At 44.0% G+C, this 119,012-nt stretch overlaps 1 pseudogene; it reads left to right on the plus strand.

Moving 5' to 3' along the window:
- Positions 1-12,863: 12,863 nt before the first annotated feature.
- Positions 12,864-64,467, plus strand: LOC127206462 (voltage-dependent anion-selective channel protein 1-like; annotated as a pseudogene).
- The last annotated feature ends 54,545 nt before the right edge of the window (positions 64,468-119,012 follow it).

The raw sequence follows: 119,012 nt of genomic DNA on the forward strand, positions 1-119,012 counted from the left end.
CAGCATCATCCTGTAGCCAGTGTGCTTTGCTGACGCAGTCAGCGATGAGGAATGTTCCTTGACACCACGTTGGAAGCTCCACTGGCAGGAAGGTGTTTGGAGTTCTCCAACTGCTGTGAGGAGCTCTGAGTAGGGTTTACCTGATAAATAACTCTGGGACCTTAATTGTGCCAAATCAAAACAAGATTGTCTCTCTGTCGCCTTTGAGAAAGCAATGCACCACACGTACCAGGAAGAGGGACTGCCCCAGTGTTTGGCATGACAGAGGGATTACTTGCTGTTGCTGCACTGTCAGTGACACTAGGATTACTGTCCTCAATAACAGCTTACTACGTATCTCCCACTCCCTTCTCTTTACCCCTCTGATGCCCAGCAGGCTCGTGGATCAGAGTTCTGTGGTGTGGTGCTTGCTCATGTCCCCAGGAACGATAACTATGAGACCACTAAAGCGTAACTGTAGGTGTTTGTTCCACAATCTTAGTCCTCTTGGCTCTAGGGTGTGGCATGTCGGCCACTGAGAAGCCACGCCTGATGTTGCAGTGCCTCATGCGTGCTTGTCATCTTCGCCAGAAACGCTCTCTGATACTCCAGCTCTGCCCCTCAAGTGTGCCCCACGGTCAAAGTAAGAGCTTTGGAACCATGCCTACTGTGTCCCTTCACCTCTAGGCGAAGGCTTGTGCTTAAAGCTCCGTTCTGCTCCACACTAACTCTCTGGGTGCCTGTTTAATCAAATTTTGGGTCCCTCTTGTCATTTCCCCCTTATTAGATAACTCAAATTGCTAGGGAAAAAAAGCTGAGCCTAATTTTCTCTCAGTGAACCTTAACTTTCCAGCATAGTGTATATTTACTCATATTTGCCATTGGTCTACTCCAGTTTGGGTTTAAGTTTCCCAAGGACAGGGCTCTTTGCTCCTTTGGTTCATGAATGTATCTCCTGCCAAAAACACAACACTAATACTTATCAGGCAATGACATGGCTAAGGCAATCATTTAGTAGCTCCTGGACAAACGCTGTAAGTGCTGTCACATTTTGTGAAGACTTGCCTGACATTTTTGTGGTTGGAAAGGATGTGTTTAAATTTATAGCTGTCATCATCTCTGTAACCTGAGCAAATATTTTAATATTGTTTCAAATATTGACTTATCTTTTAAAACATGTATTTATTTTTATGTGTATGAATGTTTGGCCACATGTATTCATGTGCAGTGTGTGTGTGTGTGTGTGTGTGTGTGTGTGTGTGTGTGTAGGTCAGAAGAAGGTATCAGGTCCTTTAGAACTGGAGTTACAGATGGTTGTGAACTGTCGTATGTGGGTGCTGAAAGCTGATTCTGGGCCCTCTGTAGGAGTCATAAGAGCTCTTAACAACTGGGCTCTGTCCCCAAATAACCATTTTTTTTACCCATATGGTGGTCATATTAAAACAGAAAATGTAATGTTAAAAAGTTGCTTAATTTTATTGTGTGTATCTATGGGTGTTTGCCTGCATGTGTGTCGTGTAGCATGAACATACAGTGTCTGCAGAAGCCAGAAGAGGGCGCTGGATCTGTGGAACTGCGATGACAGTGATTGTGAGCTGCAAATTGAACCCTGATCCTCTGGAAGGACAGCCAGTGCTCTCAAAGCACTGAGCCATCTCTGCAGTCGCCAGTCTCTATGTGTTTGTTTGGTTTTGGTGATTAAGGCAAAATGGGAAGAAAGAATGAACATTCATTGCTCACAGTGACTGTGCACATGTTACTGGAGAGTGCTCAGTGACGACGACAGCTCTGAAGCCCGTCCTTCAGTTCATACACTGAGTGTGCTAGAGACACAGCAGTGTCTGTGCAATGCTAGTCTGCATCACAGCTGACCCTCCTGTGTTAGAACGGCAATAAAGGCAGATGCTGTGAAGGGTTTGCTTCTTGCCCTGGATGTATCTTAATGTCTTGAATTGTGCTAGGTATATAATATACACCCAAAAGTATTTGTTAGTAAAGTGTGCAGTGTTTGCCATAAGTCCTTAGTCCTAACCATAGTGATAATCAGCTGAATTAGTGATGTAAAACTTATAAATTTTGCATAATCTCCACAAATATGCGCAATTGCTTCATTGTGTGGAATGGAAGACATTGAAGAAAAATTTTGAAAACCAAAGTGAAGGGAGAGTTTTCTAAAAGTCCCACACAGTTTCTTTGGGTTGGGTTCAGGGTGGAAGCTGAGGAAACTCACGTTAGACAGAGAAGCTTAGAATGAAAGCTTTATTTTCTGAGCTCAGGGAGGCAGCCACTTTGGGATCTGAGCTGTATCCCCGAGGGGAGATTGCACAACATTTTTAAAGGACAGGAACACAACGGGGGAGCAGGGCTGGCTGCAGCAGTCTCCACTCACAATTTGACTCAAGGGGTTGAGCAAGGGAATTTCCATCAGTCAGGCTAGGAGTTGGTTCTGAGCCTGGGAACATGGGCTTGTTTGACCCTGTCCTTAAGTTCCGGGCCGGCTCAGGATGTATGCAGAAGCAAGTGTGAGGAGGGACTGCCTGAGAAGGGAAGTAGGGCTCCCTTCAAGGGTGTATTAACAATGTTGCAATTCTTATCTCAGCTTTATGGGCCAACACAGGCTTTTCCTGTAACTAGGGAAAATCTGCTTACAGCAGGATGGGGGCGGCATAGAGATTCGCTAGGACCTTCATCTCTACAATTTAATAGAGTCTGAAAACGAAATGATAGTACTTAGAATTCAGTTTCTTTTGCTCGTTCCTAACAATTGTCCATTGGACAATTCCAGTGGACTTTGCAGTGTCTGGAATAGCTAGGCCCACACCACCTAATCATTAACAATGTATAGCTTTCGCCCCAAGGAGCCTTTCCTTCAGTATCTGATTCTCCTAGATCTCCCTGATAGGCATGGAGGTTTTAGGAGAAAAGGCAGGATAGACTCACTTGTAACATAACATTTGGTCTCTTCTGTAAATTGGGTCTCTGAAATTAGCACAGCCCAAGGAGACTGTGCAATGTAGGTGCCCGGCTCTTCCAGATGCTGCAGGGATGTGTCCTAGCCCATCAGAGGCTGAGGTGGAACTTATTTCAAGGTCAGACTTGGCAACATAGTGTGGACCCTCATCTAAAGAACAATAATAACAATAACAAGATTCTTCTGTGATGTTCCAGCGAGAGCAAAACCCTTGATGTGCGTCCCCTCTCTCAACACAAGTTATTCTGCAGCGGCTCCCCTGCTTAATCCTTTATTATTTTAACTATGGAGAGAATCTTCAATGTTCTCTTGGAAACCAAACATTTACTACAGACCCTGTGCAACTACTTAAAAGTGCATTTTGCTAAAAACAACACTTGGCAAGCCAATCAGCTGATTTTCTCCAGAGAACCAACACCAGGCAATTCACACCCAGGCAATTTTCACAGTTTCATGTATTTTTAAGGATGCTCTTTTTTATACTCTGAAAAATTATTTTCTTTATTAAATTAATTTTGGAGACAGAAATGTTAGTATTATTGTCCTTAATAAATATTTCAAATGTATGCTCTTTTATTTTTGTTTTTGCTATTTATTTTTTTAAGCATAAAGCATTTTAAGTGGAAAAACCAGAAACATTCCTCAAATGACAATTCTGAGGAGGTTAGATATTAAGATATATTCACAACTGCAACTAAAAGTACTAAAAATATTTGCGGATAACCCTGAGAGCACTCTGTCTACATCTGAAGGCAGAATAATCAAGCATAGTCTCACACTAGCTGACCAATTAAGTCAGTTATGAAAATTCAAATTTTCTGCAACTGCAGGGAGAGTGATTCAACAACCAGTTAATTTTGTCTGAGCCAGTTCTGAAATCTCTAAGTTATAAACATTATATTTTTATTTTGTGGTGGTTTTGTCCACAGTAAGGATGAATGAGTTGGGAGCACCTTTTTCTCTTTTTATGTACAAAATAGGAACTGTCACAAAGTGTTGGGAAGACAGCACTGTGCTGTGAACTCAGGGCTGTGTACAGTTTTGCTGCTATTAACCTTAGGGAAGCAGAGGTGGCCTGTGACTCCAGTAAGTTCCCTGTCATCACCAGGACGGGCTCTGGTCTGGAAACCAGAGTCCCGGACCTTCTTCTACGCCGACAGGAGAAGAACACACAATCTGGTGACAAGAAAAAACCGATTTGTACTTACAAAGTTTGAAACTTGTTTTTCAAGAAAGAGAACATATCAGCTTCCCTGCCCCCCCAACACCCGCCTCCCCCAAACCCGGGCTCTATAAATAGCTCCTGGCAGGCAGGCAGAAGCCTGATTGCAGGAGATGAAGGAGCAGCAGCTCCGGGCTGGAGGCAGAATCAATGGCACGGTGCCAGGAGCTTCATCAAATGAATAATAGCTTCCACTTGACAATCAGTAAAGTGCCTCTTCTCCTACGGATTTAGTTTTTAATGATGATTAGAGAGGATGGGCCCCTAAAATTTCTCTGGTAGAAATGACCTCCTATTAATTTCTATTCCTTGAAATGCTGGATTTCAAAGCTCCCTTACAGCTGCACAACCGAAGGCACTGACATAAAGGAACTATTATCTTTGTAATTGTAGCAACAAGTACTAAATTCGCCATTGATTAGCGGAGACTTTGTAACTTCGCCATCCTTTGTTGAGGGAGCCCTCTGTTTGGTGCTGCTGATTTGCCGGCTTTGAAAGTCAAATACTACATTTCAGACCCAACAGCTATCAAAGTCATGTCCTTTGTTTTAACATAATAAATACCTCCTTAAAACATACTACACTGATTGTTGTGCCCCAGGTCGAGTTTGAACAGCTCATTATTTCTATGTAGCATTTTGTTTGCTGTCCATGTAACAATAAAATTCTAAACTACTCCTGCCTAAAATATACATAAGAACAACATCTATTAAATAAGGAACTTCACCAGGATTTTTTTTAAAGTGGCAAACATGTCTTTTTGTCTGTTCACAGAAAGTATTTTCCAAGATGAACCAGAAAGCCTTGTGACAAGCGAAGACTTTTATGTTGGTAACTATGGTGAGACTGATGGTTTGGTTTGTCATCAGGCTAATGTTTTACACAGTAAGATTCATCATCACTTCTCAGCTTTTTGGGCCAAGTGTAAAACAACCTCATGTGTATTACAAATGGCCCAGGGTCGTATCAAGTGTGGACCACATAGCCTCCTTTTGGATATAATGTAGAGAGCATAAGATAAGAAAACTGATTTCTAAGCTCAAGAGAATGAGTGGCATTTTACAGCCGTTTCTGCTCAGCATAAAGAAATTCTTAGTCCAAATTTGTTTTTAAACTTTAGTTTCAAAATATTAGAGTCCAGACTCTGATTCGGGAGGCTTCCCAGTGATGATTTTTAGTATTTTTAGTGTTCCCTAGAGAAATGAGGAGGTACTGAATTTATTGCTTAATTTGTTAAGATGGAGGATTTCTTTAAGTATGAAACATCCTTTATTTTGTGAAATCAAATTACTGGTGTGTTTGGCTTTCAGTGACCTGACAAAAATCAAACACTGGCAACTCTTTCTAGTTTATACTTTTGGTTAAAAATTGTTTGCTCAAAAGATATACACCATTCTAAGATAGCCAGGCTCACGGGTCAAAGCCTGAAGGAGTTAGCAGGGCTCTGTTTTGTAGGGGACAGAATGTCCATCTTACTTACAGGTGAAACAACTGGTTTATGAAGAAACATGAGTGCAATTAGCAAAGACATGGAAGAAAACTAAATACAGCTCCTCCTCCTGCAAGGAAGCCATTCTCACAGGAGCAGAAAGAACTGAATAAGGCTCCCAGGATGCTCAGTCCAGTACATGGAAGCTCAAACCTGCCCAAACTAACTCAATTGGAGAGCACATGTTTTTAATACAGAGTGTTTGACAATAAGCTTTTTAACATTTTTACTATGAGAGAATGGTCTTATAATTGTGTGATTTATTTTCTTATATATGAATGAAACACTGTTACACTTAATTATAATATAAATGTCCTAGATAATAGATCTATAAAGCTAAATCTTCTTTTGTCATATGTGTGTGTGTGTGTGTGTGTGTGTGTGTGTGTGTGTGTGTGTGTGTGCTGAACAGAGAACAACTTGCAGGTGTCTTGTGGGTACCTGGATTTGAACTCAGGTCATCACAGTTGGTGGCAGGCCCCTTTACCTGCTGAGCCATCCTGATGCCCCCTGCCCCCTTTAAAAGAAGTCAGTGTCTCCTTGAATTGTGATTCAACCACTAGTGTCAGTTTTCCTGTAAAGACATGGGTTGTTCTAAGAAAAACTAGAATCGTCTGACATTATTTAAACATATTTATGGAGAGAGTTTTTGGGAAGGAAAGGAATAAGCTGGCTGGTGTGAAATGGTCCTCCCCAGGCTTTCTTAGAACAGACATGTTCTCAAACCATGTTCTCTCTATCAGAGGGGTAATTCATTCTTCAAGTATTCTATGTTTATTTTTCTTCTTCTTTTTCTCTTTATAGTTAACAAACTCAGTCTAAAGTTTCTGACTTGATTCATTCCCACCCCAGGGGCGTAATCAGGGTCTACATGGTTGTGGAGGAAGCTTGCATCCCAGCCCAGTGTGTTGGTGGTGTTGGGAGGCCATGAGGGAAAGAGTGAAGGAGAGCAAACCTAGAGAGGCCTTAGCGTTATTCATCAGCTTACTTCCTCATCAAGTAATTGCCTTCGAACCCTGTGAGGATTAAGGCAGGCCATGGGCAAGGCAGGATAGGGAAGTCGGCCTCCATCCATTCCCACAGGCCTGCAGTGCAATTTACTACAGATGAGGAGCGAGTGCCAGGCCTTACCTGATACCTCGGTGGGACTGGGTGATGCACTGCAGCTTTCTGAGCCTGAAGCCCGCAGGAGTGCACACTTGAGACAACTCACTCCCCTGGCTTAGAGGTGTGGGGGAAAGGGAGAATTGAGGAGAGTACTGGGGCTTCTCATAGTCAGTGTGAACATGAACAGATAGGTGGCCTATGAAGAGTGTTGGAACCAAGAGATGCAGAGCTGGTGGAGTTCTGGTGCGGCCACACCCTGTGAACATGCTGGTTATATATGTCAAAGCTAGCTGTGGGTAGAGAAAATAAGGATAATCTTACCTTCAGAATGATCACAATCTTCACTTCCTTAAATATACATTTGTGTTCCCATCATTTCTTATTTTTAAACTTTGTGTGTGTGTGTGTGTGTGTGTGTGTGTGTGTGTGTGTGTGAGAGAGAGAGAGAGAGGGGGGGGGAGACGTTGGCACACATGTGGAGGTCAGAGTCACCTGTCCTCTTCAGGCAGCCGATATCTTCTCACCACTGAGTCACCTCTCCACTCGTTCCCTTTTACATTCATTCACTCTGGTAGAGTGGAAAAAAAATAGAGATTGTTTGCCTAAAGCAAAGATCAGTTCTCAGTGTACCCTCTTTTAAAAATAATGATAATGATAAATACTTGCTGGGTCCCTGCAGGAGAACACAGGTCCCTGGGAGGTTCTCCAGGACGCAGACCTTAGAGGATGCCCTGTTACCAAGTAAACACTGCACAGCGTCCCATGTTTTACTCATCCCTTACATCAGTGACCAGGAACTGCGGACTCTCCATTTCCCCACTTCGAGGAACAAGCAGCAATTTCATTCCTTTTGGGCCCGCCTGCGTGTTTTCTTGGGATATCTGCTAAGGCTAAAGGATATATACATACCTGCTAGATATGATGGCTGGGTCCACACTTCCACCCAGAAAGCCTTGAGGTTCCTAAATCCTCACATCCTTGCTTTATTCCCTACTGCCCACATTGGTGGATATAAGTGGCAGTTTGTCCTTTTATTTATCCCTCTAATGACTAATACGATTTATCATCTTCTAAAGGTTTTTGAATTTTTTTAAAAAAACTTTTTGTATGAACCACATGCTCATGTATTTGAGCACTTGGTTTCTAGCTGGTAGTGCTCTTCAGAGAAGCCATGACACGTTTCAGAGGTGAGCAGAGGGCATCAATTTACTGCTTCCTGGTGTGCCATAATGTGAGCTGGTTGCACCACGAACTGTCGAAGCAGCTGGCTCAGCCGGGGTGTCTTCCCTGCCTTTTGGCCTCTAGCCATCTAAGCTGTTAGAAAGAATAAAGCCTGCCTCCCCCAAGCTGCTTTTGTCAGATACTGTGCCATAGTGAGAAGTGGGGGAACATTGTTGACTATGTGGTTCATAGGCCTTTGGAAATGGGTTCCCAGAGTCAAGTGGAGAGCTTGGAGCTCCTCGCTAGAGAAGCCTCAGAATGCCAGACCTGAAGCTTAGGGGGTCATTCCTAGGGGTCTCAGAATACTGGAATGCCAGTAGAAGCGCAGAATGTGACGGCCAGACTCTGAGGTTTCGGAGAGGATGAGAATGCATTGAATTCTGGACTAAAGGGCATTCCTGTTGAGTTCTGGCAATGATTATGATTAAGTTCTGCCCGTGCTCTAAAAATGCAAGTGAGGCTACATTAAAAAGTAATAGACCAATTTGTTTGGTGGAGGGAATTTCAAGATGGCCAGAGCATACAGTTTGTAGCACGGTCATTGCTGGCTACCTTTAGCCAGCTTCACAGCGAAAACTCTGAGCTAAATGAAGACTAGGAAGATGTGCAAAATGGAAAAGTTGGGGACAAGGTGGCTGTGGCTTTGGACAAGTATCTGTAAGTTAGGATTCTGCTGTTAAGTTGGCTGCTGGCCAAGCAGAGGGAGCTGGTGGAGAAATTAGAACCTTAGGGAGGTTTTTTCACTTAGCAGTGAGATGTGTAAATGGAGCCTGCAGGACAAGAATAATAGCAAAAGACAGGGTGTCTGAGGAGGCAGAGCCTCCGGGCTCCCAACAGGGGAAGGGTCTGCTGTGTGGGTCCTTGGAGGCTTTGGCCTCCAGCAGCTGGCTCACCCGGGGTGCCTTCCCTGCCTTTTGGTAAACACTGTACACAATAGTCTGAGCTGACAACACAGCTTGGCATGATGTTATGGCCGTACCTTTCCAGGCTTCAGAATGCAAGGAAGGCTTGTGCCAAGGTTCCAGTGAAAATTCAACAAAGGTATTCTCATTTCATTTCTGCTGCTGTGATAAAAATACCATGGCAAATAGCAACTGTGGGGAGAGGAGGGTTTATTTCAGCTTACAGTTTTAATTTCAGTCCATTGTCGCTGGACTGTAAATCAAAGCTGGAACATCACACACTCACAGTCAAGAGCAGAGAAAAATGTGCGCACACAGGATTTCTTTTCCGCTTGTGCTTAGCTGGATTGTTCCATTTTTATTTAGGTTTGGGTTTCCTGCCCAGGAAATGAAGCCACCCACAGTTAAGTGGGTCATTCCACAATCGCCCACAGGTGAACTTGATCTTAGCGATCCCTCACTGAGGCCCTATCAGGCAACTCTAGGTCTCGTCAAGTTGGTGATTGGGACTACCATTACAGAAGGTGGCGTATGACAGGGCTAGTTCCCTGAAGAGAGGCACAAGGGGCTGTGTGAAGTGTTGACAATGAGTTCCAGGTTTCAGCATCCCTGTGTTGGAGTTGACAGGGATGTGAAATGTCTGCTGATGAAAGAGGGCTCATGTGTGCTGCAGGGAGGGGAGCTCAGGTGATCCTACCAAAAGGCCATATGCCAGGGACTGGTGTTTGTCTCGCTTTGGCCCTTATTGTGACTCAGTTTCTCCCTTGTGCCATTATATATAGGAAACATCATATATATATATGTATATATATTATATATTAATTTTCTTTTTGATTTTTATTGGGCTTGCAGCTAAGAGTCAGCCTTGGATCTCAGAGGCCCACAGGCTTTTGAGTAATGCTGGAATTGTCAAGGCTTTGGGAGCTCTTGAAGTTGAACTGAGTGGATTTTATATTATGGGATGGCCATGGGCTGGTGGAGTCATGGTTGGACACTTGGCTTTAGTATGAAATGTCTCCACAGGTTAAGCTGTTTGGATGCTGGGTCACGGTGGACTATGGTGGTTTAGATGTGGGCCTTCAGGAAGGAAGGGGTGGGGGTTGGGGGTCTTGACTGTTATAGCTGGCTGTACCTCTAACCCAGACTGTTTCCCGGTCATAGGGATGTGAGAAAGTTGTGTCATGAACTTCTCCCACAAGCCGAATCAAACTGGCTGCCACACTGTGCCCACCACGGTGAACTGTGACTCCTCAAACATAAGCCTGACCAGTGTTCCCATCCTTAGACTGTTTCTGTCAGGGGTTTTGTGATAATAAGTACACAAGTAACTTATGTAGCATGTTAATAACTTTTGTCTATTTTTGTTTCATTTTATTGTTTATCTACCTACCTAAAGTCTTCTTTCATTTCCCTGTGACTTCGATTTTTATAACATTTTGATTTAAGACATTGCTAGTAGGTTCCCCCAGTCTGGGACTGAAGGTTTCATGTTGTCCTTCATGTCTGTGACATTTGGAAGGTGGCTTATATTTGCAGTGAGGCCCAATCTTAATGATGCTCAAGCAAAAAACCACTTTATTTTTCAAGTATTCTACCTTGTTTGTGTGTGTGTGTGTGTGTGTGTGTGTGTGTGTGTGTGCGTGCGTGCGTGCATGTGCATGTGCATGTGCATGTGCATGTTGTGTGTGCATGTGCACTCGCATGTGTGCATGTGTGTGCATGTGAGTGAGTGTGTGTGTGTGTGTGTGTGTGTGTGTGTGTGTGTGTGTGTGTGTGCCTGGTTCAGTAAGATGCATCATTGTTGTCACCAGCTATCCAGAAATAACCACAGGGAAGGCAAAACATAATTCTCATCTTAAGTCCTTGTCAAAAGTCCTTACATTTGACAGAATTTTTCTAATATTTCATTGGTAGAAAATACATACAGCACCATGTTACATTGGAAGAAAAATCATGAAATGTATTTATCCAGGTGGCCATATTTCTGCCTGAAATAAAGAAATTATGTTGGTTTTAGAAACAAGGGGGAATATGTCTGTTATATTCTGCCACACTGAAGCGTCCTCTGTTTAACATAAACCCTCAATTCTGGTGTCCCCAAATTAGTGTCTTTGCCTCTTTGCCCTTGTGGAGTTTTGGTTAAGGGCTTTTCACTACCCCTGGATGACATGGCCATTTTGTTGTTGTTCTTTTCTATTCACACTCTTCTTAATTTTTGACCCATCCAAGTGTCACAGTGATGGGACTGGAGAAAGTTGCAATTATAATTTTCTCTATATATGGAGTGACTTTTCCAGTAACATTGTTCAATAATTTGTCCTGCTCTCATTTTCTGTTTGTTAGTTCAAGTCAAAATGGACACCAAAATGGGCTTGTGTATATGAGATTAATTGGGAGAAAGACTTGTGAAAGAGGAGAGGAGTCAAACAGAGGCCAATGGTAAGAACATGTCCATCTGGGCCATGTGATAGTGTGTGTTAGTAGTCCTGGACATATGCCCGAGCACGCCGTCTATCACAGAGACAGGTGTGCACCCAAGGTCATTGCCATGACAGCTACAGCAGCAAGGAAATGGAAATCATCCTAGTGTCAGTCACTGACAGTGAATGAGTAATGAAAATGTGGCTCATATGCATGATGGAATTTTATTCAGTCATAAGGAAAAATGAAATTATGAAGTTTACAGAAGACTGGATGGATCTGAAGTTTATAATATTAAGTGAGGTATCCCAAATCCAGGAAGATAAATATCACATGTTTTCATTCTCATGCATAACCAAGCTTGATGCACATATACAGACACACAGACACAGACACACAAACACAGACACACACACACAGAGACACACACAGACAGACACACACACAGAGAACACACAGACACAAACAGACACACATAGAGAGACACACAGACACAAACACAGACACACACACACAGAGACACACACAGACAGACACACACAGAGAGACACGCAGACACAAACACAGACATACACACACACACATATGTGGGGGGGTTGAGTGTTGGGTAGAGGTCACAGCACTAGAAAGGAACTTCAGGGTCTCACTCTGGCGCCAAGGCTGTCCTCAGCACGTGCTCCTCTGGCTCCCTTCTGAGTCTCAGATCCGAGCACTGGAGTCACAGGTCAGGAGCACCATCAGGCCTCACTAGCCTAGCTGTCCACTTCTGTCCACACTGCAGTTTACTGCCAGGCGTGATTATGTTCATCACGATGGTGTTTCCTGCCCTGTATTCCCATTAGCAGACTAGACTCTCACTTTTTGTCCGGAGTGAATTTTCTTTTTTTCTGGTGACATTTTACTTCATCAGACATTAAACCTGACTCTTGCCTTTGGTATTTTCTGTCATTACCAGCTTATTTATTTAATATTTGTATCCACCAATCCTTACAAGGCATTTGCTATTGTTTCCTTTTGTTTTAATTTGAAGCTAGGTCTGAGACCTCTGTCTTTTCAACTGTGTCCACCCACATGAATATGTCTTAGTCTCCCGTGTTATGCGTTTACAGAATGTTCTCCTTAGCACTTGTGCACAGAGCCTGTGGCTGGGGACAAGACTGTACCGCGCAGGCAGCTCAGATGAGGCGAGAAATGCTGACTCGCAGTGTGTGCCACATGCCAGGGCACTTTTATTCTGTCCTAATATTACCCTGTGGTGGTCACCCGGAGAGCTGTAGGTACTTGGGGTAGAGACTGACAATTTGAATGCAATCTGGGGGAAAAGGTTAACAGCAGATTTTTTTTTAATTATCTAAGAAATAAATTTATTCTTCTGCAAGATAACCTTCCAGGTGGCTTCTGAAAATTCCAATATGTTGTGTCTATAAGGTCCTAGTGTAGTTTAGTTAAGACCATATTTTACTCCCCAAACAAAACTGCTAGCTATTTATTTAGCAGGATCATAAGTACATATAGGATATTCTTGATCAAGGAGAAGGGAAAGATCGCAACATGGAAGTGGTTCTGTTCCGGAGAACAGATGCAGGCAAGCTGTTGCCCAGGCAGTCTGGAGACCTGGGGATCTGGAGGGTGCTAGGAATTGCAGGAGAGGAGTGTGCCAGTAAGAAAATGACACCAGCTGGGGGTGCACTCTGCGTACAGTACTGGCCCACCATACACATGGCTGCAGTTCTTCCCCAGCGCCACAAAAATAAACAATAGAAATAGATAAAATGGTAGATCCAGCCTCTTTCAAGATTCTTGCCCCCAACAAAAATTCTGCCCTGAGCCACCGGGGACTTTAATGTGCACCGAGACCCCTCACGCATGAACTGACACACAGAGGCCTCTCATACACGGACTGACGCACAGAGGCCCTTCACGCATGGACTGAAGCACAGAGGTCCCTCATGTAGGGACTGACGCAAAGGTCCACACTTGACCCACGAGAGCTGCTGTGACTGTGTAACAGCTTCGGGAAGGTGTGGTTCTCCGTAGGGAAGCCTTTTCTTGTAGAACACTGTTAGCTCACAGCTTGCTCACTGGCCGCTGCTTACCCTCCATGGCTGAGTCATGTAGGAGTGAAATGGTCTAGACAGATTTTCAAGAAGCGTATTTTTTGTTTTTTGTGTTTTTTTTTTTTTTTCCAGACAGGGATGGGGCAGCTTTGAATGTGACACAGCTGTCTTTTTCCTGGGTGGCCTGGCTGCTGTAAACCTGACCCCGATTCTCTTTAAGTAGCTTGGAATTTCTGCTGGAGCCTTTAATTAGAAGGGTAGAGACAATTTTATAACTTTGCTTACATGAACGGGAGGCCATCCGACTGAACAGGAACACCAGCAGGGCCCGGGCTTATGATTTGGGCTTCTCAGCACCCAAACCAGACCTTAAAGTTCTTATTTCCTCTTACAGATCTGCCCAGACCAGAGCCGGCCACTCGCTGCTTCCAAGGGCCAGGGCGATGCTGACGAGGCCCATAAACATTACCTTGACATAAATGTATAAAAATGGAAACAAAATCTCAAACCTATTCTACAGGTGGTAGCGATTTACAGTAACTAACAATTTGGGGGAGCTGGGATAATGTTATGGGTTCATGTGAAGCACGTAAAATAGAGAGGACATTCACCCAAAATACCTGTGTGCTCCGGGATGGGACGGCATTTGCACCGCCATTGCATTCCCAACTCACTGGACCCATCGGGAAACCTCGGCATTAAGGGTGACCAGACACAGGTGAAAGCGATGATGATTGTACCACAGGGATGTTTTAATGGAATTTATTTATTCAATTCAGGGTTTAGTAAGTGAAAATTATATTGTAAAATTCTAATCAATCTCCGCAGGCAGCAGGAATCCTATAGCCTTCTGCCTCATAATGTAATTAAGGTTATCTCATTACTTTCTAGTCAGACACTGCACACACATGTGCACAGGTACACACACACACTCTCCCCACTCACACACATGCCCAGGCACACACACACACATGCACAGGCACATGCAAACACACACACACATGCACAGGCACACACACACACACTCCCACCACTCTCACACACGCACACATGCATACTCCCCCCACTCACACACATGCACATACACATACTCCTCCCATTTATATACATGCACAGGCACACACACACCACTCACACACATGCACAGGCACACACACTCTCCCCACTCACACACATGCTCAGGCACACACACTCCCCTCACTCACACACATGCTCAGGCACACACACTCCCCTCACTCACACACATGCTCAGGCACACACACTGCCCCCACTCACACACATGCTCAGGCACACACACTTCCCCCACTCACACACATGCTCAGGCACACACACACTCTCACCACTCACACACATGCTCAGGCACACACACTCCCCTCACTCACACACATGCTCAGGCACACACACTCCCCTCACTCACACACATGCTCAGGCACACACACTCCCCTCACTCACACACATGCTCAGGCACACACACTCCCCTCACTCACACACATGCTCAGGCACACACACTCCCGTCACTCACACACATGCTCAGGCACACACACTCCCCTCACTCACACACATGCTCAGGCACACACACTCCCCTCACTCACACACATGCTCAGGCACACACACTCCCCCCACTCACACACATGCTCAGGCAAACACACTCCCCTCACTCACACACATGCTCAGGCACACACACTCCCCTCACTCACACACATGCTCAGGCACACACACTCCCCTCACTCACACACATGCTCAGGCACACACACTCCCCTCACTCACACACATGCTCAGGCACACACACTCCCCTCACTCACACACATGCTCAGGCACACACACTCCCCCCACTCACACACATGCTCAGGCACACACACTCCCCTCACTCACACACATGCTCAGGCACACACACTCCCCTCACTCACACACATGCTCAGGCACACACACTCCCCTCACTCACCAACATGCTCAGGCACACACACTCCCCCCACTCACACACATGCTCAGGCACACACACTCCCCTCACTCACACACATGCTCAGGCACACACACTCCCCCCACTCACACACATGCTCAGGCACACACACTCCCCTCACTCACACACATGCTCAGGCACACACACTCCCCTCACTCACACACATGCTCAGGCACACACACTCCCCCCACTCACACACATGCTCAGGCACACACACACTCTCACCACTCACACACATGCTCAGGCACACACACTCCCCCCACTCACACACATGCTCAGGCACACACACTCCCCCCACTCACACACATGCTCAGGCACACACACTCCCCCCACTCACACACATGCTCAGGCACACACACTCCCCCCACTCACACACATGCTCAGGCACACACACATCACGCTCATACACTGCCACCTGCAACTACACTTGGGAATGGTCAGTGACCTAGGGAGTACATAGGCTGGCAAAGGAAACCCTAAGATCTGTCTAGGTTTTGGGGCTACGTCCATGTCAGCGTGCTTTGTAGCACGCAGACCGAAGCCAGGTCATTAGGTCTGTGAGAGCAGAACTCTGCACAAGAGGAGAACCAAACAGGTAACATTTGTTATTTATTACAGTTGTATTTAAACAAATGAAGATCTGTATCTACTTAGCATGAACTTTACTGTTTTTCTGTTTTTAGTGTTTATCTTGTACATTAACACAGAAAACATCAAGTTTGTTTGGAAAGCAGAAATATTGACCACTATATTTTGCAGGCATCCTTATGGCCTTGTCTGACAATTGATTGGTTCTCAATAGACAGTGAGGTTTGGGGTTTTACGTTTTAGAACACCGTGTGTTGTAGGCTGGTCTTGAACTTACCATCCTCCTGCCTCAGTCTCCTAGTGCTAGTGTTATCAGTGTGGACCAATTGCCGCTCCTTCCCACTTAGGAGACGTTTGTTGGGTGAATTAATCACTCCTTCCTTTGGAGACTGAGTCCTTGGACATTTGTTCCTGAAGCTTTGGTTGTGGTTACATTTTTTGAGTTTCTTGTAACATTTACAGGGTCCTTTAGTTGGTCTCTGCTTTCAGTGATGTGCAGATGTTATTATTAATTTGTTAATTAGAGACCAAGTGATTTCTTGTTTGAAAAAACTGTCTCCATGATATTTGGGATGAGACATATATCTCTTTTTTTTTTTTTTAGATTTTTTTTATTAATTTATTCATATTACATCTCGATTGTTAGCCCTTCCCCTGTTTCCTCCCATTCTTCCCTCCCTCCCATTTCTCCCCTTCTCCCCTCCCCTATGTCCGTGACCTAGGGAGACCTCCTCCCCCTATACATGCTCTCAGAATATCAAGTCTCTTCTTGGTAACTAGCTATCCTTCCTCTGAGTGCCACCAGGTCTCCCCATCTGGGGGACATGGTCAGAAAAGGGGCACCAGAGTTCCTGTGAGAGTCAAATCTCACTCTCCACTCAACGGTGGAGAGTATCAGAGGCATATATCTCTTATCCCAAATATGACTCATCCCAAATGGTGGTGGTGATAGTGTGTGTGTGTGTGTGTGTGTGTGTGTGTGTGTGTGTGTGTGTGTAACTGTGTGTGTTTGTATGTGAATTTATGCATGTACAATGTGTAGAAAGTATGCATATGTGTGTGTGTTGAGGGGTGCTATCACATATATTTGGATTAAATTCAAAGAGGCCTCCAAAGTCAGGGTAGGACTTCAGACACTTCCAGGAGATTTTGGGCATGGCTACTGTACTAGGAGATTTTCTGTGAAGTCTCTCCACTAGTAGTGGGCAAAATCTCCAGGTGAAACAGTGAGGCAGGTAGGCCAGACATAAAACCATAAAAATATAGCCAGGTGTGGTGGGGCACAGCTTTAATCCCATCCCTTGGGAGGCAGAGGCAGGCGGATCTCTGTGAGTTCGAGGCCAGCCTGGTCTACAAAGCGAGTCCAGGACAGCCAGGGCTACACAGAGAAATCTTATCTAACAACAACAACAAAAAAAAAGTGAAGAAACAAAACAACTGTAAGAATCTAAGGAGAATGCAAACATAGAAAAATACATGACAACAGAAGCAAGATTTGGCAAACTTGGCAACAATAAAGTTAACTATAGACCTTTATAATTGTGTGTGAATGTGTGTGTGCGTGAGTATGTGAAACTTGATGTGTGCGTGGCACATGTGTGGAGGCCAGAGCACAGCTTTGTGAAGTCTCTTGTGTCCTTCCCTTTTTATGTGGTTTCTGGGGTTTGAACATTAGGCTTGTATGTGGAAGCCTCTATTTGCTGAGCCATCTTGTTAACTCTTTTATAGATCTTGATGATGTTTCCAGCCACGTTCCTCTTTTCATGGGATTTAATGTAGGTTTCTCCTCAAAGGGTAAATCTTTCACTATTATATATATGTATATATATATATAATATGTAATATACACACACACATATATACATATATATAATATGTATTATATGTACATATATAATATGTATTATATATGTATATATAATAGTGAATATGTATACTCACTACATATAATAGTGAATATATAAAAAATAGTAAATATATACATATATAATAAATATAACATAATAAACAATAAAACAATATATAATAATTATATAATAAATATATGTACAGAATAATAAAATTAATAAATAATAAAATAAATATAATATATATATATCAAACCTGAGTTTATTGTATCCATCACCCTCCCTCCCAGGCCTCCTTGCTTCTTCCTGTCAGTGCAGTGAGGTCCTCATGTCAGCGTGGTGACACCTTCAGGAGGATGAGCCAGGGCAGGGCTGACCACCCTCTGGGCTCTGGGGCTGGTGGTGTTTCTGTCACCTTGCTGGCTGACCAGGATGTGCTTACTGTAGGTGGAACTGTGCCAGGGCTCCAACATCTCTGCTTTGTTCTTCAGAAATCTTAAAAAACAGACTTGTCCAGGATGTTTTTAACTAGGATCAGAATGAATGTGTTTTATTCTAAGATTGGAGGATAAGAAGCAAACAACAAAACCATATTCCTGACGAAAACTGAACCGTTAATCCCGAGTCAGGGATTCCAAGGTCATTGGGATGGCACAGGTGTTTTTCATTATGTTCCCGTCTGACTGCTGGTTGACTTCTGTGGAAGAGAACCAGGAAATTTCAGTGTCATAGACACTGGTAAAATGTCTTTCACCTACATCACTTTATTAGTACCAAGGATCAGTACAGGAGATTCGAGACAAGAAACAAGCACACATTATTAAAGTGGCCTATAAAAACAAGCACAATGGAATGGGAGAGATGCCCAGTCTGTAAGGCTCTTGTCTTGATGACGAGGACCTGAGTTTGATCCCCAGCACTCAGTTAAATAATCCAGGTACTGTGTGCGCAGTCGTAATCCCACTGCTGTGGGGGCGGAGACAGGCAGACTGCCTGGGCTTGCTGGCAGCCAGGGCAACAAGAGACCCAATCTCCACAGGCTTGTACACACACACACACACACACACACACACACACACACACACACACACACACATGAATCTATGGCAATGTCAGAATGATGGAAGTCTGAAAGTGTTTAAAAACCCCATCTGTACTCTGCTGTGTTGCCTGTCCCTTTATCTAAGGCGCTGACTGTGTTGCTGGGGTCTGTGTCCAGACTGCCTTTTGCTCTACTGAACTATGCATCTACATGTCTGCCTTTCATGCTGTCCACGTTCCTGAAGCATTGGCTAGGCCCTGAGTGGTGCAGTGCCACGCCTCTGACTTCCCTCTTCTTCGCCGGTGTTCTGGCACGGTGCTGGCTCTTCTGTGTCTTCTGCACCTTATGAATTCTGGAATGAGCCAATGCTCACACCGTAACCTACTTGGGTTTTGATTAGAATTCTGATATATACATATCAGGTTGGGAAGAAGACATATCTTGGCAATATCAAGTCTTATTTCGATACACACTATCGCTCCATTTATTTAGCACTTGATGGTTTTCATTGCATGCTCTTGTATTCAGTTTGGTAACATGTTTGCTTTTCGTCTTAGGCGACACTGATGTAGGTGGCAGCATGCTTTACATTCCAGATTCCAGTTGTTCATTTCTAAAGTGATTACATTTTTGTGTATTAATCATATACCTTGTTGCCTTATTCTAATAATTTATTAGTTTTTTAGTCTTTTTCTTTTTGTTGTTTTTTTATGTTTGTTGTTGTATTAGTATTTAAACATATTATTAAGGCTTGACATAATGGTGCATGCCTTTAATCCCAGTACTTGGAATTCAGAGATAGGTAGAGCTCTGAGTTTGAGGGCAACATGATCTACAGAGTGAGTTCCAGGACAGCCAGGGCTACACAGAGAAACTCTGTCCAGATAAGCCATATATCTGTGTGTTTGTGTGTGAGAGTGTGTGTGTATATATACATATATAATATAATATAATATAATATATATTCTTTGCGAATGCAATTCAGTGTGTTTTGGTCATGTTTACCTCATCTCTCATATACCCCCAAGTCCTCCCAGATCCACCTCACCCCCTTCTCCCTACAACTTCCTGTATCTTTCCTGTTTTACTAACCTATCCATTCATATCCATATATTCCTGGCTGAGACCATCCACTAGAGATCCACCCACCAGGAGCTACATCTTAAAAAAAAAAAAAATAAAACCCAGACTCTCCCTCCCTGATAAGCTGCCAACTATTCATTGCTCCTGACTGGGCGATGAGAGCTCAAAGCCCCTCCCAGTGCCAACTAGCATATTTAAATATAGACACCTCTTTTCCTTGTATTCCAGTCTGGGCATCCCCTGTTTGTTTGTTTGTTTGTTTTGGGGCTTATTGCTTGACCTAGAACTTACAGAATCATGGTAAAAAACCAGAAGTGAAAGAGAACATCTCTACCTTTTTCCTGTTCTTGGTGGGAAACAGTCAACTTTCTCCACATTCCACCCGAAGGTTCCTCTAGTGGGGGGTCTCAGCAGCAGGCGCAGCCTGTCCACTCAAACACAGGAGTCTGCGTGTCTCACAGTGCGCTCCTGACCCCAGCTCACTGAGCGCTTTTCTCATGCATGGCTACCTCTCATCTAACTGGTCTCTGAATCTATTAATATGATCATGTGATCATTTACCTCCTAGACTTGTCAAGACAATGGATGACAGTAAAAGATTTTCAATATTGAACCATTCTAATTTGATTATGATATCAGATTTTTCTTACAGATTTGTTGAACTCAAATTTCTAGCATTCTGTTGTTGTTCTTGTTGTTGTTTCTTGTGCTGAGGATCAAATTGAACACTCTGTTCATGTCCAAGCACACACTTTACCACACCTTCAGATACTTTTTGAGGGTTTTTGTCTCCTTCTTCATGAGAAATATCGGTTTGTGCTTTTCTCTGTGTTACTTTGTTATTAGAGTGATGTGACCCAGGGATACATCTTGTGTATGTGTATTTATACTCATTTTATTTTTTTTAATTTACTTTTATTTATTTATTTATTTATCTATCTATTTATTTATTTTTGTCTTGAGACAGGGTTTCTTGTAGTCTTGGCTGACCCAGGACTGAATATGTGGGGGAGGCTAAGAGTTCAAGGTTGCTCTTATTTCATGGGGAAAGGCTTTGCTTGATTCTTGTCACTGGTGTCATTCATTACAAATTGTATCGTTAAGAATGCAAAATAGAGGTGACATTAATCAGAACTCTGAAGGCACAAACAGGGAAGAAGACACTAAAGGATTCAGGATGGAAGATTCAAATGACGCCCAAGCATAAGCCGGTTGGGAGCCATCTCTGTGTACATGTACATGACCAACCTTCCTTACCCTTCCTGTGAAGGTATCACAGCAGCACATCAGAACCGCAGGAGCCAAAGTGAAGCACAAGTCCCCAGGCTTCAGAGGGGCATTAGCATCTGTTATGTGCAGGCTTAGAGGAGACAGAGTGCAGACAGGGATAGATCTGAAATGACTCCACAGACTGTAATAAAAAGAACATCTGCTAAGCTAAAATTCACCTGTCTGCCGTGAAAAAGGAATTGCCCAATCTCAATCTATAGCCAGGAGGGACAAAAAGGACAGTTCAATTAGTATCAGAAGTGTCCACCTTTTAATGTCTCACGTTAGATCAGCAGGCAGGGAGTGTAGGCTTTTAAAATGTACATTTTTACTACTTGAAAATTGACAATTATTTAGTAAATTTCTACAATACTCATTTGCATAAACCTCCACTGGCAAAAGCACTAAAAGCTTAAAAGCTAAAAAGCAGAAGGTAATAACAAACAATGATTTTACTTATAAAATAACGTTGAAAAAAAAGAAACAATCAGAGCAGCAAGACTTTCAAGCAAAATGTATCCGAAATGGTTTAATTAGACTAAAATAATATGTAAAGAGCCTTTTGTTATCAGGTAATATTTTCAAGCATCTAAGAATAAATGAGAAGTTTACTTTTACCTGTGTCTACGCGGCTGGCGGCCTGTAGGTCTGAGCCTTCAGGGAACACACCTTGACGCCTCACACTGTACTCCATGAAGAGTGTTCTCACAATTGTTTTTATTTTTATAGCTTAACTTTTACCATACATTGACACTTTATCACCACACAGTGTTGGGGGCTCTGGGATGTCGTTTCACGCTGCAAGTTCTGGTCAAATAAAGGAGAAAGGGAACAAAAATCCAGTTGAAGGCTTCATACTGCCCAAGAGGGATAGATGGTGTGTGCTGTGCCTGGAGACATGAGTTGAAGGCCTCACACTGGCCAGGGGGATAGTGTGTGCTGTGTTTAGATGCACACATGTGTGATGCTCGGTGACAGGTGGTGAGTCGGGCACATGTGAGTGGTGGCTGGGGCACATGTGAGTGGTGGCTGGGGCACATGTGAGTGGTGGCTGGGGCACATGTGAGTGGTAGCTGGGGCACATGTGAGTGGTGGCTGGGGCACATGCTGTGTATAGGGAGAATCATCTGTTTGCAAGATTCACACACACACACACCTCACACCTCAGGTCTGGGGGCTGCCGTGATGCTATTTTTTTTTAATTCTTTCATTATTTGTTCACTTTACATCCCAAGTGTAGCCCCCTCCCTCCTCTTCTCCTGGTCCCAGCCTCCCCTCCCCTTTTCCCCTATCTCTCCTCCACTCCCATGCAGAAAAGGGGAGCCTCCCACACCTACCCCTCCCAGCACATGGGATCACATCAGGATTGAGCACGGTGGATGCCTCCCACACCTACCCCTCCCAGCACATGGGATCACATCAGGATTGAGCACGGTGGATGTTGTGTTTATAATTCAGTAAGACTCTGGAAATGCTGGCGTGCACTTTACTCTCCTGCTTCTCGGTGACTTAAGCAGCTTTATCACATCTGGCTCGGGGGTCAGGAGGCTGCATCCTTAACCTGCACTGTCCCTTTTTGAATATGACCTGCAGATGTATGGCAAATTTTTTTAAGTTTGCTTAATGTGATGCTTAGTTAACGCCACTGCAGTTCCTCTCTACATTTCTGGTGTAAATAAATGTCTAAGCTATGACCACACTTATAACTGCACACTGGGAAGGCTAGGGAACTGTAGTCTGTGTGTATATGTGTATGTGTATCTGCGTGTCTGTGTGTGTGTGTGTGTGTGTGTGTGTGTGTGTGTGTGTGTGTGTGTGTGTGTCTAAGCTCTGGCACTGCCTCCTTCACCTACATGTCCCTAAGTCTGTATGAAATCACATGGAGTCTGTGTGCAATGCTTACTATCTGTGCTGCCAAAGTTCTGAATTGAATTCTCTCCAGGAATGTTAGCATTTGAGTTTATTGTTTCAAGCTAACGAGTATGCCTTTAACTCAAGGCACAGACAAGGGCTGAAACCAGATTATGTGGCCTTAAACCACACAGCAATTTTCCTTGTGAAATCTGTGGCTGTTTGAGTATAGTTTGTATAAAATAATCAAAACACTCTAGGGAATTATAAGCTTCTACAGTGATTTGTCCCCCCAGAGCAGCTCAGATCTGTATGACTGTACAGAACTCAGAAAGCAGTTGGCTCAACTTATTGTGTTCATTATAAATAAAAATTAACACTAAAACCAACACCTTGTAATTTTCTCTTACAAACTGGACTTACATGAAGCAGGAAACACAGGGTAGGATTCATCAGCCTTGGGTGAACCATAACATAACTAGAATCCAACATGGATCAGTTCTAGTTAATTCTGAAAGCTATTAAAACATAAGCTTATAGATTTTATGATGAATATGTCAACTAGGTATTTGTTCTAAGGGAACAATTATTAATTGTTTTACTGAGAAGTGAACATGCTGATGATGTGCTTAATGCACAGCAAACTTGTATATTGCATGACCTTTTAAACATGCAGTATATATTACCAGGTAGTTTATCTAAAAACAATTAGCATGACATAATGGAAACTCACTCGGAAAATGTGCTTCCTAGTAATCAGCTGGCTCTAGTGAAACAAAGGAAACAAGCACAGCACCAGCCTATTCCCAAGCTGTTAAAATCTAGCACATCTGAGAAAGAGAAAGAGAGAGAGAGAGAGAGAGAGAGAGAGAGAGAGAGAGAGAGAGAGAGAGAGAGAGAGAGAGAGAGAGAAGTAGTGTATTTCTGCTAAACAATTAATTATAATCCAGTAGTATTAGAACCACAAAACAACAATAAATTGTGGGGCAGGGCAGCTAGCTGTGCAAGGATGAGGATTGAATTATTGGCTGGGTAGGTGTGGCCGCTGCCTGCCATCCTGTGGCTCCAGAGGCTGAGACAGGGAATGCCCATGGAAGCTGGCTAGCTGGTGAGCTCCAGGTTCAGTGAGACCCTGCCTCAAAACACAGTGTGGAGAGCTGCTGAGGAAGACCCTCAGTGAAAGATTGTCATTCCATAAGAATGTGTGCACGCGTATGCACAAAAGCTCACCCACATGCACGCAAGCACATTGCACAAGCTCACTGACACACTAAATTGTAAAAGCATTGCATATCATTCTCCACAAATAAGACGTGTGCATCCATATGTGTTTGATCTTCTTATTCATTCATTCTCATTCATTCAACATGACTTCCTGTTTTTAAGAGAGAATGGGAACTAAGTTCTTTAGAATAGATACGACTGAGCTTGTTAACCCATGGCTATTAAAAAACAAAAACCAAAACCAACCAAACAAACAAAAAAACAGGGATGAAGGAGTATTTACCTTGGGTACATTAAAGGATCAACTGGATATTTTTCAGGTGACAATTCTGTGATTAACTTAAAATTCTGCCTTATAAATCGCACAGCTGTGGCTGTTCCCTTGGTGTGGCAGTTTTTCATGTTGCAATTTACTATAATTCGTATGGACTAGGGTTATAGAAGAGCTTCTGTAATTAATTCTTCAAATATAAATTTACAGCAATAAACTCACAGAGTGGCGTGTGACCAAATTTAATGACTCATGATTAAGAAAACAATATTTTAATTACAGTTTCAGAAAGCAATTTATTTTCCAACCATTCAAAACCATGAACAGCCTTCTGGCCTCATCTGGGGTCTGTGCTGAGGGAGATGTCTTGCCAACACGTCTGTTGGGTTCTCTGAGGCTTTGGTATTCATGAGGATGTGTGTAGAATGACTTACTGTTCTGCAGGCTGATGAGGGTCGTACCAAACCGAAACTGCGGTCAATACCTATCCCCCTCAACCTTCAGACTCTGGTTTTGCTAATAAATTGCAGGGTAACTGTTCATTATGCTACAGATTTATAAGTCAAGGTGTGTCCTGAGTACAGTGCAGAGTTTTATGGGGTTCTGAGGAACAAAGGAGAGACTATTACAACCTTTGTATGAACCCCTATAGCTGTTGCTTCACCACTTACTGTTTTCACCAGGAAAAGCCATGCTATGAGGCTGTGGGCATAGCTTAGTAGGAAGGTATGTGTTAGGGCCTGGGTTCCAGCTCCAGTACAAGAGAAAAAGCAAAGAAAATCACCCCATGGGTTCAGACACCATCTCCGGGTACAAGGCTCTTCCAGGCCCTGTCTTCTGACATGTTCACAGTTCCATGTCTTTGCAGGATGTTATAACTTGCAAATTTCATCTCGATAATTCTAAGGGTCACAGTAGTCTTGACCTTCGCAACAAAGGACTGAAATGTAGATAGGTTCGATGTCTTGCCAGGTCATAGAGCAAGATGAATGCTCCCTTACCAGTGTGGATGCAGCTCATAATAAACACAGGGCATCTCAGCAGTGTGGATGCAGTGCTCTCACAGCTGGTCGCAGATAGGGCATCTTAGCAGTGTGGATGCAGTGCTCTCACAGCTGGTCACAGACAGGGCATCTCAGCAGTGTGGATGCAGTGCTCTCACAGCTGGTCATAGACAGGGCATCTCAGCAGTGTGGATGCAGTGCTCTCACAGCTGGTCACAGACAGGGCATCTCAGCAGTGTGGATGCAGTGCTCTCACAGCTGGTCATAGACAGGGCATCTCAGCAGTGTGGATGCAGTGCTCTCACAGCTGGTCACAGACAGGGCATCTCAGCAGTGTGGATGCAGTGCTCTCACAGCTGGTCACAGACAGGGCATCTCAGCAGTGTGGATGCAGTGCTCTCACAGCTGTCACAAGACAGGGCATCTTAAGCAGTGTGATGCAGATGCTCTCCACAGCTGGTCCACAAGCACAGGGCATTTCAGCAGTGTGTATGCAGTGCTCTCACCAGCTGGTCACAGACAGGGCATCTCAGCAGTGTGGATGCAGGTGCTCTCACAGCTGGTCACAGACAGGGCATCTTAGGCAGTGTGGATGCAGTGCTCTCACAGCTGGTCCACAGACAGGGCATCTCAGCAGTGTGGATGCAGTGCTCTCACAGCTGGTCATAGACAGGGCAGCGCAGCAGGTTCTCAGACAGTCTTAAAGAGATGAGTCAGGGCAGGGAGGTGGTTAGGAAAATTCTTTTTGTCCAGGTGAAGGGAAGCAGCTCAGGAGCAGGGTGCCAAGGGAGAAGTGTGGTACTGGTGTGGGAAGTGAGGCTGATGGAGATGTCAGGAAAAAAAAGGGGGTGGGCATGTGCAGCATCTGTCGCGACATACAGAGAAGTTTCCTCATCTTGTCAGAGCTCCTAGAGCAGAGCCAGAGGCTCCGTGAAGCTTATTGTTTATTTGCTCTTACTTAAAAGTGTTCCCAGCTGGGCATGTATTTCCTATTGACCCCCATTCTCACCCCACTTGCTGTTAGGCCCTGCCCTTTTCATCATAGTCTGTGTTACTTCTGCCTTCATGTCCCTGTTTTTCCATCTTGGAAAAGAAATTGAAAAAGAAGAATTTAGACGTTAGTCTGTTACAGGACATTTCTATGGGATAGTTTTGGCTCACACATACAAAAGCCACACGTCACTCTCGAGGTCTCTGAATGCGCAGGACAACACAGACAAGAAACCGCCAACTAGAAAACACCCATGTTTCGGTTTCTATTGCAGTCATTACCAAGTTCACACTTGGGGTGCCTGACACCCTCCAACCCTGGGGGAGAGCCTACTTTTCTTTCTTTCTTTGAAATTTCCTTTTTTATATGTGTGGGGGTATGACTGTGTTTATGTGTTCATATGTGGGCTGTATCTGCAGGTAAGCATGCACATAGTTTTTTTTCAGTATCCAAAGTCTGGATTTTTTTTACATTTTAATTTATTATAATTTATTCAGATTATATCCCAATTATTATCCCCTCACTCTTATTTTCCTGTTCCCACCCCTCCCTCCCTCTTTCACCATATTCCCATCCCCTAAGCCTGTGACAGAAGAGGTCCTCCTCCCTCACTGTACACCACAGCCTATTAGGTCTCATTCAGAGCCTGCTTCCTCTTTCTCTGAGTGCCACCCAGGCCTCCCCACCAAGGGGAAGTGGTCTAATATGGGGCACCAGAGTTTATGTCAGAGTCAGTCCCTGTTCTCCCCACAACCATGGAGAATGAGCTGTCCATTGGGTAGAGCTGAATAAGGGGTCTAGGTTTACTGCATGCATTGTTCCTTGGTAGGTGTAACAATTTGACATGTACATATATATGGGGGGGCAGATCTGCCTGTATTTTATAGTTCACCTATTGAGGCTAGATCTCCAAGTGGACCTGCCTCCCTAGCCAGCATGCAGCAGGGGATTGATGGTTGCTGGGTCCTGAGTGCTGGGATTACAGGCAGCCACCATGGCCTCGCACCATTTACATGGTAGGAGAACTGACCTCTATTCTGAGGCAGTTCTGTGCTTTCCCTACAGAGTCATGCCCCAGCCTCAGCGCCCTCCCCCTCCTCTGAGCAGCTCTGTGACCTTGGCCATTCACTAAGGCTCTCTGTGCCCCAGATTTCCCATATTTGGAATAGAAACAACGGGAGCTGTCTGAGCTGTCAATCAAAGGGCTACATAATTAAAACACAAAGGCTTTAGAAAAGTACATCATTCGGGGTAAATATCTAATGAATCTTAGTGATTTATAGAAATTCATAATCAGAGCATTCCACAAATAAGTATAGATTCAGAAGTGTTGCCTGACAGTGTTATTGTAAGAGCGTCATTTCACAGTAGCGATCACTAGCAAATTCAGGAGACAAATGGTCGGAATTAGTCATTTCACTCCGTGTTTCCCAACACGTCTCGCCAACAGTGAGTGAGAGTTCCCTTTCCTCATGGATTCACCAACATCTTATTTTCTACGATTTAATTTTTTTGATAACAGCCATGCTGACTGGGGTGAGATGCAGTCTATAAATAGCTTTAATTCTCATTTCCCTGAAGGCTAATGGTGTTGAACACTTTAAGAAGTGCTACCTATTACTGTTTCTTGTTTTGAGAATTCTGTTTACAGAACCAAAGCTCAGTTTGAAAATTTTTTTCTTGATTTTTTTTTTTTTTTAGTTCTTTATATATGTTTATATAGCAACCTTTTTAGAGTAATAAGTGCACAATCTATAGGTTACCTCTTCAGTCTATTGATAATTTCCAGCATGGAATCTGAACAAAGGGGATAGGACTGCTGAGCTTGGGGTTGGGTGGGGAGATGGGGGTGATGAGAGCCTTGGGGAAAGCTTAGCTAAAACTAAGAACGAATGAAAAAACTATATAGGAACCCACTGTTTATAAACTAAACTTACATTTTAAAAATTAAAATTACAAGTTGAAGAAGTGCTCTGCAATGGGAGTGTCATGGTGATGCCTCTCAGAAATCAGAGGCAGCAAAATAAGAACCCCAGTGCAGGTGCCGTATTCCCCCTACTGAGCTGTGGGTCAAAGATATTTTCAGAGACCTCCAAAAGAACACAGGCTACTGTTGTTGCTCTTGGTTGTGCATCAAGACTAGGCAATAAGACCCCATTGTTGAAGGCAGCGCAAGCTTCTTTTACAGGACTCAGAGAAACAAAGATGCCAGAGATCTGGAGACCACCTGCTGACTAGCAGTATATTGGAAGGTGTTTTGTAGCTAGCTGGGGCAGAAAATTCACTAACAGCCCCACGCAGCTGTGAAAAATGTGTGTATGCTGTAAGTTGGCCCACCAGGCAGGATATGCCCCCTAGTGTGATAGTGGCATAACTATTTTAGGGATAACCAAGTGGACTGTAGTTGGAACTGAGGGTGCTCCATGGATGGAGATACAAACTTGGCACTACATTCCTGGCCAAAAGCCCACTGCAGAGGAGGATGTGGGCTCAAGTGAGCACCGCCCTTCCGTTGTTCCCTAAATGAAGGACACGGCGTCAATCTGACATCTAAGTGTGTGTGCCCTATGAACTAGCGAGATTCAGCCTAGGGTGGAGAGGCTCCCTTTGCAGAGGGTGAAGAGTGACGTTGGGACTCAGGTGGAAGTGTTGATAGTAAGTGACTGGTGAGTGCTCAGCCTTAAATGCAACACGTGTATCTAAGAAACAACCAAGAAAGGAGGACAGAGAACATTTGGGAGCTGAAGGATGGAGAGGATGCTCATAAAGCTCCATCTCTTCTGGCTCTGCCCACCGTGGGCGTGGCCATGCCTGGGCTGGTCCAGGGTTCTATAAGAAAGCAGGCAGAGCAAGCCACAGGGAACAAGCCAGTAAGCAGCACTCCTCCCTGTCCTCTGCATCAGCTCCTGCCTCCGGGTCCCTGCCAGGCTCGAATTGCTGTTCCAACTACCTCTAGCGATGAACAATGATGTGGACGCGTAAGCCAAATAAACTGTTTCCTTCTTATTTTGCTTTTGGTAATAGTGTTTCGTAGCAACAACAGTACCCCTAAGTAAGAGAAGAAGTTATCATATTTTTAATGGTGTCACCACTGGGGAGGTGTTGTGGTTAATTTAGCATTATGTCCTAATAATGCTTATTATCAGGCCTATAATTATTATTACGGCGGTATTTTCTAACCTGCTAACAACCAATCAAGACACAGACAGCTGTTATATTTTAAAATAGCCTTAGTTAACCTGAGGCAGAGCAGATATTAATCCCCTAAATTACTTCTCATAGTGGGGCAGGTATCCAATGCTCTGCCCCAATCCCATGCCATCTGCTTCTAACAATTTCTATCAAGCTATCTCCCATCCATAATCCCAAATTCTTGCTAATTATCATCATCTGGGCCAAATCTCCATTCCCTGCCAGCCATGTGCTTCTCCTCCATCTAACCCATGGCCTCTCTTCCTTCCCATGATCCTCTCTGTCTCCCCAAGCCCGGGAACCTTAGCCACGCCTTATCCCATTTGCCCTGCCCAGGTGTGATGGCTTTTATTAGCCAAATAGAAACAAGGTTCTTAGGCAATGTTACATAGTAATCTTGGGGCACAGAGACAGCAAGCAGTAATTAGCATCGAAGTACATCAGACCAACCTCCAACAGGAGGCTTAGAAAGCATTCAGAACTAAGAAAGGTGGCTGCCAGCAGGCAATGGGGGCTGAACACAATCAGGATACATTGCATATATGTAGGGAACTATCAGAAAATTAAAAATATAATCTTGTCCAGATAAATTTTATTTACTTTTGTTTATTATAAATAATAAAAATAAAAGCAAAATGACAGACTTCTCTGTCTCCAGTCTGATTTTAAAATTTTATTCTTTTGGTTTTAATCTTATTGTTTTGATTTTCCCCGTTTCCGCTTTGAGTTTAAATCCATCAAAACTTTGTTTAGTCATTATCAATTAACAGTAACGCAAGCTAACACTATATTAAAAATCAAGATATTTGTAATGTATGCATGCAATGCATGGAAAAAGACAGACAGAATTTTAGTAGCTTGTAATTTTTTTTGCTGTCATCTCTTAATATATAATTAACTACTTAATCCTATACAGTCATAATTACTGTATGTTTATAATACATTTTCATATCTAGCAAGTCTTGGCTGTTCTTGGCACTGTAGATTTGTGTACACTGTTAGGGGTTGTACTCAGATTTCACATACACACATGCTCCCATGCATACACACTCACACATGTAGTTTAGGTTTTGGATGGAGTACATTGGGTAGATAGCTCAATTGATGGAGAATTGACATTTTAAGAATAGTATTTATAAGCCATTGACACCATAACCTTTAGGAGACACATATAGGTTTTCTATAGATGCTTTGATCATCTTGATATCTTTGCGCTGTTGTGACACTTGAAAGGGGGCCAGTTGCTACCTTTGTTGCTGATACTTGGAAATGCGGTTAATCACAGGGCTTTGTACTCATTTGTTTTATTATGTATTCATGTGACCATGGCGTCACTGAGCAATGACAGCTGAGTCCTCGTTCCACCCTCTAACACGCACTTTGCCAGGTTCTCTAGCCCAGCTCGTCTTTCTGTTCCCATTGCTGGCAGGTTCCCACCACCCTGAAACTTGCCTAAAAAAATCATTCATTTGATATGTATATTTAGTAGTCTATCACTTAGAAGTATATATCTTAATTTACATAGTTCTCTCCCCTTATTTATCATTTAAAAATGCATTTTAACTTGCTCAGAGATAGCACAGTGTCTTCACTTCTCTTCTTTTTGCTGTTACAAAACATTCTGATGAAAGATACTTAAAAGAGGAAGGGTTTCTAGTTCCAGAACATTCTAAGTGACAGTCCACTGTGGCAGAGAAGTTGCAGCAGCAGGTGCTCTGGGGGCGGGGGGGGCTGACCACACGTGTCAGCTGCAGGGAAGCAGAGAACACGGAGGCACGTGCACACATGTGATTACTCAGATGGCTCTCTTTTTATGTGGTATGGATCATTTTCCAAGGTAAATGAGTGTGACCCACAGTATGTGGGCCTTCCACACCAGTTAATTAATACCACCAAGGTAACCCCTGCCAGACATTTTCAGAGCCCTTCTCCCAGATGATTCTCACCAAGTGACAACCAACATGAACCATCACGCACAGTTTATCCAGTTTCATTCTTTTGAAGTCTGTTGTGATGTATCATGTATTCCAGTGACATACTTGAGATGTCTACAATAAGCAATTTAACTTCAATTTCTGTGAATATGGACTACACACTTGAAATGTCTCTCAGTCTTGCTGTTGTTTGTTGATATAGCTCATCTCTATTTAAAAAAAAAATCTTGCTGAGACTGCTGTATCTTTACTAAACTTTTCTGAAGGTTTTATCTTTATTTTTAAATTATGTTTATTTGTGTATATCTGCATTGGGTATGTGAACAGGAGTGCAGATGCTTAACAGAGGCACTCAGAAGAGGGCATAGGATCTACTGCAGCTGGAGTTACAGGCAGCTGTGAGCTTCCAGCTGTGGGTTCTGGACTCTTAGCTCCTGAGCCTTTGCTCTCGCCCCAGTACGCTTATATTCTAATGACAGAATTGTTTAAAGGTCTCTAATACTATAAGTTTGTGTACTTAGTTCTATGCCCTTTGCATTTTTATCTGGAGGCTGCTAACACGTGAGGGCTCACACTGTGGAAGGACTGTGTCTTGGTGACGCTCGGACACAGGTCTGTCTGACAGCATAGAGCGCCAGCTTTTGAGAGCTTCCTTTGCTCTGAACTTCACAGCTTAGTGCTATTTCCTGAGCGGCATTGGCAGGAACACTGTAAGAAACTCGAGTACGTGGCCTACCTCATCCAATCAATCATTGTTTAGGGTTTACACATAATATCCTCAGCACTTGTTTTGTCTCTAGGCCATTGTTTCTTTGACTCATTTGTTATGATGGTTGTATCAATGTTTTAAAGAAATTTATTCTCTTTGGCTGATTTAGAGAGCACAAACAATCTTCCTGGACTTTTTGTAGTTTCCATGGAAACTATAGCATGCTTTCTTACCCATCAGTTTTAAAAGTCCGTTCTTTTATCTTACAACAGGGTGACTCAGTGACCTTGACACCCTGGATTCCATTATCTCTTTCCTGTCTTGGAACTCAGCCACTGTAAACTTTTCACCTTAATGGCTCTTGTCTTAATACTTTAAGCAACTTTTATCAACTTCATACTTACTACTTGTTTATTTGAAATTCTTTTCTGTTTCATCCATCTAGAAATAATTCCACCCAAAAAATGCCCTTAAACTCTTCTTTAAAGAGAGTGTGTTGTAGAGAAATGTGCTGTGTGCTTTAAAGTCTGATGATCGTCCGTTCTTGAAAGTCATTTTCTCCAAGCACAGCACACCACTGCTGGACTGTTCCAGCTTGCTCAGCTCAGGGTCCATCTGTGCTTTTCTTCTACCCATCATCGGTTCTCTTAGAAAGTGACTCTTGCACACTTAAAAGTATTTCCCCTCTTTTTTCTGGATTCCTGGAAGACTTTCTCATCTGCATTGTATTGAATCCACTTTCTATGTTTAGATATAAAAATACTTCTCTATCTTACCAAAGAATTATTAGACACTCTTTCCTCTCTCTTCTCTCCTCTCTTCTCTTTTCTTCTCTCTTTATTAGTGCACACATTTGTGCCATAGAGGTTCACAATCTGTGGGATACAGTTCTTTTCTTCCACTGTGTGAGTCCCCGGGATCAAACTCAGTTTATCAGTCTTGGCAGCAGGCACCTCTTCTGGCTGAGCCATCTCTCCAGGCCCCATCAGACTTTTTTCTCTCAAGTGAACTGTGTCTTTCAACTGCAGGGAATTCTGATCCATTTCCAATGTGGTTTTTTGTTCCTTTAACTTTCTCTTCTCCCTTTGGCTGGATGAACACACTATTTTTTGAACATCTGTACTTTCCTCTGATATGTTGTTTCATTTTCCTCCTGGATAATCTGCAGCTGGATAATTTATTAAATTTTGTGGAATGAAAACATCATAAGGAGAAGGAGAAGGATCATGATAACGGCTTCACCTGTTGCTAGACTTCCAGCACTGAACAGAACACTTAAAAAATATTCTTAGAGTCTCAATGATGCCCATTGCACGAATGACTCAGAGCACCAGTAGTTCTTGCACCTAAGGGCGAACTCATCAATAAGAATGATACAATCAATTAAAAAACCATTCAAGGAAACAAGTACTGATAGGCATCAAAGAAAGACTGTCAGAAAAAGATAATAGGGTGTATTCCAGATGGTTTTGTGTCTTCATAGAATGCCATGATCTTTAGTTCTCTTTGTGTCCAAGGCAGAAATCACTCATTTTCTCTGTATGATCAGCTACAAGATAACACATAATGAACAGTATCTGGTTTCTTGGCCAGCAGTCAAGCAGCAAAACACACCCCAAAATAGTTAAGCAGTCCTTCGGGGTTCTGCTAGACAGTGTTCCAGGAAGCCATCAGGAGAACATGTGGTCTTCTTTTTGATTTATTTATTTTAAAACTTGGGTAGTTTTATAAATAATATAAACATAGTGATACATACACAAGATATCCTAGAACTTGCGATGATCAAAGAAATTTTGATGCAACAGCAGTATGCGCATGGTTTACCAGGACTGGGATCCTCTGCCTCGCAGGGGCTTTTTTTTTTTTTTTTTTTTTTTTTTTTTTTTTTTTTTCTAGTTCATTTTTGGAATGTTAGAGTTGTGGGAAAAAGTCTGTGAAAAAAAATCTGAGATTATATTTGACGTCTACAGGGCAGTATGAAATAAAGAGTGATGCTGGAATAAAGTATGTAGATTTTTTTTCCTGTTCTCTCTGAATTGATTTGATTTTTTTAATTTTTTTTAAATTAATTTATTTATATTACATCTCAATGGTTATCCCATCCCTTGTATCCTCCCATTCCTCTCTCCCTCCCATTTTCCCCTTACTCCCCTCCCCTATAACTGTGACTGAGGGGGACTTCCTCAGTCCCTTTATATGCTCATAGGGCATCAAGTCTCTTCTTGGTAGCCTGCTATCCTTCCTCTGAATGCCACCAGGTCTCCCCCTCCAGGGGACATGGTCAAATATGAGGCACCAGAGTACGTGTGAAAGTCATATCCCACTCTCCACTCAGCTGTGCAGAATGTCCTGTCCATTGGCTAGATCTGGGTAGGGGTTTAAAGTTTACCGCCTGTATTGTCCTTGGCTGGTGCCATAGTTCGAGCGGAACCCCTGGGCCCAAATCTGCCTATCATAATGTCCTTCTTATAGGTTTCTAGGACCATCTAGATCCTTCTACTTTGCCATTCTCCCATGCTTCTCTCATCTAGAGTCCCAATAGGATGTGTCCTCCCTCTGTCCCAGTTTCCTGGTAAGTGAAGACTTTCATGGGGCATGCCCCTTGGGCTAGTATGCAGATATAAGTGAGTATATACCATTTGACTCTTTCTGCTTCTGGGTTAACTCACTCATTATGATCATTTCTAGTTCAATCAATTTGTCCACAAATTTCGGGAATTTCTTGTTTTTAATAGCTGAGTAGTATTCCATAGTGTATATGTATCACAGTTTCTTTATCCACTCTTCTACTGAGGGACACTGAGGCTGTTTCCATGTTCTGGCTATTATGAATAAGGCTGCTATGAACATGGTTGAGCAAATTTTCTTGTTGTGTGCTGGAGCATCTTCTGGGTATATTCCAAGGAGTGGAATAGCTGGGTCTTGAGGAAGCCCTATTCCCATTTTTCTGAGATAGCACCAGATAGATTTCCAAAGTGGCTGTACTAGTTTGCATTCCCACCAGCAATGAAGGAGTGTTCCTCTCTCCCCACATCCTCGCCAGCATGTGGTGTCACTTGAATTTTTGATCTTAGCCATTCTGATGGGTGTAAGATGGAATCTCAGAGTTGTTTTGATTTGCATTTCCCTGATGACTAAGGAGGTTGAGCACTTCTTTAAGTGTTTCTCAGCCATTTGATATTCCTCTGTTGAGAATTCTCTGTTTAGTTCCAAGCCCCATTTTTCAATTGGGTTATTCGGTTTGGTGGTGTTTAATTTCTTGAGTTCTTTATATATTTTGGAAATTAGACCTTTGTCAGATGTAGGGTTGGTGAAGATCTTTTCCCAGTCTGTAGGCTGCCACTTTGTTCTGTTGATGGTGTCTCCTGCCTTACAGAAGCTTCTCAGCCTCATGAGGTCCCATTTATTATTGATTTGATTTTTAAGACCAAAAAAAAAAAAAAAAAAAACAACTGGATTCTAATACATACAAGATCAGAAAGAGGTGTCGATGAACAAGAGAATTCAAGAAAATGGGGCCAAAATTCCCTCTGCCCTGAGAGACTAAGGCGATAGTACTCATTTATCCAAAGGTAAATTCAGACTCCCACCCCAGACTGAGTCTTGGTGAAGTGTGACCCAGTGGCCTTAGCTGACACATTCTCCTGACTTGCTGTCTTACCTGAGAAATATGAACTTTATGAATGAAAGTCAGATTCGGAGTTCTCAGTGGCCTTAAGCTTGACAGAGCTAACTGTTAGTGACATTGTAGGAAACACAGTGTCTGGGGTACAAAGCATCGAATGCACACATGGGCTCTGTGTTCAGTGGCAGTGATGGCATGAGGCAAGATTGTTGCTACTGTCAAGTGACACCACATAGAGTCACCAGGAGAGAGGCGCAGTGGGGGATTTCCTGGATCAAGATGGCCTTTGCATAACTCTCTAGGGGAGTGTCTTTTTTCAAATATACTTTTAGTGTGGTTGTGGTTTGCTTGCATGTGCTCAGTGTGCCACAAGTGTGTCTGGTGCCCATGGAGGGCAGAAAGGGCACTGGATCCCCTGGATCCGGAGTTACAAAGGGTGGACTGACATGCGGGCTCTGGGAATTGAACCGGGTCCTCTGGAAGGGGAAGCCATCTCTCCAGCCATTGAGAGATGGTCTTCGTTACACTAATTTAGGTGGGAGCCCCACCCACTGTGGGTGTTGTAATTCTCTGGTTTGAAGTCTTGAACCGGGTAATGAAAAAACTAGTTGAGAACAAGGCGCAGACAGAGTCACTTCTCTCTTTCCTTGCCCATGGCTGTGAGTAGCTGCTCCAAGTTCTTGCTACCATTATTTGTGAACCACAGCGAGCTGTAAGTCGGAATTATGAGCTAAAATAAGCCTTGTCTCCCTGTGCTGCTTTTTGTGAGGGTGTTTTTATCACAGCAACATAAATGAGACTAGGGTATGAGGGCCCTTACACGTCCAGGGTGGTGCTTCCCCTGCCTGCAGAGGGGCAGCACTGACTGAGGCCTAGTGTTTGTGGGAGTCGTGACCCTGGGAGGTTAGTGCAGGAGAACTGCACCTGGGTTCCTTGACTTCACCTGCTGGCCAGAAGTTTTAATACTCTAAATGGCCTGTGTCTCTCTAAGCTTCTACTCTTCAACAACTGGGGAACAGAATAACTTTCAGTTTTCAAGCATAACATGATCCTAGTGTCCCTAAGATATATTATCTTTAAAAATTAATGTACCAAATTTTAATGATCATTAAGAAGTTTTGAGCAGTATTCATGAAGAATCTGGCAGATTCTTGCCTGTGCTTATAGTGATCTCACATTATTATTATTATTATTATTATTGTTGTTGTTGTTGTTGTTGTTGTTGATGATGATGATGATAAACCTATTATGACTACAGCAGATTGTACAGAAGTGTATCATTTGATTAAATCTTGACAATGGGACCAGGCACACTGACATGAGGTGTCGTGCATGGTGACCATATTCACCTGAGGAAAGTTGGTTGACATGTGCACAATTTAACAAGCTAAGACAAATGCATCTGGCTATAGATTTCACACACACAATGCATCTGGCATTCACATACACACACACACACACACACACACACACACATGTTTTATTGGACTCTCCTAATACCACAAGCTTCGTATTTACTCAGTATAAAGATTATCTTGACAAGCAACTGGTTAAAAAATGCATCAAGGAATTTGCTAGGGATGTTGTTGCGACAGCACGCCTCTGCAGTGAGGCTGTCCCTAAGCGGTCCTTAGCTGTAACTTCTAATTCCCTGCCATCCTGGCCCTTTGAAGCAAGTGTATTTTGATGACTCTTTACCTCCTGCTCTGCACGTCTAGAATGACCTGAAGCTTCATGTGAGGAGGGGACCACGTGCTCTTACTCACGTGATCCAGGCATCCTTTCTCACTTACGCTCTGGGAATATTTGTCATCTTCACACCCTGGTTCAGCTGAAGAACAGTAAAAGGATAAGAGACTTTGATTGAGGCCAGATCTTTTTCACTTTTAAATAACTTGAAAGGAACTGAACTTGAAAAGGATAGAAAATGACATCTCTAGGCTCTTTCAACGAGCATATCAGGCTAGACAGCCGGGGTACACATAAGTCCATTCTAATCTCTATTTGCTTTCATGGACTGTTTTTGGTTCTCTTATTACCATTAGCAGGTGTGGATCAGAATCTTTGTTTTAACTCAGGAATATTATACCTAGATTAGCATTGCCTTGATAGTATTTCATTCCACATCTTAGCACGATCAGGGCATTACTGAGTACGTGCTCTTTCTCCTCTCACCACGTTTGTATTAACATCTCACCAGAGAATCCACACGAGAACATGACAGGCTCAGCCATCATCCTCGTGAATTTCATAGTTCAGAGAGGGATACAAATACTAAACGTTAACCGCAACTGACATGTATCTAGACACTGAGATAAGTGCAATAACAAAACAAAACAGAACAGAACAAAAAAGGGAGGCTCTGATTCCATGATGGAAATTACCAGGGCATTGAATTGAGGCAGAGAATAGGCAACCGTCCTCTGGAAATTCCAGTTGAGATGATAAGAAGACAGAGGCTGTGAGTTGAAAGCGGATCAGCGTGTAAGGCCCTATTGATGAAGGCAGCTCCTATGTAGCTCACTGAACATGGCTGAATCAAACTGGTGTCTAACTAGCAGCTTAGTCCCTGATGACTGGTGCCCATGGTACTGGGGAGTACTGCACATGCTACCAGAGGATGAAGCTGTACACCAACCTAGCTGCAAACCTTGTGACCTGCAGTGGGATACATTAGTGCAGTAGTGGCACAAGGCTTGTGGGAGTAACCAATAACTATCTGATTGAATTTAAGGCCTACTTCATGAGCTGGGGACTGTGCCTGACGCTGATTAGGTGGCCAAGAATCTGGGACTAGATAGGCCATGAACCCAGGAGAAAACCAAATATCATTGCTCTGCTAAAGAAAAGTGGCAATATCCCAGCATCCTAGTGACATTATGGTACACTCAGAGGTCAGTGCCTTTGCTCAGCCACCATCATTGAAGCTCTCACCTGCAGCAGGTAGAAGTAAACACAAAGATCACAACTGGACGATGGGAGGAGAGTGATAGAAACCTTGGAATACGCAGCCCTAAACAGGATGTCTGCTTCAAACCTCTTCCTTCAGGGGTAGGGAACTTTGCAGAAGAGGAAGAGGAAAGGGGGTAAGAGCCGGATGGGCTAGAAGACACCAAGGAAATGGTGACCTTCAGACACAGCAGGGATGATGCACACATGAACCAACAGAGATAGTGGCAGCATGCACAGGGTCTGCACAGGTCCAAGCCATTTGGGGTCCTCACACTGAGAAGGAGAAGTGGACACAATCCCCTATCCATGACCAAGAATCATCTCCAATTGACAAGCACTCACAAAGGAAAATTTAGTTTTTCTCTAATGGAGCCTCTGGGTATATAAACCACACTTTAGTGCAGGCTCCTTGCCCAGCAGTAGATGACCAACCAAAACAAGCTAATTTTGCAGGGTTTTTTTTGTCTCATAATGCTTTGTATGGACATTTTGTTTCTTACCTTACTATTCTTGAGCTTCTGTATTGTGGTTTATGGTTATGGTTTCTGTCTCTGTCTCTCTAGTGTGTGTGCGTGTGTGTGTGTGTGCGCGCGCGCGCGTGTGCTTCTCATGGTTTTTATTTTTCTTTGTTTTGTTAAAGAGGAAGCTGACACAGAGTTGGGTGAGTAGGGAGGGAGGGAGAATCTGGGAAGACAAAAAGGAGAGAAAACCAGGGTCAGAATATATTCTATGAAAAAAAGTCTATTTTTATTAAAAAATGTATATTAGGTGTCAACAGTAGCCAGCACGCCTGGTGAGGGAGGGAAAGAGTGCATGTGCAGACGTGCAGTAGATCTGGGCTATGTTGTGTGAGCACCTAGTATTGCTCTTCATTGATTTTATGTGCACTGACTGTCATGCAGAAGTTTTGACAGTATTTCTATTTAAAAGGATATTTGATGCATTGTCTGACAGTTTTGTGGAGGTCAGAGTAGATGAGAACAAAGTAAAAAAAAAGGGGGGTATTTAGTGTGAGGTATTGTCTGTTGTCAGATCTCTGCACAGGCTGGTAAGAGACACAATTGAACGTACATGTATTCCAGAAGACGTATGAGCTGATCATAGGGTGGTGAGCCACATGAGCCACACTGGGTTGTTGTCAGTGGTTTCTGTTTGCTCCCCTGCAACCATATGGAGGGCAGTCCCACATGCAGAGTACAGTCATGTGGAGCAGCTGAACAGAACAAACTGTGTACAAAGTGCAGCTTCAGGAGGTGGGCACATGCTCATAATCCCAGGGCTTAGTGGGTGGAGACAGAGGAATCAGGAATACCAGGCCAGCCTTAGCATCATGATTCTCTGTCCCAAATGTCCACCTAAACACAAACACACACATACACAGAAGCATGAGCACACACGCATGTACCATGTACATGCGCACACATGTGCGCACACGTCCATGCACACATACACAAAAGAAGCATGCACACACACACTACACACACGCACACACATACATATACACAAACAAGCATACACACACACACACACACACACACAGAAACAAGTATTGAGGACCTGTGGTGAAGAGGTTGAGAAAAACTGGTATTTACAAGTATCAAAGGCACAGCCATGTGGATGACAGTGACAGAGCCCTTATTGAAGGTGCAACCAGGCTGGACTCTTAGGAACCAAAGACTTAGCTGGCATGTTCCACAAAAGCTGAGGAGTGGACACCAGAGCTCTCTGTGGTCAGCAGCTTGTTTGTTTGTTGTCCCGTTCCTTCCTGTGGAGTGGAAGTGCTGGTCAGATTAAGGTTGGGCCTCAGCCCTTGAGTCTCTGTAGTCAGGAAGGCAGAGGCCAGCTCTGACCTGTCGCTGTCACCTCTGTAAGGTTGGATGGCTCTTCAGGAGGCAGCAGATGGTGGGCCCACAAATCTTGTGTTTTATTTGGGAATTAATTATATAGTTCTTTATATTACCTCTCCTCAAATTTTAGAGACATAATTGAATAGAATGCCAGCTTCAATAAGTGGTGTGTGTGTGTGTGTGTATGTGTTTGCTCATGTATGTGGAATACAGAGATCAACACTGGGTGCCATTCATCAGGAACCATCCCCTTGGTTTTTTGTTTGGATTTTTGCATGTGTGTGTGCTGTGTGTGTGTGTGTGTGTGTGTGTGTGTGTGTGTGTGTGTGTGTGTGCTGTGTGTGTGTGTATACATGTTAGTAAGGCAAAGATGCTGTAACACGCAGGGGGATCCCTCAGGTGTCAATCCTTACCTTGTGCCTGGTTTAAGAGAGTCTCTGTTTTTTGCCAGCTTGACCCCACAGCATCCAGGGAGTCTCCCCATTGTAGGAACACCAGGATTTCAAACACACGGTACTGTGCCTGGCAGACTGTGGGTTTTGGGGGTCCAATTTGGATCCTCAAGCTTGTGCAGTGAGCCCTTCTCCCTCTGCCATCTCCCCAGCCATTGGGTTCACACAGTGCTCTTGTCGTGTGATGATCCAGGTCCTCCGCTGCACCATGTGCTCATCTGTAATAACGTTTAGTTTATACAGTTGTAAACTTTGGGTGAAAGAATGGATGACAGAGCTCTACAGAACACCGCACACTCTCACAACGTGGATTTTCTTTTCTGTTGTGCCTTAAGCAAATGTCAGTTGAGTTATCCAGTTTTCTATCCTAAAGAAATGTATCCTTTTCACATAATTCCTATCCTAAAGTATCTTTTTGCAGAATCACCTCGATAATTGATTGTGAGGTACTTATTCCTATATTCATTAGTGACCAAATTCTTAGGCAGAGGCTGCTTCAGTGTAGCACACTTCCAGTTCTTCAAAGGCCGCGTAGAGCTTCCTTAAAGTAGACTGGCATCCTTGAATCCTTTATGATGCACATTGTTTAATGAAAGTCCGGTTTATATTTTAATGACAATAGTGATCTCTAAAACAGATAAACATAAAAATAAAGGAAAAAGACTCTGGAAGCCTGTTCAAAGAAAACACCCTACTGCCCTCTTGGCCACCAGTGCGCAGAAGCTCGCCTGATTTTGAGCCATTACAATCAGTAAAGTACTCAAGACCTGCCCTCTGCAGCAGCATCAATTTTCTACCTCTTATTCCCGAGGCGATCTTGAGAGAATTGTGGAGAAGACAAAAGCTCCATCCCATTATGAGCCAGACACGTGGATAGGTTAGAGGGGAAGTTATCGCCTCTGGAGGAGCTCACGGGTGGCTGTCACTCCACCTGGCAGGGCCAAAAAGCCTCCAGAAATCCTGGCCCAATTGCTTTCTTCACTTACCACTAAATGCGCAGGAGCTGGGAGCCTTCAGCTATGTCTCCTTGGGATTTCCATCTCGTGATCTGTACAGAAAACGGCTCACTGCCTCTAGTCTCTCCCTGGCACCATTTTCTCCTTCAGTTCTGACAGCCCACAAATCAATCTTCCTAAGACAGGTTTTGTATGAAGTCATACCTGATTTTAAATTATTTTCTTGTAATCTAAGCTCTGACCCTAAGCTGTCTTCCTATCTTTTTCTTGATCTTTGTATCACTCACAGAGAGGGTAGGCCCTGCTGGGCTTTGAGAATCACAGTTGTTTCTTTCTGTCTCAGAGCTCACAAACATCTCTTAACTTTATCTGGTAACATTTTGCTTATGTGCATCGTGTGTGTGTGTGTGTGTGTGTGTGTGTGTGTGTGTACATATATATTGTTTTGTTTTTCGAGACAAGGTCTCTTTGTGTAGCCTTGGCTGTCCTATACTTGCTTTGTAGACCAGGCTGGCCTTGGACTCACAGAGCTCTGCCTGCCTCTGCCTCTCTGAGTGCTCGGATTACAGGCATGCATCCTATGCCTGGCTTCTTCACAATATTTGACCCATGTTCCTGTTCTCACAAATTCCTTCCTAAAATGGTTTTGTTTAATTTCATTAAAGCAACAGCTAGGAACCCTTGGCTTTCTATTTGTTGCTGCAGCCTCTCTTATGGCAGAGGACATGGAGGTAGTTATCAGGATTTTGGAAATAAAAGCAAAAATTTTCATGGAGGAGAGTGATCAAATACACTAAACTTATCTCTAAAAATAATCTTGAAATGTAGTCATTACCTCAGTTATGATTCAAAACAACCTAAGAATTTAGTATCATGAAAACACTGGTGGGGAAACTGAGGACATTAAGTTACTTGTCCAAATACAACTACTTGTTTCACAGCCCTTGGCGTCTGAAGGCAGACCTGTCAGATCTCACGACACAGCTTCTGAGTAGGGAACAGAAGAGTCACTGTTCCTCCTTACATGTCTACAGGCTGCTGTCGGCCACTGAGATCTTAGAAGGCAGAGTTATCAGGACCCTTGAAGCTTCTAGCTTTGCTGGTGATAAAGCTGGGTGGCTAGGTGCTTGTGAAACATGCAGAAAAGTCTAAATTTCTGACATAACAAAACAAAGACAAAATTTAAAAGGTTTAGAGCCTTCTCCAAAACAAAGTAAATGGAATGATCGTAATCCCAGCTGGATCTAATAATCACAAAATCCTTACGAAGAGTGGCATAGGCTGGACCACACCGTAATTCTGAGTCTTGAGGCTCTCACTATGCATCCACAGAAACTGAGGTGACTCAACTGTGAGATGTGTGATGTGGCAGAACCAGACAACCCAAGTGCCAGCTAGGACTTATAGGACACTGGCTGCCTTGCACAATGCTCATATATCTGAAAGTGGAGGGAAGCAGAGACTGGGAGAGGAGCTTGGGCACCGTATGCAGTTTGGTGGCCTGAGAAAATGAGCAGTCAGGGAGCCAGGCATGAAGGGGTGAAGAGAGTGCCTGAAAAGCCCAGCTGGCTAGATGAATATTCTACCTGCCATATTTATATAGTGTCATACGTTTATTGCTAAGAAAAATATAAGGTTCCCTGGGCACAAGGTCTTAATGAGATGGAGTGTCAGGCATGGTACAGGACCCCTTTGGCATCAGGACAGAGGAAAGGGGAAAGGCAGTCCTACTTCCTGCTTCGCTGTTAGCATCAAGACACTCAGATCACCCGGGTGTCCTCCTCTTTTGCCCCCTGACAGTGCAAATTTCCGATCCATCCCCTTATTAAGCACCACTAGAATTTCCTGCATACCTACCTATTATTTCCCTTTAGATTAAGGGTTGACAAACTTCTACAAAGGGATATACTGTAAATATTTTAGGTTTTGCAAGCCACAGTACCCACACCAGCTACTCAGTTCTGTTACTGTAGCACAAAAACAGCCAATGATCTCACCTGACCAACCCACATACCCGAGCATCCTATTCTAATAAAACTTTACACACACACAAACACACACACACACACACACACACACACACACACACACACACACACACACACATCTCAAAGGCAGTGGGGGTAGATTTGCTCATAAGAAGAAATCAAGTATCCTTTTATTGTATTCTGGCCATTTTGCAGACATTTGTGTAAGGAATCAAAAGCACATTACTTAAGTGCAGTCCTGCCAGGAAAAATGGAGTTATTTGAATAGGAAAACAATGCTGTGGAATTTAAAAGTTACTTCCTGTCCGTTCTCCCGAAGCAATCCATAGTCCTGTTAAGTTTTCATTTTCTCCTATTTTAGTCTACCTTTCCTCTTAACGGCCCTACTCATTTTCTTTATGTATGCGGGGTGGTGGGATGGTTGCTGCGTACATGTAGGGCTGCTGCTTCTTGTGCACATCCCCTGCCCAGAACAGGAGCTGCAAATACTGCTTCCTGTTTCCCTGCAGCAGAGACCAAATTGTGCCTTGTTGATGGGCAGTCTGCTCTTTACTGACTATTCCTGTCGATCCAGGTGCGCGGACTGTGGGGAAACCTGCCTTGCTTGAAGAGCTGTTGTTTGTGTAGACGCATTTCGTGGGGTTTCATGTCACTCCTCAGACACGGTTCACTCCCTCAAGTCACGAAGTGGAGGGAGGAGGTTCACCAGGATTTGGCTCGCACCTGTGCCAGGTAGTGAGTAAAACACGGGTGAACAGCTCCGCCTGGGGCAGCCACATCTTCTAACACATATCACCGAGATGTGGAGGTAGATTAGTTCAGATGCTTGGGCTGATCCCTGGAAACTCTTATTACTCCTGGGCACATTTGAAGAAAGAGGGATACAGCAGGAGAGATGTCGGCCTTATAAAGTGACCCCATGAACCATAATTACTCCTACTCTTTTAGGTTTAATCATGACTTAGGTAGCAATAGGCGATTTTTGGTTGGAATCGAGTAGTGCCAAACCCCAAAGAGAGGGACTTTAAGACATCACATACTGTTAACTGGCCACACGGGGCCACACAGAGGGAACAAGCTAGGGTCCCTTGTACACAGGACAAACACTGGGCGGGCTACAGAACTCAGCTCTGAGCCACAGTGCCTTTCAGAGCCAAACAGATTTCCAGCTATCTGTGAGATGCAATAACAATCCTGTTACCTACAAAAGCTAAATGCAGACCAAAGACAGAAGGAGAGGGGAGAGTCAGTGAGAATTTGGAAAGAAATGGAAAAGTGAAAAGAAAGTCTAGGGCACAGTAATTGTACAACAAAATAAATATGAAATAAAAGTAAGTTATGAAATAATTTCATTTTGGTTTCTTTAATATTCCTCTAAATTAGATGGAGTTAGTTATTCCCTTTTGCACATAAAGGAATTGGGTTGCAATGGGATGAAGTGATTTAATCGTACTTGGGAGAAGCCTGGCCATTCATCTAGTTTGTTCTAATTCTAAGAGAGAACTTCAAATGTAGGAGGAATAAACCAGATTGGAGGGGATGCCACTTTGCGATGACTTTCTCCATAACAATTAGTGTACTTATGACATTATTAACAATGCCGGTCATTTTCTAAACACCACGCATCTCTTATACTGATCAGCCACAGGCATGCAATGAGCATCTTGGTGAGTGCTGCAGCCTCTCTCTTCCACTCACACTGAAACGCTGCCCAGAGTTTTCTTTTAGGGTGGCCTATGGGCCACACGTGGATACACTCTCCTGTTTGGCATTTAAAGCTTACATCTTTTTCCTCTAGGTTTGGGCTCAGTTTTCCCAGGCATCCTGGTCAGTTTCCTCTTTCCAAGTGATGGTAAATTTCTAGCCTGACCAAAACTCTCACATCCACACCTGCTTCCCTCAGTGTGACCTGGTGGGTGCTGTGTCCTTGTCGCAGTCACTCGTCGTGATTATTTAGCTATGTCGTGGGAACGCTGGATGTTTTGTGTCCTTGTTTTCTTCACTTGCAAATTCTCACTCCAGATATCCAGATGAAACTGCACTTCACAGTTATGTAAACAATGACCTAACTGGGGAGAACATTCCAGATACAAATCCCAGACTCAGGTGTCTGTGCAGGAGAGGGTGCTCTGCAGCTCACGTCCTGGACCCCGTGTGCTCGGGCCCCCCACCCACCCCATGTGGAAATGGTACTCTTTGTTTGCATGATACCTTTGTACTCAGGTCTTCTGGCCTGTCTCAACACATGGCAGCCATTCCTCAGGCTCCTAGCAATCACAGAATAAGGAATTCTTTCATCTTATGGTGGATATTTAACATTTGTCTTCTGATATTTTTAGTTTGCTCCTCAGTTTCATAAGAGACGCTAATCCTAGGGAAGGCTAGCCCTGGGTGTCACTATCAATACCATCGCCACCTGTATTACTTTTTGCCTGGTTTTCAGGTCATTCCTGGTTCACAATCAGAAGAGGAATCAGTCTAGAAGACATCGAAAGTTATGTAAAACTTGCAAAACACAGATGAAAATAATTTTTTCCAACAAGGCAGAGCAGTGAACAAGGAAAAATGATATGAGTAGATTCCAAGAATAATAAATAATAAATCTACTCATAGATGCCAGAGCCCTGACATGGGGTTCCAGGCTCGGCTCAGCCACTCTTTGACTCCCATCTTCATCTTCACATTGCTGCTAATCCTTCCTTGTAGCAGTTAGTGACCACAGACATGGCTTCCTAATGCCTTAAATTAGGGAACCCTGGGTTTACGACCTGACTCAGCTGCACTGATAAATCTTTCAAAGTCCCAAAGGTTGTTTTTCCAGGTATAAAATGGGACCAACGAACACTGGTGATCTGTGTGGTTGGAGAGAGGTAGGACTGAGAGAAGGCGGAAGCAATGAGAAAAAAAATATTACATATGTTTATGTGGGAGGCAGAGGGAAGGTTTACCAGCCACAGTTCATGGGTGGAAGTTAGGGGGTCACTTTTTGGAAGTCACTTCTCTCCTACCCTGTAGATCCCAGGATCAAGCTTAGCTGCTGATCTAGGCCCCTGTACTCACTGAACTAACTTGCCAGCCATTATTAGTAAAATACTGCATCTCTATGACTAACAACAGCATTTAGCATTTTACACAATTTAAACATTCAGTTGTGTTGGATGCCTTAGTAATGTTCTCACGGTCCCACAGATCCTTTTACAGAAGATGCTTTTATGTAGGTTGATGTGGTCCCAGGGACTCAGTTGGTATTCCTTACAGTAAGTTTGGTTCTTCTGTGGCCTGTTGAGTCAGTTATGGCAGATTCTACAGATTTAAAGAAATGCGAAACACAGGATGTGAGAGTCCATGAAGCTGCAGGGAGTTCTCCACAAAGAATGAGCTGGGTGTCTTGCTTTGGGGCCCTGGGGAAACATCCTCTTACAAAGGCTGGGATAAACATGGGAGCAACCTCAAGGAAGCTGTGGAGAGAATGTGCTGGTAAGAGAGGACACTGCCTGAAGCAGATCCAGGAGCCAGCTCGCTGCTCTGGAGTGGATCACATGACCCCTACATATTCTCATCACTTATATTTTCTTTGGAAACCTCTGAGTTTGCTGACAGTGTCACAGATAGTCAGATTTTTCTGTTCTTGCTGGCTTTTTTTTTTTTTTAACAAAATTACTTTGTGCTGGAAGGAGATCCTCCATCAAGGAAACCTCAAATAATTTATTAACATATCTGAATTTATTTTTGAAGGAATGACATCCCTAGTGTCATGGAGTCCTGGGAAGGAAAAGGAGTTAGGTCAGAGAAGAGATTTTATCGTGGTGTTACTTCCACCTGTGTGATGTCAGAGTTGTGCTTTCAGCTCTCTGGCCTTCTGTGCCCTTGTCTATGTGATGTAGAAGAGAGAACATTCCCCACCACCCATAGTCATCCACTATTTCCTCATGACCATCGCAGGTGCCATCACAGGGAGTTAACCGGGAACGTGAAATGTTTATGGCATGTAGAAATGATTAATTGATTTTGTGGCTGTGAAAGATATAAGGCAAAATCGGAGATGAGCAAACAGTGAAGAATTGAAATAAACTAGAAAATAAAATTCATTGTAAGATCAGGAACTAGAGATCCAACTTGAGATTCGTCTAAGTGCAGTTAACTGTTAGCCTTTCATCTTTCACTTGGTTAGAGGATACATGAGAGAGAAGGGGGGAGAGAGAGAGACAGAGAGACAGAGACAGAGACAGAAAGACAGAGAGACAGAGACAGAGACAGAAAGACAGAGAGAGAGAATGAGAGAGACACAGAGAGAGACAGACAGACAGAGAGAGAGAGAGAGTTTAATGTTATGAAAATGGGTATCTCCAGTCTTAGTTTTCCCACAGTACACCCTCCTTTCCATACCCGCACCCCCTTTCAAATGAGGAACATCCCCCTACCTGTTTTTCCTTTTGTTTATCAGCTTTGTTGTTCTTTGATTTCTAGGATTATGGCAGTTTAAGAAGGCATGGCTATCAGGGTTGAGAAGTGCCCACAGCGATATCCAACTGGATGAGGCTCAGCTAGAAGGAATGCAGGCCCTGTTGAGTGATGACATGGAAGGTGTGTGTGCCAGCAAACCCATGGATGGAAAGATTGTTAATTCTGCACACACACCAGTGATTCCAGGTCAGTAGACACTGGCTCAGGTTTTATGGTTTTTTTTTTTGTTTGTTTGTTTTGTTTTGTTTTTTTGACTCTGGCCTTAGCTACAACCCCAGCTTCCTAGTGTTCACTTATGGACTCTCCGTGAGCTCTACTCTTGTCAGTTCACCATTCCTAATTGACTGAGATTATTCTATATCTTCCTCCCCTTAATCTACTAGCTTCAATGATTATTTATTCTCCCAAGAGTTGCACAGTCATGCTCAACCTGTGTCCAGTGGACTCATGACCCCAGGTCAGCCAAGAATGTACTAAAAACAAAATTGTAGACTTACTTGAGAGGGGGGGGGAGAGAGGGAGAGAAAGAGAGAGAGAGAGAGAGAGAGAGAGAGAGAGAGAGAGAGAGAGAGAGAGAGAGAGAGAGAGAGGGCACTGGTATATCAGGATGAGGACTGGGGAGCTGAGGATCATGCGTGTGGTCACTGGGCTCTTTGGTCTATTCTGTGATCGAGTCACAGTCTTTCCTTCTCACACTTTCAAACTTCTGTTCTCATTCTCAAGAGCCCATTTGAAAGTTAACTGTCAGAAATTAGGACGGAAGAAGTATACAGATTAATATCTTACATTAAAGTTGTTAGGCCACTGCCCATTGGTCACTCTTTTTTGGCAAGTCTGTGCTATGGTGACAGAGTAGGGTGGCAGAGGCGGAGGGCTTGCCCTGGCTCAGCAATACAATAGTAACAATACTAACAGCATGTATAGCCTTGAAGGACCAAGTTCGTTAACAAGTTTGAGATATTATATTGCAACTACTTGATGTTCAGTTCAATCAACTTTTATTTTTATGCACAAGTCAGAGACCAGATTTGCCTTTCCAGCTCAAATAATGATAGCATATTTGATAAGATGCATGAAGCAATGGTTTTACATTTAGTGAATATCAGGCAATAGACCTCAATCTCTCAGGCATGAATAGATGAGCCTGCCAATTTGACAGAACTTCCATGCCGCAGGGCTCCCAAGCAAAAGCCAGCAGACTTCCTAAGTGAGGAAGGTGGGCTGGGACTGCTTACTTCTTCCCATCCTCAATACATGAAACAAATACTGATGGAATTAGAAGAAAATATAAATAATCAAAAACATCTAAGCAGAAGACAGAAGACTTGAGCAAAATAGACCAAGAATCCCTTATCAAACACACAGTAACAGCAGCAGAATATAGTGTTTGCTCAGGGACGTGCGAGTCTCTCTCTAGGAGTGAAACCGAATTAGAGCTTAACGGGAGCTTTGCTAAGCGCAAAAGGGTAGAATTCAGGAAAAGCTGTAGCTGAATAGGAAATAATAGAAGTAGAATCAAGAACAAAAGGAACGGTTAACCTAGGACTGTAGAAATTAAATCACTCTAGTAAACAACAACTGGGAATGAGAAATCATAGGGAATGGAGCATGAAAATGATGATACACTACACGCAAAGTCAGGGGACACAGCGAACGCTGGCTTACAGGAGAATTAGTAACTGTAAAGTCACATGCTGAAGAGCACGGGCTCCATCAACAGCCTCAGTCCACCCTAAGACACTGGGCAATGAGGAGACCATTGGACATGATGAGGACGATCCAAATGTCCAAGCAATAAAACAAAAGGTAGAATAGAGCACATGAAACCAACAGAAAAAAAAATCCTTCTTTCTGATGAACAAAGATATAAATCTTAGTGAGACTGGCGAGAAAAAGATGTGGGTGAGTTATTGACATGTGGAATGAGCAGCAAGACTGAATTTTTAGAATAAGTTCTAAAGAATAATATCAACATTTCTTTGCCAACAAATTATGAGATATCTACAACATGGAAGGATGCCTGTACTCAAAATTGTGTTCTACACTGTAAAAAAAAAAAATTTGCAAATTTAAATGGACTAGGTCTGTGCACACCTATAATAGAAAGAAAACTCCTAGTATGCTCTGTTGGTTTTGGAAGCTTTATACCAGGGATTGGGAGCAAATATCATGGATCTCCCTGGATCTCCCTGTGGCACCACAGGAGCCCTAATGTTGCCTGACAGTCTATTGTCTGTTACATGGGTGCACACATGTGGCCGCTTTGGGAGGAGAAGCCTGAGAACACATGCTTACACGTGTACTTAGACACTTGCTCACATATCTCCTCACACACGTGCGTACAGTAAGATGTGTTGCTCTAAATAGCACCTGTTACTCGGTGTTTGTACCAACTACTTTGAGGACGTTACTCTCATAGCCCCGCCCCATAACCATTCCCTGTTACGTGTTATTTCCGGAAGGCTGCTGGAAAGGTAAACGCAGAGTGCAGAGCCCATTGCATTACTATTTCTCAGACTCACTGAAAACTTGTACTGCTGGCTGACTTTCTGGATCTTCTGTGGTGATGGGGTGACTGGGTGATCTGAAGAGTTCATGCAACATGTCAGGAGAGTTCATGTAGTGCAGGCAAAGGCCCTTCCACATTCCAGCACAACACTTTTCTATCTTGCAATCTATGTTTGTCTTTAGGCCTTCATCCTGATCTCTGACACCACTAGGAACCTGGGAAGGTGGCTTAGTTTGTGAAGTGTTTGCCTTGCAAGTGTGAAGAGCAGAGTTCAAGGCCCCAATCCTATATAAATAGTTAGTCTCAGAGGCACACATTTGTAGTCATGGTGATGGTAAAATGGGATGCGGAGGCAGGAGGAACATTGGAGCTCACTGACGAGCACTTGTGACCTATTTGGTGACGTGTAAGGCCAACCAGAAAAAAAAAATAAGATCAAACTAATAGTGGACGGTTCTTGTGAACAACATTTGAGATTTTACACACACACACACACACACACACACACACACACACACACTGCCACTAAGAATGTAACAACTACAGAAGAACATCTTTTTTTTCCCCTACCACCAAGTTTGCCCCTTCCTGGCATATATGTCCCATGCTCTCTGCTTCCCTTCTTCACAACATGAGCAGTTGTGCCTCTGCCTCCTGCCCTCGCCTCCAAGGCCAAGGGGTTTTCATTCCTGCCTTACATGTAGGTGTGGCCCTGGCCAGCAGTCGGTCCTGGCTGCCCTCCTGACCATCTATCTTGCTTCTATCTTCCTACGTCTCATCCAGTTCCGGATCTTCAAACACCACACATTTGCTTCTGGCTCCACAGTTTCTCCTCTGGCTGCTGTGAGCTCACGCACCCCACCACTTCTGTCCTTCGGTGCAAGCAACCACATGTGTGTCTTGCCTGGGCTACAGCATGAGATTTTCCTATAATTCTCTATTCAGAAACCAAAGTGGCATTTTAAAAAGCCCAAGAAAAGGCATACTTGCTCTCTGTCTTTAAAGTATTGAGGTAGAGAGAGAGAAGGAGAGACCTGGGAAAGGAAGGAAAAAGGAAAGAAGGGTTTGAAAGAAAATAAAACCTACATAGTTTGGAGGTTTGATGCGCCTCTGTGTTTCTTCCCAAGCGTTAGCGCCTTTGTGTCTCTGAGTGCAGCACCGGGCACAGCCTGCTCACCTACAAAGCCAAACACAACCCTTGCCTTTCCCTCTGTGATCTACCCAGGCCACTATGCCTACGTGTTGCTGTAGCAGATGCTTTTTCTACTCTGGACTTGGAGAATCAAGAAATAAATCTCAAGTAAGGTGTGCACAAAAGGAAAATGAAAGAAGTCTGACAGGCATGCCTGGGCAATTGTAAGTTCATAGCTTTGACATGCAAGCCCAGCTTTATGCTGCTAAATTTAACCCAGTTATATGCAGATTTTCTGAATTTTATCCTGACAGTTTCCTAAGTTCTTGCTGCCAAAACATTGAGCCTACACAGGACAGAGTATGAAGTAAACACGTAAGCATTTCTTTTAAAAGCTATAATTTTGCATATTTTCCTTTACTTAATTGTGGTAAACACATGGATAGCATAGCTCTCACAGTTGTAACCACTTTTAAGCATGTGGTGTTGGTAGTATGCTCATGGCGTTGTGGCATAGGGTCTCTAGAGTTTGTATTTGCCACTCCACACCATTAAATAGCCATCTCTCCCCCTCACTCAACTTCTTTGTCCTGAGGTCAGTGGTACGAAGTGCAGCAGAGGGCAGGCCGGAGGTCCTAACTCTGTAAAACTTTCTGGTTTCTCTCTCAAAATTCAAAGTCATTGAAACTGTTCCCCAGGAGGGGCTCATACAGCTGTTCTTTCTGCAGGTGTAGCTACCATCAACACTAGTGGGCACGGCGACCAAAGCAAGTGCTAACTCCATATGGAGACGGACCATCAACCACCTGGGCAGGAGGAGAGAGAATCCTGCACCTTTTTGGAAAAAAAAAATGCACAATTGCATCCATACTTAACCACACTCTTCCGGAACAAAGAGTGCACATGCACACGTGTGGTTCAGATGAGTGGGAGCAAACAGCAGCTCGCATGCAAATGTTTCAGTGCATGTGAGGGTGTCTCTTGAACAGTTTGCACACTTACAATTTACTTAATCTTACAGCTATCTTTCAGGGTTAGCCCTAGTTCTCAGGCGTGGAAGCAGGATAGAAAGGAGTGACAGTTTCGCAACATACAATTAGAGGGACCTAACAATAAGTCAGGAGCCGTGTGTGGAAGTCATCACAGGAAAGGGCACTCTCAGAAGTCCCCTTACCAGTACCTCTTACCACAGAAGAAGTTACAGCGACACAGTCAGCAGTGTGAGCCCAACCTCTTTCCCAGGGCCCCATCTACAAGAGCAAACATGTGCCAGCCTCCATCTTGTCTGCAGTCTGCAGCTGGGGCATCGGTGAGGCCCATGAGGTCTACATGTTTATGTCAGGGCTCTCAGACTGATGCGTGGGATAGCTGCCCCTCACGCACTTCCCTGGCCTGAGCGGGGATTCTTCTCACAGGTCTATTCATTCATTTCACCATTGTTGCTATGTAGGGCTAAGGAATGGGAGATACTACCAACAATGGGTGAGTTTGCTTATGTTAGAACCCTTTCTCACAGAGAGCCCCTTCCTTGACCTTGGGGACCAACCCAGACACATCATCTGGGGCGTTTCCTTGGGAATGCCATTTTACCAGGTCATAGCTCTTTAATTAAGCAGGGGCATACTTACTTACTTCTTTTTGCCAGCCTGTCCTCTTCCCGGCCATCTGGGGACAGTCCCCAACTCTGTCTCCGTGCTTCAAAATATTTCTGCATTGTTACTGCATTGTTTACAGCACTGACTTGCTTTTATGGTTATGAGATTACAGTTTTAATTTATACTATCTCCTAGCTTCTTGTGGACTTCAGAAATCCCTGCCTGTATCTCAGTTAATCTTTTCATTTTAGGCTGTGAGACACATGTTGTCTCTCCATTTTATTAAATCTTCAGTCATGTAAGTTAAAGGCCAGCAGAATACTGTTTCCCACAACTGACAGGACACCAAATGTACGGTCCATCTCATTCTTGTTTAATTAGTTTTCTTTTTTAGTATGTATGTGTGTGTGTATGTATGTATGTATGTATGTATGTATGTATGTATGTATGTATGTATGTATCTTACATCCTGTTCTAGCCCCATCCCTCCTCACTTCCCAGTCCCTCCTTCTCCCATCTCCTTCCCTTATTTCTCTGTAAAGAGGAGCCCCCCTTCCCATCCCCTCTCTTCCCCTGTGGCGAGGCAGCCTCACTCAAGATGATCTTTTCTAGTTCCATCCATTTGCCTGCAAATTTCATGATTTCTTTGTTTTTAATTCCTGAGTAGTTTTAGTTGTGTAAATGTACCACAATTTCTTTACCTATTCTTTGGCGGAGGGACAGCTGGGTTGTTTCCACTTCCTGGCTATTATGAATAAAGCTGCTATGAGCATAACTGAGAAGTGTCCTTGTTGTATGGTGGAGCATCTTTCAGATATATATGCAGGAATTGTATAGTTGGGTCTTGAGGAAGAGCTATTCCCAGTTTTCTGAGAAAGTGCCAGACAGCCTTCCAAAGTGTTTGTACAAGTTTGCACTCGCACCAGCAGTGGAGGAGTTTCTCCTTTCTCCACATCCTTGCCAGCATGTGCTATCACTTGAGTTTTCTATCTTAGCCATTCTGACATGTGTAATGAGGAATTTCAGAGTCATTTTTATTTGCATTTCCCTGATGACTAAGGACATTGAGCATTTGTTTCAGTACATCTCAGCCATTCCATATTCCTCTGTTGAGAATGTTTTTTTTTTTTTTTTAGCTCTGTGCCCCATTTTTCAATTGAGCTATTTTGTTTGTTGGTGTTTAATGTTTTGAGTTCCTTATATATTTTGGATAATAGTTCTTTTTTGGATGTGGTACTGGTGAAGATCTTTTCCCAATCTATAGAATGTCATTTCATTCTACTGACAATGCCCTTGGCCTTGTAGAAACTTTTCAGTCTCAAGAACTCCTATTTATTAATTGTTGATCTTAGAACCTATTGGTATTCTGTACAGGAAGTTGTCTCCTGTGCCAATGAGTTCAAGGATCTTCCCCACTTTCTCTTCTAATAGATTTAATGTATCTGGTGTTATGTTGAGGTCTTTGATCCACTTGGACTTGAGTTTTTTGCAGGGTGATAAATATGGATCTATTTGCATTTTTCTACATGTAGACATCCAGTTAGACTAGCTCCATTTGTTAAAGATGTTGCCCTTTTTCCATTGTATGGTTTTAGTTCCTTTTTCAAAAATCAAGTGTCCATAGGTATGTGAATTTATTTCTGTGTCATTTATTTGATTCCATTGATCAACCAGTCTATTTTTATGCCAGTTGCATGCAACTTTTATTACTATTGCTCTGTAATATAGCTTGAAGTCAGGGATAGAGATACCTCCAGAAGTTCTTTTATTGTATAGGATATTTTTAGCTAGTCTTGTTTTTACTTTTCCATATGAAATTTAGATTTGTTCTTTCAAGGTACGTAAAGAATTGTGCTGGTAATTTGGGTTTTGTTTTGTTTTTTTATTTAATTAATTTATTCAGATTACAACTCAATTGTTATCCCATCACTTGTATCCTCCCATTCTTCCCTCCCTCCTGCTTTCACCCTATTCCTCTCCCCTAGATCTAAGATCCTGGGAGAACTCCTCCCCCACTATATGGTCATAGGCTATCAAGTCTCATCCTGGTAGCATACCTATTCTTTCTTTGAGTGCCACCAGGGCTCCCCACCAAGGGGAGGTGGTCAAATATTGGACACTAGAATCTTTACTTACCAGGAGATTGGGATAGATGTGAGGACATCTTCTTCAATGTCTTTTATTAGAGACTTGAATTTCTTGCCATACAGATCTTTGACTTGCTTGTTTATAGTTACAACAAGATACTTTGTATTGCTTGTGGCTATTTTGAAGGGTGTAGTTTTTTCTCAGCCAGTTTGCCATTTGTATGCAGGAGGACTACTGATTTTTTAAAATTAATCTTGTATCCAGCCGCTTTTCTGAAGTTGTTTATCAGCTGTAGGAGTTCTCTGGTGGGATTTGGGGGTCATATATAATCGTATCATCTGTGAATAGCAATACTGTGACTTCTTCCTTTCTGATATGGATCCTCTTTAGTTCTTATTGCGGTAGCTAGAATTTCAAATATGATATTGAAGAGATATGGGTAGAGTGGGCAGCTTTGTCTAGTTCCTAATTTTAGTACAATTTCTTTGAGTTTCTCTCCATTTAATTTGATGTTGGTTATTGATTGCTATGTATAGCCTTTATTATGTTTAGGTATGGGCCTTGTGTCCCTGATCTCTTTAATACTTTTATTATGAAGCAGTGTTTTATTTTGTCAAAGTCTTTTCCTCCATCTTATGAGATGATCATGTGATATTTTTTTCTTTAAGCTTGTATGTCAGATTACATTGATGGGTTTTCCTATGTTGAGCCATACCTGCAACCATGGGATAAAACTTACTTGATCATGGTGGATGATATATTTGGCATGTTCTTGAATTTGACTTGTGAGTATTTTATTGAGTATTTTTGCATCAATGTTCATGAGTGAAACTGAAATTCTCTTTCTTTGTTGAGTCTTTGTGTGGTTTGGGTATCAGGATGACTGTGGCTTCATAGAATAAGTTTGGTGATGTTCTTTCTGTTTCCATATTGTGGAATAGTTTGAGGAGTTTTGATATTAGCTCTTCTTTAAATGTCTGCTACGGTTCTGCACTAAAACCATCTGGCACTGGGCTTTTTTTTGATTGGGAGAGTTTGATGACTGCTTCTATTTCCTTAGTAAGACCTAATGAGGTTTTGGGTTTCCTCAGTGTCTGTTGTTATGTCTCTCTTTTCATTTCTGATTTTGTTAATTTGGATACTGTCTCTTTGCTGTTTAGTTAGTTTGGCTAAGGGTTTGTCTATCTTGTTGATTTTCTCAAAGAGCCAGCTCCTGATTTTGTTGATTCTTTGTATTGCTCTCTTTGTTTCTAATTTATTAATTTCAGACCTGAGTTTGATTATTTCCAGCTGTCTGTTCCTCTTTGGTATGTTTCTTTCTTTTTGTTCTAGAAGTTTCAGGTGTGCTATTACATTTCTAGTATGCATATCTCTCCAATTTCTTTATGAAAGCGCTTAGTGATATGAACTTTCCTCTTAGCACTGCTTTCTTTGTGTCCCATAAGTGTGGGTATGTTGTGCCTTCATTTTCATTGAATTCTAGAAAGTATTTAATTTCTTCATTTTGTCCCTGGCCCAGTGGTCAGTGAGTAAGGAGCTGTTCATTTTCCATGAGTTTGTAGGATTTCTGTTGTTGTTGCGTTACAGCTTTAAAGCACAGTGGTCTGATAAGATGCAAGGGACTATTTCAATCTTCTTGTATCTGTTGAGGCTTGCTTTGTGATGGAGTATATGGCCAATTTTGAAGAAGGTTCTATGAGATGCTGAGAAGAAGGTGTATTCTTTTGCCTTTGGGTGAAATGTTCTGTAGATATCTGTTAGGTTCATTTGATTCATGACATCTATTAATTTCATTACTTCTCCATTTAGTTTCTGTCTTGATCTCCCACTATTAATGTGTGGGGTTTAATGTATGATTTAAGTTTTAGTAATGTTTCTTTTATGGATGTGAGTACCCTTGCATTTGGGGCACAGATATTCAGAATTGAGACATCATCTTCGTGTATTTTCTTTTAATGAGTATGAAGTGTCCTTCCCCATTTTTTTGATGAGTTTTGGTTGAAACTCTATTTTAAATCAATATCCATTGTATTTCATCATTATCAACTTAAAACATCTATCTAGATCTAAACACATCTTACCCCCTAAACAACGAAGCTTAATTGTAAGATTAAACTATCTGGTCTTCAACCCCATCAGAGACTTGAGAAAGAATAAAACTTAATTACCTGAGTGAACTGGAAGTGCAGTGCAGGTTAACAGCTTCCAAAATGAAAAGCAGATAGAGAGAGTTTGCTGCCTGAACAGTCATCCAAAACTCTATGATGTTGGAGCATCATCTTCAGCCTTCTGGCTCAATATATCTGACAGACATAGTTGTGAGGCAGAAACTATTGAGGGCTTGCTTACCCTGTCTTGGTAGAGTTTGGTCATCAATTCTGCCTGCTTCCAAGATTGCCCTTTTTTTAGTTAGAATTTTAGATGCACCAAGATAGGAAAGATGTTTTCTTCAAGGCTACCAGATACAAATGGCCAAAACACTAAGAATGTAACATTTATCTAATTCCTGATTGTTCCATGTTTCTTTTTGCTGTAGGTAGTTTATTGTAAATATATGCAATAATATAAATGAATATATAAAAAGTATAAAATTAATTAAAAACAGTGGAGATTATTAAGTATAATGTTGCTATTTTCCTAGGCATACATAAAATAATCAATGTGTAACAGTGAGAAATGATGGTTTAACATTGAAAGACATATCAAAAGACAAAGAAATATTGTGGTATCTATATTTATGTTAAATAATGAAATCACTTGTTAAGTATGGAAGTGTTTATTAAAAGCTGACATATATATCTGAAAACAAACAAACAACCAAATAAGTCTATTTTATTAGATACTAGAATGGCCTCTCCAGCTTGCTTCTTGCATTCATTTGCTTAGAATATTCTTTTCCAACCCTTTTCTTTGAGGTAATGTCTATCTTTGTTGCTGAGGTGTGTTTCATGTATGGAGGAGAATAAAGGGTCCTGTTTTTGCATTTATTGTAGTAATCTATGTCTTATTCTTGGGGAGTTGAGGCCATTGATGTTGAGAGTTATTAATGACCAGTGGTTGTTAGTTCCTGTTATTCTGATGTTGGTGGTAGTAGAATGCGTATGTGTGTGCTTTCTTTCTTTTGGGTTTTTGGATGTGAGAATATTTATTTCCTGTATTTTTCTTGTGTATAGTTAGCCTCCTTGAGTTGAAATTTTCCTCCTAGTATCTCTTATAGGGCTGGATTTGTGGCTAGATACTGTTTACACTTGCTTTTGTCATAGAATGTCTTGTTTTCCCTATCTATGGTGATTGAAAGTTTTGCTCGGTATAGTAGTCTGTTTTGGGCATCTGTGGTCTTTTATTGTTTGCATGGCATCTGTCCAGGCCTATGCTTAGGAGGAGGAGATGGAGTGGAGTGTCCCTGGAAAAAACTAGCTAGCAAGACTACTTCTATAGGTTCAATTGAGAGACCCTGCCTCAAATAACTTAGTTGGAGAATGACTGAAGAAGACCCTGGGCATCAGCCACAGGCCTCTGCATCCACTCACACGTGTGCAAACATCTACTACAAACCACACACACACACACAAGCACCTACTACAAAGCCCACACACACACACAAGCACCTACTACAAACCACACACACACACAAGCACCTACTACAAACCACACACACACACAAGCACCTACTACAAACCACACACACACAAGCACCTACTACAAACCACACACACACAAGCACCTACTACAAACCACACACACACACAAGCGCCTACTACAAACCACACACACACACAAGCACCTACTACAAACCACACACACACACAAGCACCTACTACAAACCACACACACACACAAGCACCTACTACAAACCACACACACACAAGCACCTACTACAAACCACACACACACACAAGCACCTACAAACCACCACACACACACAAGCACCTACTACAAACCACACACACACAAGCACCTACTAACCACACACACACAAGCACCTACTACAAACCACACACACACAAGCACCTACTACAAACCACACACACACACAAGCACCTACTACAAACCACACACACACACAAGCACCTACAACAACCACACACACACAAGCACCTACTACAAACCACACACACACACAAGCACCTACTACAAACCACACACACACACACAAGCACCTACTACAAACCACATGCATACTCAAGCAGAACAGAAACTGTACACAGCGCACAAATGCTTTGATACTAAAAATCCCCCCTACCCCTGTAGCACACACGGTTCTTCCTCAGTCATGAAACAGACCCCATGTAATATTTTTGACACAAGAGAAATACACACACCTATCTCGTACAAACACATTGTTTTGGGGTTTCCCCCAGCCACGTCCAATTTCCAGCAGCAAATTTCTTTCAGTCATTTAATACATATTTCAAAATCTACTGTGTACAAAGCCCACAGGCCATGCAGGATAAGCCACTTGAGACATTGATCTCTGCCCCTAGGAACTCCTAAGTCAGAGAATAATACAAATATATATATACATGTAATTGCAATGTAATGCAGCTGTGTTAGTCCCACATGTGATTCAAGTATCATGTTTGCTCTAGATAACCCTGCAGAAGGGGCTGCCCATAAGTGCATAGGAAATTGGCTATATACAGATCATTAGGAAGAACACTGGGCCCTTCCAGGCGCACATGGCTCTGACTGTGATGGTCCACATGACGTTTTCCTTTACAGTGTACATACATGTCCTATTGAAGCTCCTGTTCAAGGTTCAATGTTTGGTTTTGTTCTAGGTTTGCAATGCGTGATTCGGTTTTCTCTCAGGACACTGGGCAACAGCATCGAGGTACAGACCCAGGTCATCCAACCATGTGACCAGCCGCCATCGCTGAGACAAGGTACTTGGCAGATTAAGTAAGAACTTTAATTGCCTTTTTTTTTATTATTAAGTTAAATGAGTTTGTGAGACTGTAATCCCATTGTAGCAAAGGAGCAGTTTTCCTGAAGATTTTTTCCTCCACAAACTCTCTCTCTCTCTCTCTCTCTCTCTCTCTCTCTCTCTCTCTCTCTCTCTCTCTCTCTCTCTCTCTCTCTCTCTCTCTCTCTCTCTCTCTCTCTCTCTCTCGCACGCACGTGCGCGCGCACACACATGCACACATGCACACACAGGCATACACGCCTGCACACACACACACATGCACACACACGCCCAGGCACAGATCTCCTCAGCATTGTCCAGCTGACCAAGACACCAAAGACAACACACAGAAAAGATAACAACTGAAGGTGCTGGGACACTCAGGTTAGAGCATATGGAAAAACAAAACTAGATCCTTGCCCATAGCAAACTCTTTAGAGTTTTATTTTTATTTATTTTATTTTTCAGACTTATTTATTTCATGCTCATGAGTATTTTGCTTGTATGCATGTGCGTGCCTGTGCCCAAAAGAGAGTGTTAGGTCATTTGGAACTAAAGTTATAAATGTTATGAGGCACCAGGCAGGTTCTGGGCACTGACCTTGGGTCCTCTGAAAGGATAACAGGTGTTATTAACCACTGAGCCATCTCTCCATCCCCCAAGCCCATCAGTGTTTCAGGAGATGTAAATAATGAAGAAAATTATAGAACACAGCTCCAGGAACAAAAGACGCCTGTGGGATGCAGTGTGTGAACTGTATTGTTTTACAAGTCTCATTTAGGAATGTCCTTGAAGAGATCAGACTGGTCTAACTTGTCAGTAGTAAAGGCTGAGAAACAGGAGCGTCCTGATCTGTCCATGACCAGGTGGCTGTCTTGATGTCTCAGTGCATTTATGTTTCCTGCTGAAGCAAACCATTGGAAATTCACAACTGGACGAGTTAAGTTGGACATACATATGCTCGGCTGTTTAGCTGACTTAGGAAACAGAAACCCCAAATGAAGTCTTCATTGACCCACAGTGAAGTTAAGATTACATTTCAAGCTATATTCCTTTCCCTAAACTCAAAGTGTCAGTTTTATTTTCACTATTCACAGCACCTTTTGAACTCTTATTTCCCTTTGAAGCCCCATCCCAGCTCCTCAAGGCGCCTAGAGAGGAAAGCCTTGGGTTAAAATATCTCTTGCCCATATAGGTACACAGGGAGAGGTGGGGGTTCGGCGAGAGTTCGGAATGCAGCTAACATTCTTGGTGCTGAAGAAGCACTCCTTGGAAAGGGAACCAGGAACTGGGGAGACCTTGGGATTTAGCTGAAAGCAGCAAACCAAACCAATCCCCACCCCACCCCACCCCTCACCCCCTACCTCACCCCTACCCCCCACTCCTCACCCCTCACCCTTCACCCCTACTCCCACCCTTCACCTCTCACCCCTACCCCACCCTCACCCCCACCCCTCACCTCTCATCCCTCACCTCTCAACCCCGGGCCCCTCACCCCTATCCCTCACCCCTACCCACCCTTTATACTCCTCACCCCTCCCATGGAATTCAACTTCTCAGTGACAGCTCCTCTCACAGGCTGCTGGATGTTTTCTGCGTCTTTCACTCCGACACAGTGAGGAGATGCTACACAGTTGACGTCATAGGCACAGAGAGTCAACTGATTGGGTTTTAACCTCAGTTGACGGTGTGTCTGCTAGACTTGGCCCACATGTGGAAAGTGTTTAGAACCATGCTCGCCCCAGAGGACTTGCAATAACATGATAACTTTTAAATCAATCGCCACTCTATTACTTCAACTGATGCGGGTAAGATAGGAAACCACGGTTGTGAGCTTTGTGAAGGATTACGTTACCTGACAAACTGTTCATATCAACTATTGCTTCCACAATACTTGGCAAGCCGTTTGTAAGCAACTGTGATACCATTGAAAGTGCAGCGTGGAGACCAGAATGGAGACTATGTTGAAGAAATGGTCTGTCGGGGAGCTGCGGTTACCGCGCAGACACGGCCAAGTCCAAGAACCACACCACACACAACCAGTCCCACAAATGGCACAGAAGTGGCATCAAGAAACCCAAGTCACAAAGATATGAATCTCTTAAGGGAGTGACCCCAAGTTCCTGAGGAACATGCACTTTGCCAAGAAGCAGAACAAGAAAGGCCTGAAGAAGACACAGGCAAACAACGCGAAGGCAGTGAGTGCCATGCAAAGACCATTAAGGCCCTCGTGAAGCCTAGGTCCATTAAGCCCAAGATGTCAAAGGGCCCCAGCCGCAAACTCAGCGGCTTGCTTACATCGCTCATCCCAAGCTTGGGAAGAAGAGTCGAAGCTATATGGCCAAGGGTCGTAGGCTGTACAAATCACAGCCCAAGGTTCAAACCAAGGCAAAAGCTGCAGCTAAGGCTCAGGCTTCAGCCCAGCTCAGGCTCCCAAAAGTGCCCAGGTCCCTGTAAAGGGCCCATAGAAAAGGCTTCTGCCAATGTGAAGACAGATGGACTGGTGTGACATGCCTACCCACACACATTTACAGATGACCAGTGTCCTATGCTGTTTTTTACAAATAAATCTGAGACAAGCTTTGTTTAAAAAAAAAAAAAAAAAAAAAAAGAAAAAAAAAAAATGAAAAGAAAAAGAAAAAAAGAAAAAGAAATAAAGAAATGGTTGGCCAGTGTGGAAATTCTTTCTTTCTGCACAAACTTACCGATATTCTTTGTAGCTCCAGTGGAATGTGACATCCAGGGCAAGGCAGTGTTTGTCCACACTAGTGTTAAGATTGCCTGTGATGCACCAACCTCTTGGCTGCAGCCCTGATCCCTGTGCCATTGCATCTGAGAAAACGCCTGTGTCTTGGCACGTATACCGGGGATGTCTTCGCTGAGGGCGAAACTCGATTTGGAAATGAAGTCCTCTGAGAGTTAGAATTTACCAGCCCAGGCTCAGCAAACATGGAGCCCACCGAGGTGCATTGTAGCCTGGAGACAAAGAACAGATGGACATGTATGGCATGGTGATGTCTACAGAGACGTGCCACCCAGGTAACACCCTGGGCGCCAAGGTCACTGTGGATGGCCAGCCAGCATGTGGGTGGAAAATATTAAGATCAAGACAGGATACAAGAGTGAGCATCTCAACATGGCCTGGATGTGGACTTGATGTCTTTGGGTCCCTGATCCAGAGTGCTCTGGTGTTGGGCTATGCGGGCTGCCTGGCTACCAGGTGAATTTTGAGACCTCAAAACCCCCGAGAAACTTTGTGGTTTTCTATAAGATGGACAGATTTCATCTCTACACTAACATGAGTGACAGGACAGAGTTTGGTGGCTCCATTTGCCAGGAGGTGAACAAGAAGGTGGGGACTGCTGTCCTCCTCACCTGGACAGCAGGAAACACCAACACTAGCACTTGTTTGAGGTAGCAGCCAAGTATCAGGCTGTGCCTGCTGGCCCGTGCCTGCTGTTCAGACAGTGTGAACTAGCCCAGTACCCTAGTCCTGAAAAGCTTGGGGTACACTCAAACCCTAGAGCCAGACATCAAACTGACACTGCCAGCTCTGCTGAATGGCAGGGACATCAGTGTGGGCAGCCATAAGTTTGGTATAGGAATGGAATTTCAAGCATAAACGAATACTGTACAATTGTTCATTTAAACTTGTTCAGCATAGCTACCTTCAGAGTTCAGTGTATCTTTTAACGTTGTATGCTGGGGATGTAAGAACTGATAAATACCACATTAGATCTCCAGGCTAAGGTTCTACCATTTCAGATGCACAGAAGACACTCAATTCCACAAATGGTCCTATAGACATCGGTGAGGGACGAGCCCCTCTAGACATGCCAAGCTGCAAGTGGAAGCTGGAACTCATCTGCCCACAAATGAAATTGTGACTTCCTGAGCATTGGACCTTGGTGTCCTAACCATGACTGCTGAGAAGCATTCATGCACGTACGCGCAGTGTGTGTGTGTGTGTGTGTGTGTGTGAAAGAGACATTTAAAACAAATCTTCATGTCCTGTTTCCACTCTAGCTCGCCAATATCTGCTTTACACTAACAGTTGTCTCCAGGTTGAGGCTGTTTCTCTTGTGCCATTTTACGGTGGTGAAGGTGGCATAATGGAGCCAGTAGTTCAGGGCTTACTTCTTCTCTATGTTGTGGTGTGGCTGCCACTCCTTTCTTCTCCCCTCCCTCCTTCCCTCTCTCCCTTCTTTCTCTCCTTCCTTCCTTCCTTCCTATTCCTTTTCCTACCATTGTACCAGAGTATGAAATAGCCTCTGGGATTTCCAGCCCTGAGCTGGGCTGGTGATGATGGTCACACCGTGGTAATACTTAGAATATAAACTAACTTCTGTTATATCTTCACCATTGTTTATTTTTAGCAGTATTATAGGCATATTATAAACTTCCATATTTTGTGTGGAATTAAATCCCCCATTCAAATACTGTAATTAACACCCCTTAAAATAAAACAAAATATTGAAATAGCAAAAAAAAAAAAAAAAAAAAAAAAAAAGAAAAGAAAGATCGTTTATGAAATAAGCAGTGAATTTCATGCTCCAACCCATTCTTAGGACTTTTTCAAATGGCCCTCATTCTTGACATCTGGGAGGGGGCACCAGGGGCTCCCTCATGACTTTCTCTTCTTGTGCATAGCTAGCTTTCTTTGGGAGACTGGTTCTCCTTTGGAAATGGCTGGCGTGTTCTCAGAAAGAGCCTGATTTCCCCATGGAGCGGCAGTAACCAATATCATCATCGCGTCACTCCTGGTGCTCTGGAGACACAATCACTACAGGCCCTGCAGCACATACCTCACCTGGTTTCTGCAAGTATTTAACATGGAATCACATTTGGGACAGAGAGAGCATTGGGTTGTGAGCCCTGGGAGGCTAGGGGGGCCAGGGAGCTGGCGCTGGAAGACCTCCAGGCAATCTGTTTACTTTTATTGTCAACGTAAAGAGTATGAACCTCCTGGTGCCACAGCCGTGGTGCTCCTGTCAGTCACTCACACAGCCCGCTCACTTCCTGGGCCCAGCCTTCCTCCTCTTTCATTTAGTGATCATGTGTCTGCTTCCTACCCAGCACCCTCCTCAGTTCAGCAACTTGGTAGATATCAACGTGGGGTGGCAACAGTTTCTCAGATGTTCAGTTTTGGGTTCGAGGAAGGGATGGCTTCCGAGCGCCAATGATGGAGATTTTGCTCAAATCTGCTTGCCTATGCAGGGGACCGGGCCTGAGCGGGAGTCGGGCTCTAGTCCTGGCCAGCACTGTTTGTCTTGTGCTCCCAAGGGCCACTGTGTGTTATGGAAAGAGCAACGGACTAGGGTTAGATCACATCACAGCTGTGTCATTTGTGTGTGCCTTTAGACAAATATCTTAAATTATTCCAAAACTCTGTTTCTGCTCTTTAGAAAATAATTTCATAAAGTCCACTGGTTCCACACCGATCATGAGGAATCAACTCGCTAATTGTGGAAAAGCAATTTTGGGCTGCTCTTTCTCTCCCAACTTTTGCTCAAGCACCAGTCAGAAACAGAATATTCTCAGGTACTCTGAACATGGCTTCCTTGCCATAAGGTTTGTGTCTATCTACCTATGAGCTGCAAGCAAAACAGGCAGCTCATGGGTCGTTGTCCAGATATTCTTATTTCCACACTCACGCCAAGTCTGGTGGCAGCACGGATAGAAGCCTTACATACTGCTGTTTATTCCCAGCTCTGCTCATCCCCGTCATCTTCCTCCACTGGAAAAAGCTGGTGATTTCTGCTCAGTGTACTCAAGTCTTCTCTGCCCTCCCCGCGCTGGCTACTGTGTCTTGTGGCTTCACTTTCTGCCGCGTGTTGAAGCCCCAGGTGCAGTGTCTGTTGGCGTCTCAGACAGCTCTTGTCATCGCCGATTCGCCAATTCGCACTGCCTGCTGTTGATCCGGTCAGGACGTGCGTGCCCTTCTTCCACTGCCCTTGGAACACAAGCTTTTGGGTCTCTTTCTCACGTACTCTGGTGCCTCACATTTGACCATGTCCCCTGGAGGGGGAGACCTGGTGGCACTCAGAGGAAGGACAGCAGGTAGCCAAGAAGAGACTCGATACCCTATGAGAATATATAGGGGGAGGTAATCCCCCTCAGGAACAGTCATAGGGGAGGGGAATAATGGGAAAATGGGGGGGGGGAGGAATGGGAGGATACAAGGGATGGGATAAACATTGAGATGTAACAAGAATAAATTAATAAAAAAAAGATTAAAAAAAAAGAAAAGAAAAGAAAATTATAGGAGAAATACCACCTAGGAGAACTCCATGAACCCAGGGACACCACGCCAGTCAGGGTCCAGCACTGACATCTCTGAGTCAGCTCCATTCTGCTACAGCGTCATCCTAGCACCACGTCAGGCACTGATTCCATCTCTGAACATACCCGGGGGATGGAGAAGCCAACAGTAGGATCTCATCTTCCAGTGACCCCTCAGCAGTGGGGAATCTTTGTCCACTAAGCCTAGAGTTCAGTGGTAATTTTTTACCTATATAGCTACTCATGATCCAGATCAGGTGACACAGGGCATGCTGGACAGAGGAGGGCATGATAGAGTCTTCAGAGAAAAGGATGCACCTCAAGTCACAGACTTGGGGTGTCGCTGCACAAACAATTCTTACATCGTGGGCTGTTCATGCGTAGTGGTTAGAGACAGCACTTAGTAACAAACGCTAAGCACACTTGATGCCTACTCAGGGGTTTCTACAGGGTTATTGACTCTGTGCTCGGAAACTCTAGAAGGAACGATATGGCTGAGCTTCTCTGGATCAGCTTTAGCACTCTCTCCCACTAGTGAAGCTTGTTCTTTTAGTGTCCCCTTTCAATGTAACAGAGCTAACAGGAACGTTTTATATGTTAATCATTTGCAAGTGAAACCGCGCTCACCGTGGCCCTCCAGCGGGAAGTGAAAGGATAGAAGAGACACAAATTTTATGTAGAGAAGCTCCACTCAGGAGACTGTAGCTCAGAGATAATACTTACCCAGCCTCACTGTCTCCCTGTGTGTGTGTGTGTGTGTGTGTGTGTGTGTGTGTGAGAGAGAGAGAGAGAGAGAGAGAGAGAGAGAGAGAGAGAGAGAGAGAGAGAGAGAGAGAGAGAGAGAGAGAGAGAGAGAGAGAGAGAGAGAGAGAGTTGTGTCATTTCGAAGGATTACACCTGTTATTAGCACATGGCATGATAATTAAAAAGAGCTGATTAAGAGCACATCGGTTCTGGTGGCACATTGGAGAGCACATTTTGCTTACTGTGTGTCGCCTAAGGCATCCTGTGGCAAGTACATATTTTCTTAGTGGAGTGGACTGCTGCTCTTCTGTGCAGCTCTTCATAGGGCAGCCATGGATGTGAAGGACAGCGGCAGAGCTCGGTCCTTCGGATGGCTGCAGCCAGCTTACATGGACCCTTCTCCATGTTCTGAGGAATGCCAATGCACAGAGCCATGGCTGGCACCCTGCCACTGCTCAGGCTCAACAGACTCCTCACGGGGCAAGTCCTTTCTCTCTGGTTTCTAATCAGGGCCTGATCAGCTTCCTGGTAACCCGATCCTCCAATGTGTACAATACAGCCTGCAATTCCCCCACCCACCTTTTCTGGAAACAAGATTTTTAGGAAAGTTGTATTTTCCCCTCCTAAAGACAAGGAAAAAATAAGATTTTTTTTTTTCTGACCTACATCCAACATCATTAGCTCATGGCAGTGGCAGGTTAACCTCTGTCCCCTGTAAATATGAGTGGCTGACTTGTTCCTTTTTCCTTCTGGAGTTCCGATAAGAGAGACTACTGTAACACCACAGTGAATGAAGAAACTACTTTTTGGTTTACCAAGATTAATTATTTAAAAAAAAAAAAAAAAAAAAAAAAAAAAGTCGACTGCCCTTGCTGCTCTAACAAAGGATCTGAGTTCAGTTCCCAGCACCCCAGTCACAAGACTTACAACTGCCCCTAAGGCAGCGCCCAGGCATCTGGTGCCCCATCAGTTCCTTGTGTGTCACTCATGCCCTCACACAAACCTACCCTCAAAGCGATATGGAACTAGAAACAAAATCTCTAAAGCAAAACATTACCCTGACAACAGGAAACAAAGATAGAAAGTTCTGTTTCTCACTTATCACTAGTCAAAAAGAATTAGAATTATTGGGAGCAAATTGAAAAGTCATGGGGAAAATATTTTCCTGAGTTAGACCCACTCCAGGTGCTGAGGGGCCGAGCCCATCAGACCCACTGAGTGTATCAGCACTGACATTTGTGAAAATGCGCATGAAGAACTATGCATTGGTTTTAAATGGCATGCCACTAAAAGCTTCAAAAATAATGCATGATTTTTCATCTTCCAGCCTCGATGGAAAAACATGTGTTTTGCTCACAATTTTGTCTGGGGGAAATGTGAGCTCCCAGCCGATTGTACTCACATGCAGGCCTTTTCTAGATTGCTTTCAAATGGAAGCGTAACATACGTTGTTCTGCGGGAGAAATAAATAAATAAAGAGAACTTTTACAATGTTAATTCCTAATATATAGGATTATGGGGGGGAAAGTCATGTTGCTTAAAACAATCCATGGCTTTTCCCTCTAGGTAGATTCATGGGGGTCGGGTTGGGGACAAGTGATGACTTTAACCCTTGCATAGTTTGCGCTACCCCACGGGGCCTGCATATGTTTCTGGATAACTTTCCTCTTTCAGGGTAGAGAGAGTCCGACCTCAACAACCACATTAGGAAGAATAATAGCCCAAAGGCACATGTGTTGACAGATGTTCCACCCGGCGGAAAGAAGATGGAGGAAATTGGATGATGAATTTTAGGGTCGGAAGCCTTTGTAAAGTATTGTGTTTCCCCCGAGGTCACCGAGTATGTGTTGGCTGCCTCTGGCAATGGTGGAACATCCTTGGGGTACGCGAATGAGTCCTGGAACTGCTCCCAGGATGGAGTGCTGACCAATTCGTCTCCACTGGCACTTGGATGCAAGATTAGGAACGAGGCTTCGGAGTGGCACCGTGGCCTGTGCAGGAGCCTCCCGTGCAATTTAGCCGCACTCATTTTTTCTGCTTTCCATGCTAAAATATTTTTACATGGTCAATAAATTATGGAGGCTGACGGCAATAAGACGAAACTGTGAAAGAAAATATGAGACTCTGAATGTTTGTAAGAGTGTGGGATTGGTATTTTATTTTTTACTCCAACCAGCTCTGGACTTGTAGGGTCTGGTGGATGAGGGCATCCACCTTAGTTTGTATGAACTTAGTAATGCATCTTGAGGACTGATGAGTTCTGGGTCATTAAGAATCAAGAGGGTATTTAGTGCTCAGGGCGGTTCAGAGAAAGGAGGCGGCATCTAGAAATGGTGAGGTGAGTCCTTTGTATTGAAAAACATGACCTTAATGTTGGCCTGGGGTGACCATAACTTCCTGCCAAACAGTGGTGATTGAGCACCAGAGGACAGGGTGAACGGTCAAGATGGCCCAGGGCTGGACAAAAAAAGAAAGAAACTTGAAACAGGTATAGACACTTAGTGTTGGAAGTGTGGAAGAGGAGTGAGAGGCTTACTGCTACAATCTGCACAAAATACAAAGTTAAGCAAAGAGCAGCGTTTAGGCTCATAACTAGCAACCATTAGGAACTTGGGGTTTGTGCTGTGCTTTAGGCCCTTCCTGGGTTTTACTTGTGTACTCTGTCCTGAAGGACCTGGCTCCATTAGGCAAGCCATTAAAACCAGAGAAGTCTTCACCAAACAGTTCACACACTATTGAATGCATGTAGATTTCATTTAATTGTAATCTGGAAACTCCACGTGTTTTCCAGCTGACGGGGACACTCTACGTCCTGGACTCTATATAATATGAGCACTGTGACATTCTTCTGTGAATGTCATCCTCCTGAGCACTAGGCCTCTGATGAGTGCTGGGATTGTATGTGATGCCTGTGATGCCCTGGACTTATGATATTTATGACTGTTGGCTGGGAAGGCTTTGTAGATCCAAGACATGGACAGGTTCAGCTTCCTGCAGCTCTTGCCGAGGGAAGGAGACCACCACATCTGTCTCTCCTCAGCACCATTTTATCTAGTTCCTGTGAGCTCCACATTGTTTGCTTCTTACCTGGGACCTTGACCCATCTGCGGAGAATACTCCAGGCTTGATACTTTTTCTGAAAGTTCCAGGCACATGTCTCTGGCATTGCAGCTTTCTGTCTTTGGTTTTCTTGTCCCCTTTACTGCATAAACCAGAACCTTCTTAGGGTCAGCAAGGAGGAAGCAAGTATTGGAGAGTTTAATCTGAAGTCTCTGTATTCTGGTCCAATGCTTGCCACCATTGGGAGGATAATGAATTTCAAACAGAGGGGGGCTTTCCCTCTTCTGTTTTATGGATTATGCCAGGACTTGATTTACCAGGATTCCTTTTAAAACGTGCTATCTCATGTCTTTGCACCTTTGATGTGGCTGGAGAGAGTCCTGGCTCCTGTCTCCAGACACATCTCTTCTAGAGTTCTTTTTATTTTTTTCTATAAGTATATTTAGGATCTTTATTTAATCTTCATGTGAAATTTCACAGAAGTATAAATGGTTTATAAAAATGTTTTGTTCTGGATGATAAGCAACTTTTCTTCTGGAGAAGCGTTTGCCTTCCACACCACCGTATTTTGGTCCTTTCTTTGTGACTGTCTCACCTTTCTTCACGGTGCTGAAAGTCAGACTACACGCACTGGTATTCAGGCCTCTCTCCCATTTCTTCTTTTTCTCTTTTAAAGAAATATTTTTGCATTTTGCAAATTTCCAGGGCAAGGCAAGCTATATATTTCTGTTTCTCAGATAATGAAGCCATGACACAAGATGCAATGTCCAAAGGCATTTAGACCAGCTCAATTCCCTTGTGCAACAATGTGGAAATTCATAGCCAGAGAGGAGAGACTCTGCAGTGCCTTAGGCCACCTGACTGTGGATGAGCTGAGGCTTCTTTCCAGCATTATGTCCAATGGAAAATCAGCATCAGCATTCATGCTGAGGCCATTTCATACTCTGGTCTTACTGCGTTTTTATTAGCAGAAATAGTGGGTACGATATGACCCCTATAAAGCAATGTGACAACTGTGCACTCACAGTTAAATTACTTAAGTTCTCTGAGCCCCGTTTTCATTGTCTATAAAAAACAAAGGTGAAAGATCTTGCTTTGAAATATATTTAAGAAACAAATATAGTGACTATAAATTGCCTAGTGCAACTTTAAATGCTCACTAGATACATCATGTTAAAAAAAAAAAACTTTCACAAAGTAACTTCATTATTACTGATTTTTCCAGGAGGCTAAAATTGTAGAAAGAAAGAAGGAAGGAAGGATAAAAACAATAATGCGTTAGCAAAACAATAGTAGCAGCTGTAGTTTGGCTCTTTAGTCTCAGAGTCCATGCAGTTGGTCAAGTCGTCACATTTTCAGATGGGAACAGGCTGTGACTAAGCAATGTGTCAACACAGACTGAGGCCAGGGTCTGAATCCTGGCAGACCAATGAGGGAGACCAGTTATCTCTGAAAGTGCAAGAAAGATATCCAGTTACCCAGTTACCCTTAAGGGCGTAGCTGGGGGAAAAAAAACCATAATAAGAGCCAGATCTTCTACCCAGCCAGATCACTTCCCAGTCCTTCTGGAAAGGAAGACAGATTCCTGAAATCGAGGGAATATGAATTCTGCTTAGAAGAACATTTTCCTGCCATTTCTTGGATCTTCCCACTATTTCAGTCCTAAGTTTCCAAGCTCCTTGGCAAAGCCCTGAACCTCAGGTGTGCAGGCTTCAACAAAGCTTGGAGGTGAATTTGAAAACCCAAGCAGAAGGCACCACCCTCAGGGGGAACCTTGATGGTACTGTAATTTTCAGATCAATGGTTCAAGATTTGTAGTAGTGTGCCTTGCTGCACCATAGCAGCTGTATACGTGGTCTCCTTTGTTCCACTCTTCAGCTTCTCCCATGTAGAAAGGCCTGTCGCTGGCCATTATCCATTTTTTAAGCATTATTCCAGGATTATAATTTTCTAGTCTGGGAACATCATGAGTGGAGCTGCACGTCGTTACACAGAGATGCTGATGGGATCTGATAGTTTCTCTTAACAGCTAGTACCGGATGCTCTCTGGGGGAGCCTGGGAAACTATCTCAGGTATTGAAGGGTAGAGACAAGCTCCTGATATACTCAGCGCAGACTCTGTGGCAGTCAGCTCTTGTGCTGTGCTCTGCTTCACTCTGCAGCCCTTCTCGCCCCTCCCTGTGGCTCACACTGCCAGGCGAGATGGCAACTGCCGAACCAGGATTGTAGCCCTGTGCTGCATGTCGAAGGAGGCTAGTAGTTAACACATACGCGTATAAAGACTAGATTTTCCAGATGGTGCTTACACGTTTTCTGAGGTTGCTAGGGAGCAATGCATGTTTAAAACTGTACTGATAAACAGCTTTCCTGCAGTTTTGATAACACAGACTCATAGAAATGCCAACTTAAACAACCTAGTGACTTAGCCAAGAAAAATAACTGAAGGAGCCAAGCTAACATGTGTGTGAGGGAACAACAGTGGAATCCCTATTTGAGGCCATGCCCATGAAGCTGGGGCCCAGAGAGATACAGCGCCTGGAGCAAAGACTACAGCTTGTGTTGGGCGTACTGGCTCATGCCCCGAACGCCAGCGCTCCCGGCCCGGAAGCTGGTTGTCCACGGAGACCTTACCTCAGCAAAGCACAATAGCAGAACAAACACCTGATACCTGCATTGTAAAAGTCAACTGCATGAACAGTAGTTCATTGAAAGGTAGAAAATGACCCAACAAAAGGGATTTATCATGCTGAATATGAAAACTCAGAACTATCCCCCTCCAACCATATAAAACAAATAAATATATTTAAAATGATTAACAAGTAAAAATAAGGATACAGGGATTTTTTATGAATGGCAAGGCACTTGAAAAAACAAGTGATTTTTTAAAAAGGAACATACAGAAACAAATACTAGAAATTGAGTATAAAAGTAGCATTTTTTTTTTTTTTTTTTTTTTTTTTTTGCTATGCTGTGAGAGGAATTTTCACTGAGACCTAACCTGGTGTGATGGTGACTTCACAGAAGGGTCTTTGGGAGGTACTCGCATTGTGCAGTGAAGCCTTTGCAAATGCATGCGTGCCCTATTTACAGGCAAAGACAGGAGCTTTGCTGATACACGAAGAAAGACATATGGAAGCCAGGAAGAGAGCGGAGAGCTGAGAGCCTTCATCTAGAACTGCACCATGGGGCCCATGAGATGGCTCAGCAGGTGAGCTGCTGCTAACAAGCCTGCTCATACAACACACACACACACACACACGTACATATGCACATATATGCACACACACAGACACACACATACACACACGGACATACACACAAAGACACACACACCCCTCACACATAGATACACACACATATGCATATACATATACATACACACAGACACACATAGATACACACACAGACACACACACACCACACACATACAGACACGCACATATGCACACACAGACATACATACACAGATACACACATACACATACAGACACACACAGGTACAGACACACACACAGATACACACAGACACACAGACACACACTATACATACACACACATTGGTGTAATAATTAATATAATGTGTGAGACAAACATTTGTTATTCAAGCCATCCAGTCTACAGTATTTTGTTATAGCAGCTGAAATGGAAATGTCCTTTAAACATCACAATACAACAGTAAATAAATATATACTGAGACCTTCCATGGTGACTTATTAGACGAGCAAAAAAAATGCCAAACCCCAGACGTAACAACAGCAGCAGCAGCAGCAACAACAACAACAGTAACAACAACAACAGCACACTGTGACAAAGTGGATGAAGAGTAGATTAAACTCAACTGGCTGGGGAATTTGTAATGTGCAAGTGAGAGCTGAAAGTTGCCTGGAATATGGCTGCAGCGTGTTCTGTCTGTAGCTTCCACTGCTGCCCTTATATTTTATGTTCACTCTTGACGTGACGTAGTATACCTGGCATCACTAGCCTCTCCCCGTGCAACACCAAGGCATTTGCACTCTTTGCCCTGAGCATCTTTTTGTTTGAAATATAACTCTTGTCAGCAGTTTACTTTTAGTCTTGTAAACCCTGCACACCATGTTCTGTACCTTGTTTTGGTCATCCGCCTTTTACTTAGAATTATCCATCCACTGCAGTTTCTATGCCAGTTTTATCCTCTTAAACACTCTGCGGTCCATGGCTGGATAACAGCGAGCACACACTGGTGGCCTGAAGCCACACACATCTGTTGTCTCTCTCTGTGCTTCAGGCATGCGGTCCCCAGACACTGCTGAAGCGTGGAGCTCTGCTCAGTTTTGGGAAAAGTTGAAGTCAGGTCGTCAACCAAGCTGCCTTGCTTTCTAGAGGCTCGGGAAGTCATATCCTTCACAGAGCACACAGCAGAGAGGAAGGACAGGCTTGCTTGCCTCACTTTGTTTTGGGTGTGGCGGGCTTCGGTGCTCACTCTGACTTGGACCTCAGGCCAGGGCCAGAGCTCCCAGTGCAGCCTCCATCAACATTGCACACACCACACATACGCACCTTCATCCCGAATGATGTCAGAGTTGGTCACAGGTACCGTGTCCCTTACTGCTCAGTGTCCCACTATACATCTCATAAAACAAGGGTATTGTTGTATGTAAACATGGTTTAATTATGATGTTGGGAAATAAACACTCAAACGATTCTGTTATACAGTCTATGAGCCCTGTGAAAGTTTGTTCAAGAAAAGTTTATTTACCTTCAAATTTTATGTATTTATTTATTTGGTGTGTGTGTGTGTGTGTGTGTGTGTGTCTGTGTGTGTGCCCATGATGCATGCTGTATGCGTATGTGTCAGAGGACAAACACCAGGCATTGGATCTTCCCTACTGTGCGGGTCCTTCAGATCAACCTCATCTTGTGAGACTTGGTGGCACGTGCCTCTCTGAGCCATCTCATAGGCCAAATTTTTCTCTATTTTAAGATCCAACTCAAGGCCACACCTCATTTATTTTTATGCTTTTTTTCTCTCTTTTTCTGGTTAAAATCTCACATAGTTTTAATCTCTCTGACCCTGAGACTCAGATTTAAAGTGTACAACAATAATCAATCTATCCTAAGATCAACTGGACATTTCAATACACCGCACAGTCTCCACATCATGTCCAGGGTAATGTTTGGATAAGGAACAAGCTGTTTGCCTCAGGCCTGAGAGCGTTAAAAAAAAAAAAAAAAAAAAAGATTCTCTTCATTTACAGAATTATTGAAGAGATACTTTAAGAATGAGAAACTTACTGTAAAATTGATCAACATTTTCTTGTCCTAAATGCTTATATATTGGCTTGGTTTCTGACATAGGGTCTCCTGTGGCCCACACTGGCATCAAACTCGCTGTGTAGCTAAAGATGCACACCGAGTCCTGAGGCCTCTTCCTGTGACTCCCAAGTCCTGGGATTCATGTGTGCCGCTGTGGGGATTTGAAGAGGCATGGCCTCATAGATTTGAATGCTTGGTCATTAGGGAGTTTGTGTGGCCTTGTTGAAGGAAGTGTGATATTGCCAGTGCACTTTGGGATTGCAAATGCCCAAGCCAGGCCCAGCACCTCTCTCTTCCCGCTCCTTCTCCAGCACCATGTCTGCCTGAGGCTGTGTGTCTGCCTGAGGCTGTGTGTCTGCCTGAGACTGTATGTCTGCCTGAGGCTGTGTGTCTGCCTGAGGCTGTGTGTCTGCCTGAGGCTGTGTGTCTGCCTGAGGCTGTGTGTCTGCCTGAGGCTGTGTGTCTGCCTGAGACTGTGTGTCTGCCTGAGGCTGTGTGTCTGCCTGAGACTGTATGTCTGCCTGAGGCTGTGTGTCTGCCTGAGGCTGTGTGTCTGCCTGAGGCTGTGTGTCTGCCTGAGACTGTGTGTCTGCCTGAGGCTGTGTGTCTGCCTGAGGCTGTGTGTCTGCCTGAGACTGTGTGTCTGCCTGAGGCTGTGTGTCTGCCTGAGGCTGTGTGTCTGTCTGCCTGAGGCTGTGTGTCTGCCTGAGACTGTGTGTCTGCCTGAGGCTGTGTGTCCACCTCCCATGACTGTAATGCACTAAACCTTGGAAACTGTAAGGAAGTCCAAGTAAATGCTTTCATAAGAGTTGCTGAGGTTGAGGTGTCTTTTCACAGCAACAGAACACTAAGACTTCCCGAATGCCTGTGTGTGCACTCATGAGTGGCTGTCTAACTGGACAGAGAAGAGGATCTTGCAGTACTATGGCATTAGTTTGCAGAGAGCTGTTCTCTCTGGATTCTATCTTGTTGTCTATAAGACTCCTGTATGTCAGATTCTCACTCTCTAGAGCATATCTGTTTTTCCCATCTCTAGTTATTTTTTATAATTTTTGTGTCCTCTTCTGCCATTTAAAAATAAATTTAAGTATATGAATATCCTGTGAGTTGGCAACTTTTTTCAGGATTGGACCATAAAACTATCATGTAATAATGACAAGAAATAAGATATTTAGCCTCAAAGTACCTCTCTACATAACACATGTCAATATTGAAGGAAGAACATTAACTCTACTGCAGAATGCAGGCATGATGCCTTGCGCTCAGAGTTAACCATTCTGAAATTAGGCCAAGGGGCTGTATTATGCATGCAGAATGACACCACTGCTGTGCATGCAGAATGACATCACTGCTTCTGTGGAATGTCCCCATAAGTACACAGCTGCATGCTAATCACAAAGAAATGTTCCACGCCAAGCTTAAGAGATGCTATGTAAAGCAACATGTTTTCACTCTTTAAAAATGTTATAAAATACAGATTAAAGCAGGCTCTCTCTTGGTGTGTGTGTGTGTGTGTGTGTGTGTGTGTGTGTGTGTGTACACATTTCTCTGCACATGGAAGTGGAAGCCAGATGTTAACTTGGAATAGCAGTCCTCTGGAGCCATCCATCTTAGTTTCTGAGACAGAATCTCTCCCTAATTCCACAGGCTGGCTGGTCAGCAGGTGTCAGGGACCCTCCTCTCTCGGCCTCCCAGCTCTGGGATTACAGTGCCTGGTGCCTGCCTAATGTTGACGGAAGCCTTGGGTATAGAGCCCAGGCCCTCACGCCTGTTCTCACAGGATGATTTGTACTGACGAGGCTGTTCCCCAGCATGTGGAGAATGGTGTTAGATGAAGGGAGATAAGAAGAGTGTAGCAGTAAATTGTGATGCGTGGCCTTGAGCCGGATTTTAGAGAGAAACCTTTTTTTTTTTTTTAATTTCTTAGATATTTGATGAACGTTTTACAAGGTTGGTAGATTAGATAATGATATTTTTCAAACAATTAAAATTTTTACCAGGGAAAACACTCTTATTTTATGAAATGCACATTCAAATGCTTAGCAGTTAATGTATAGTATGTCTGTAATTAACTCACAAACTATTCAGAAGAATATATATGATATTCAATACTCACTTTAAACTCTGAGAGAGACTTGGTGAAATGTGCACATGAATTCTTTTTAGTGCTTTAGCAAGTTTTCTTTAGGTTTGAAATAACTTTACATAAAACTTTTTAAAAATTAATTTTTACATGTTGTTCCACAATATTATATCATTTAATCGGCCATTTGCAATACATCCTGTGTCTTGTTTGACTTAGAATTTGGTTATGAATTAGAATTAGTGGAGTTTTAACTTTCAGACTCTTATGAGGCAAGAATATAGTGTGTGTGTGTGTGTGTGTCTGTCTGTCTGTCTGTCTGTCTGTCTGTCTGTCTTTCTGGTTTTCCATAAATTACATTATAGGCACATGGATGACTGATGAGATGGACCAGCATCAAATTCCATTGTCACCTTAGTGAAACTGCTGGTATATGCAGCGTGACTCCATAAGGTAATTGATCTATACCCTCAGAAACTACAGGACAAGTCCTATTGGTGTGGAGGGGGCAGTAGGGTGAGGGATGCAGTGAGTGCATCACTGCTCAGCTCTCAGAAGCTTCACAGGGTGAGAAGCAGTGGCGGCACTCATGGTTCTCTCAGACCCAGTTGTCTCTTCCTGCCTCCCTGCTCCACGGACCCAGACATTGCTGAGAACTGGAAGAGGATGCTGAACAGAATAAGAGAAAGAAAAGAAGAAAGACACAAGTGTGTCCTCCCTGCTGGATTTCCAAAGTCCCTCTGGTAGGGGAGGAGTCACCAAGAGGCTTTAAGTCTTGTAACCATAGCTGTGCAGAACTGGCCAGCGCCCCTGTTATTTGAGCATGCTGGAAGGACAGCAGGCCTTGCGTGGTTTTCTCTAGCAGTGAAGAGAGTGGTGTGAGCAATAGGCGGCTGTATAAATGTTTTGTTTGGCGGTGTTTTTGTTGTTCCTGCTTTCATCTCACGGAGTTTGACCCACGCCTTTAATCCTAGCACTCAGGAAGCAGAGGCAGGTGGATCGCTGTGAGGTCAAGGACAGCCTGGTCTACAAAGTAAGTCCAGGACAGCCAAGGCTACACAGAGAAACCCTGTCTCAATAAACAAACAAATAAACAACAACAACAAAATCCAGATTTCATTGACAACTTGTGACTAAAATTGAAATTCAAGTTCTGTTTGTTAGGATTCTATTGATCATGGCTTTCTTTTGAAAAGAGAATCCGCACTACTCATTTGCTTAATTAGAAAGCTCAGTTTAATTTCTAGATAATCACCTTTACCCAGAGAATAAACTGTGCAAAATAAAATGCCGAGTCCACAGAATGTTCTCCCCTGACAAGACAAGTCAGGCCTTGGCTAGCTTGAATCTGGAGTTCCCCTGCACATGAGGCCAAGGCTTGGAAGGGTCAAGCGCATCCCTGGGGATCCCAGGCTCCTGGTGAGCACAGATGGTTTCCAGAGCGAGGATGAAGAGAGGCCCTGGAGGACCCAGGCCTTCAGGGTTTGGCAAAGAAAGGCTGCTGCACTGTGGGATTGAAGCAGGCTGTAGCCCAAGCCTCTCCTCACACACCTCCTAGCGCCTCCAAAATGACAACACCCAGCGCTCCTTGCCCCAGGATGCTCAGGCCTTCCACTGCCACAGGCATTTTCAAACAGAATCTGAGTCTGTGTTTTGTCTGAAGCCTCCACTAAGACCTAGAGGGAGGCCAGAGCACAGGCCTGGGATGTTACATCGCAGCCCATCTGGTGAAAAGATCCAGGCCCAGGACTGCTGTAGCTCTGAGAGCTGGGAGGGAGGGCGGGGAGGCAGGTGCAGCTGGGGAAGAGGTGAAGAAGGGAGGGGGTTTCCTAAGGATGCTCCATCTCGGGCCCATCAGTGCAGGGAAACATGTTAAATAAAGCAGAGGCTGCATACTGTAGAGGGACAGCAGGGGAATGCAGAGGTGAAGGATAATCTGTTCTTCCAAGTATTATGATTTAGAGTTCCTATAACAGTATTGATACAATGACCAGGAGCCCAGTTAAATTCGCAGAGATCTCGTCCTCCTCCTGTTCCTCCTCCTCCTCCTGCTCCTCTTCCTCCTCCTGCTTCTCCTTCTGCTCCTCCTCTTCCTCCTGCTCCTCCTCCTCCTCTTTGTCCTCCTCCTGCTCCTCCTCCTCCTGTTCCTCCTTGTCCTCCTCCTCCTGCTCCTTCTCCTCCCCATCCTCCTCTTCCACTATGTATTTGTGTGATGTATGTGCTCAGTCCTAATTGCATGTAGGTGTGTGTGCATGTTCATGTGGAATTTAGATAGCTCTCTGCCTTACGTATTGAGCAGGGTCTCTTACTTGAACCCAGAGCTCACCAGGTCAGATAGTCTAGCCAGACAGCTAGCTATAGGAATCCCTTGTCTCTGCCAACTGAGCACTGAGCTTCTGAGCGGGCTATCATGGTGACCTAGCATTTGCTGGGTTCTTTTTGAAAATAACAAACTTTTATTCTTTTCTCATACCAGAATTCCTAGTCCTTCTACGTCCGTCTGTGTAACTTCCTGCCACCAACAAAAGTGATAAATAAATTAATTAAATAAAAATAAAAAACAAGTTCAATTTGTATTATCTATGTACTCATATACTCACTGGAGCATGGTCAAACTCTCAGTGTCTTGCCCCTTAAATAGATCTGAGTCTTTATCCATTTCTACTGAAAGCGTTTTTTTTGTTTGTTTGTTTTGTTTTGTTTTTGAATGGTTCTATCCTGGGTCTCTGGGCTGTCCAGCCTCTGGCTCCTGGTCATCCAGTCAGTGTCTGGCATGGTCTCTGTCTCGTGTCATGGGTAGAGAAAGCCTTGTACATGCTAGGAGGGTGTGGCATAGGATAGAGTGCTGCCTGACTTGTGCGGAGCTCTGGGATTAATTCCCAGTGCCTCCTCTAACAAAAGCTGGTCTGATCACATGATTCAAGACTTTTGTATCATGTGATTAGAGACATGCAATTTTCCAGAGCTGCAGAAGGAGCTGGCAGAATGGGGGCCCAGTGACACTGACAGCCAGTGCCAGCCTGCAAGGTCTCAAAAGCAAGAACGTTGATGCTATGTTCCTGTCAGGGATCGCTGGGCTCTGCTTCAGTAAGAGCTCATCTTTTGTCTGAGTCTGAGGACAGGAAAACTGGCAGGGTCTCCATAAAATAGAAATGTGAGGCAAGAATTCTGACTTATTATAAGGAAGATGGCCATTTTGTTCAAGTCAAGTCCTAACTAGCAAACAAGGTTGACGAAGCCCACTCACTCACATCACGGGGAGTCCCTGCTTTAACCAGAATTCCAATGAGCATTAATCTTATTCTCAAAAGCTCTCATAGAAAAGCCTAGAAAGTATTTGTCCAAGTACCTTATGTTCTGGGCAAGTTGACACATGAAATTAGCTATTAGTTCAGATGTATGCACAGGAGCAATTCATATTAGCAAAATAGCAAATTTTTACTAAGTTCGGTAGAATTTAATCAAATTTTAATCAAGATTATATTTTCAACAATTTGATACATGTATTCTACAAATAGCTAAAAAATTAAGGGCGAAAAATAATTTAAAATATGGTAGAAGAGAATTATTATTTTATATTAGTTTTCTGTGGGTGCTGCAGCAAATCACCATTAAGTTAAAGATTGAAAGCCACCCAAAACCATTCCTTTAATGATTGTTGGTTCAATGGTTTAAGAACCTAGTACAGCTTAGTTACCTCTGGGAGCCAAAGGGTAGCATTCCTTCTGGAACCTTCCACGGTAGCTTGTTTCTTAGCCTCCTTCACAGCTAGGGCCTCTTCTCTCCATTTTTCAACTGGACAACCTTGTCTGCTCCTCACTGTTCTTCTGTGATGTCACCACTTCCGATTGGTCACAGTGGCTCTCCTGTTAAGGCATACTAGATTAGCCTGGGTCGTCCCAGATAATCTTCATCTGATCTCATTTGCAAAATCTCTTTTGCTGTGAAAAGTAACAGACGGTTGGGAGATGGATAGATTTGAGCTTATATTCCCTGCCTACCTCACCATTCGTCAAACACAGTTATAGCACAAAACCCGGTATTGCAGTGGCGCAATGCTCTGAGAAAGTTAAAGAAAAACATCATTTGGAATCTGAGCTTGGGAGGGAGTGCCTATAAACAATAAAGTGAAGGATGTGTTACGGATGCCAAACAAAGAACAAAATAACAAAGATGCAGACAAATACAACTCTAAGATAAAATAAAACCAGATCAAACAATTTATAATGAAACACTGTAGACCACCCTTATGACATTATGTAAAGAAGGAAGTCTTCAGCGTGATGTAGAAAGACAAAGCCAAAGGGAAAAGATGGCTACACATTCACATGTAACTAGTTTCAAGAAAACGACATCACTGAGTCAATGCACACTGAAATGTACACTAACAGAGCATCAGGCAAAGGACAAAAGCAAGTAATTTTCAGAAGTGCGCACAGTTATAGAAATAGAAACACATGTTCGCTATCACTAATAATCAGGGAATCTCGAATTAAAACTTCAAGGAGGTATAATTTCATAACCATTACAGATGGAATAATTAATGAGATTATATCAAGCGTTGGGGAATGTGCTAGGCTTCTTTTTGTTGTTGCTGCTCTTATAAAATGTTGGAAAGAAGCACCTTAAGGAATGGAGGGATCATCGTTGGCTCGTAGTTCGACAGGACACAGTCCACTATTGGAGAAGGAGTGACTGCAGAAGAGGGAAGTCTCATGGTGTCTATAATCAGCCACCAAACACAGAGCTGGGTTTCTGGTGTCCAGCTCACTTCCTGCTTTTTATTTGGTCCAGAACTCCAGAGCACTGGGGTGGGGGGAGGGTGTTGCCACCACATTTGCAGTGGTTTTCTCTCAGTTAAGACTCTGTGGAAACTCCCACGCAGACATGCTTAGGTATGTGTCTCCTAGGTGTTTCTAAATCCAGTCACGATGACAAGGAAGATAATAACATCGCAGTGGAGATGAAGGAAAGTAGGAACTCTTTGCTAACGGGAGCACGAGTTGTCATAGTCCTTTTGGAAAAGAATTTGGCAACATACAGAAAGGTTGAGCGTTAGTGTTCTCTGTGTAGTAGCTTGACTCCAGACTTAGAGAAATATAGGCATGAAATGTTTAGCAAGCAAACACGATTCCCATTCTGTAAATTGGGGTGATCTAGTAGTTAGCTAGGCTCAGCCTCAGGAGAAGAGGATGTTGTTTATATAAAGGGTCAAAGGAGATCTGTATTGGCATGCATCTATAGCTGATATGAACGATTGTTGAAAACATATTGATTAAATAGTTGCAAAGAAGACAAGGTACAAGCAGTCTCAGGTCATGTAGAGAAATTACTAAGCAATTTTAGCAGCTGCAGTGTACAGCGTCCAGGAACACAGCTGTGGTGGTGTACAGCATCTAGGAACACAGCTGCAGTGTACAGCATCCAGGAACACAGCTGCAGTGTACAGCATCTAGGAACACAGCTGCAGTGTACAGCGTCTAGGAACACAGCTGCAGTGTACAGCGTCCAGGAACACAGCTGTGGTGGTGTACAGCGTCTAGGAACACAGCTGTAGTGTACAGCGTCCAGGAACACAGCTGCAGTGTACAGCGTCCAGGAACACAGCTGCAGTGTACAGCATCTAGGAACACAGCTGCAGTGTACAGCGTCTAGGAACACAGCTGCAGTGTACAGCGTCCAGGAACACAGCTGTGGTGGTGTACAGCGTCTAGGAACACAGCTGTAGTGTACAGCGTCCAGGAACACAGCTGCAGTGTACAGCATCTAGGAGCACAGCTGCAGTGTACAGCGTCCAGGAACACAGCTGTGGTGGTGTACAGCGTCCAGGAACACAGCTGCAGTGTACAGCGTCCAGGAACACAGCTGCAGTGTACAGCGTCCAGGAACACAGCTGCAGTGTACAGCGTCCAGGAACACAGCTGCAGTGTACAGCGTCCAGGAACACAGCTGCAGTGTACAGCATCTAGGAACACAGCTGCAGTGTACAGCATCTAGGAACACAGCTGCAGTGTACAGCATCTAGGAACACAGCTGCAGTGTACAGCGTCTAGGAACACAGCTGCAGTGTACAGCGTCTAGGAACACAGCTGCAGTGTACAGCGTCCAGGAACACAGCTGCAGTGTACAGCGTCCAGGAACACAGCTGCAGTGTACAGCGTCCAGGAACACAGCTGCAGTGTACAGCGTCCAGGAACACAGCTGCAGTGTACAGCGTCCAGGAACACAGCTGCAGTGTACAGCATCTAGGAACACAGCTGCAGTGTACAGCGTCTAGGAACACAGCTGCAGTGTACAGCGTCCAGGAACACAGCTGTGGTGGTGTACAGCGTCTAGGAACACAGCTGTAGTATACAGCGTCCAGGAACACAGCTGTGGTGGTGTACAGCGTCCAGGAACACAGCTGCAGTGTACAGCGTCCAGGAACACAGCTGCAGTGTACAGCGTCCAGGAACACAGCTGCAGTGTACAGCATCTAGGAACACAGCTGCAGTGTACAGCGTCTAGGAACACAGCTGCAGTGTACAGCGTCCAGGAACACAGCTGTGGTGGTGTACAGCGTCTAGGAACACAGCTGTAGTGTACAGCGTCCAGGAACACAGCTGCAGTGTACAGCATCTAGGAGCACAGCTGCAGTGTACAGCGTCCAGGAACACAGCTGTGGTGGTGTACAGCGTCCAGGAACACAGCTGCAGTGTACAGCGTCCAGGAACACAGCTGCAGTGTACAGCGTCCAGGAACACAGCTGCAGTGTACAGCGTCCAGGAACACAGCTGCAGTGTACAGCGTCCAGGAACACAGCTGCAGTGTACAGCATCTAGGAACACAGCTGCAGTGTACAGCATCTAGGAACACAGCTGCAGTGTACAGCATCTAGGAACACAGCTGCAGTGTACAGCGTCTAGGAACACAGCTGCAGTGTACAGCGTCTAGGAACACAGCTGCAGTGTACAGCGTCCAGGAACACAGCTGCATTGTACAGCGTCCAGGAACACAGCTGCAGTGTACAGCGTCCAGGAACACAGCTGCAGTGTACAGCATCCAGGAACACAGCTGCAGTGTACAGCATCTAGGAACACAGCTGCAGTGTACAGCGTCTAGGAACACAGCTGCAGTGTACAGCGTCTAGGAACACAGCTGCAGTGTACAGCGTCCAGGAACACAGCTGTGGTGGTGTACAGCGTCTAGGAACACAGCTGTAGTATACAGCGTCCAGGAACACAGCTGTGGTGGTGTACAGCGTCCAGGAACACAGCTGCAGTGTACAGCGTCCAGGAACACAGCTGCAGTGTACAGCATCTAGGAACACAGCTGCAGTGTACAGCATCTAGGAACACAGCTGCAGTGTACAGCATCTAGGAACACAGCTGCAGTGTACAGCGTCCAGGAACACAGCTGCAGTGTACAGCGTCCAGGAACACAGCTGCAGTGTACAGCATCCAGGAACACAGCTGTGGTGGTGTACAGCATCTAGGAACACAGCTGCAGTGTACAGCGTCCAGGAACACAGCTGCAGTGTACAGCATCCAGGAACACAGCTGCAGTGTACAGCATCTAGGAACACAGCTGCAGTGTACAGCGTCTAGGAACACAGCTGCAGTGTACAGCGTCTAGGAAACAGCTGCAGTGTACAGCGTCCAGGAACACAGCTGTGGTGGTGTACAGCGTCTAGGAACACAGCTGTAGTGTACAGCGTCCAGGAACACAGCTGCAGTGTACAGCATCTAGGAGCACAGCTGCAGTGTACAGCGTCCAGGAACACAGCTGCAGTGTACAGCATCCAAGAACACAGCTGCAGTGTACAGCATCCAAGAACACATGCCATTTACTAAGCTAGGCACTCAGAGGTAGGAATGTAAACTCTAAGGGCAAGGGACATGGGGCAAGGGCATAACTCCATGTTCCTTAGTGGCTCTAAGAAGGGATGTTCATTGCACTTTTAAGTATTTTAGTATCCTCTTCACCTTGATTGTAGAACAAATGCCAGTCTATTATATAACATTTAACCCTTTTCTGTATGCTTTATGTTTCAAATAAAGTGACTTATAATTTTTTAGAAGGAAACAAAATCAATTGTGGGCAAGAGAGAAGAGAAAGGATAAGAATTAGAAGAAAATTCTCTTGAAGTAAAAAAAAATAAATCATCCAACCATTTATTTTTTTTCAACAAGTATTTACTACAGGATTTCCTTGTGACTTATCTTTGTGTTAGGAACTTGGGAAGAATTCTGTTTTTAACCTGTGCCAGAGTTATTTAGTAGAGAAGGTGATGCCTTGTGACTTCAATCAGCTGAAGTCAAACCCAATAGGGGGCCTTCATTTTGTGTAATATAGACCAGAGCAAGCCTTTGCTAACTGCCGGACAGGTCCAGCTAATTGCATGGCTGCTGACTCTTTTCAGGACATTCTTTGCCCGCTCGCTCGGCTCCTTCCTCATCACTCAAAGCTAAACCATCTGTGGCAACGAATGTAAGGCTTCCGGCTCTCCGTTGTCTTCCGATTCCTCTACTATACGCTGCTTGTCGCTTTCAATTTAGGAAAACATCATTATCCTGTCCAGCTCCTCCATCACGAGGTTCTTTACCAGGGTCTCAGAGCCCACTGACCTATCTAGAAGTTTCTAGATGTGGCGTTAGCCCCACGGTGCAGATGTGACAAATGGAGGTTTCTTTCCCCCATGAGCCCGCACTGTTCTTCACTTTCTGTGCCATGCCTGTGGAGAAGCTCGGGGTGTTGCTTATGTGGTTGGCTTGTCACCTGGAGCCATTCAGATGACACAGGGAGGAAAGTTTCAGAAAAAGCTTTCAGCACTCAGATCCAACCCTGAGCCTGTGCCTGAGCTAACCGACAGGATTTCAGCCGCCTTCATTTCAGCCTGTTTCCACTGTAGGGTGTGGGTGGTCTCTACTTTGGACCCTGGTGGGCTGCCCAAAACTGAATAGAATCAGAAAAGGAGAGAGAGACCTGAAGAGAGGGGCCTATGGAGACTTAGGTAGGAGTAGGAAAGGCTCTCTCAGGACAGCCTAGGCCTTGGAAAGGAAGCAAGAAATGACTTAGTTATCGTTAAGGATGCTGTGATGGAGGCTGTTGTCTTTCCAGGACCCAGCATAAATGGTTCCTGGGACACTGTCTGATCGTGACTCTTGTTGACACTGCTGGTTTTCTAAACTTCTACACAGTGTGGTTCAGACCACTCAGCTATGAGCTCCAGCTCGCTCACCTTCTACTCTGGTCAGCCTCTCTCAGCCCCTGGAACATACCTGGGTCTCGAGTGCTCAATCAAGCCCATTGCTAGGGGGTGGGGGTGGGAGTGAAATAGTCACAGGTACTTGTGAAACTAACACTATTAATCTGGCTTTATCAGAAAAACAAGACAATTAATGGATTAGCTGTGCAAATATAACCTGATCATTTGTTATGAAGTGAGCTTCTTTCTCAGCAGATAGGCACCACTCTCCATGTTTGCAGCACTTACTGTAAGTAGGAACATTCCAGAGAAACTTCATGAGTTTTTGTTTCCTTACACTTTTCTCTGACAGATTTGGATCTCTACTCCATCAGGCCTGTATCTTACTTAAGTCTCTTTGTTAGGGACCAGCAATAAATTACCTGAGGTCAAGTTCTGTTTATGCAGTGGACGGTTCTGAGAGAATTACCTTCTTGACTTAATAGCTTCCTTTCGGGTGACATTTCTCCCTGAAAGAAGACAAATTGTCCAAGGTCAGCCTGCAGATCAGCTCCGAGTGTAAGAGGAAATTGTAGTGGATCAGCCAAATTGCACCAGCTTCTCCAAACAGCATCCGGCAGCACGCTGCCAGTCAGGGACCGCCCCAAGGGACCAGCAGGACAACCTGGGGCTCTCCCAGAGAGGGAAGGTTTTGAACTTCTCTCTTCAGGCTGCCCTTGTATTTCTGTTCTCCTATAGCCCCCAAGGCTGTTACTTGAGGTCTAGTAAGTGTGCACTGCTCTACTGAGTTGTTTTGAAGGTCCATCTCCTTCCACCCACAGAGTCCCGTGCGGGCGTCGGAAGGGGAAGCCAGCCTGAGGTGAGACTCAGTGTGGGCTTGAGCCTGTCTGGCTTCAGGTTTGGAGCGACAGAGTGAATGTCAAATCACCATTTCTGACAGAGGAAGGCACTTGAGACTTTAGAAGCTGTGTCAAAGCCATTGGTCATTTGCAAAGCACTAGAAACAGTTGTTGTTCTTAAAGGCGAATCATGTTTTCTACAAGAAAAGGGGTTTTTTAAAGTGTGTTCACTGTATAGTTGCAATCCAGGGACATAGAAGACCTGCCCTTGCTTTTCTCCCTTAAAGGAAAAATCTCAGAGAAGAGAGAAAAATAGACTCGCACGTCTCTTTTTAATTAAGCATTTCGCCCTTTGAAGTTACTCTGATTTTTTTCACATTGGTGATGTAATTTATGTAAATAATCATCTATCTATGGAAGGAGTGCGTCTGTCAAAAGCTGAAATAAAAAACATCCGTCATTTTGAAGTGATTAACATTCTCCAGATGTCTACATCATCAGATTTCAGGAGTTTCCCTTTGTTGTGATAATGACATAGTATCCAGAGCGCGGGTGTTTACTTTTTTGTATGGGTCAAACGCAGATTTTTCACAATCCTATTAAGGCATGCACTGCGTTGTAATTGTGTGTGTAGATGAAAGCATATTCAGTTATTATTATTCCTCTTAATTGTAAACTGCTGCTGGTAATTTTACTGTAAAGCTCAAACAAAAGGAAAGCACTTGAAAGGACCACCACTGCCCACTTATGTAATCAATTTATATATGTCAAGTCTGTACCGGGATGCTTATCCCCTTCTCTTACCAGACATGTGACACGCTACCACCCTGCAGCTCCAGGCCACGCATGCATGCTTATGGTTCCCTGTGCAGGCTGCTTGGAAATACAGCACATGTCGAGGGTAATGTCAAATGACAGTTCCAAACGTGTTCCCTTAGGCCTGCTTGACCCTGGAGTTCAAGGTAAAGCAGGAACGGTTCCGTTTACCTTCAGGGCCTGAGCATCCTCACAGTGGACGGATTAGACTTGGAGGCTTGGCAAAGCTCCCTGGAGGCTCAATTACCCCTGTTAGGGGACCTGCTTAGGCATTAATGACATATAGGCACTTCATTCATAAAGTCAGGCTCCACTCGTGTCTAGTGTTACAGACACCCCTCCCCACCAACCACCCCCACCCCCGCACATCCCTGCTGGCTTCAGATCCAAAAGCTTGTAGGGATTTATTGAAACCGTTTGACTGGGGCACACACTGACTACACGCCTATTAGGTGCTACCTAAATGTGGGCACGGCAGAGCGGGAGGTCTCGAGTCCCAGCTCAGCCTTGGAGGGAGCTGCACGAACGGCGAGCGCAGGATGCAGAATAACTCTGTGAGGACTGGTCCCTAGCAGCAGGGTCTCTGTCCTCCTTGTTGTTGAGTGGCTGACATACACGCCTCGGAATCCATGTGCTCTTGTTCCAGTGATGGCCACACACTGTTCTCCCTTGAACGTGTCAACGGCAGAAGGAACGTCTCCTTTAGTGCTCTTGTGAGAAATCAAAGCACCACAAAGGTATGATGGTGCAGAGTCAGACAATTCTTTTTTTTTCATACTGGACTGAGCTTTGGCCACAAGCTAATAATTAATAGTTACCATGTGCTGTCCTTCTGGTCAACCTCAAATCATCCTTCATTTGTATTTAAACACACGCATTTCTTTTCATCATTCCAGGGCATTTAAATACTTTGATAAGCCTTAAGTTCCTAAATGGCTCCCAATCAGGCCCTCTGATGTGGCCTTGGAATAAGAACTTCATTAAAGACCAAATCCCTGTAATAAGTGACAAAGGGCTGGAACTCTGGGCTAGGAAGCCAGGAATCCAGGCTCTCCATCTTGCTGTGTGTGAGTACCTGCACTCTGGCCCACCCATAGTATTGCCGTCCCTACCTTTCTGGAACAAACGTAGTGGCCTCTGCCATATAAGGATGGCTGTCTTAACCCTTCTCACTGTGCCACCTCACCTTTCCACCATGTCAAATGCTGAGTCTACAGTTGTCTTGGGCTCTACAAACCACTGTTTCTCAGGAGTAGAGAAGAAGTCATGTTTCAGGGCTCCTTACATCATGTGCCCAAAGGCTCCACATTGTCTTGAGTAAAGACGTATGTATTGACTCGTGTTTTGTGTGTGTGTGTGTGTGTGTGTGTGTGTGTGTGTGTGTGCACGCAGAGCAGTCTGGTGACATACCAAGACCATTGTCCACTCAAGACCTCCAGCATTAGCATTACTCTTCACTCAAGAAGTTCTACATCTCCTTATCAAATTACAATGGCAATATTGATTAAAGATTAAAAGATGATCCAACAAGAGCAAGCGACTCACATGAGGTCTTTTATTTTTCTGGTTTATCGAGCATCTTTTTCCAGAGCCGTGCATCTCATAAGATCAATCTGTGGTGGTGCCACATGATGGGAGGCAAGAAGAGAGACTTCAGGAGGGACACTAGTTCCCTTTCTCAAACTCTCTCATCGCACCCCAAACTGTGGCTTTTCATCATACAAAGGCTCCGTGTTGTGGTTTGGTTTTATTCTGAGAACTAACCTTGTCAATAAAACTGTGGTCATACCTCTGTAGGTGGAACAGGCAGTGGCCACCGAACAGAGCGGGTTTCTCAAATCATTATCTTTCACCTCAGCATAGACATGTTTGCCATCATGCTTGTGTGTGTCAAGAAACCAGAAGGAGGTTTTGTTTGATCAGCTAAAAATTTCTAGCTCAGTTTTAGGTTCACGTGGAAATCTGTGGCCCCAGCAGAGCTGTGGGAAGGGTAGTGCTAAACCTCTCACCTCCAGTAGCTTGTCACTAGTATCATGAAGCCATGATGCTATGGATCGTTGAAATTCAAGGTTGTGCGAAGTTGGAAAGCAATGGACAAAGTGTGGCTGAGAAGTTCTCAAGGCCATGTGAGGACAGAGCTGCGTCAAGGCACCACGCAGGCCACAAAGCTAAAGTATTCACAACAAACCTTTTTATATAAATAGCACGTGGCTCAACATCCAGGTTCTTAAACTGAGTATCTCACTGAGTGCAGGAGATGTGAAAAGTAAGCAATAGATAAAAAGCCTGTGAACACGCAAACAAAAGTCAATCCAACATCAAGACAGTGAAGTGTTTCTGGCAGAGCTTGTCCATGTCGCAGCCTTGGTCGTGAGACATGCTTTGCACTGCCTGCGTGGTCACACCGTGCATCACTAACAGATGCTGCCTGAAACTGCTAAGGTTCTTATCTGAGCCTACTATGTTATTAATTGTAGTGTTTTTAATAACATGCAAAGTCTTCTTCATAGAATGTTTTAATTACAGAAAGCAAAAGCTTTTAATATTCCCCCATCGTTCCCCAGCATGTAAGTGCCCACTTAGTATTAGCTTTGGGTTGTATTGAATTAGAATGTTAAAGGCTGATGCTTCAGTTGAAAACTTGAGTTTCCTAAGATACGTTTTTATGAATTTTGTCTTGAGATTAGGACAAAATATCCAACAACTTCTGAAACCATCCTAAAGATACTTCTATTAGTTTGTATTATACATTTATGTGAAGCAGGATTCTTGTGATTGACAATTATATATCAAAATATTGATCTACTCTGAGATTATTTAAGATACCCTGCATCCTGAAGTATCAAATATTCAGACAAGACTTAATTCTTGGTGTGAAACCAAACAACACACCCATATCATTTCTCTGCAAATTCTTTCTTCACTAACAGGAAGTAAGATACCAAAGTTTTCATATAAATTTCTTAATGAGTCATTCTCAATAAATATTTGATTTATATACCTATTTAACATACCTATCTATTTAGGGTCTCATAAAATTTTCTCTGGTGAAAGGGGCTGAGATGGGGTAAAGTTTGATAGGCCTGAGCTTAGTGTGTTAGAATCTGGTGTATACGATGAGAGCCACAAAGGAAATAAGAAAGAAGGGATATTTGCTTATGTCTCACCCCTAGCACTTAGGACGCTGAGGCAAGAGAATCATCAGTAAGTCAAGGCCTTCATTAAGAAGTATTTTCTAGTGATGAATATTTATCTGATCTTCAACTGGCAAATTCTTTCCTAAAATGGATTCTAAATAGAACTAGCAATATAAAACATACAATAAATCACAATTGGGAAAGTTTTCTTTCTTAAAAATAAACAGAAACTTCAGTTTAACGTAAAAAGTACTTTCCATATTTATGTAAAGAGAAAAGGAGTTAATATCATAGAGGGTTAATGATATTAATATGCCTCAATGAAAAGGATATTGTCGTGGAAAATCATCACAAGAAGTGAACAGATAATTTCCAGTGGAAGATAAACAAGTAATATAATGCAGTTAAAAGGCTCAGTCTCTGTCATAACACAGCCAAGCAAGTACAAAGCATGCAGAGAACCTAGACCCCCTGTTCAGATGTAGCTGATTGACAGCTCGTTCTCCAAAGTTTTGGGGAGAGCAGGGACTGCCTCTGACATGAACTCTGGTGCCCTTGATTTGTTCACTTCTTGGTGGGCAGCCTTGTGAGCACACAGAGGAAAGAGATTCAAGCTATCCTGCTGAGACCTAATAGGCTGTGGTCAGATGGTGTGTAGGAGGGCCTCTCCTGCCAGAGATCTAGGGAAGGGAAATAGGGCAGAAGAGGGAGGGAGGATGGGTATGGGAAGATATGAGGGAGGGGATAATAATCAAGATATAATATGAATAAATTATCAATTAAAATACTGTAAAAAAAAAAAAGAAATAATGCATAGCTCAGTGGTTAAGAGCACTGACTGCTCTTCCAAAAGACCCAGGTTCAATGCCCAGCACCCACATGGCAGCTCACAACTGTCTGTAACTCCAAGACCTGACACCCTCACCAATGCACATAAAATAAAAAGAAAGAAAGAAAGAAATAATGCTTTGACTGTATGTATAGATAAAATTTCAACAACTAGCCGGGCATGGTGGCGCACACCTTTAATCCCAGCACTCGGGAGGCAGAGGCAGGCAGATCGCTGTGAGTTCGAGGCCAGCCTGGTCTACAAAGCGAGTCCAGGACAGCCAAGGCTACACAGAGAAACCCTGTCTCAAAAAACCAAAAAAAAATTTCAACAACTATCATTGATAAATAGAAACCTGGCAACTTAATATCTCATGATTTGCATTTATTTGATAAGATTGTAAGATTACTAAGAAGCAACACATTAACATTTAAAAATAACTATAAAATGTTAAAAAAAAAAAAAAAAGACTGAGTTATTTGTGCAGTCATGATAGGGCACTTGCCCACCATGCACATGCCTTGGCTTCCATCCCAGTACCACAAAAATTCTGAAAAATATTAAGAATGACATGTTTAAGATAACTAAAATAGTTAATGAAAACAATTTAAATATATACTCCAAATCAAAAGTTAGATGGGTGTGAAGTGCTGTTAGCAAAGGTTGCACATCTCTGGGGAGGGTGCTTCAGGGTGAAGGAAACAACGGCAACCCATCAAGGATAACAGTGACATTGGCAGCTGTTCTGGTTGTGTCCCCACATGCATACAATGGCTTTGGCGGCTCTGTTCTGGTTGTGTCCCCATGGGCATGTCCCAGCAGGAGAAGTCCATTTGGCATGTTGCTTTGAGGTCTCACATCCTTTCAGCATGCTGTGTTCTGCATCAGTCCCACTGTCTCTCAAGCTGTCCTTGACACTTATGACACTGACTCCTTAGAACTTTGGGATGTCCTTTCCTCTGGGCTGCCTGGTGCTCCGCCGTGAGATTCTAGTTGTGTACTTGTGACAAGAGTGTCTAAGCCTTGATGCTGTGCTCTCTCTTGTGTCCAGTAGCTGATGAGTTTAATCTGAGTACTATAGATGGCATCCACTTTGGTTGTTAGAATTATATTTATCTTCATGACTTCTTTTTTTTTTAATTTTTACTTTTTTATTTTTTATTTTTTTACAACATAGTACTTTTATTGTTTGGAAATGTCACACAATACACCCTGGTTACACTTGCTTTCCATTCCTCCCAGTTTCATCCTCCTTCCTTTGTGCCTTCCCTACAAAAAGAAAAAGAAATACCAAGTTCAATTTGTGTTGCCCATATAGTCATTGGAGCTTGGTAGAACTCCCATTGGTCAGCCTCCTAGAAAAAACTCAGAACTTTCCCACTCCAAACCCCTCCACCATCACCAGAAGCTATGAAGAGCTAACTTTAGCACCCCAATTACAACTTTTAAGGACTCTCTCCAATGGCTTCCTGTCTAGACTGCTTTTTTTGGGGGGGTTATCACAGAATCCCCCTCTTTCTCAACTGTGAAGTTCAGTGATTGATAACAGCTAGAGGCAGCACTGACCGTGAACATCTGTGTGGCCTCCAGTGGCAGCATGAGCTACAGACCTTAGCATGGCCTCTGGACACAGCGTGGCCCATGGACATCCACATAGACAGTGTGGCCCGTGGTCATCCATGTGGCACCAGCACATCCTCATGACTTCCTCATGACTTCCACACGATGGAGTTGCTCTTCTTACTTGTAACCAAGAAGTCTTGAAGGGAGGTGCTGCATCCTCTCTGAGGTTCCCAACCACCTAGCTTCAGGCTATTCCTCTCCATCACTGCTCGGATGGGTTCTGATTTTACAAGGACCTGCTGATGACTCTTCATGCCAAGTCTGCTCAAACAGTGACAGCTTGTTCAAGTTTTTAAATTTTTTTTTAATGTTTCCAACCATTCATAGAAAATTCCTTTGCTTTCAGTCCCAAGAAGACATTCTAGGCACAATAAGGTGATGGTTTCGCTGTTCGTACCTTTGGGTGGCGTCGGTGGTTGTGGGTAGAAAAGGGGAAGGCAGTGGGTGAGGCTAGGGAACTTGATTACTAAGGGAAACTGGTCACCTTTTGTTTTCTTTCACTTAGGCATACGGGCACCACTGGCACTGAAGATGCTGGCTCTTCATCCACTCATGTCTGTGGGAACACAATGAGTGGAAAGTGCAGCTGTTGAGAGTGGGCTGTCCCTGTGATCAAGACATGGCTACTCACGCTCCAAATCACTGGCACATTGACAATTTTTTTTTGCAGTAAAACTTAGTCTACTCCAATTGACAAGCTGTTTTTATATTTTTATATGTTATACTATTCCTTCATTATATGTACATAGTGTCAATCATGAACATTTTACGCTTATTTGCTCTTAGTGTAATGCTTTATGTTGTGTTATCTTATCATGGTAATTACTGCGATGAGACCACAGGGTCCTTCCTCTGTGTCAGTTAGTGCTGTACTGCGGAGCGTGTGCCATGGTCATAGTCACTGATGACACTAGTTTTATCCAGATTTCCCATATGACAAAGCTGAGGAACAAGGGGCTTAAGCAACTTATGAAAGTAACTAGTGGAGCTAATTTTGATTATAGATAGTTATATCTAGAGCAATGTTATAAGAGGTATCTCATTGTCTTTACTAGACATTAGTCTGCTTATGATAAGTGACACCATCCCCACGGTCACATTCAGCTGGTTATAAGCAAGTTGACATTTCACTTATACTTTTGGAGAAGGGATTTTTCTAGATGTGAAACCTTGAGGGTGACCACCCTAGAGTCTGTCTGCCCTGGGTGACACCAGAAGAGTGAACTTAGAAGGACAAGTAGGGCCACATTTGATGAATAATGCATTCACAGACTTGTACAAAGCAGAAAAGACATTAAAATACTAAAAAGTGCTCAGGTACTAAAATTACAACTGTTTGGAAAGAAGTAATTTCACACACATGCACACACACACACACACACACACACACACACACACACACACACACATACACACACACTTTAAAAACCTGCTGAAATGTGAGAAAAGCCTTAGCTGTGTGTCTAGTCTTCTGCATGGGAGTCCCCTTCCATCTTCCTTCAATGTTGAAGGTCCTGCCAGGCCTCTGGTGTCTGGCCAGCTGCCTTGTCCCCAGTGGGAGGCAGAACTACATAGAAATCAGAATGGCTGAATGACTGTAAGTAAAAAGATAGCTGCTAGAGAGCTGACCCAGCAGTTGAGCCCACACTGCTCCTACAAGGTACCAAGTTCAGATTCAGTGCCCACTTCATCCAGCTCAGATTCTGCTGTACCTCTGGTGCCAGTGGATCTGACGCCCTCTTCTGGCCTCCGCAGCACCTGCACTCATATGCACATACCTATACACATGCACACATATGCATGATAAAAAATATTTAAAGTAAATAATTTTTAAGAGGAAAGCAAATTGACACAGAGTTGAACCCAACTGACAGTGTTGTGCCCTCCCACATTTAGTGGGCATCAGAGCACCGTGGAGGAAGGGGACCTCACGGTCTAGTTGCCTTCAGTAGGAACCCCAACTGAAGCCTCACCTTTAGTTCGTTGTCCAGGTGAAGCTGGTGCTGTTTCCAGTGCGAGGCAAGTGAGCTTCCTCCCTTATCTTCAAAGGCTGCAACAATGGCTCCGCTGATCCGCACCACACTTTCCCGCTTCTGGGGTTGTCTGCTTTCTCTCCCATTCTCTCTGGCTTTATGATTTATGTCTATTTATTAGGAAGAAGAATAATGGCTTCAGAGAAGAACTGAATGCAAATGCGTGCTCAGTGCACCATTTTTAACTTGAAATGACGGCTTGTAATTTACATCATTGATTTCATGGAGTATCGAGTTTCATGCTCCACCCTGTTTCTAGCATTTCATGTTTCTCTTGCCTGGGATGACAAGATGTTATGCTAGGACACCACTCCCCTCCCCACTTCACCCTCCATCTGAACCCAGCTCCTCACATGATCAAAAGAACCATGTCTCTTGGTTCTGTATGCTTTATTCTTTTTGAGAGACACACTGTCCCCTACATATCCAGCAAAGGATTTGAGGCTCTATCCTTTTATATCAGATGTCTTACTACACTCCAAACAGCTGGCCCTTTAAAGGGTGTTCTAGACACACAGACACACGCACAGTGTGGGGAAATGGTAAGTGAGAACACTGGGGTCAAAATTCTCTTGTTTAGCCAAAAGGACTAGCTTTAAGTCTATTGCTTATACTGTGTGTGGCATCTCTGAGCCCAGGTGTGTGTGTGTGTGTGTGTGTGTGTGTGTGTGTGTGTGTGTGTGTGTGGGTGTGCATGTGTGGGTGTGTTTGGGTACATGTTTCTGTGTGCACTCATGTGTGTGAGTGCATGTGGAGGTCTGAGAACTTCCTACCTTCCTACATGACCCAGGAGTGACGAGCCTTAGGGAATGCCCACATGTAAGGAGAAAGGGACAGGGAACAGGTGAGAAGAGGGTGAGACTGAGACAGGAGATTGTTGTGATTTCAGCTCACTCTCCCCAGCTCTCATGCTGAAACCTGGTCAGCAGTGTGGTGGCCTTGTCTGATTAGCTCACAATGGCAAAGCACTAAGGAATGGGCTCAGTGTCCTTGCAAAAGGCCCAGGGAGCCGCCATGGCCCTGCCACCAAGAGGAGTGGCAGGGAGAACCAGAAAGTGGAGCCTTTTCAGATACCAGCTCTCCTTGCGCCAGATCTCAGACTTTCCAGCTTAATCAAAGGGGAAAAAAAGGATTTCTATTGTTCATAACGGGTTAACTTATAATATTGTGTTACAATTGCCCAAGCAGACAAAGACAGAGGTAATCACACACAAAATCTACACAAGACTTCATGGTGGCTTTGAGTAAGACAGTGGACAAAGCAGAGTAGGGTGGACAATGGCTGTTAGCCCCTGTATATAATTTGAAGAAAGAGTTTACAGAATCAGATGTGGGTGTGAAGGAGGTAGGGGAGCTCGGGAAGATCTGAACTCATTGCTTTAGAGATGGAAAGGAAGCCTTATCTGAGACAGAGAGGGCACAGGAGCACAGGTTTACACAGGAGGGTGCGAGAGACAGGAATTTGGCTTTAGACATGGTATTTTTCAAACACCACCTCAGTTGTTAAAGTAGAGTTGCAAGCCCCACGATCAACTGAATGTATAAATGTATGACTGTGGGATTCTGGGTGATGTGCTAAAGATACAAACTTTGGAATAATAGGGGTAGAAATAAGTGAACATTTGTGTATACTATAGACCCATGAGTTCACGTGAGTGTTTGTGTGTGTGTGCATGTATAAGCATGTGTCAGCATGTGTATCTGTAACAGAGAATGTATGCATAAGTGAGTGTATGTATTTATATGAGTATGTGGGTGTGAGTGTGTGGGTGTGAGTGTGTGGGTGTGAGTGTATGGGTGTGAGTGTGTAGGATGAGTGTGTGTGTGTGAGTGTGTGTGTGTGAGTATGTGTGTGTGAGTATGTGGGTGTGAGTATGTGGATGTGAGTATGTGGGTGTGTGTGAGTATGTGGGTGTGAGTGTGTGGGTGTGAGTATGTGGGTGTGAGTATGTGGGTGTGTGTGAGTATGTGGGTGTGAGTATGTGGGTGTGAGTATGTGGGTGTGTGTGAGTATGTGGGTGTGAGTATGTGGGTGTGAGTATGTGGGTGTGAGTATGTGGCTGTGAGTATGTGTGTACGGCTGTGTGTGTGTTTAAGAGTGTTTGAGTAAATGTGGGTGAGTGTGAACAAGTATGTGTGTGTGCATGAGTTCAAGTTGGTATGTGTGAATTTATTTGGGTGTGTGAGTGTGTGAACATGTATGCATGAGTGTTTCTGTGAGTACAAGTATCTATGTGAGTGAATGTGGGTGTGCGAATGAGTGTATGAGCGTGTGTGTGTGTGTACAAGTAGGTATATTTGAGTGAATGTGGGTATGATATGAGTGTGTTTATGAGTGAGTGTAAGTGTGAACATGTTATAATGGGAATAGAAGAATTTGTCATAAATTCAAAGATGCGGACAAAAGGAAACACTAAGCATCTGAGGAATAAATAGATTAAAACACCGTTATAGAATCCAAGGATAATTTAAGAAAGAAAGTAAACAGGATAGTCATATGGTTATCAGTGATGATTAAATTACTAGCATAATGGGATCTTTTTTTAAAAAGAGATTTCGGGTGGGGTGGTGGGCTGGAGAGATGGCTCAGAGGTTAAGAGCACTGATTTTTCTTCCAGAGGTCCTGAGTTCAATTCCTAGCAACCACATGGTGGCTCACAACTATCTGTAATGTGATCTGATGCTGTCTTCTGGCCTGTAGGTGCATGTGCAGGCAGAGCACTGTATACATAATTAATGAATAAACAAACAAACAAATAAATCTTTAAAGGAAAAAGAGATTACGGCATCTAGAAGATGCTACTAAATTTGCACAGCAAGAAGAGTTGCCCCAATGTGTGGATGGTGAGGTTCCTCACATAGAGATCTCTGCAGAATCATCCTGCTGATGTTTGCTGAATGAGCTACCACTAAGTGCCCTGTTTTACTAGTTTGAAGAGTATAGATAATCAGTACTTTTGGTGTGTGCACGTAGTGTGTGTATGTGTGTGCACATATGAATGTGGTGTGTGTGCAGGCATGCATGTGGAGGCCAGGGGTGGATGTTAAATGTCTTCTTCAATCTCTCCCCACCTTACTTTTAGAGACAGGATCTCCACCTGAACGTGGAGATCCAGGATGCATCTAGACTGACTGCCCAGCATGATCCTCCTGTCTCTAACCCCCAGGCCTAGGAATGCAGGCATGCACCACTGACATTTCATGTGGTGCTGGGGACCCAAACTCACATCCACACTCACTCCTGGCAAGCCTTCTACCAGCAAAGCCATCTCCCATCCTTAGTCAGTACCCTTCCCAGGAAGTTCTCAGTTGCATGAAGACCAACTTTGATATCTTCACTGCAGGGCTGGGCTTGTTATAGGAAACGCTTCGCTGTGGGATTCCATCCTGCCGTTGTGTTGTTGCTTAGAGTGCTCTGTAGCCCTACTTCAGCTCCCTTTCCTGATGCCCATGCCACCAGTGTTTGAGCCTGGACCTTTGCATCCCTTTACCTAACGCTCAGGAACTGGGTTGACCGAGATCCAGCCTTACCTTCCTTCTACTGACCACACAGGGATAGTGTATAAGAGCCCAATCCAGCTGACTATTGCATAGATCTACTGTCTTCCTTTCTTTTCTTTCAAGTTATCACTCATTTTGGGGACAGCGCCTTTTCTATTTGTATCTTATAAAGCTCTAGTTGTCTGACATTCTGCTGGGGATGTCTAACCTAGAGTGCGACACAGTGTTGCCACTTATCACATTCAGGCTTGAGAAACACACAACTGAGTTTAAAACCTTACAAAAACAACCATTGGATGTAGCCGTTGGACCATTTCTTGTGTTTAATTCGTTTGGTTTTGTTTCTGGTTACACTTGCCTGTACTTAAAATGGTACTTAACTAATTGCACTTTATTCTTGAATCAATCCCAGCCCCACAGGAAGACTACAACGGATAGCTTTGACTTCACAAGCTTAAGCTCAGCTTTCTGTATATTGATTTGAACTAATTATGCAGTCTTGACAAGCAAGGATTGACTGTGCCCTTTTATATTCTTAGCTCAGCCTCAACTGAAAGTCATTTTTAATAAAGGTAACACAGTTGAAAGCATAAAATGATATGAATTATACGTCTACTGTAGACAGCAGAAATTGCTGGAAGCCTACAGGCCATACAACCCTTGCTATTTTTAACCTTTCATTTGTCACTATCTTGATTCCATAAAATAACATAATGGAATTAAGGATTTGTAGTTCTATCAAAATTTTATGTACAAGACAGTGAGGGTCATTTAATCAAAAAGGAGTATCTCTTAGTATTAATGCAACTGTATGCACATTCAGTGGTACAAAGCTTGCAGAGGAGCAGGTCTCAGATAACTATACTGTGTTGAGTGCCGTGTGTGTGTGTGTGTGTGTGTGTGTGTGTGTGTGTGTGTGTGTGCGTGTTTGCTTTGGGTTTTTTTGAGACAGGGTTTCTCTGTATAGCCTTTGCTATCCTGGAGCTCACTCACTCTGTAGACCAGGCTGACCTTGAACTCATAAAGATCCACCTATCTCTACCTCCTGAGTGCTGAGATTAAAAATATGCACCACCATGCCTGGCTTCGATTCATTTTATAGATGCACCCCTGCAAACAGGCTAAACTGTGAGTTTCTGCACCAGTTTAATGATTAGCGCGGTGCAGCAGTGATCTGCTCTGCTCAGGACTCTCAGGTTACTTTAAAGATGCAAATGACCCAAACAAGTTTTCCCTTTCCTTCTGCGGGCATGAGGGTAGTGACCAATTTGCCTTATTTTTTAACTTTAAACTTAAATCTATTTGTAAAGATTTATTTATTGTCATTTCATGGCTGTGTGTGCACAGTGACTGTGGAGGCCAGGAGAGGGTACTGTGTCCCTATGGAAATGGAGCTGCAGACGGTGTGAGCTGCCACATGGTGCTGGGACCTGAACTCAGGTCCTCTGCAAAAGCAGCCAGTGTTTTTAATCACTAAGCCATCTCCCCAGTCCTGAGACTGTACTCAGAAGTGGTAAAAGATTTTGATCTTGGGAGGAATGGGAGGATACAAGGGATGAGATAACAATTAAGATGTAATATGAATAAATTAATAAAATATATTTTTAAAAAAAGAGTTGAAAAGAGATTTTCTCAAAACTAAAAACTTTGGGCCTTCAGATAAACTAGAAAGAAAGAGAAAAGTCAGCTCACGGGTAGGGGGGTGGCGGGGGAGGGGGTGGGTGGGAACCCACTAGTCACATATCTGGTAACAGATGTGTGTACACTTGTTAAAACACAGCTTAAAATGGGCAGAGGAATTGACTAGGCATTTACTTAGAGAAACATACAAATATCTAATCAGACCATGGAATGATTTCCATCAGACCCTAGAGAGGCACAGATAAAGCTGTGAGGTCAGTCTGTCACCCACTGAAATAGCTGTGACGAAGACGGCAGTGACAAACAACGGCACAAGTGTGGTAAGATGGCAACTAACACAGCACTGGCCAGAGTCCACAAGGAAGGAGCCATCTGCAGCAACTTTGCTAGTCTTTCTACCATATGTGTGTATATATAAATACACGCATATACACACACACATTATGTGTATGTGTGAAGATGTGCATATATTTTGCATGTGTCTCCACACAAAGGCTTGTATAGGCATTTTGTAAGAACATTTGTAACAACATAATGAAACAGAAACATTGTTGAACTTGATTCCCTTATGGCAGTGAGTTAATACAATGTGATATGGCCACATAATAAACTATCATCTGTAAGTGAAAAGGAACGAAGGCTGAAGAAGCATGAAATGGCGCCGATGTCCAAGACATCCCAGCCAGAGTGCCTGCTACAACACAGCACATGAAGCACAATTGCACGTCTGAAAAATGTGCTCACACCTACATAGAGAAAAAAAGACTAATATTGCCCAGGCCTTGGACTATAAGCAATGAGCAGAGATCCTCTGTGTAGAATGACAGAAATATTCCGGCTTTAGATTGTGGATACCGAATAACTACACAAATATTCAATAAATATACCAAAGTTTACTAAATAGTGCAGTGATGAACGATAAAATATGTCTCTTTTCTTTAGTTTTTAAGAGTGTAGTCGCTTTATTTCTGAGGCTGGTGGGGAAGAGGTGTATTATGGGTTCAGAGATGCTGAGGAGCAGTGGCCTCACCTTAGCCTCACGTTCACTGTAACCTGTACTTGGACAGTGTCTTTAGGAAAAGATCATTTTTGGAAATTATTCTGGCATTTTGATTTGGGGTTAGAAGATGAGGGATGGGTTTGTTGAGTGTGTGGGTGATGATCAGGAACAGGAACAGGAGGCTCCCAGGATGGTCAGCCCTCCATCACGGAAACTCCAGTTTTTGTGGGTTTCTCTAAGGCGTCCCAGAGAGTAAGAGATGCAATGTGGTACAGCCAAAACACTTGTCACTCCTAATGATGGCGTCTTCTTAAATCAGAAGTTGTCTGTGTCATAGCTAACCTTGACAAAATAACACTTCAGGAATCTAATGCCTTTTTATTACAGACCTTACAGGTTGGGAGAAATGTATTAACCAACCCCTGGCCAAGGTGATCAAAATGCATCTATTTTTGTGCTATTTATTTCCAGGAGAAAAAGATTGTGCCAGCGCTGTAGGAAATATGCATCCCAGGGCCACAGTCCTGGCTCTGGACCGCACAACTGAAGGGTTAAAGAGATGGAAACATATATGCTTCTGGGCTCTTTCCAAACTTATTGAGTGGAGGAGTCCAAGTTCCAACATGGTTGTTATTTCAAGTGAAAAACTTCTCTCTGGAAAATAGAAAATAGGTGCATTAAGGAGTGAACGCACAGTGGTTACCTGCTACCATCCCCCTCCTCCTTAAAGACATATTCCGCATGATGGTGGCTAAAAGGTGGCAGCTGTGCCAGAGTGGTGGACCCTAAATCGCTGAGCAAAAATGAGAGGGGGGAAGCTGTGATTGCTCACAGTACAGGAGTGAATATGCGCTCTCAACCACAAATCAAGCAAGCTGGAAAAAAAAAAAAAAAAAAGGCCCAATCAAGGCAGTAATGGCCTCCACTTCACAATCAGACAAGTGCTTCATACTTGAAAAATCCTACCATTTACAGCTGATTGCTAACCCTGGCCTCATTTCTAATCTAAAGGGCGAGTAATAATTTGGACAAGGAATTAGAACAACTTCCCAACAATTTAGCAAATTGTTATTATTTCAGGGGGAGGGGAGGTAGAAAGGAGTTGCTTTTGTAACGAGTGTCTCTTGTGGGCTACCATTTTCATGACATCAAATCCCATCTCCACCATGCTAGCAGAGTAACCAACAGATAGTGGAAATAAGTGAAAGAAAGGAGGGAGGGAGGGAAGGAGAGAGAGAGAGAGAGAGAGAGAGAGAGAGAGAGAGAGAGAGAGAGAGAGAGAGAGAATTATAGATCTCCAAGGAATGAAGAAGAAACAAGGCTGTGAATTTTTTTTTGAAAACACTGGCCAAATGTCCCCAAATAAAATAAATTTGGACAATTGTCACTGATTGTTACTGTTTTAGGAAGGGTTTTGACCTTTCAGAGGACTCGACTCCTTAACAGCATCATATGGCTGCGTTGAGTGTTTCTTTCAGAAATGGCTGGTTTGGCTCAGGGAGATTTACTGTTTCTAGAAACTCCCCATAACATCACATGTGTGTGAACTCTCATTTTACAATGCCTTCCAGTACAGCCCGCTCTGGGTCCTTATTTTCACTCACTAAACTGTGTATACATAATTATATTTCACTAATATATTAATCCACAAAATTGAGGAATTTATGATGTAGGTACTATTTTGAGATTAGTGTAATTTAATCTCACTGAATAAGACATATGAGCATATTTAATATTTAGTATTCTCTGTAAAACAGTTGTGCATATACATATAATGCAATATTGTATTAAAGAAGTAAAAAAGGAATGCTTTTTTCTATTTTTAAACTTTATTTTTGATGTGTACATATGTATGGGTGTATGCCATCTGTGTACAGGTGCAGAGGCCAGAAGAATATGTCAAACCCTGGAGCTGGACTCACAGGTGGCTGTGAGTTGCTCAGTGTGAGTTGCTCAGTGTGGGTATTGATGGCAGAACCTGAGTCCTCTACAAGAACATCCAGGGCTCTTAACCCTTGAGTTGTCTCTCCAGCCCCTAGGATTTTGTTGTTGTTGATGATGATGACGATGATGTTCCTGAAAAAGAATATGGCTGGTGGGACAGATAGATACACCAACTCTCTCACAGAATCAGATGCTGCCTGCTGAGCTTCTCAGTTCTCCCTCAAACAAAGATCCAGAGGCGGAGGATGGATCAAAGGTCATGAAGGAATAGGCAGCACAATGGCAGTTCTGACTGAGGCTGGTGCCCTCGTCCGCCACAATTCTGCACTGTGCTTCACTTGTTTGCATTCTCCCAAATGTGCCACTCACTTTCAACTGTTTCTGCACGCAGCACATTCGCTGCAGACATAGAGACACCAAAGACTTGAGGGAAGGAGAAGATAGATTTGAGGTTAGCTTACAGCTTGCAGCCTTGGACAGGAATAGCAACTGTTTCCAAAACCCTTGCCACTTTTTTGTTATCTGCCTAATAAGACGTCTATGTCCCAGGGAAAGTTCAGAACAAACTTCAGCTTCAGGAAGTAACCTCACTTAAAACAGTTTCCCGGTACTTAGAACAGACACTTGGTAGTGGGGTCCTAGCACAGCAGTGCTCTCCCACGCCTGGCTTTCAATGTAAGCAACTAGCAATAGGGTGCTTCAGAGGGCAGAATTGGTCTCTGCCTCAGTAGCTAACAAGGGGTAAATGACAGGTCTGGAGAAATAGGCCATACTTAGAAGTTAGAATAAGGGGAGGACATTTTAATTCATTTATTCCTTTGTGGTGGACAAAACAACTTTTTTTTTGGTACTGGTATGTTTAGCATATACTAGGTGTGGGGAAATATAAATCATTTTTGAATCCAAAGAAATATTTTTATCTTAGATTGGAAACCTTAAACATAACAGGCTCTGTTTAACGAAACACAAAAGACTCTAGGCAGGTCTAAAACTTGAATTGAACAAACAAATATGTAACTTTTCCTTATTTATGTGGGTGCCTATTGTAAGAAGGCTGCACTGTTGAGATACTCAGATCTGATTTATAGCTAGCAACAGCCTGTTCCATTCAACATAAACAGGATCATAATTCATATTACATAGTCTACGGTGCATTTAAGAATGTGCAGTGAGAATCTGAAACAGTGTGCAGATTTTTAGCGTTATTTCACGTGGACAGCACCAGGTGAGTCTTTGTAAAGAAAGGGGTAATTCTTTACTAGTAAGTTCCAGGGAGTGACAGCAAGGGTACATTTTGAAAAAGAGCCTGAGCTTTTCAACACCCTTTAGAGTAAAATATTCAAGGTGTTGTAAGGAAACAAGATTGTACAGGGGGAGGAACAACGCCTGTCCTGGCGGCTGTGTCTACCGCACTGTGTTGTGGCGGTGGTGGCGGCGGTGGTGTAGCGGTGGTGGCGGTGGTGCTGGCGGTGGTGGCAGTGGTGTGGCGGTGGTGGCAGTGGTGTGGTGGTGGCGGTGGTGGCGGTGGTGGCGGTGGTGGCAGTGGTGTGGCGGTGGTGGCGGGTGGTGGCAGTGGGTGGTGGCGGTGGTGTGGCGGTGGTGTGGCGGTGGTGTAGCGGTGGTGGCGGTGGTGTAGCGGTGGTGGCGGTGGTGTGGTGGTGGTGGCGGTGGTGTGGCGGTGGTGTGGCGGTGGTGGCGGTGGTGTGGCGGTGGTGTGGCGGTGGTGGCGGTGGTGTGGCGGTGGTGGCGGTGGTGTGGCGGTGGTGGCGGTGGTGGTGGCGGTGGTGGCGGTGGTGTGGCGGTGGTGTGGTGGTGGCGGTGGTGGCGGTGGTGTGGCGGTGGTGTGGCGGTGGTGTGGCGGTGGTGGCGGTGGTGTGGGGTGGTGTGGCGGTGGTGGCGGTGGTGTGGCGGTGGTGGCGGTGGTGTGGCGGTGGTGGCGGTGGTGTGGCGGTGGTGGCGGTGGTGGTGGCGGTGGTGGCGGTGGTGTGGCGGTGGTGTGGCGGTGGTGGCGGTGGTGGCGGTGGTGGTGGCGGTGGTGTGGTGGTGGTGGTGGCGGTGGGGTGGTGGTGGCGGTGGTGGTGTGGTGGTGGTGGTTTGAAATCGAGAGTTCCTCTGTTGCCTCAAGGGGTGAGAATGATACAGGCTTGAAGCGCCTGGCCATTATAAAGGGGTAAAATGTGACAGAAAGCCTCTGCCTCCGAGCCAGCCCCCACCCGCATTTGTTCACATTTGGGGCGAATTAATGAAAATGAATCCAGGAGAAACTGAAAGCACACTGTCATTTCACGTTCGTAGCATTAGAAAAGATGACAACGTAGTAGTCTGTTCAACCAGGGAACACAGAGAAAGGTCGAATCCCTAACGTTTTCTTGTCTCATACAAGCTGAGATGATTCCCAGAGTTAAAACACAGGCTTTCTCTTTGGAGCCACAATCCACACTGCCAGACACTTCTAAGTGCAGGGAGGGCAGGCAGGTTTGCCAGGCGCATGCATTACAACTCACTGCTGGGTCGGCTTCAGAGACCTCACAGGGCTCCGCACAGGATACCTCTTTTTTTCTTGCTCATTTAAAGCAAGAATATGTGACACTTTGGGACTCAGATTTTCTTTCCAGAAAGGACTTCTCTTTTGTGTCACAGTAGATTCTTAGGACTCGGATGCAGTTTTTAGCAGACATAGCTATAAAAACAGGGGATTTGTAAAATGTCCTGAAGTGTTGTGAGGGCAGAGTGTGGAAGGACTGCGAGGCAGGACCGTCCTGTAGCGGTTACCACTTTAGGAAATCCAGGCTTTTATGGATGAAATGGAAAAGAGCCCGAGCCACCTCAGCTGTGTAAATCATTACGTCGATGTAAAGAGGCTTTTAACATTTGTGTTTAAAAGAGCTTCTGTCACCAACTGTGCACAAACGAATTCTGCTTAACTGATTTTTGTATCTAAAGAGTAAATGTGGGGAGAGAAAGGTGATCTTAAGCGATTCAGTTCCCAGGACAGTCCTTAGAACGGTCTCTAGGAAAGCTCGCAGGGAGAGGGTGCTGGTGAAGTTGCAGCAACCGACCAAAGGCTAGCTTGTGTTTGCAACAAATAAAGCTATTAAATACCAGTGGTTTAGAGAAGAAAGCAATGATCTTAAAAAAATCAGTAAAAAAAAATCTGATTATGACTACAACAAAATGAAATGTTTTACAGCACAGGCATACACGCTTCTTAGTAATACTGACTACGGAGACAGACATCCATTAAAAAACAAGCAAATCAGAATTTATAAATGAAAATAGGAAGAAGTAAAAATAATCATAACATGCAGGCTTGTAACACAGGGTAAAGTGAGGATTATTTCCTAACATAAAGTATGGTGTAATTAATTTCAGAAAAATATGATATACTTACGCATATTAAAATATATCAAGCCACTTTCACGTGTATATTTGGATTCTAGCTATGAGTTTAATTTGGAAGCTTTTCTGGAAGCAAAACAAGAATGCTCCAGTGTGCTCATTGCTACCAGAGTGATTATCTATGAAGAATACACTATGATGACAAACTTCATTACTCAATAACATTGGTAAACATTAAATATTTAAAGAATAATGTAGTATATTATGGTTTATTCTATCTAAATGTCACAATCATAGCAGTCTTTTATGTCTATATTTCTTTGAATTGCTAGGAATTGATGTGCTGCTCATGCAAGCTGATATTATAGTCATATGACCTAATTAAACACTGGGATTCATATTTTAAATATATAATTACCAGAGTCATCATTTTTAAAAAACGTAATTACCGCTTTCTACATTAATAGCAAAACTTGGCATTCCTGTCAACAAGGCTGTGGAAAGTTCCGGGTAATGTTTGTCTTTCTGGTTGCAAAGAAACAATGGGAATAATTTTGGTGTGGGAACCCATTTTAAGTATTATTTCCATGGAACAGATTCCCGTCTTTTATGCTGAGAGTTTCTGCTTTCAGAATCTTCCACAATTGTCTCAAGTCGTTTGCTGTCACTTATAATCCATCTTTGTTGACAGAAGCACATCTTCATCCCAGGCCATTTGGGAGATCCACAGACAACACCAGTGTGATGTGTAAGGGACACAACAGGCTTCCATCAGCTTAAAGTCAAGTCGGCTCAGAGATTCAGGGCTCTGGAGAAGAATCCTTCCTTTCAGAATTGCACAGAATCAGTCATAACGACCTCCCCGTGATTTCAATACCGCCAATCCTTCCTGATTACCCTCTTTAAAAGAGAGGTGATCTGGCTTCAGAATCCTTTGGCCCTGTTGGAAGCCCCGTCTTAAAGAATGACAGATGATGTAATCAAACTGAATCTCGTGTTTTCCACAGAAGGAAGGCATGACCTGAGGACTGATGTTGATGGTCCACTCATTCCTATATTTAGACTGCTCACGTCAGCGGGGCTGCAGGCCACTGACCAACAACTGAGGGTCAGGACCATATGAAGCTTTTTAATTTTAAAAGAATATGGAAAGATTTTTTTAAAAAGTAACTAAAAATGGCTGATGAATGTTCCCCATTTAAAGAGTGATTCTTCATCCCCCGAGTGAAAGAATGTCCCATTTTCCCATTTAGAGGATTGATTTACTTAGAGTGCAATACAGAAACGTCTGGGGAAGCAGTTAGACTGAGGGTCCAATAAGGAGCCAGGCCAGAAAGCAAGCACTTCAAGTTTACGGAGGAGCGCCTGCCAAATTCCTCCATTAGTCTGTAAGTGAAAATACAAATGTGATATTTAACAAAAATGCTCCTTTGTCTTTTCAATGGAACGTGTAAACAGGAGACTGTGTGGGTAAGCCGCATCTTGTTTGAGTTCCATCTAGCACATAGTAGCAGTAGCAAGGAGGTAAATCACTGATGATTTCTCAACATTAGGTCGCACTCATATTTCCGGGAAGAGCAGCGTGTTTAACCAGCCTCCCCTTCCAGTTTCTCTTTGTTGGTTTCCAGTTTTATACACTTTAGCCACAGCAGCTGCTTCGCTCTCTCGCTGTGCTGCATTTGGAACCAGGAGGCCAGCACCGAGTCGCATAGTTACTATTTACTCATCAGCTTTAGAGTTGCAGAGAAAACCACAGTCACAAAGTCCCTTGAAACCAGGAAGTCAAAATTTATGTGGAGGATCTGGGAAGATGCCCAGGTGACACAGCACTCTATGTGCAACCACAGCGTCCCTGAGTTCGCTCTCTAGCAAGCACATAAAAAATCAAGCACAACGGTGTGCACTGTGGATCCCAGCACTGGGGGAGTTTAGGCAAGAAAATCCTGGGAGCTCACTGGCCATCCACTTCACTCTAACTGGTGAGCTCTTGGCCAAGTGTGAGGCCCTATCGCAAAGCACAGGGAAAACAGCTCCTGAGCAATGACACCCAAGGCTGACTTCTTGTCTGGTTAGCACATACACATGTGCACCCACGAACACATTCGGGGGAGGGTTTGGAATGACCATCATGTATTATTTATTGGATAGTTAAATGTAGATAGCGAAGTGTTACGCTTGTGAGGGTTAAGCATTATAATGTATATAAATATAGGAAGGCCCTTATGAAAATGGGAATGTTAGAGTCATGGAAGAAAACAATTTGAAGTGAAAGTCTATAGTCCTAATGTATTTGGCTGTAACTATCCACTCTTTCCAGGACACCTGTAGATTTAATACAGATGTACTGAAAGAGTAATTACTCTAGAGGCACACACACACACACACACACACACACACACACTCATGCATACAAGCATGCACACACAGATTCATCTTTTGAAATTGTACAAATAGGATTATGAAATTTTCTTATATACCCAATGAGTGAAATAGCCTTAAAATATGAAAACGACCAGAATAACTATATGTACACACACACGCACACACACACACGCACACACACACACACACACACACATCCATACACACACATACACACACATGCACACACATACACACATATACACAAATATACACACATACACACATGCACACACAGGTACACACACATTCACACATATACACACATATACACGCATACACACATACACACACATGCACACACAGGTACACACACATTCACACATATACACACATATACACGCATACACACATACACACACATGCACACACAGGTACACACACATTCACACATATACACACATATACATGCATACACACATACACACACATGCACACACATGCACACACACATACACACATACACACACATGCACACACATGCACACACACATACACACATACACACACATGCACACACACATGCACACACATGCACACACATACACACACATGCACACACATGCACACACACATGCACATACATGCACACACAGGTACACACACATTCACACATATACACATGCACACACATGCACACACATGTACACACATGCACACACATGCACACACACATACACACACGACTATAAGTTTGAAGTAGTTGTTCTCAACGTTCACTTCGTTTTGTGCCTCAGTTTCAATGTAGTACTTGAATAACAAGGCTGAAACATTCCCTATAAATAGCTTTTTAGTATTAAAATACCAAATGACTAAAGTATCATTTGATATTAGGTTCTTTAATTATTTACAAAAGTCGATTGAAGTTGGTCTGGTAATGTGTTTTTAAAAATAAGCCACTGGAATATTCTACGATTGTAAAGACAGCACAGCGAGGCTCTGCACTTCACCAGGGACAATCCTGCAGCTCCTGGACTGAGTGTGCTGGCGCCACCTAGTGGCCACTGCAGGCAACTGGGCAATGTCGAAGTTCTTGTCACGCCCTATTATTGCCCCACTTTTCCTTATTTAAATTTCCCAGTTTCTTTATCCATTCTTCGACTGAGGGACATCTAGGTTGTTTCCAGATTCTGACTATTATGAAGAAGGCTGCTATGAACATGGTTGAGCATATGTCCTTGTTGTGTGGTGGAGCATCTTTTGAGTATATTCTAAGGAGTGGAATAGCTGGGTGGTACATTTACACTACAGAATACTATTGAGCTATTAAAAACACGAAAATCTTGAAATTTGCAGGCAAATGGATGGAACTAGAAATGATCATCCTGAGTGAGGTAACCCAGACCTAGGAAGACACACATAGTATATACTCACAATTGGACACTAGCCTACCAGGGATGTCGCCTGAAAGTCTTCACTTAGCAGGAGATTGGGATAGATGTTGGGACTTCCTAGTGGGACTCCAGGTGAGAGATGTAAGGGAGAATGCAGAAATAGAAGGATCCAGAGGGTCTTAGAAACCTACAAGAACATTAAGGCTGGTGGATCTGGACCCAGGGGTGTCTGCTCAAACTACTGTACCAACCAAGGACAATGCATGCAGTAAACCTAGAACCCCTATCCAGATCTATCCAATAGACAGCACATTCTCCACAGTTGTATGGACTACCTCTGTCATGAACTCTGGTGCCCCCTATTTGACCACTTTCCCTTGGTGGGGAGGCCTGGTGGCACTCAGAGGAAGAGTAAGCAGGCTACCAGGATGAGACCTGATAGGCTGTGATTATATAGTGGGGGAGGGGGTCCCCCTAGGTTATAGACCTAGGGGAAGGGAGTAGGGCAAAAGAGGGAGGAAGGGGGAACGGGAAGACACAAGTAAAGGGATAACAACTGAGGTGTAGTCTGAATAATTACTTAAATAAACTTTTAAAAAGGAAAAGTTTCCAGGGAGTGGGTGTCACTGATAGCTTGTGCCTTTCCCTGACAACACCTAGAGGGGGCAGGTGTCTAGGAACCCATTGTTTTCTTTTTGCTGTTGTTGTTTTGGTTTTGAAGACAGGGTTTCTCTCCGTAGCCCTGGCTGGCCTTGGAACTCATTCTACAGGCCAGGCTGAGTTCAAACTCAAAGATCTGCCTGTCTCTGCCTCCTGAGTACTGGGATTAAAAAGCACATGCTACCGCTGCCCAGCTAAGGAGTTTCAGTTCCAGTATTAGAATTAAATGTCTTCTTAACTATGTAAAATTTTAAGTTAAAAATAAGCTATTGAGAAAATGGCTTTAAAGGAGATAATTCTGTTATAATTTAAATTTAAATTAAAGGCATACCACCACCACCACCGCCACCACCGCCGCCACCAGGCAGGAACCCAGTGTAAAGAGAAGGAAATTCACTAACATTCTGATCTCTCCATGTTGATGTTTTCTAAAGACAGAAATGCAGTTTACTTTAGTCTCACTGTGCCTTGAAAGAGAGGTGGAGAGTTACTCATGAAAACCTCAGAAATGAAGGACTTCACTAAGGACCGCTGGAGACAGCCCTCCAGGCTTTAGTGAGAACGTTTCACTGCCATGTGCTGGAGAAGGGAGCAGTGGCTGGCGTTCATGCCAGTGTGTCCTCAAGGTGATGTAAACGGAAAGATCCAACCTTGGAATGATGGCCGCTTGTTAACGATTACCATGCAGGGTGAACAGTTTCATAATCATATATAAAAACAGGGCACGGCTACGAATGTAGACTCTAGAGGCACGGATACCAAAGGGCACAGATTCGTGGAACCTCCTCGTGTAAGACAACAACACCTGGAAAGCACACGGGGGACAAACCTGGCACTCCCACAGGTCGCACCTGGGACAACGGAAACACAAACATAAACAGACCAGCCGTGGCCCTTAGATCACTGAATAGAATAACCCATTTGACAAACATGTGAGTGCACGTGTGTGTGTGCATGCACGTGTGTGTGCACGCACGTGTGGAGGCCTGTGGACATGCCTGAGCACGCGTGCATGTGCACACACCTGCTCATGGGACAAAGTGGACAGTGAGATGGTGGGTGAGACTTTGATTAAAAAAAAAAAACAGGGTCCTTATAGATTCCAAATTATAGGAGTTCACTATTTTTCCTAGTATTTATTTTATTATGTTTTGGGAATTAATACATGAGTCCTGTATTTACATAATTTTCGTTTCACACCCCCAGCTCCTCCTCTGCCCACACCCTTACTCCCTATTAACCTCTTCTGTAATTATTATCGCTATGCACATAAAACCTGTGAATCTGTTTAGCAATGCGCATGTGTACACATGTTCAGAAATGACTGCTGAGGAGGGCTGTCCCTGCCCCTCACCTGCTGCAGCATTTGGGAAGGCAGGCCCCGCATCTCACCTGGGCAGCACAGTAGAGCAGGCAGTGATGTGGGCTTTTCCAGTGAGCCAGAGAGGCCATGGATGTGGGAAGAGCCAGCCCTGCTTCTTGTCTGCTGGTGGTGGTGCTGAGGAGGAAGAGATGCCTTTCTCCCTTGCCATCACTGGCCAGCAGGAGAGTTGGCCCCAGGGTCACGAGAGTGGAGGAAGAGCTGCCCATGGCCCTCACTGGGCCCTGCACGTCACCTGGGCATCAGGGTGGAGCTGGCCCTTAGGACATGAGAGTGGGAAACCCAGTGGTGCCCAACCCCACCCCATTCAGTAGTCCGTTTCTTCCAGCATAGCTCCAATACCTAACAGTCTAAGTCCCCTGATTGCCATCACCTGGGCAGCTGAGAGCCAAAGGTCCAAACACAGGAGCCTGTGCAGGAGACTGCACGTTCAGTCAGTGACAAATGCAACGCAACATTGTGCAACTAACAAGTAACCTTGTAGCTTGTCAATTAGCCTAGGGCTTTGATTTTATTAATCACATTATCAAGCTCCTTTCCGTTTCTAAATAGTAAGAAGTAAACTAAACGATGCTCTCAAATACCCACACAGAGAGAAAAAACACTTAAACATCAAGACAAAGAACTTACTGAACACCAATCACTGTGAAGGACACGGGATGAGAAAGTGCTTCCGCCATCTACCAGGCACAACAGCAGGGTGGTGGTGGGCCATGTTTGTAACTCATAACCACCAAGATACCGCGTAGTTTGTGCAGCAGAGTCTAAGCACGATTCTGTGGCCGGGTAAAGATGGGATGTGATGGGGACGCAGGAAGAACGGGGTGCATTCTGAGGCACAGGAAGGACGGGGTGCATTCTGAGGCACAGGAAGGACGGGGTGCATTCTGAGGCGCAGGAAGGACGGGGTGCATTCTGAAGCAGCCTAGGAAGGCTTCCTGAAGGCCCTGTGCAGGATCCTGTACAAGCATTCACAAGCCCTTTCCTTTGATTTAGTTTTATTTTTCCTTGAGACAGGCTGTCTATGCTGTGCTTGTTGGCTTGGAACTCAGTGTGGAAACCAGGCTGGCTCTGAAGTGATCCTTGTGCCTTGGCTGGTGCTGGTACCACAGCTGTGCTCCTTCGGGCTTAGTCTTAATGATGATGCTAACAGGGCTGTGACAGGGCTGCAGAGGACTTTGTCCTGTTCTAACAGATACACGGTGGCTTCTCAAAAAACACTGATGAGGAAAGTACATTAACAATTAAACATATTCAATTGTTTCACACACATAAACATCAAGTTAAACATTTGGCCATTGAGAGAGATGTTACATTTCCCTTGCAAGGCTTCTAAGTTGTGTCCCGCAGACAATTTTCCTTGGGACAAAAGAGGAAGTTGCTTCTGTGATTGATAGATGTGTGAAAAGACTGTGTTAACCAAATCAACAAGGATTCTGAGAAAGAGTTAGCATAGAGGAAAGTCACCCCTAGCATCGTCCCTGAGTCATCACACTTCCTTTGCGGGGTAGATCTTAGGAGGCCAGCCAGATCAGACACAGCTGAAGAAGATGGTTTAGTAAAAGCTGCCAAGTGGAGAGAAGGGCTGGGTGGACGTAAACAAAGGGATGTAGAGACACTGGGGAGCAGAGAGAACATGGCTGACAGATGAATCCAGGCTCCCGGAGGAGAGAGCAGCATGAGGAAGCACAAGGTCTGTCATGAACTAGACGTTGGGTGAGAGCAGGATGTCAACATCGCTCATCTGTCATGACTGTGATACTGAGGTACTGAGCCTGACACACAGGCCAGTTGGGAGGCTCTGTGCAGGGGAAGGCACACCTTTACTTTCACTTGTTCTGTAAACCTAAAACTGCTGTTAAAAAGAAAAAAGTTCTTTTGGAATGAATGAATGAATGAATGAATGATAGATAGACTCATTTTACAAGGATGGAACATAAAGTTCTAGAAAATTAAACTGTTCTACTGGGTTTAGCATGTTAATATTTGTGTCTATTTGCACTTCTGCAAAGCTCATTCTGAAAGACCAAAACATCCTAACAAATAGATTTTTATCATGTACCTTACATAGCAGTGTCAGATCTAGTTTCCCCACCACAAAATTAGATTAAAGCAACTTCCGGCCTCCATCGCAAGAGGGGGACAGTGGTCATTTTCCAGAGTTCTTTAACGTTTATTCCAGGAGGCAGTGCCTTCCCTCTGTCCTAGCCAGGGCAGAACAGTTAAACTGCTGTGTAAGGGGGAAGGCACCCATTCTCCTCTGCAATTCAAGGCATCCACCTACTGCCCAGAGCTGGCTTCCTGGGTATGTGAGCTGTGCAGAGGCCTCTGCTAAATATATCTCGCTCTAAGGTGTAAGCGGCAGCTCAGTAGGTAGAGCGCTTGCCTCGTGTATACAGAAGCCTTGGGTTTGGTCAGTTCTTAGCACATACACGGGGTGTAGTAGTCCATACCTGCATGGACTAGAAACAACACTAGGGTATATGAAATACTGTCTCAAAAAAAAAAAAAAAACAAAAAAAAAAAACAAAATCTCACCCTCGATTTAATTCCCAGTGGTATCCATCCTCAAATTCCTTAACATTCTTACCCTCAGGGCCTGGCAGTGATCTTGCAATGTCATCCATAGACTTGCAACAGGCTGCACCCTTGTCTTTTTGTCATAAGATATACTAATATAGTAACTGAGTTTATTTCTCTCCAATGTCCACCCGGGGCTTGCCACAGCAGACTGACGCCCACAGGAACCAAATCATGACAAGTCCCAGTTGTCTTGCATCTGTCAGAGAGGAGGGTCTGACGTGGACTGGATGCCCTTTATAAAGTCACAGTGAGAACGTGCCTGGCTGAGTGTCTGTGTGAATGTGTGCCTCCTACAGGCCAGGTTTTCCAATTGAAGGGAACAAACAAACAGAACAAAAATCCTAGAGATGCTTTTTTTTTTATTTTTTTTTTTACATCAACCATGAACTCAGTCTGTTTTAGAATCTCGGCCCACATAGGGAGAGCAACCTCCTGTGAGCCAAATGAACTCTTTGCTTGGCCACACATGGCTTGGTTGATCTCTGGTCTAGAACGTCAGAAACACAAGCCCACCTCCTAGCTTCCCTTGTTTCTCAGCAGGCCCAATTTCTGTCTTTCCTCCTTTTGGAATACTCAGGCAATAACTTGTGCAGCGTGGAGGATTCAAACCCTGGGAGTGAACGGCTGCCCAGGCCCAGGCTAAAACCCGCGTGCACAGCATTGCAGCGCAGGTGCTCTCCCTCCCCACGACGCCTGCACTGCTACCTTAGGGCTCCTGTTTACCTGTTTTGCCGCCCCTTCCACCTGCTTGCCAGGCAGATCATTCAGCATTTACTCAGCCATTTCAAAGCTGTGCCCCAGACCGTCTAAGCTGTGGGTTTCCTTACCCTCCCCAATACCCTACCAGGCAGGGGAGCTGCACAGGGTTATGTTTACTGGGCGGCTGCACAGCTTCAAGGGTGCCATGGCTGTGCAAGGCTCGAGCCACAGAGCAGCACGTGGCACCAGGCCTTCCTGCCACGCCCTTTGCCAGAGCACCAACACAGCAGTGTAATGATGGTAGACAGTTGCAGAGGCGCCTGCTCATCCAAAGGAACCCACAGGGCAGGCCTGCTACAGCCTCTGGGCACATGACTTTTTTTTTCACCAAGTCTTGAGTCTGTTATCAGTAGGTTCTAAGAGTGCTGAGTTGGCTCTGTTGGATGCCCTTAGGTGACTGTCCTGGCTCACCTCCATCTCCAGCCTGCCAGCGTTGGAACCACCCACGACTTAAAAGACGTGTTTATGTTAAGCAAATCACACTGTTGAAATCTCTGTGGGCAACTGTACTTAGGTGATCGCATCCACACCCAAACACATACGGACATACACAAATGAAAGTAAAAACAAATGTGTTCCAGGAACCAGACAGACAAGGATGGGCTTGTGATGGCTAATTTTGTTTATTTGATGAGCTTAGGAATCACCCAGGAGATGTACCTCTGGTGTCACAGACCACAGTGAATTTTCAGAGAGGTTTAACTGAGGAGATCCATCCTGATGTGGGTGACACTATGCCATGGGTTGGAGTCCCAGAAAGAGAAGGGAGCCGAGGACCAGTGTTCATGCCTCTCTGAGCTTCCGGACTATGGATGCTGTTGGAGCTTGGTCTGGTGTGCTTTGATGCTAATTACTACTTGCTGTCTCTGTGTCCCACCTGTGCCTTGACTAAGGGGCTAACCTGTTTGAGCAATAAAAGCCATCACACCTGGGCGGGGCAAATGGATAGGCATGGCTAAGGTTCCAGGGCTTGGGGAAAGAGAATTTTGGGATGAGGGGAGACCAGAGAAGAGGAGAGGAAGGAGGCTGGGTTAGGTGGAGGAGAAGCACATGGCTGGTGTGGATGGAGACTCGGCCCAGATGATGATAATTAGCAAGTATTTGGGATTATGGATGGGAGGTAGCTTGATAGAAATTATTAGAAGCAGATGGCATGGGATTGGGGCAGGTACTCCATACCTGCCCCACTATGGGAAGTAGTTTAGGGGATTAATATCTGCCCTGCCCCAAGTTAACTAAGGTTATTTAAAAATATAACAGGTGTCTGTGTCTTGATGTATTGCTAGCAGATTCGAAAATACTGCTGTAATAATAATTATAGGCATAATAATAAACATTATTAGGCCATACTGGTAAAATAACTGCACAAGGATGCAATATGATAGCTGCCTCAAGCTCCCGGTGCCAAAGCTAGAGATGCTCTCTGCTCCCATGACGCTGCAACTGTACGACGTCACCTGTGTTGTCAATTAGCACAACTGATAATGCTGCAAGGACCACTGCTGGTCCATGCTCAAACGTTCTCTCTGGTCCACTCAACCCTGACGTGTGAAAACAGCAGGTGCTAGAGTTGGTGCAGGAGAACTGGGAACCCAGGGAATGTAACTCATCTGCTACAGGAGCTCTGGGGCTTCTGACCCTAGCGGAGCTCTGACGTCAGAACTCGAGCCTGGGGCTTC

The sequence above is a fragment of the Acomys russatus genome, chromosome 23 (genome assembly GCF_903995435.1).
Source record: "Acomys russatus chromosome 23, mAcoRus1.1, whole genome shotgun sequence".
Taxonomy (NCBI): Eukaryota; Metazoa; Chordata; class Mammalia; order Rodentia; family Muridae; genus Acomys; species Acomys russatus.